Source organism: Pseudophryne corroboree, chromosome 4 (genome assembly GCF_028390025.1).
Source record: "Pseudophryne corroboree isolate aPseCor3 chromosome 4, aPseCor3.hap2, whole genome shotgun sequence".
NCBI lineage: Eukaryota > Metazoa > Chordata > Amphibia > Anura > Myobatrachidae > Pseudophryne > Pseudophryne corroboree.
Window position 1 is genome coordinate 782,043,745 of NC_086447.1, and position 144,179 is coordinate 782,187,923.

At 41.9% G+C, this 144,179-nt stretch overlaps 1 protein-coding gene across 1 annotated transcript; it reads left to right on the plus strand.

The window, feature by feature from the left end:
• Positions 1–21,399: 21,399 nt before the first annotated feature.
• On the plus strand, positions 21,400–93,765 carry PKDCC (protein kinase domain containing, cytoplasmic). Its single transcript, XM_063918315.1, has 7 exons — positions 21,400–22,542; positions 64,842–64,964; positions 66,926–67,197; positions 71,999–72,078; positions 73,285–73,392; positions 87,454–87,627; positions 90,368–93,765. Exons 1-7 carry the CDS (start codon positions 21,757–21,759, stop codon positions 90,451–90,453), a joined length of 1,629 nt encoding a protein of 542 aa, XP_063774385.1. The 5' UTR covers positions 21,400–21,756; the 3' UTR covers positions 90,454–93,765.
• Positions 93,766–144,179: the final 50,414 nt, after the last annotated feature.

Sequence of the window (144,179 nt, forward strand, 5' to 3'; positions counted from 1 at the left end):
TGTCACGCAGGATGTCCCTTCCAAAAAACCCTCCCCAAACAGCACATGACGCAAAGAAAAAAAGAGGCGCAATGAGGTAGCTGTGTGAGTAAGATTAGCGACCCTAGTGGCCGACACAAACACCGGGCCCATCTAGGAGTGGCACTGCAGTGTCACGCAGGATGGCCCTTCCAAAAAACCCTCCCCAAACAGCACATGACGCAAAGAAAAAAAGAGGCGCAATGAGGTAGCTGTGTGAGTAAGATTAGCGACCCTAGTGGCCGACACAAACACCGGGCCCATCTAGGAGTGGCACTGCAGTGTCACGCAGGATGTCCCTTCCAAAAAACCCTCCCCAAACAGCACATGACGCAAAGAAAAAAAGAGGCGCAATGAGGTAGCTGTGTGAGTAAGATTAGCGACCCTAGTGGCCGACACAAACACCGGGCCCATCTAGGAGTGGCACTGCAGTGTCACGCAGGATGTCCCTTCCAAAAAACCCTCCCCAAACAGCACATGACGCAAAGAAAAAAAGAGGCGCAATGAGGTAGCTGACTGTGTGAGTAAGATTAGCGACCCTAGTGGCCGACACAAACACCGGGCCCATCTAGGAGTGGCACTGCAGTGTCACGCAGGATGTCCCTTCCAAAAAACCCTCCCCAATCAGCACATGATGCAAAGAAAAAGAAAAGAAAAAAGAGGTGCAAGATGGAATTGTCCTTGGGCCCTCCCACCCACCCTTATGTTGTATAAACAAAACAGGACATGCACACTTTAACCAACCCATCATTTCAGTGACAGGGTCTGCCACACGACTGTGACTGATATGACGGGTTGGTTTGGACCCCCCCCAAAAAAGAAGCAATTAATCTCTCCTTGCACAAACTGGCTCTACAGAGGCAAGATGTCCACCTCATCTTCACCCTCCGATATATCACCGTGTATATCCCCCTCCTCACAGATTATCAATTCGTCCCCACTGGAATCCACCATCTCAGCTCCCTGTGTACTTTGTGGAGGCAATTGCTGCTGGTCAATGTCTCCGCGGAGGAATTGATTATAATTCATTTTAATGAACATCATCTTCTCCACATTTTCTGGATGTAACCTCGTACGCCGATTGCTGACAAGGTGAGCGGCGGCACTAAACACTCTTTCGGAGTACACACTTGTGGGAGGGCAACTTAGGTAGAATAAAGCCAGTTTGTGCAAGGGCCTCCAAATTGCCTCTTTTTCCTGCCAGTATAAGTACGGACTGTGTGACGTGCCTACTTGGATGCGGTCACTCATATAATCCTCCACCATTCTATCAATGTTGAGAGAATCATATGCAGTGACAGTAGACAACATGTCCGTAATCGTTGTCAGGTCCTTCAGTCCGGACCAGATGTCAGCATCAGCAGTCGCTCCAGACTGCCCTGCATCACCGCCAGCGGGTGGGCTCGGAATTCTGAGCCTTTTCCTCGCACCCCCAGTTGCGGGAGAATGTGAAGGAGGAGATGTTGACAGGTCGCGTTCCGCTTGACTTGACAATTTTGTCACCAGCAGGTCTTTCAACCCCAGCAGACTTGTGTCTGCCGGAAAGAGAGATCTAAGGTAGGCTTTAAATCTAGGATCGAGCACGGTGGCCAAAATGTAGTGCTCTGATTTCAACAGATTGACCACCCGTGAATCCTTGTTAAGCGAATTAAGGGCTGCATCCACAAGTCCCACATGCCTAGCGGAATCGCTCCCTTTTAGCTCCTTCTTCAATGCCTCCAGCTTCTTCTGCAAAAGCCTGATGAGGGGAATGACCTGACTCAGGCTGGCAGTGTCTGAACTGACTTCACGTGTGGCAAGTTCAAAGGGCATCAGAACCTTGCACAACGTTGAAATCATTCTCCACTGCACTTGAGACAGGTGCATTCCACCTACTATATCGTGCTCAATTGTATAGGCTTGAATGGCCTTTTGCTGCTCCTCCAACCTCTGAAGCATATAGAGGGTTGAATTCCACCTCGTTACCACTTCTTGCTTCAGATGATGGCAGGGCAGGTTCAGTAGTTTTTGGTGGTGCTCCAGTCTTCTGTACGTGGTGCCTGTACGCCGAAAGTGTCCCGCAATTCTTCTGGCCACCGACAGCATCTCTTGCACGCCCCTGTCGTTTTTTAAAAAATTCTGCACCACCAAATTCAAGGTATGTGCAAAACATGGGACGTGCTGGAATTTGCCCATATTTAATGCACACACAATATTGCTGGCGTTGTCCGATGCCACAAATCCACAGGAGAGTCCAATTGGGGTAAGCCATTCCGCGATGATCTTCCTCAGTTGCCGTAAGAGGTTTTCAGCTGTGTGCGTATTCTGGAAAGCGGTGATACAAAGCGTAGCCTGCCTAGGAAAGAGTTGGCGTTTGCGAGATGCTGCTACTGGTGCCGCCGCTGCTGTTCTTGCGGCGGGAGTCCATACATCTACCCAGTGGGCTGTCACAGTCATATAGTCCTGACCCTGCCCTGCTCCACTTGTCCACATGTCCGTGGTTAAGTGGACATTGGGTACAACTGCATTTTTTAGGACACTGGTGAGTCTTTTTCTGACGTCCGTGTACATTCTCGGTATCGCCTGCCTAGAGAAGTGGAACCTAGATGGTATTTGGTAACGGGGGCACACTGCCTCAATAAATTGTCTAGTTCCCTGTGAACTAACGGCGGATACCGGACGCACGTCTAACACCAACATAGTTGTCAAGGCCTCAGTTATCCGCTTTGCAGTAGGATGACTGCTGTGATATTTCATCTTCCTCGCAAAGGACTGTTGAACAGTCAATTGCTTACTGGAAGTAGTACAAGTGGGCTTACGACTTCCCCTCTGGGATGACCATCGACTCCCAGCGGCAACAACAGCAGCGCCAGCAGCAGTAGGCGTTACACGCAAGGATGCATCGGAGGAATCCCAGGCAGGAGAGGACTCGTCAGAATTGCCAGTGACATGGCCTGCAGGACTATTGGCATTCCTGGGGAAGGAGGAAATTGACACTGAGGGAGTTGGTGGGGTGGTTTGCGTGAGCTTGGTTACAAGAGGAAGGGATTTACTGGTCAGTGGACTGCTTCCGCTGTCACCCAAAGTTTTTGAACTTGTCACTGACTTATTATGAATGCGCTGCAGGTGACGTATAAGGGAGGATGTTCCGAGGTGGTTAACGTCCTTACCCCTACTTATTACAGCTTGACAAAGGGAACACACGGCTTGACACCTGTTGTCCGCATTTCTGGTGAAATACCTCCACACCGAAGAGCTGATTTTTTTGGTATTTTCACCTGGCATGTCAACGGCCATATTCCTCCCACGGACAACAGGTGTCTCCCCGGGTGCCTGACTTAAACAAACCACCTCACCATCAGAATCCTCCTGGTCAATTTCCTCCCCAGCGCCAGCAACACCCATATCCTCCTCATCCTGGTGTACTTCAACACTGACATCTTCAATCTGACTATCAGGAACTGGACTGAGGGTGCTCCTTCCAGCACTTGCAGGGGGCGTGCAAATGGTGGAAGGCGCATGCTCTTCACGTCCAGTGTTGGGAAGGTCAGGCATCGCAACCGACACAATTGGACTCTCCTTGTGGATTTGGGATTTCGAAGAATGCACAGTTCTTTGCTGTGCTGCTTTTGCCAGCTTGAGTCTTTTCATTTTTCTAGCGAGAGGCTGAGTGCTTCCATCCTCATGTGAAGCTGAACCACTAGCCATGAACATAGGCCAGGGCCTCAGCCGTTCCTTGCCACTCCGTGTGGTAAATGGCATATTGGCAAGTTTACGCTTCTCCTCCGACAATTTTATTTTAGGTTTTGGAGTCCTTTTTTTTCTGATATTTGGTGTTTTGGATTTGACATGCTCTGTACTATGACATTGGGCATCGGCCTTGGCAGACGACGTTGCTGGCATTTCATCGTCTCGGCCATGACTAGTGGCAGCAGCTTCAGCACGAGGTGGAAGTGGATCTTGATCTTTCCCTAATTTTGGAACCTCAACATTTTTGTTCTCCATATTTTAATAGGCACAACTAAAAGGCACCTCAGGTAAACAATGGAGATGGATACTAGTATACAATTATGGACTGCCTGCCGACTGCAGACACAGAGGTAGCCACAGCCGTGAACTACCGTACTGTACTGTGTCTGCAGCTAATATAGACTGGTTGATAAAGAGAAGATGTCTATGTAACTATGTATGTATAAAGAAGACTGAAAAAAATCCACGGTTAGGTGGTATACAATTATGGACGGACTGCCTGCCGAGTGTAGACACAGAGGTAGCCACAGCCGTGAACTACCGTACTGTACTGTGTCTGCAGCTAATATAGACTGGTTGATAAAGAGAAGATGTCTATGTAACTATGTATGTATAAAGAAGAATGAAAAAAAACCACGGTTAGGTGGTATACAATTATGGACGGACTGCCTGCCGAGTGCAGACACAGAGGTAGCCACAGCCGTGAACTACCGTACTGTACTGTGTCTGCAGCTAATATAGACTGGTTGATAAAGAGAAGATGTCTATGTAACTATGTATGTATAAAGAAGAATGAAAAAAATCCACGGTTAGGTGGTATTACAATTATGGACGGACTGCCTGCCGAGTGCAGAGACACAGAGGTAGCCACAGCCGTGAACTACCGTACTGTGTCTGCTGCGACTGGATGATAAATGATATAAAAAATATATATATATCACTACTGCAGCCGGACAGGTATATATTATATATTATATAATGACGGACCTGCTGGACACTGTCTGTCAGCAGAATGAGTTTTATTTTTATAGAATAAAAAAAAAAAAAACACACAAGTGAAGTCACACGACGAGTGTTTAACTTTTTCAGGCAATCACAATATAAGTATACTACTAACTATACTGGTGGTCAGTGTGGTCAGGTCACTGGTCAGTCACACTGGCAGTGGCACTCCTGCAGCAAAAGTGTGTGCACTGTTTAATTTTAATATAATATGTACTCCTGGCTCCTGCTATAACCTATAACTGGCACTGCAGTAGTGCTCCCCAGTCTCCCCCACAATTATAAGCTGTGTGAGCTGAGCAGTCAGACAGATATATAATATATATAGATGATGCAGCACACTGGCCTGAGCCTGAGCAGTGCACACAGATATGGTATGTGACTGACTGAGTCACTGTGTGTATCGCTTTTTTCAGGCAGAGAACGGATATATTAAATAAACTGCACTGTGTCTGGTGGTCACTCACTATATAATATATTATGTACTCCTGGCTCCTGCTATAACCTATAACTGGCACTGCAGTAGTGCTCCCCAGTCTCCCCCACAATTATAAGCTGTGTGAGCTGAGCAGTCAGACAGATATATATATAATATTATATATAGATAATAGATGATGCAGCACACTGGCCTGAGCCTGAGCAGTGCACACAGATATGGTATGTGACTGACTGAGTCACTGTGTGTATCGCTTTTTTCAGGCAGAGAACGGATATATTAAATAAACTGCACTGTGTGTCTGGTGGTCACTCACTATATAATATATTATGTACTCCTGGCTCCTGCTATAACCTATAACTGGCACTGCAGTAGTGCTCCCCAGTCTCCCCCACAATTATAAGCTGTGTGAGCTGAGCAGTCAGACAGATATATATAATATTATATATAGATAATAGATGATGCAGCACACTGGCCTGAGCCTGAGCAGTGCACACAGATATGGTATGTGACTGACTGAGTCACTGTGTGTATCGCTTTTTTCAGGCAGAGAACGGATATATTAAATAAACTGCACTGTGTGTCTGGTGGTCACTCACTATATAATATATTATGTACTCCTGGCTCCTGCTATAACCTATAACTGGCACTGCAGTAGTGCTCCCCAGTCTCCCCCACAATTATAAGCTGTGTGAGCTGAGCAGTCAGACAGATATATATAATATTATATATAGATAATAGATGATGCAGCACACTGGCCTGAGCCTGAGCAGTGCACACAGATATGGTATGTGACTGAGTCACTGTGTGCTGTGTATCGCTTTTTTCAGGCAGAGAACGGATTATAAAGTAAACTGCACTGTCCTCACTAGTAAACTCTCTCCACTCAGTCTCTACACTTCTACAGTAACAGTACTCCTCCTAGTCAGCTCCAGTAAATCTCTCTCAGTCTCTTATAATCTAAATGGAGAGGACGCCAGCCACGTCCTCTCCCTATCAATCTCAATGCACGTGTGAAAATGGCGGCGACGCGCGGCTCCTTATATAGAATCCGAGTCTCGCGATAGAATCCGAGCCTCGCGAGAATCCGACAGCGTCATGATGACGTTCGGGCGCGCTCGGGTTAACCGAGCAAGGCGGGAAGATCCGAGTCGCTCGGACCCGTGAAAAAAAACATGAAGTTCTGGCGGGTTCGGATTCAGAGAAACCGAACCCGCTCATCTCTAGTGTTAGTATGACAGGAAAGGCTCTGCTTCACCTGTCTCACCCCACCGCACGTCACTGGGTCGTAGAGAGTGCTGGCGCCACTGGGTGCAGTAGGGGGCATGACCTAGTCTTGCAAGTGTAGCCACTACCCCTACAAAAAAAAGTATGATGATTAGTAACTATGGCATGACACCCATCTAACAGGGACCGATCAAGGAGGCCACAGGATCAGTGCAATCGCTTCCCACATGCCACATTACCTCGCCACATCAGGTACAAGTATATGAGACTACTGCTGCATTCAGCGGCCTCCCAAGACTCACAACAGCCCAGCACACCAGTGTGTGCTGGGCTGTGGAGAGAGGATGCTGCCACTGACAGGTAAGGGGGATAATTAGTACCTGTCCCACCCCCTCAGAGCCCCTGGTCAATCTGAGGACCCTCTGCAGATCACCAGATCTCACAGGCAAAGGTGAGATCTCCGGAACTGCAGGGGGTCCCTATCATGCGTCATCATCCACACAAACACACATCTCTTGCATGTAACAGAGGAGGTATGTCCATTTCAAAAAATATATTTTAGTGTTGAATTGTCCTTTGCACTAGGCCTGCCTATTACACCCTGTTATAATGTCTGCTAGTAGTATGGTTAACTGACACGGGGGCATGATTCTAGAAGCTGCGCACAAAAGCTCCCGCAGCAGCGTCTGTTGGCGGTCACATGTCTGCAAGTTTATGCAAATGTCTTCTGGTTGTATAGTTAGTTGCCCATGCAGAAACATCTCCAGTGTAGACACTTCATTTAATAACATTAGCATAGATTAAAATAACATTTAAATGATTCAATCTTCCACAGAGCGACAGACATTACACATAATGTGGTGGGTACTATGCAATTGTGTTTGTATAGATATTGGGCATATGCAGCTAATATAACATGTTTTTTGTCTTCTCCCACAAAACAAATAAAAAGAAACGTGAATGAGATTTCAAGGCTTTTATTTTCTATCAGTAGGTGGCGCTTGGTAAAAACATTTATATTTGAGAGTGAATATAATTAGCAGCCTTATAAGTTATTTCTTAGCAGAAGAAAGTAAAAACTTCTAATTAATTAAAGTCATATTGATATTGATATTGATAACAATATTCAAAGCATCATTGTCATGACAAGGTTTTTTTATCACTCTAGGGCAAAATAAGTCATACAGCCCCTATAACTTCTACAGTATATGATCTAATGGAGCAATGATGGCCCTTGAATGCTCAAGACAAGCATATGGTATCATAGAACAGTACATAGTCTTATACAATATTAGGGAGAAATACAGCATTTATTATATTATATTTTAACTTTGTGTATGGGGGAAGCAACCAAATATTCAAAGACAACATCCAGCATTGAATTACTGAAATAAGAGGTATATAACTGTGAGATACAAACTGACAGAACATTTTTAAGCACCCCCTGCTAAAATATGCTCCATGCCATTGCATAGTTGATACTCAAGGGTGGACTGGGACTAAACACAGCTTTGGCACACATACTGAAGCACACCTTCCTAGATTGGTCTCTATGCAATATTGACCATTTATTACTGTACTAAGGTGGTCATTCCGAGTTGTTTGCTCGTTGACGATTTTTGCTATGCTGCGATTTGTTGCTAAATGCGCATGCGCATGGTACACAGAGCGCATGCGCTTAGTTATTTAACACAAAACTTAGTAAATTTGCTGGTGTTCGAGCTACGCTTTTCAGCCGCACTGCTGATCGGTGAATGATTGTCAGGAAAGGGGCTTTCTGGGAGGTAACTGAGCGTTTTCCGGGAGTGTGCTAAAAAACGCAGGTGTGTCAGGGAAAATCACGGAAGTGTCTAGAGAAACGGGGGAGTGGCTGGCCAAACGCAGGGCGTGTTTGTGACATCAAAGCAGGAACTAAACGGACTGAGCAGATCGTAATCTAGGAGTAGGTCTGGAGCTACTCAGAAACTGCAATTATTTAGTAGCAGTTCTGCTAATCTTTCGTTCGCTATACTGCTAAGCTAAGATACACTCCCAGAGGGTGGCGGCCTAGCGTTTGCAATGCTGCTAAAAGCCGCTAGCGAGCGAACAACTCGGAATGAGGGCCTAAAGTCATTGCAGTGTGCTGCATGCAGATATTTTAATAAAAACATTTAGGGGCATTTGTACTAAAACTTGCAGAAGTGCAGTGATTATTTTTTTTTGTACATCGCAGCAGGGACAAGCATTTTTATATGATTACCCCGCTACAGTCATAGTCAGATTAAGGGGGGGATGCAGGGCATACTGTACCCCAGGCCCCCCTTTGTCAGCCAGGATGCGAGCAGGACAGTATGCAGTGCAGGCAGAGACACAGGAGTATCATGTTTCATGAGCTATCAATAGAGCTTTCCAGACCAGAGGAGAGATAGGAGGGTGGAGAGAGCTGTAAGTGACACAGGGATCCCAGCTTCTCCTCTTCCCTGCTTGGGTGTCTGAGTCCTTTGTAAACTGTTATGCAGCTAAACCATTTGGGTCTAGAGATAATAGACACACACACACACACAGAGTCCTACTGAGTCCTGTCCCAGTGTGTAAGTAGTACAGAGGCTGCTGCTATTCTTGCATGTGACAAGTTAAATTATTTATTTTCTATATGTATTTTAAGATTAAGTTGTCTTTGTTACACTACAAGAACATTTAGTTGTCTTCAGAGCTGGATTAAGGCTCTGGGGGGCCCGGGGCACTTAAGACAAGAAGCCTCTATGGACTAAAAATAAATATATTGAAAACACTTGAAATGGTGTAACTGTGGCCTTTTTTGTATTCCATTTCTTTTTATCATATTATTAAGGTTCATAGCAGCAGTCAGTCAAGCTGTATTGAGATAGCTGTAGTGGCCTTCTGTGTTTCCTATTATAGAATACCGCCAGGCACACGGGCTATTTCTGGCGGAGTGTTCCTGGGAAACCCTGACAGAAATACACCTCCGAAGTGTAGCCCATATTGATACATCGGGCAGCTTCGGATCCCTCATAGAAACTTATGGGGGATACGGCTGCGGGCAGAAATGGAGGAATTGCAGCAGGTATCGGAGATATCTGCTGCGGTCCCTCCTTCTTACATAGCTAGGATACATAATATGTGCGGCTAGCCCCCCAAAACAGGTGTTTTCGGGGACAAAGCCGCAAATATTGTATGATAAATTGGCCCCTAGGTGTATTGTGCAAAGACAGCAGCCTGGTGATACTACTGTGTGCACTGTACCCATACAGCAGTCTGATGATGACACTACTGTGGATGCATGTTGCACACACAGCATCTTGATAATGATGCTAGGTGCACCATGCACACACAGTAGCTCTGATTTGGGGTCTCCAGTTGCAGTATAAGGAGAGTGGCTGCCAATTCATGCACATACAAGAGGTGAAACTTGTCTGCAGTATTAGTATTATGCATATCATATAAAGCTCGCTGTATAGTACATATGCTGCATATATTATTACACAACGAGAAAGCAGGCATAATGATAATGGCTTGCCCTCACTGTATATGGGCCAGCGGACTTTGCAGTAGTGTAATGGTGGGCGGGGGGGGGGGGGGGGGGGTCATTACTGTAAATCACCAACTATAGCCCCCCTGTGTCATGTATGCCTCCAATATAGCTGGTGAGGCTAGAGCAGCAGATCTCCAGTTTAAGCAGCCGCTGGGTCCTAGCTCCTGCACTGTTAAGTAGCAAGGACGCCAGGTCCTTTTACTGTATGCAATGCGCATTCTTAAATTAAAACAATAACAATACGTGCATGGTGGATGGTAAGTACGGGGGCCCCTGAGGTAGATGGGGGCCCAGGGGTATTTGTCCCCTGAGCACCCACCTTAATCCGGCTCTTGCTGTCTTTCAATTCGGTGGAGTTATAAACAGTACTCAGGCATTATTAAACTATTAGTTTAAAACTAATATACACCATTGGTTTACATTTAATATACACAATCCATACCTCCCACCATGACCCATTCCAGGGGGGACAACATGCTCTCTACCTGTACTTCCTTCTTAATTTATGATTGCAATCACCTGTGATGAAATACCTTTCTTATCAATTAAATAGTTCAACACAGTCGACACCAATCATATATTAAGTGGGATGTCCAGATAGAGAGCATTTTGTCCCTCTTGGAATGGGTCATGTTGGGAGGGATGCATAATCTAATATACACCCCCAAATGTTCACTGGGACCCCCTGTCTTAAGTGCCCCGGGCCCCTCCAAGGCTTAATCCGGCCCTGGCTACAGTATGTACTAAATGTACACTTTCAGAGACAGTGCTGCCCTGCGCATTACATCCTTGGGGTATCAGAGGAGTCTTTAACATATTTTAAAGATTACTCCTGGACGGAAACTGACATTGTGCATGTGCATGTGAGTCAGTTTCCGGAGTCTGCAGGACAGGGATTGTAAGATCCCTCCCCTCCAAACATGCCTCCATTGGTATAAAGCTGAAGATGGCAAAAAACAAATTCTGAAAAGCTTTGTTTTTTTTCAGAGTTTGGTACATAGGGTCAGACTGTCAATGGGGACTTCATTGTGTAGCAATAGTTAGACTTTGCAGGAAATCTTCTGCATTAGGCTGTTGTTTTATCGCCAGGATTTATTACATTTTGCAGAAAATGCAGTTCCTGTATAATTTTATAAAAAATCGGTTTGGCAAATAGGCCCCTTAAATTGAGTCAGAGACATGACTACTGTGTGTGCTGGAATTGTAACCACTACAGGGCCCCGGGGCCCACTACGGTATCTTAGATTTGCTCTGGGGTTTGGCGAAACATTGTTCCACCCAGGAAAAAGCAGCACATTTTGACAAAAGTTTGAAATATCAAAACATTAATCAGAGCCGGCCATAGGCATAGGCAAACTAGGCAATTGCCTGGGGCATTTGATATGCCTAGGGGCATCAGCAGCTTCTGCTGATTAAAATTATATGCGGCATGCCTATATTCTGTGTGTAGTATTTCTTATGCAGATACAGCCACAGTCTCACACAGTATATAGGCATGATGCATTAATCAGCAGAATCTGCTTGTGCATCCTAGCCACATAGCAATGCAAATAAGATGCATTTTCATAAAAAAAGGTGCCCGACGTTAGCATGGAGGCAAGATTTATGAGGACACATCTGTATCCAAGCAGAGGCAGAGGTCACAGTGTTAGTGGCAGTGTGAGTGCTGTGTGCATGTGAGTGGGTTGGTTGTGAAGTAGTGTTTGGAAAATATGTGTAAGGAGCATTATGTGTGTCATGTAAAAATTAGTGATGTGCACCGGAAATTTTTTCGGGTTTTGTGTTTTGGTTTTGGATTCGGTTCCGCGGCCGTGTTTTGGATTCGGACACGTTTTGGCAAAACCTCCCTGAAAATGTTTTGTCGGATTCGGATGTGTTTTGGATTCGGGTGTTTTTTTACAAAAACCCCTCAATAACAGCTTAAATCATAGAATTTGGGGGTCATTTTGACCCCATAGTATTATTAACCTCAATAACCATAATTTCCACTCATTTTCAGTCTATTCTGAACACCTCACACCTCACAATATTATTTTTAGTCCTAAAATTTGCACCGAGGTCGCTGGATGACTAAGCTAAGCGACCCAAGTGGCCGACACAAACACCTGGCCCATCTAGGAGTGGCACTGCAGTGTCAGACAGGATGGCACTTCAAAAAAATAGTCCCCAAACAGCACATGATGCAAAGAAGAAAAGAGGCGCAATGAGGTAGCTGTGTGACTAAGCTAAGCGACCCAAGTGGCCGACACAAACACCTGGCCCATCTAGGAGTGGCACTGCAGTGTCAGACAGGATGGCACTTCAAAAAAATAGTCCCCAAACAGCACATGATGCTAAGAAAAAAAGAAGCGCAAATGAGGTAGCTGTGTGACTAAGCTAAGCGACCCAAGTGGCCGACACAAACACCTGGCCCATCTAGGAGTGGCACTGCAGTTTTCTAGCGAGAGGATGAGTGCTTCCATCCTCATGTGAAGCTGAACCACTAGCCATGAACATAGGCCAGGGCCTCAGCCGTTCCTTGCCACTCCGTGACGTAAATGGCATATTGGCAAGTTTACGCTTCTCCTCAGACGCATTTAATTTTGATTTTTGGGTCATTTTACTGAACTTTTGTGTTTTGGATTTTACATGCTCTCTACTATGACATTGGGCATCGGCCTTGGCAGACGACGTTGATGGCATTTCATCGTCTCGGCCATGACTAGTGGCAGCAGCTTCAGCACGAGGTGGAAGTGGATCTTGATCTTTCCCTATTTTACCCTCCACATTTTTGTTCTCCATTTTTTAATGTGTGGAATTATATGCCAGTATCAATAGCAATGGCCTACTACTATATATACTGTGCAAAACTTAAATGCACCACAGGTATGGATGGATAGTATACTTGACCACACAGAGGTAGGTAGAGCAGTGGCCTACTGTACCGTACTGCTATATATTATATACTGGTGGTCAGCAAACTGTGCAAAACTGAAGTGCACCACAGGTATGGATATATAGTATACTTGGCGACACAGAGGTAGGTAGAGCAGTGGCCTTCTGTACCGTACTCCTATATGTTATATACTGGTGGTCAGCAAAATTATGCACTGTACTCCTACTATATACTACAATGCAGCACAGATATGGAGCGTTTTTCAGGCAGAGAACGTATAATACTGGTGGTCACTGGTCAGCAAAACTCTGCACTGTACTCCTCCTATATAATATACTGGTGGTCCCCAGTACCCACAATAAAGCAGTGTGAGCACAGATATATGCAGCACACTGAGTACAGATATGGAGCGTTTTTCAGGCAGACAACGTATAATACTGGTGGTCACTGGTTAGCAAAACTCTGCACTTTACTCCTCCTATATAATATACTGGTGGTCCCCAGTCCCCACAATAAAGCAGTGTGAGCACAGATATATGCAGCACACAGAGCACAGATATGGAGCGTTTTTTCAGGCAGACAACGTATAATACTGGTGGTCACTGGTCAGCAAAACTCTGCACTTTACTCCTCCTATATAATATACTGGTGGTCCCCAGTCCCCACAATAAAGCAGTGTGAGCACAGATATATGCAGCACACTGAGCACAGATATGGAGCGTTTTTCAGGCAGACAACGTATACTGGTGGTCACTGGTCAGCAAAACTCTGCACTGTACTCCTCCTATATAATACTGCTGGTCCCCAGTCCCTACAATAAAGCAGTGTGAGCACAGATATATGCAGCACACTGAGCACAGATATGGAACGTTTTTCAGGCAGACAACGTATACTGGTAGTCACTGGTCAGCAAAACTCTGCACTGTACTCCTCCTATATAATATACTGGTGGTCCCCAGTACCCACAATAAAGCAGTGTGAGCACAGATATATGCAGCACACTGAGCACAGATATGGAGCGTTTTTCAGGCAGACAACGTATACTGGTAGTCACTGGTCAGCAAAACTCTGCACTGTACTCCTCCTATATAATATACTGGTGGTCCCCAGTCCCCACAATAAAGCAGTGTGAGCACAGATATATGCAGCACACTGAGCACAGATATGGAACGTTTTTTCAGGCAGACAACGTATAATACTGGTGGTCACTGGTCAGCAAAACTCTGCACTGTACTCCTCCTATATAATATACTGGTGGTCCCCAGTACCCACAATAAAGCAGTGTGAGCACAGATATATGCAGCACACTGAGCACAGATATGGAGCGTTTTTCAGGCAGACAACGTATACTGGTGGTCATTAGTCAGCAAAACTCTGCAGTGTACTCCTCCTATATAATACTGCTGGTCCCCAGTCCCAACAATAAAGCAGTGTGAGCACAGATATATGCAGCACACTGAGCACAGATATGGAGCGTTTTTCAGGCAGACAACGTATAATATTGGTGGTCACTGGTCAGCAAAACTATGCAGTGTACTCCTCCTATAATACTGCTGGTCCCCAGAATAAAGATATGCAGCCCCCTGAAACAAAGTGAGAGGACGCCAGCCACGTCCTCTCACTATCATTTCCAATGCACGAGTGAAAAATGGCGGCGACGCACGGCTCCTTATATAGAATCCGAATCTCGCGAGAATCCGACAGCGGGATGATGACGTTCGGGCGCGCTCGGGTTAACTGAGCCATACGGGAGAATCCGAGTATGCCTCGGACCCGTGTAAAATGGGTGAAGTTCGGGGGGGTTCGGTTTCCGAGGAACCGAACCCGCTTATCTCTAGTAAAAATGCATTAATAATGTGCAACATATGTGTAAGGGGCACTATGTGTATCATTATGTGTATAGGGGCACTACTTATGTGCAGCAAATGTGTAGGGGGCACTATGTGTGTCATTATGTGTATAAGGGCATTAATAATGTGCGGCATATATGTAAGGGACATTATGTGTAAAAGGGCATTAATAATGGTTGTCATAATGTGTAAGGTGCATTATGTTTATAAGGACATTAATAATGTGTAAGGGGCATTACTGTGTGGAATTATGTGTATAAATGCATTACTAATGTGTGGCATTATGTGTATAAGGTGCTCTACTATGTGGCATTGCGTATAGAAAGGGCACTACTGTGTCGTCTAATATGAATAAAGAGCAATAGGGTGTGATGTAATGTGAATAAGGAGCAATTCAGTGTGATGTAATGTGAATAAGGGGCTCTACTGTGAGGAGTAATGTTTATAAGGTAAAGTAATACTACTGTGGGATGTAATATGTATTATGGACACTATTGCATGATCAAATGTGAATAAAGTTGCAGTACTGTGTGGTTTAATTGGAATTGGGGTTACTATTGTGCCAGCAAAAACACACCCCTTTTTGGGCTGTGCGCCAAATGTGCGAACTGTTCCTATTTAAAATATAGGGGGTACAAACACCAAAATAAGGACTGCATTGGGTGAGGGGTGATCGTGCTGGGAAAGAGGTGCAAGGTCAGAGGCGGAACCAGCGGTGGTGCTAGGGGGCACCAGCCAAAATCTTGCCTAGGGCATCATATTGGTTAGGGCCGGCTCTGCCATTATTAGTCTCAGGACAATAGCCCCTCTGGGAAATCCCATCAGAGGTGGTAGAGGCTAAGACTATAGAGCAATTTAAACATGCTTGGGATAGGCATATGAATATCCTTACAAAGAATTAAGGTTCAAAAAGGGTTGAGATTATCTAAAGGATAAAAAAGGGGCAGACTTGATGGGCCAAGTGGTTCTTATCTGCCATCAAATTCTATGTTTCTATGTTTAAATGGTAACACTGCTGGATTGCCACCCCAGCCCAGGCCTGCTACCTAGAAATCTACCTTAAGGGCCATATACACGGGAGACATGTGTGCTGAGCGAACCGCTCAGCACACATCTCTCCCGCCGATCAACACAGCGAGATGTGTGCTGAGCGATGTGGGGGAGGACGAGGAGGCACTCATTTCACCCAGCGGGTGAAATGAGCTACGTGCTAGATTAAGCCTATATGCAGGCCAATCTAGCACCGGCGATAGCATGGATCTCTCCGTGAGTACCCCCCTTTAAGGTGCATACACACAGCACTTTAGGTCCAACCAGGCCCTGTCGAATCAGATGAAAGCGAAACTGCACATAAGCTGCGATCGCCCAATTCAACAGAGTTTCTTCCACCAAAACACAATCAAAATGTGCATACCTACTGTTCCAATATTGAACTAGCAACTAAAAATGCACGAACGGGCTAATGATTGTATAATGTAAGTGTGTACCCAGCTTTACACAGAACATTTTCTCCACAACCTATGTACATAATTCCCCTGATCCTTTTCACATAGCCTGTTTGTTTTTTAGTAAGCTAAATTGATAAAATCTACATGATTTAGACAACTAACTAAACTAAATAAGCCAGCTACAGTACACAGTCAAATCTATTGTTAGTCTGTTTATGCTAAAATAATGAATAAAATGTGTATTGGACTATGCTTAGTTACACCAAACATGGATGCATGAAATAGTTTTCAGTTTAGAACACTGGAATGCATTTGTACTCATTTGTGTTCTGTCCCACTGATGGAATCCTGCAAACTTTTACACCTAGTTACCAATCCCCCACTTGTATCACTCCACATTTTACAACTGGTGAGTAAATAATAGCTATTCATTAAGCCTATCCAGTCATAAAATAAGATTAATTTAAAGCATTAAACCAGCCCCAAATGTAATTATCTCTGCAGGGCAAAAAAGGGAGCATTTTACTGACAGTTCTACATGTATTGCAGAGATAATAGACATATTAGAATGGAACTATTAAATAACTCATCATTTCTCAAAACAGATGCAAAAAGGGTAGTAAAACTAATTAAGGCACTTATCTAGGAATAAAAACACAGGCATGTGAATTCTAGTTTTATATACATGTTATTTTCTTTTCTGTGATGAGAAAATAAAGTGAGATACTGTACTGAGGTCAGGAGATGACATAGCAGAGGAAGCGCCCTATTCACTAATGTGCGGTGACAGCATAGATTTCTGTCACTTCTATCCTCTATTTATCTCCACGACTTATCATACAAATATGATCAGACCAGCTGGCTATAATTGCAGCTGTAATACGCAATGTGATGTGGCTAATTGGTTCAGGCATGCACAACTGGTACTGCAATCCAGAACTTCCAATTCCATTTTATTAAAACATTCAATAAAACAAATGATTAAAAAAAATATAGAATTCTTTTTTAACTTGACTTATGAAAAAGTACATTAGTGAAATAATAAAGTACTTTTCCGTCATTTTATCCTGAGATGGCCATAGTGAAAGGAACATTTGGAGAGAGAGAGAGAGGGGATCCGGTCTGAAGATCGACAGTATCTAGGTCGACAATGTTTAGGTCGACCACTATAGGTCGACAGTCACTAGGTCGACATGGATGGAAGGTCGGCAGGGTTTCTAGGTCGACATGTGCTAGGTCGACAGGTCTAAAGGTCGACATGAGTTGTTTTTTTTAAAATATTTTTTGAATTTTTTCATACTTAACGATCCACGTGGACTACGATTGGAACGGTAAAGTGTGCCGAGCGAAGCGAAGACACCATGCCCGAAGCATGGCGAGCGAAGCGAGCCATGCGAGGGGACGCGGTGCACTAATTTGGGATGCCGGTCACTCTACGAAGAAAACAACACAAAAAACAACAACCTCATGTCGACCTTTAGACCTGTCGACCTAGCACATGTCGACCTAGAAACCCTGTCGACCTTCCACCCATGTCGACCTAGTGACTGTCGACCTATAGTGGTCGACCTAAACATTGTCGACCTAGATATTGTCGATTTGATGAACCACACGAGAGAGAGAGAGAGAGAGAGAGAGAGAGAGAGAGAGAGAGAGAGAGACAGAGAGCTAAATAGAGTAAAAACAATATTCAGCAACTTTTTTTATTAATATCTAGCATTGATACTCTCAGGACAGGTGTGATTGTGCTAGCATATTTTATTATTATTATTATTATTATTATTATTATTATTATTATTATTTAGCATATTTTATTATTATTATTATTAATAATAATAATAATAATAATAATAATAATAGTAATAATACTGTCAGTGATTTTACCTCCTCTTCTCTCCTATCACATAAAATTACTATTTGCTGTGTACTGCATATTAGGTGCTGGTGCTGTATGTGTGTGTGTTCAGTAAATGTGTAATGTATTCTGACCTCCAAGATCTCATCTGCTGACAGGGTTCTCCTACTTCTCATTTGCCTAAACCAGCACCAGGAAGGCATTAACTAATGAATAATAACAGTCTATGTATGACTGTGAGCCCGATGTGATCAGTGAGTCCTGTGATGATGCCTCGGCTTCCCTATACAGCCTTGTGTAATAATAATGTGTATTGGAGTGGGGTCCTGCCCGGCTCACCAGTGGACACTGCCACCTTCTTTTCACCACAGTGAACTTTTAGCTTTGGAATTCTCCTAAAACTTTTTATTGCTTTCTCGTATTGATGCTCTTTTCTTTGTGAACTGTCGGCTCCCATTGTATTTCTTAATTAGTTGCTAACAGCAGTATAATAGGGTCTTGATGGATAACTATGTCATTAGCACTCACCCCTTCGATTCACGTCTCCAGCAGGGCAAGGGTTACCCCATGTTGAGTCCATGATTTGTAGATTTAGTCTAAAGAGGACAGATTTATCCTTCCAGACATTGGAGTCCCATTATTCTCCTTAATGAATACTTTTTCTCTGGGGCAGAAATGTGACTGTTACAATGTAACAAAATGTAACAGTGCAGATCACTTAACCCCTCTGCTGCCAGATTACTCCGATTGCCAAAGCGTTTGCGCATCTGAGAGCAGTTGTACAGTACCTACATTGAGCACTGATTTATCTACATTGAGCATTGATTTATGTATATTGAGCACTGATCTATCTACATTGAGTACTGATCTATCTACATTGAGTATTGATTTATGTACATTGACCACTGAAGATGTGATGTCATTTTTATGCTTATGTAAAAATACTATAGGTTTAGTTTCTGTGTATGTGTAGAACACATGTATTGTATAATAGTGAAGTGCCCACAATGATTTACATTTCAAGCATAACATGCCTAATTAAAATGACTCCGTGTTGGCTGCATGCGATTATCTGACAGTTGTCTTTATTATTATTATTATTATTATTATTATTATTATTAATGCTGCTTTTCATGTTTTATTAGATGTATTTAGGCTCATGCAACCTGTGCTTGTGGATGTGTCACCACTTCAAGTCTCAGCATTACTTGTCGGCTGTATTTTGGAACTTTTTTTTATTCCAATCAGGTGGATAATCACCGGTTGTGCAACACATGAATTTGAATATATGGCTAAATATGCGCGATGACGCATCTTTGCGCGTCTGTCACAGTGATCGCTGTTGCGTCTGACGCTTCTGTGTAATACCTTCAACGTGGAAGAGTCGTGGATTTCTATGCGTGAGTTAACATACGAAACCTTTAGCTGATGAATTTGAAAACACATAAAATGTATATAGAATGTTAATATAATGTCGTCAGATAGCCTCCCCACCCCCTCCTCCCAAATGGTGAGATAATCTTGTTTAAACACACATCACTGTCCGGCTTGTGTTTTCAACAACTAGACAAACAGAAAGCACCCTGAATGCGTATACACTGTATTTATTTGTGCTAAATTAGCAATAGGTGCAATCACTATTATTTGTTTTTCTAATTATTTATTTAGGATGTGATAAACAATGATTACCTTCCTATGCTATACTACGGTATTTATCTTCGTTACTAGTGTACTGTACATTCAATTTGTGCAAAGAGGCCACAAGTTGTGCAAAGAGGCCAAACCATAGCTTATAACTAATTAACTAGAGGCAAGGAATTTTAACCCCCCCCAACCCTACCTTTTATGTGCACCATACTGTATGTTGGGACAAACCGGACACTTAAAGACTTAATGATGCATAATAGTTTAAGCAATATTTTTGTGAAGACAGAATGTCAATCTATACATTTTGTAATATCCCCTAATAAAAAGACTAATAAATATAAATATTATTTAAAAAAATATGGTTTTGTGAACATCTCAGGAAAGGCATAATGTTTCAGATTCTATTTTAAATGTAGACACAAAGAGTACTGCTGTGCACTGTACTATCTAAACCCTGCTGCCTAGGGCTAATGATACAGACTCATTCCTTCCTCTATGCCTGTGTTAGTGCAGACAGATAATCTTTGCATTACAGATGCCTATCAAGTTAAAAGATATTATTAGAAGTGTCAAGTGATTTTTCTTATCAGTCACTCATAAGACACCAATATATTTTACAGATCTTCGCACTATACGACAAAGGCATGGCATTATATCCACTACTAAAGTATGGACATTGGAAAGTGGTAGACAATTCTGGCTTCAGAAGATTTCAGTCTGGTGGAGAAAGAGGTTAGTGGGACTACCTAAACAAGTAATATCGTACTTTATTCATTATGTATGTTGCAAAATTGTGTTTCTTGTTTGTTTTCTTTTTGTTGGAAGCCTATTGCTTTCCTATTTTTACTACTTTATGTATGTATCTTTTTTCACTGTGCATATTAATAATGATAGTCTTCACTTTTATATACTTTTTATTCTCTGTGTCTACAAATGAATCTGCTTCAGTCTCTCGTGGCATTTATCCCATAATAATATAGAGATTGAAGGATTATTGCATACTGACTTTTTTTTTTTCTCCAAACACATTTTCTAGCTCTCCTATACTGACATGCCAGAAAAAGATTAAATTCCTAAATATATTCATAAGGGACTCTGTTCCTGTAAATAGTTTCTAACACGTTCTTGCCTCTCCATGGTTATTTGATTCACACTCATTGACTATTACGAAGTGATGGCAGTCTTGCCTGCAATGTAAATCTCCGTTTGCCTGTATCCCTCTATATCATCATGGTGTTCTACCCTCAGCAGCTATGTAGTTAAACTTCTGCAGAGAGAGAGAGAGAGAGAGAGAGAGAGAGAGAGTTAATGGTTCAGATGCAGTTCTAGACTGTATAAAGGGGCACGTAGATAGGTAAATGAATCCTGGAGTAGAGGGGTTAACAGTTGATCTGGTCTGTTTTCCCATGGTGGGTAAAATAACATAGTACTGCTGGTGTGTACTGGATAATACGGAGGGAGGTGAGAAATAGCCAGGTAATCTGACACTTTCCAGGGTAATGTGGCAGCAGATTCCTTCTACAGAGTCCTGGTCTCTCTTGTTATCATGGCACCCAGGCACCTTGCTTGTAAATGTATATGCATGGACAGAACATTACTGTTTGCAATACAGACTGCTTTACTAGGAGTTAAACTGCTGGGGGCACCCGTGGATCTGTAAATCATGTCTTATGTTTCGCAGCTTGTTTCCTCTCCTCAAAATGGATTAGGCTGAAAAAAAAAAGAGGCAGTAGCACAATCTCAGCTCATCCTCAAGTTTGCAGATTTTGAGACAGTGGAAAACACAATGAGCCACATGTCTTGGTGCAAGTGCATGCCTCTCTGCAATACCGGAGAAAGGGAAGTGATTTATCCCACTATAAATGACTGATGCTGTCACTCAGCAAGAGGCTGGGCTTAAGAGAACCGTTTGGAAACACGCCTCCCCCCTCATTCCTTCTCTGACAGTCCTGCAGCTAACATCTATTCTGTGTGGGATAAGAATCTGCAGAGAGAAGTGGAAGCACCTACTTACTATAACACAGAGAAAGAGGTTGCAGTGAGAAGTAAAGAAGGAATATATCATTTTTCTTTTTACAAATAGGTGATACATTCCCTTTAACGGTGCAGAGGCACGTGTCACACGATCCTTCCTTTTATGGGTGATGTCCAACATTGCGAGGATTTAGGAATACAATGTAAAGGAAGACTTTTTCGACTCTCATCCTTAGACCTAAACAGAAGAGTGTCAGGCTGGAGACCTGGAGACAGCCTGAGAATGAAACGCAAGAAAATAGCAGTTGCAGCCGGGTTCTGCCTGACCTTTTTCCTTGGCACTCTGTTAAATTTACTGTGCGTGCCTGGGTTTGACCATAATCACCAGTTACAGGACAAGGGGACCCCTGAACCACTTGGTGCATCATGGCCAGGCAAGGGAGCCTCTCTGGACTTGTTGAGGCAACTCCAAGAAAGGTACCAGGAGGTGATCCGCTACAGAGAACACCAAGCCCCAGTCTCTGCCACGGAAAGGCTGCTGAGACCCTTAGAGAGGAGGCTCATGGACCTAGCCCAACAATCCTCATCTGAACACCACCAGAAGTGGGAAAGTCCAAAGAGATCCAGGTTTGATCAGGACATACTCTCTCAGTTACATCCCAGTTCAAAAATAGATTTGTCTCTACAGCCACCTTTGTTGGGTTGCCAGGACATTAGTAAAGGAACTGATGTACGTTATTTGGGTTCTGGTTATACAAAAGCTGTTTATAGATTGGTCTTGAATGACACTGTGTCAGTGGCACTGAAATCTGTTGATTTTGGAGGACACGACATACAGAATTGTGTTAAACATTATAGGACATTAGAAGACTGCTACCGATTGGCCTCTTTCAAGATTGTTAAAGAAATGATTTTACTGCAAAGACTTCAGCACCCAAACATCCTGCAGGTAAGCAGCATCCTGTAGCATTGACAATTGTTATTTTTATTCATTTCCTTCAGAAGAGGTGCATTGTGTACGTTATTCAGTCTTATCATCTAGATTGTAATAATTTTGTGTCTTTTTTTGGACAATGAAGCTGTTGCATTATCTGCAAATCGCTTGCAGTATCTTATAGCTGGTCCTTTTTCTTAATTGGGGCAATTATCTGCAGATTCTCAGCATTCCAAAAGCATAAAAGCTACATAAAAGAAATAATGCTTACGAAACACTTAAATCGTAAGCGGCCACTACAAATGTGTGCGTGCATTTCATAGTGGTCCTTTCACATTGCACTAAAAGTTCTCAAGATGTGCATCTGTCATTCACACACTGAGATGCTCTGCTTTCAATTCATTCCTGTGCAGAATCATCCCCTATCTCTAAACTAGGCTCTGCTTCCTGCAGAATCCCTGTAATCCCAGACAGCCTTGCTTGCAAGCAGAGTTTCCCCCCCCTGAATCTCGGGACACCAGAATTTCCTTTGCTGCTATGATATAAATCAACCTACATTTTACAGTTATGAATTTGGATTGCATTTTCCAGATGAGCTCTGCAGAGTTTGGGATATGAAACACATTATCTCTAGTGACTTATGTTTTCTGGAGACAAGTTTAAGAAATGCAAACAAACGTATACATCAAGCAGCTCAACTTTGAGATATATGTTAAGAGAAAAATAGAATCTTCTCGGTTAAATTAAACTATGCCACAATGTAGTAGTGGCCAGAACAGAATGGGATTTTCACATGGCCTAACTTTACCATGTTTATTTACTTAGAGGGTAAATAGTTGCACGTTCCTTTATGAATTATTTTTTTTTAAACCCTCTTTAGGAAGCCATTTCTGGTGCAGGATCTTTACCCCCAGAACCGTAACAAGAAGCCAATCCTAGAGGCTTATTATATGCACTGAGAATTTTGTGTCTCAGCTCATTTACTCAAAGCAGGAAAAGTGTAAATCAGCCTCAGTCTTTCAAGAGGGAAAACAAGGCTATCTGTGTGCCCAGACAACACCAATCCGTATAATCTTTAGCACTATTGATAATTATAAAAATATTGTGTGGAACAGTTTCTCTAGCCTGAAACAAGTGTTTCATTGTTAATTTAGTCTTGCAGAATAGGTCTGACAATGTTTTAATCAGAAATCACATTAGATTATTTTCAATGCACATTTTGCATACATTTCATATTTCATCGTATACTCAAATGCCCTGAAGCCTAGGGCAGCTGTTGTAGTTTATCTACTATAATGCTGACATATTTATGTGTAAATACTGTTACATGCTGATGACAGAATGGCAGAAGTGCGATTTTCCCCTAGTCATTTACTAAAGATATTTGCTGGCCTTATGTGCTAAAGGGTTATTAAGTGATTTTTGTTTTACCTGAAGTGTAGCTGATCTATATGTAGCGTGTTTGTGGTGAGTGTATAGTCTGCATAATCTATGCAGTCTGTTTAGCTGTGATGATACTCTAGTTTATATTTACTGTAGCCTAGTTGTTTAGTGAGATTAGTCATAGACTTGTGTCATTTTAGGTACATACCTGTTTGTATTGGGGTGTTACTGTAATTCTCCTAATCTATACATAACGCAGTTGTATTGTGATAATACTAAATAATAGAGGATTATCAGACTACAACCAGGCTATGTATAGATATACATACTGTAGCCTGGTTGCATTGTGATAATACTCTAGATAATCTATACATAGCCTGCTTGCATTGTGATTATACTCTAGTTTAGATAATGTATACATAGCCTGCTTGCATTGTGATAGTACCAAGTATAGATAATCTATACATAGCCAGGTTGTATTGTATAATACTCTAGATAACCCTAAACATTAGTTGGTTGTTTTAGTTGTTTTATATAATACTCTATATTATCTATACATAGCCTGGTTGTATTGCGGTAATTCTCTAGTTTAGATAATCTATAAATAGCCAGGTTGTATTGTGTAATATTCTTAATGATGTAAACATAAAATGTTTGTTTTATATAATACTCTGTATTATCTATACATAGCCTGGTTGTATTGTGGTAATACTTGAGTTTAGATACTCTACATAACTTACTATATATATATATATATATATATATATATATATATATATATATTATAGCCTGGCTGTATTCCGATAATACTTTTGATAATTTAAACATACAATAACCTGTTAATCTTTGTTTAGCATTAACCACAACAAATGTAATTCAGTTGTCTCAGAGGGAGATCAGATGTGCTATCAGCCTTCTAAGGACCAAAGACTGACATGATACATTATATGATTATGATATTGATTAATTACCATTCATTATCATTAACACTGTCCGACCTAGTCATTAAGACGGCCACAATGATCTCTGCCTGTTTGACTCCATATGACAACATATATATATATATGTATATATATATACATATATATATATATATATATATATATATATATAGAGAGAGAGAGGTTTATGAATCATAAATAGACACAGCAAGTTTATAGGTATAGTTGACAATATATGTTACAGTATGTGTTGTATATTCAGTGTCTGAAAAATCTCATAGTCCTTAGTCTTTTATGTTGCATCTGTAATATCTTTGGGTACCACCTATACCTTTAATCTTTTGATAATCAAATTTTTTTATTGCTACTTAATAATGTATGCATGTATGTATTTTAGTTATTATTTAAAAGCCTTGTATTTGTCCTTAAGACTGAGATGTCGGGGGCTCTACAAGTATATTAAATGTGACAAAGAGATTTGATCTCAGTTCAGGTTGATAACAGCATACAGCAGATTGTAATGATTTAGATACAATGAAGGTTTCCATCCAGGCAAGCAAAGAATAACATTATATCAGAGCATATTACTACCATCTAGGATCGTCAAACAGGCTTGTTAATATGTCATTGGTGAGAGGCACCAACACACTAACAGGAAACAGACAGATATACAGGCTTTCATGATAGTTATCTCCAGTCCAGCACTGAAAAACATGACTTAGCAGAAGCAATACATTTAATCTTCTATGGCTGCAGTCTTGCTCCCAGCCAATGGATGAAGAAGAGGTTCATTAGAAACAGATTATGGTTCATGCACTCAGTACACAGAAATTATGTCATCAATTAGCAGTCGCAAATCACAACTTGTCTCCATGCACAGGTGATGTGGCTGCAAGAGACACTTATCAAAGGAAACATTTGCAAACACAGAGCCTAGAAATAAGACTTGGAATAAATTAGTATTTTCAGCAAATTTCTGTCTGTTAGTGGGCTTCAGTTATAGAAAACATATATTTTTTACATTCCTCCCCGTACCGAAAGTGAGAGCTCTCACTAATATAATGTTCCCTCTAAAACTTTTATACTCAATTTTATATCTTACTTCATCATTTTATTAAGACTAAAAATAAGCCATAACGATGACATGTCTCATAATACCCCCATTGCTTGTAGAGTGCATGCTGTTCAAACAATTACTTTTTAAAGCCTTGTTTACAAATGCATTTGGCAAGTGGATCGCTAAACAAGATAACTTACCAGGCGCTACTTCAGGCTTTTTTTCTAATCAGCTGTTAATAAGGTGGCGGTAGTCACTCTCTAATGCAGTCGTTTCCAAACTTTTTTGAATCACGGCGCCCGAGAATATCAGAATTTTTTTCACGGCACCCGTTGGCCAAAAATTTCTTATTGAGAAATTTAGAAAGAAATATTACATTAAGTAGATCGCGTTTATATGTCATTCTTAGGGTCAGTTGTGTGGTGAGGGACAAGATTTGCTTCTGTTTGGCCACATGTTTTATGACTGGCAGCCACCAGCACTGGTTTTGCCTATTATATTGACCATGAATAATTTGAATTGGTCCTGGACCACCAACCCAGGGCACCCCTGCAAGTGTCCAGAGGCACCCCAGGGAGCCACCGCACACAGTTTGGGAACCTCTGCTCTAATGGATAAAATACATGTATACAGTAGATATAACAGGGCTAAATCTATTCATTTAAATTACCATACTTAATAAAACTACCTTTTATATGCGATAACATTTTATCTATGTTTGAATAGATTTAGCGCAGGTATTTCTACTTTGTAAATGTATTTTATCCATTGGAGAGAAATATATATATATATAATGTGTTGCTGCGAGAAGCGGCACTCGGAGGACTTCTCATAAAGAAACACACTGCACAACCACACATACAGTACTGACGTTTCGGAAATTTACTTCCTTCTTCAGAGTACTCTGAAGAAGGAAGTACATTTCCGAAACGTCAGTACTGTACTTGTTGTTGTGCAGTGTGTTTCTTTATGAGAAGTCCTCTGAGTGCCGCCTCTCGCAGCAACACATTGTTTATTCCTTTTGGATGGCATCGGGGCTGTGTACATTATTTATATAGAGTGCCGGGCTTGCATAACATTTGTGTGTGTATGTATATATATATATATATATATATATATATATATATACCAAGCAAAGGCGGCACTCAGGACGACTTGTAAAAATCACACGGACCCCAGCATCAAGATCAACGTTTCAATCTTATTAACAGATTTTCGTCAGGATGAATCTGTTAATAAGATTGAAACGTTGATCTTGATGCTGGGGTCCGTGTGATTTTTACAAGTCGTCCTGAGTGCCGCCTTTGCTTGGTATGTTTGGTGATCGACCGTTTGTGGCCTAATACACCTGGAAGGCACCGGATGCAAGTTACCTGCTTTGGTACAGAGGGGAGTGCCGGCTTCACATTTTGCTATATATATATATATATATATGTGATTTTTTAATTTGGTGTATTGCACTTATTCGTACAAAGATAAAGCCCAATCAACAGAACATAAACACCAAATATCTTACATTAATCACTTCAATATGTTTAACTGTGTTATATCACTTTTCATTTTATTATGTTATAATTGAATAATGTGATCAATATATATTATTATTACATATTAATTCTGTAGTTTTTATAAGTGGTCATATATCATTATGACCAACACTAATGACTCTTCATATGGTTTACCAAGTGTTTGCATTTTGTTTAGTCTGATGTCTGGGCCTTTAAACTTTCATTCACTGAGACGATTCACCCTAATTTGAATCATTTATGGGTTTTACTTCAAAAATATGTAAAATAGAAGCCTTAGCATTAAATAAATTTGAGCTACATTTTCAAAACTTCAGAGGAATAGATGTCTCATTGTACATTTGGCCGTAGAATTGCGCACTCTGATGGAATTTGGAATAAAATGCTCTGGCCAGACTTCCCCCTGTCAAAATCTTCCACCCAGAACTTTCAGTCCTACCCTTCCACATAGCAGAATTAATTGACACCATCCTTGACCTAAGTATATTTATAGACTATTGATAAATATGGGATACAGAATTCATGAATACAGTGCGGGATGGTCAAGCAACTGTGGAACTGTATCACTATCATTCTAGCCTATGAAATCGGCTTGTGTAAAACTCTGTCGAAATTTTGCTTATCTCTAATCTGTAGGAAACTTGCATTTCTCCCTGTGAAGAAACCATTAACCTTTTGGGAACCATTGGTAGTAGATGATATGTCTTCACAGGACTCCCTGCAAATCTGTGTTGTGTATGAATTTTTGGAATACCACCAAGTGTATACGTGTCCATTTGAGGGAGGTAATGAAACTACCATTTGTGCTGGTGAATAAAGGGTTACAAAAGTTACTTTTTTATATTTACAATGTTAGACTGATAGCTATGTAACAGGTCTGAACATTTACTTTGTGAAAACTTTGTATGACTGGTTACTTTGTGCATACGACTTATTTCATAGTGTAGTGTAGAAAGCGGTAAATTTAAGATTTACTGTTTTTGACACCGCAGAATGTTGTGTCCATCCATTTCATTAAAATATGATGGATTAGAATTGATTAGCATGTAATCTGCTTCACTTCTTCCCAGTGATATAAGTACAGGTAACACCTGTAAATCTGGACTTATGACACGTCTACAGTACATGGGTTTTGTGGTCTGCAGAGGCAATGAGAAATCTTCTGGCAGATTTGTTTGTAATTAGTTTTCAGATGAAAGGCTAAATACCTTCAGACCCATTTTGCTGGCTTCTTTGTCCATTTTAGCTATAGCATTTGCAGCATTTAGGCATAGATGCCTTTTCTTAAATTCCTTTGTAAATGGTTATTGTGATGGGCAGGTGCACTCCCATTAAAATGGAAATGTATTTGGTCTGGAGGGTTGTTCATTAAAGCAGATTCAATAATGAGGGGTATTTGGAAAGATAAGGATTTGGGTCACTGATTTACTTAACACAAGGTTTAGCAGTGCACTAATTGCCTCCCAGTTGCTATGTATCAAATAGTCTTGATGGTTGCCTCTGCCGGAGAGAACTTTTGTTTCTCAACTTGAAAGTTAACCGGTCGTTTCCATTCTCATGTTTCTAGTAAGAAAAAACTGAAGAAAAAAAGATTGAAAAAGAACCTCTTTGTCTTTTCTCTCATAGCTGACTGACCTATAACCTATCCAAAGCTGTACCATTTATTCGTATAATAGACAGTATACAGTATATACTGTATACATGCATTGATGCTTTGAAATACACATAACTTGCATGATCTCTCTGCCCCTTATTCATAATTGGAAAGTGTATAATTGACTTTTAGCAATTATGTTTGTAGAGATAAAGGACTAGCTAATCAGCTTCTGCCTTACATTTTACAGGCTGCGAGTTGAAAAATTACAGTTAGTAGCTGATTGGTTGGTACTTGTCTCTCACAATTTTAACTATCTTCAAGCTTCAAATAAATAACCCCCTAAATCTTAAATAGAGCGAGAAAAAAGCTCCTAAATTAAAACTGTTTGCAGGACAAATAAAATCAAGTACTAAAAATTAAATTATTGGGGGCCCCTTTGTTTATGATAAAGCCTTGCCCACGATTTACCCATTTCTGGACTAAAAATTAAAACGAAAGTTGATTTTAATTACATCTTAATTACTTAAATTATATATATATATATATATATAGTAGATATTTATACAAAATAATTGTAAATAATGTAATTATGTATCTTTAATGACCTAATGTTGAATAAAAATTGGGGAGACTCGAAGTCCTGATGGCTGAGCTAATGTTTTTGTCCATGATCTGAACAATCCAAGTGTTTCATATGTCCATAACCGTTGCAATATAGAAATATATGATCCAATAAGAAAAAAGAACACATTGAGAATTATTTAATACATACAGTATGCTACTATGGGGTAGCCTATATGGGACCATATACAGTATTTAGAGACTAAGTTCAAGTGACAGATGTTTTTGCAGATAAATAATACAACACGTTTTATATTTATACATCTGTTACATCTCTTTTTGACTTTTATAAATCTTCTGTTAAAGACCGGGGATGGCCCATAGACTGGACAGCTGTACTGTGCACTAGATATGGATCACACATACAGTTGATTTACGAGGCTTATTACACTGTATGAGCTGTGGTGCTCTGCAGAGTAAATCTTCTACTCATTGACGTGTTGTGTCTGGGAGAGAATCCCCTTAAACATTTCCAACGATAAGTAACGTTACCATTTTTAGAGTAAAGAAAAAAAAAATCACTGTGGTATTTAGTACTGTATTTAAGCTGAAATCATACTAATAGGCCATTTAAACAGTAGCAAAGAAAATCAGAAACAGACACAGTTTTTCATGAGTATAAATGGAACCCTCTGTGCTGTATTATAAATGTTACATCCGAGAATAAAGACTGTGTTTGTCAAGAGACATCAAAGAGTAGATAGCACCTAAAATGACGCAATTTGCTAACGTAATGTGGGTGCATATTATTATTTATAATCTTTTAACGCATGGTTAACAATGTACAATACATATCACTGGACAGGGGTCCATTGATGTTTCTGTAAATTATATTTATGGAAATGTTCTAACATCAGAAGGTCAGAATGCCATGATAATAATTCCTGACGTGTGTCACAGTTGGTTTATTGTACACTGGGAGTTATTGCTGTGGATCATGTAGCCATTTGTTTGCATCCATATTCCGCCATCTTTTCTGAGCACCTAACTGACCTGGGAAGCTGTTGAGCTTCTTGTTTGGCGCCAGAATTACTGACAAACCTAGAATAATTTCTGCCACTGCAAAGAGAGTAACAAACACACAGTGTCTGGGAGATTTCCAATATTTGGGGTGCTTTCCTGGATTCCCAGACTGGGGCTTGATGAAGTTATATACTGTTCATTTTCATTGTAGACCTGCCTGCCACTGCTGCCCAATGGCACACATCGCTGTATAGATTATCAGGGTGGATTGAGCATCAGGTACTCCCCTCTGCTGTGATCCCCTAAATGGGTCACGTGCGATATCATATCCTAATTTATAGTAAGCAACCTTAGCTGTAAATTTAAAGGGACATTCAAATTCAATACAAAACCACGCATGTATGAAATACAAATGGACCGTTAATCTAGTAGTCACGACTACAGAAGACCTGGTGGCTTGGAAAGACACTGCATAGTAAATTTAGTACTTAGTATACCCTGTGAATCTCTGCTGGGTTTTGTAGTTCAACAATGTAAATTTTCAAAACAGTTTTTGTAAATTTAAAACACATAGTTTTGTGTTAAAAATGATCATGAAAGGAAAAACAAAATCACACCTATAACTCCCTTATTTACAGCAATACAAAATTATATTGCCTATTTTCTTGCTTACTGGGGTTATTTTCATAATTATGAATATTTTCTCTTCAAAATGATGTCACAAAGCCAAGTAATTGTCTTCTCTTACTGCGCTGTGCCCGGTCTTTTTGATGGGAGGCAAAAAATATAATATAGTTATAATATACATATGAATTTATGTCACTAGGATATCACTATGTCAAGTAATTGTCTTCTCTCACTGCATCATGTCTGGTGTTTTTTGATGGGAGACAAAAAAAGAAATATAATATAGTTATAATATAGCTATGAATGATGTCATTATGATGTCACTATGTCAAGTAATTTTCTTCTCTCACTGCATCATTCTGGGACTTTTTTTGATGGGAGGCAAAAAAAAAAAAATAATATACGAAAAATAATATACGTATTGTCAAAGTCAGAAAAATGTCTTAGTGCACACTGCCATATTTGCACCGCACACTGGTCCGTGCTGCGCATGCGTACGCTCTCCCGTGGAAGCGCATACCCGCAATAGCGTGCACTCGCACGCGCAGTATGCGCATTTACGGTAGAGTTTATGTGATCGTAGCGTGCGACTCATTCGTTACAAAAGTTCACAATTAATGTAGTTTATAGATCATGTTCCCCTCAATAGTTTCTGTAAGTTTGGTTTAGATAGAATGTCCCTGAGCGGAGGAATCCCTCTTTGTATTGCACGAAGGGTCTAACAGGAGTCATACAGCAGTGTTTGATACCCATCGGAAGAGTATTTAATTAGCAATATTCCGGTGTTGGTTTGGAGCGTATTAATCGCTCGTGCGAATAGTTATGGACATAAGAAGTTTATGTCCATTTCTATGATTTGCACATACTCAGGTATGCGGCGGGAAACCCAGTTCCCCACCCACCTGAGCTGTTGGAAATCAGCACAGCCCACCTGTATGAATCAACCTATGACCTTTGGTTACAGTACAGGGCCGAATTCCTGTGTCCAATAAACTGTAGGATTGTAGGGACTAGGAGATTGCATTGTGTGTGGGGCATAAATAGGCAGACCGACCACATCCAGCTCACTCTCTCATCAACGGTTATCTGCTGATAATCGGGAGCTGGATATCGAGGCGCAGGCGATCATACCCTTTGTGCGTAAGTTCTCTCCGTAATCATTGTCTTTCTGTGAGCCAATATCTCTCTTTCTCTCTCTATCTCTCCTCTCCTCTTTTTCTCTTAAATACTTCGTAGTATTATTGTATTGTATTGTGTTAGACCAGGATAGCATTGTAGTTTATCCCTTAGTTAGGTGTTTGGTTAGGAAGTCTTTGTTATATTGTAGTGTATCATTTGTACTGTGTTACTCTTTTACAAGTATACTAGATATAATACAGATTATAGGCTTTGGAACCCTAAACCAGTATCAGTGTATTTACTATAGTGTTAAGTGTTCACTTGAGCGTCGGTGACGCTCAAACAGCTTTGTAGATAGTCAGGTTACACAAGGTTGCATTTACACCCTGTACTCACATTAAGGTATTCTGTGTGTTTCATCGGTATAAGGTTTAATATCAAGGTATAGTGTTGTGAGCGTCTGCACCGCTAGTGACCTCCTCGTGGTCTCTAACGTATGCTACGTTACAGCGAATCTTTCCCCTAGACATAACCAATAACGTGTCCTGTGATCACTGGGCCGTGAGCGAACGTGACGCTTGAGCGTCTCGCCTACGGCTGAGCGATCGTTACGCAAATAGCGTATCATTACGGTATTTCTTAAGTAAGCAGCGTACAGTGTTCTTAGCTTCATAAGGGTTATTTATACGACAAAGGAATTTAGCATTGTCAATTGCGGACTCGTCCGGTCCTTTTCACATCTGCACTAGGTAGATCAGCAGACATTATCCCTCCAGCAAAGGGTGGGAGGTTGTCTCACAGTGCTGACGGGATAAGCGTCTGCTTCGCTTGGGTAAAGAGTGCTGAAGGAATCCGGTAACCGGAAGTAAGAACAAAACGCTTGTGTCTTTTAAAACTGTTTATTTTTCTTTTGTCTTGCGTACGCACGCATATATCTGCATTTCTATTTCATTTTTTCGTATATCACTATTCCTGTTTGCCAAATTTTATAGTTGATAGAAAGGGCTAAAAGGAGATTTGCTGTTATTTAATAGTAGAGGTAATAGTTAAAGTATAGAACAAACACACGGTTTGTCTGAGATACAAGGCAGTCAGTGTGGATTGCGGTAGATGATCAGGGATCATTTACATTGATAAAAGTATATATATTGTGTTACGGTGGATCCTTTGCATTGCGTACACGTGTCGCTAACAAAGACTAGCGTACGCAATCCAAAAGGCAGACGCACGCAGCGTACACTACGCAACGTAGCGTCTGGTTACGCCCACGTAGCTCAAGTTGTGATAAAGTGGATTTTAGCGCAAAGGCGATAAGTAACGCACAGCGGTAGATAACGCGACGCGGTAAATAACGCAAATATATTTTTGGGAAAACTGAAATTTAGTTTAACAGATCCTGCTCCTAATTGGTAACACTTTTGGCCTGAAGACAATTTCTGCGCAGAAATAGATATAGAAACAAAAGTGTACATGTGTTGAGTGAGTGTGTTTTGTATACAAAAGTTTATACAATTTTAAAGGTGGAACCAAAAGGAAAGTCGGGTACTCGTTAAGGAACATACGTGTAAGTGACATATACGGTGGCCAGGGAGGCATCCCTGGTTAAAATAATATTTGAGCATTAGAGTATAGCGGACCATAAGGTATCAAGACCAGGAGGTCATAAGGTAAACAGACCAGGAGGTCATAAGGTAAACAGACCAGGAGGTCGTAAGGTAACAGGTAAATAGACAAAAAGGTCCGCTATAAAAGTCCAGTGGCACAACGCCTGGGGTGTTGGTGCAGAACCCATATAGGCCATACAAGCTCTGGTTGAAGGAATCGCAGCCGGAAACATCGATTCCATTGATCTTTCAGTACATGACAAGTAGTGCTCGTATACTGAACGATTGGACCGCACGTAATTGTGTGCAGTAGTTAGTAACCTGACCTAATACCATTAGAGTAAACTGGTCACAAACGCTATTTGTACATTCTGACGTGATTTGTGTAATTTTTTATTTTTGGAAGGGAAGTTCGCTGGTCACTCAGGAACTATCCAACAACCGATACTTGCTGGGGACTGGTAGGTCCAGCACGCCCCAGTAAGTAAAGGTTTACAGGGGCCCTGGGTTGGGTACCACAGCTCTGGTTACAGTGATTGCGGCACAGGCCAACGTGGGCGAGAAGTAAGTGGGGTACTTGATAAACCACCACCGCCGGCCTGCCCAAGGACATCTTGGTTTGTTTGTAAGGGTTCGCTGAAAACCTTGAGATAAAAGATCCAAGGAGGAATAAGCAACGCCTACAGATTATGGGGGCCATTTGTTCCGGTAGGGGGCGATCAACCCAGGTTCAGGTTGATTCGGAGGACCGACCAGTTGGGTCGGCAAGATACATTATGTGTGAAAAATACGGTAGTCACACAGAGGTTTTATGTGATGAATGGCAAAGAATGACTGTACAAGACAGGGACAAGTTCCCAAGAATAGGTAGCTTCAGTCCAGAGGTGTTACAAAATTTAAGGAGGAGGATAAGTCTCGTTGAACTAACGAAGAGACAAAATAAACATTATGAATATTTACAGTTATGGCAACAGGAAAGTGAATTACAAAGAGAGTCTATTGACTTTTCTGACTCTTATCTTGAGAGGAGAGACATGGCATCGGGAGAGGAGTTGATTGCGGAGAGAAAAGCACAAGGGTGGAACAATAAAAACGCTCTTAGCAACTGTAATATAGATTATAAGAATAAGTGTAATAAATGTAACAATGATTATTGTAATACTGTTGAATGTACAACTATTAACCTGTGCCAGTTGCACCCCATGTCAAACCTCCCTCAGGAATACAAACAAGACAGTGAGCCCAGAACGATGTCAGCACCTCTTCCAACAACCATCACAGAAGCCATCCAGGTGGACACGACCAAATGGGTAAAGGCAATAATCGAACCCCCTAACGGAGGGTCAGGTGAGGTCGTGTCCACAGGTACGTACAATGTTTCATATCACGCACAAACAGATGTACCCCATATTGTAAGGCCAACACAAGATGATGGAACTGAGCTCAATCTGGCCAGGGTGATCTCAGTCCCCAATGGGAAGACTGACGATCAGGGAATCATTCCCGTCAAGGACAGTGCAATGCGCTGTCTCTTGTCCCGGACCGAATTGAGATCAATTGTGTCTGAATTTCCTGATCCTAGGAAAAATCTAGCCAAATGTCAAAGGTTTATAAAAGAACTAGGAAACGCCACAGAACCCACCAACAAAGAGTGGCGGACAGTGCTGAGGGCATGTTTGCCCTCCAGGGTTGACCCTGAAAAGTTCATTGCTGATTGTAAATTAAACACAGAGGTACCTAGTACGGAGGAACACAATCAGGAATGTATTAGGCAGATTAACCGACAGTTAGGAATATATTTCCCAGCTGCTGTCAAGTGGAATGAAATTTTCTCCATAAGACAAAACGAAAGGGAAAATGTTTCTAATTATTTCAATCGAGCACTGCAAATAATGGCTGGAAACACTGGGATCACGGACATCAAGACAAATGCACAACATAGAAGAATAGCGGTTAAGGTATTAATGAATGGTTTAAAAGATGAATTAAAAACAAGGGTACAGACCACCAACCCAAACTGGAGAGATATCTCGGTGACTGCACTAAGAGAGGCCGTCATCAATCAGGATCAGAATATCACCAGATACAGAGGGTCACAAAGAGATAAGTTAATGGCAGCAAAAATACAGGCCCAAACCACAAGACCACCCCAACAAAAGCCCCACACCCCTGCGAGAAATCCAGATATGGTAGTCTGTTACCATTGTCATAGAAAGGGACACATTGCAAGAGATTGTAGATCACGAGAAAGACAACACCATAATCATAAAAACCAAGGAACCAGGGAAGCACAGGGGAAACGATTGATGATGATGAGCATCCGAGCGTTTGAGGAGGCATCAAATCAGCCAAGACCCCATTTCACTGACACTTGGAGGAAGCCCAGGGTTTGTTATCATTGTAGAAGAGAAGGGCATTATGCCAGTAACTGTAATAACCCACATAAAGTTAGACCCCCTAGACATGAAAATGAGCAAAAGTTATGACACACCAAATTACAAGCAGGGATCATATAGGAAGAATTTTGGGCCACACCCATAATATATAGTCAGGAAAGGTGATCATTAGGACTGATGGTAAGCCTGAGGTAACGGTTAATAAATTGGGAGGTCATTCCCTGAAGACACAGGAATGACCAGGTGAAACGTTGTAAATGTATCTGTGAAATGTTTTTTTTTCTCTCTCTCTCTATCCCCATCTCTGACGAGTAGTGGTAAGAATTCACACATTGCATACCCACTTGGTCCTTGCAGAAGTCTACCAAACCCCAGCATGACCTATCCGCCACTATGTATTCTGGCCAGATACAGACAGTGGAGTAATGCAAGTGCTGGTGGGGAGGGACTGCTCAAGGAGACCAGTAGATACATAGATATGACAGCCTAATAAGTCTGACAATGTTTTTCTAATGCTAACAATGTTTTCTTACAATGTTTAAAAATGCTTTGTTTCTCTTCTCTTATTGGTGGTTATTGTCGGGTTATGTAATGTATATATGCACATGAATTGTTCTCTATCTCTTTTGTTTTTTTTATTTTCTCTCTCTTCTCACTCATGTTTCCATGGTTTAAAGATGTTATGTCACCCCTCAGTTGGACCAATGGTAATGCCAGATTTTTGCTCCTTACAGAAAGATCGTCGGTTAGGAAGGAATATTGCATCACCAGAATGATCGTTTTTGAAGACTGAGAGACAACACCTTTGAGAGGACAGCAGAACAAGAAGAACAACAAGACGAGAGAACTTATTATCGTAACGAGTTCTCTCCCCCTCAAACTGATTTTCTTATACCCCATTTACAAATTTCTTCTTTTCTCCTCCTGTAAGATGGACTTGCCCCAAGAGACTGTGATATGGATTTTTCCCGTTAACCATGATGTTGACCAGAGCAGTCTGTTTCGGTGAGAGTACCAGTGAGGTCGAGAAAGGATCCAGAAAGGTCCTGATGACTGAGACGGAGGTGTAAATTTCCAATAGCAACCCAATCACCAAGCAAAGGCGAGTACCGGGCACGATCTAACAACCATGTTATTTGTAAACAACTGTGAAGGAATGTTAGTTCAAAAAAGAAAGTTGTATCTGTAGGCTCTGTAACAAAGTAATGCCAATCCAGTTTTAATATCCATATAGACCGGCATCCATTGAGTGACTATCACTCCTTAGTGGGTAACGTGTTAAACCAAACAGATTGTTGGGTATGCTCTCAAGTACCTCAGGGTCACAGTAAATCAGGGCTAGTACCATTTCCTTTAACGTTAGGGGAGGTACTTGAGCTAAGTGGTGGGAGACCGGTGGACCGGAGGTTTAACATCTCCAGCCCTCCTAGTTTGAAGCTCCACCAATACCATGTGGATAGGTCCCTCTTATGTTTTAATATCTCCAATCCCCGTAAGCCGGGAAATTGGGAAGTGTCATGGAGCAACCTTACCATGACCTTTTCACACAGAGCAGATAGAATGCCTACAGATACAGAACTCGTACGCCACATAGCCAGTAGAGGAAAATCATTCCGGTATCGATATACCTTAGGAAATAGGATTACTAGAGTTGGAGAGGTATCACCAGGATACTGTGCACATATCGTACAAACCGATACGTGCATTAGACAGATGGAAGAATTAGGGTCAGGAGATTTCACCTGGAAGGTTTGTAACATGGTCATGTCCTTCTCCGTCCCTTATGTTCTCCCCGATGATGCATATTTCATATGCGGGAGAAAGGCGTACAAGTGGCTTGCCCCAAACTCTGAAGGATTGTGTTATATTGGAAAAGTATTGCCTGAAGTAATGACTGTTACACATGACAAAATGAAGGACATACACCGTGGTGCCCAAACTCCTTATACTCACACTCACTACGAGCACCTTGTTAAAAGACAACTGTCAGAAAGGTTAGAGCATCCGGCCTCTGATCTTATCCATGAATCCACCGGGATTCAGGTTCTGGTAGCGTTAGATTTCACTCGCACCGCTCGAGGTGTGATGAATTATAGATACATTTCCGCACTCGCCAATTTGTTAGATAATATCACTGAAATGTATGATGACACGTTTAGATACACTGGAAGAGAACTTCGGGCTTACAAAACAGAACTAGTTCAGCATAGGATGGTTCTTAATTATCTTACAGCAGTAACAGGCGGATATTGTGTTACATTGGCAACACAGTACGGCATAAAGTGTTGCACGTATATCACAAATAGCACCGAGGATCCGGTAGAGGTCATAGACCAAAAGATGGACGATATTCTCCAATTGAAGTGGGAATTTCGTCGAAAACACAATCTCACCCTTGCTGCTGTAGGTAATGAGCTGACTGGTTGGGTGTCATGGTTGAACCCGCGAAATTGGTTCTCCGGTTTAGGAGACTGGGCTCAAGGAGTCATAATGGATGTTGGAAAGTTTCTCCTGTGTATCTTAGGTGTTGTTATATCTATTGGATTGATATTTAGATGCGGGCAGGCTTTGATGAGGTGCAAGCAAAGTACGAAAGTGATGAGCTTGAGGAGTGAGGAAACTGTAATTAACCTGGATTTGATTTATGACCCAATGCTAGAAACCATGACGTAATGATGTAATGAGTATACGGTCCGTCTTTCACCCATTTCTATGTTTTCCTCCGAGGTACAAAGACCCACGTAGACGAAGGATTTGATGAGCCAAGGGGCCGACAACGGAAAGATGGAAAGAAGAAGAGCAGACGACCTGATAAACAAGATTTTGATGGACAATGCCATGGGTACCCCAGTTTCCCTAGGAACTTTAAAATCACGCTAGCCCAACATTTTTTGTAAATCCATGGACGTTGTATGCTTTACTCACGATTTATGAGCAAAAGCACAAAGAAGAAGACTCCAATCAACCGACACCAATCAAGACCTCAATCGACGAACGTACATTAACCTGACATAGAATATCATTGCATTTTTTTCGTAAGTGTTCTTTATCTTCATCTCTGCAACCCTCAGGTAATAACACACATAGTCGATAGGGAATACAGGCACAGATAGCAGCAACCACATACCCCCCCAATTCATGTATCATCAACTAAAATGTGCATCCCCATTGTGTTACAACCACAGCCGAAATGAGCTCGGTAGAGTTTGACAGCCCATCCACAGACCTGTACCACAGGATAAGAAGGAATTCAAATGTATACTTCGCAATACCTCGAAGCTTGATTTACCACACGTACGGCACGATGATACATGACCCTCCAAACATGGACTCATACACACATGCTTCTACTTTCTCACTAGGTCATACCCTTTTCACACCTACTCCTTTCTTCTTCCTTTCCCCACCATAGAAATCAATTAACCCCTGACTTACATTTTTCTCCTTAAATATTTTGTGGCAGTTATTATTGACTGCCAAAGGGTGGACTGTCAAAGTCAGAAAAATGTCTTAGTGCACACTGCCATATTTGCACCGCACACTGGTCCGTGCTGCGCATGCGTACGCTCTCCCGTGGAAGCGCATACCCGCAATAGCGTGCACTCGCACGCGCAGTATGCGCATTTACGGTAGAGTTTATGTGATCGTAGCGTGCGACTCATTCGTTACAAAAGTTCACAATTAATGTAGTTTATAGATCATGTTCCCCTCAATAGTTTCTGTAAGTTTGGTTTAGATAGAATGTCCCTGAGCGGAGGAATCCCTCTTTGTATTGCACGAAGGGTCTAACAGGAGTCATACAGCAGTGTTTGATACCCATCGGAAGAGTATTTAATTAGCAATATTCCGGTGTTGGTTTGGAGCGTATTAATCGCTCGTGCGAATAGTTATGGACATAAGAAGTTTATGTCCATTTCTATGATTTGCACATACTCAGGTATGCGGCGGGAAACCCAGTTCCCCACCCACCTGAGCTGTTGGAAATCAGCACAGCCCACCTGTATGAATCAACCTATGACCTTTGGTTACAGTACAGGGCCGAATTCCTGTGTCCAATAAACTGTAGGATTGTAGGGACTAGGAGATTGCATTGTGTGTGGGGCATAAATAGGCAGACCGACCACATCCAGCTCACTCTCTCATCAACGGTTATCTGCTGATAATCGGGAGCTGGATATCGAGGCGCAGGCGATCATACCCTTTGTGCGTAAGTTCTCTCCGTAATCATTGTCTTTCTGTGAGCCAATATCTCTCTTTCTCTCTCTATCTCTCCTCTCCTCTTTTTCTCTTAAATACTTCGTAGTATTATTGTATTGTATTGTGTTAGACCAGGATAGCATTGTAGTTTATCCCTTAGTTAGGTGTTTGGTTAGGAAGTCTTTGTTATATTGTAGTGTATCATTTGTACTGTGTTACTCTTTTACAAGTATACTAGATATAATACAGATTATAGGCTTTGGAACCCTAAACCAGTATCAGTGTATTTACTATAGTGTTAAGTGTTCACTTGAGCGTCGGTGACGCTCAAACAGCTTTGTAGATAGTCAGGTTACACAAGGTTGCATTTACACCCTGTACTCACATTAAGGTATTCTGTGTGTTTCATCGGTATAAGGTTTAATATCAAGGTATAGTGTTGTGAGCGTCTGCACCGCTAGTGACCTCCTCGTGGTCTCTAACGTATGCTACGTTACAGCGAATCTTTCCCCTAGACATAACCAATAACGTGTCCTGTGATCACTGGGCCGTGAGCGAACGTGACGCTTGAGCGTCTCGCCTACGGCTGAGCGATCGTTACGCAAATAGCGTATCATTACGGTATTTCTTAAGTAAGCAGCGTACAGTGTTCTTAGCTTCATAAGGGTTATTTATACGACAAAGGAATTTAGCATTGTCAGTATAGTTACGAATACATTTTTTTATCAATTACAATAGCCCCTTATATTTTACAGTGTTAATTCCAAATCTCATGAAAATTATTTTTTATATAAAATATGGACCCATAGTTTTTCTATTTTATTAGTCTAAAATAAAGTAATCCTTTGTAGGAGCCTGACGTAACAAAGGCAGCATGAAATAATGAAACAAACCAATTGATCAAACCCACTATGTTAATACAGGTTGAGTATCCCATATTCAAATATTCCGAAATACGGAATATTCCGAAATACAGAATTTTTTGAGTGAGAGTGAAATAGTGAAACCTTTGTTTTCTGATGGCTCAATGTACACAAACGTTGTTTAATACACAAAGTTATTAAAAATATTGTATTAAATGACCTTCAGGCTGTGTGTATAAGGTGTATATGAAACATAAATGAATTGTGTGAATGTATACACACTTTGTTTAATGCACAAAGTTTTTAAAAATATTGGCTAAAATGACCTTCAGGCTGTGTGTATAAGGTGTACATGAAACACAAATGCATTCTGTGCTTAAACTTAGGTCCCATCGCCATGATATCTCATTATGGTATGCAATTATTCCAAAATACGAAAAAATCCGATATCCAAAATACTTCTGGTCCCAAGCATTTTGTATAAGGGATACTCAGCCTGTAATGAGAATCATCCGTCTTCACTAGGTGTCTTGGATCAGAACACACGCCGGTCTGGTCATTTCATAAATACTCCTCCTACCACCCCATTTCAGAAGACAAATGTCTGCTTTGTGCAATAATTGACATCTTTCATTTGGATGCCAGAGCGTTACGGGGAAAGTCTATGCTTCAGAGCACTGGACTTTTCAACGCGCCTTAATATATCTGCTGTTTGTGTCAGCATAACATAATCATAGCAGTAATGAACACAGTGTATACGCCACAGTACAGCAGCAGTGGATGCACAATGTAATAAGATTACAAGCCGTATACTAAACAATAACCCAGATAAACATATGAATAGTGGTAGGGTGCGGAAGCCCGGCACTCTTCTTTATGAGTTATAGCAGACAGCCAGGACACTGTTCCCAGAGTGTGTTTGTTTCTAGTTTCTCCTAATATGCTACACCTGGGACCTTTTGTCTGGCAGATGCAGGTAATTGGTTTACGTACCACAGAGTCTTGCATACAAGCCGTAAAGTTTAGACACCTGCAAGCAAACCACCTTGGTGTGTTCACTGCACCTTGTCTTTGACCTGTGTACAAGCAAAAGGAATTAGACATCCCCTGTAAAGTGTGTGTTACTGTTTTGCAGTAATTGTCCATCAAATGTTATGACAGGCTCATAAAACTGAGCATTCCCACATTCAGATCTGCAGTGATTTTGTTAGTGAAACGATCCTTCATCCGTTACATATTAGTCCCTTTCCAGCCTAGGTCTGCTGGCTTTAGCTTAACACAGGGTTTTTCTGGAATACAGTCTCCAGTGCAATAAAGGGGTTAAGGATGAAGTAATGCAATATTCTGACCGAGTCTAATATGATCACTTTGCTATTTACTGGAATCATATTTGGCATTTCGGTCTTCAGAGGGTGGCTTATTCCATAATTTCAGCCCTTTAAATAGATTGCTCTTTGTACTTCATTCAAATAATCAAAGCGATGGACCATCACTCTAAACAACAAAAGTACCTTGCACCTGTGCCCGCACTATGAAGATAGTGATCCAAATAATGCAGCGCTCAGTGACAATAATAAAATAAGCGACAACTGTATCTTTGGGTTTTCCAACGTTTCAGTGCTTTTAAAAGATAAAGATCTATCCTGAAGACAGAGCATTAAAAGCACTGAAACGTTGAAAAAAGCAAAGGCACAGTTGCATTATTTGGATGACCATATATATATATATATATATATATATATGTATATATCTATAATACAGGTGCCAGAGGGTCTGGCCGTTAAGCACATTAGTAATGACATGAGGCAATAGAAGTATGGAGGTAGCAAGCTGTTTAGAGACTGAAATATATATTTTGGCACACAGTTTAAGTAGTTTACCAGTAGATAGAGTACAATGACCACTGAAAGTAGATGCATTCAGTAGCAGATTGTAATTCATTGCAGTGGCACCTAGTTTATTGGATTGTGTTACATTATCCAGTGCTGATGTGGCAGGCCCATCAATGTTATTTCTAAATTGTGAAATCCCCAAAACATTTTTTTATTCCTACACCTATTGTAGCAAAGGTTCACATAACTGTATTTCACAATAAAATATATTCAATTACAGTAAAATATATGTTTTTCAATAGTTAATTGTGCTTTAGGGAATACCTATAGGATATGTTTGCTCTGTCTGTACTCGAAAAATAGACTCCACCTATTTGTCTAAAATAATCCATACCTGCATATTCTGCTCAAATTGGTGAGAATACATTAAGTGAAATGGATCTGCCCAAACAGCCCCTAACCCATACTTGCCAACTCTCCTTGATTGTCAGGGAGACTCCGTGAATTAGTAGTAATCTCCCTGACTCCCTGATGAGTCTAGCAATCTCTCTGATTGTACCTTACATCCATTATGTAGCTGTTATATTCTTGGCTGGGGGAGAGATATATACATTCAAATGGGATCCCTGCAGTGGTTATAAGGGATGCGTTTGGCATCCTGGTGGTCAGGTTGCTGGTGGTCATGTGAAAAGGCTGGAATCCCGACACCCCTCCGCCATCATCCCAAAGGTGAGTATTGGGCTGGGGGTTAGGGTTAGGGCCCAGAGGTGGTGGAGGGATAGGCACTGTGGGGGTTAGTGTTAGACACTCGGGAAGGGGGGGGGGGTTAGCTGTAGCTGACACCCCCAGAGAGTTAGCCATAGGCGAGACCCCTGGAGGATTAAGGATAGGGGAGGGGAGAGGGGTAAAATACTTACTCCCGTCCGGTGTTGGGATTCTCGCTATCAGGATGCCACGGTCGGTCATGTGACTGCTGGCATCCCAACCACTGGCATTTCATACCCAACCCGGTTATAAGGCTCAATGATCCCTATGGCTACATGCATTTTTAGATAAGGTTTCTTATGGCCACTGCATATGGAAACAGTTGTAAAACACAATACACAAGCAAGTGCTGAAAAGTATCTGTGTCTTTTCATCAACAAGTAGATCTTACTAACTGCTTAGGGCTCATTTACAATTGGATGTAAGTTATTTTTATGACACACGTCTCAGATATAGCAGTCCACATCCACTTTAACTCTGCGCTTATAGGTGTTGCTTCCACAATCTCCCTTAAATGATTTTTCAAAAGTAGGCAAGTATGCCCAAACCATACCATACCCACACACATAATTGTCAATATACTGGGGTTGTCAACCACTCCAGGTTTTCTTGGGACCAGTGGTAGTTGCAGAGGTGGGGCTGCAGCACAGACCAAAATTCAGAAGGGGAGCCACACCAACTGCCACCCCAAACACTGCCAAATATCACCTGCTGGGACTTACTGTCAGTTGGTGTGGCTCCCCTATTTGAATTTTGGACTGTACTGCAGCCCCCACCTCTGGAGCCGATGCTGCTCGGGACTGCCATGGATGGTATTGACACGCAAAGCATGCTTGACTACTTTGTGGCTGCTTCCTTTGGGAGGTAGCAGACATATTACACAGGAAGGGGTGTGAAGGAGGCGATATGGGGATGTGGTGACACAATATTATCGTTATAGCCCTGCCCCCTGCTTTGCAATGCCCACATTACTGGCATTGTAAAGTGGGGGCAGGGCTATGATGACGCAATTTAGTGTGAATTGCGTCATTGGCCCGCCCCCTACTCCTGTGTGTGATGGGATGCTGCGGGGAGTGGGTGGCGGTAAGCGGGGGGGGGGTGCGGTGTGGGATGCGAGAGACTTGCCCACTTTCCCGGGGGCCGGGAGTCCCATACGATTTTTCGTGAGTGCGTCCTAGGCTTTCCAGAAGAGTAGGCAAGTATGACGCAAAGTCCCTCATTCCAAAATTTTCTGGCCTCATACTCCTTTGAGGCCCATGGATTGGGACAATTTCTCCAAAACGGGGACTGTTGGGAGGTACAGTATGCAGAAGATAGTAGATATAGTTGCTGAAACATAGCATTGCCTCACAATAAAAAAAATAGATTTAGATGGCGATGTATCAAATTTTCTAAGGAGGACAGCTGTAGAAGTTGCTAAAATCAACCAATCAATGTGTACTCAATACCTCACTTGTTTTTTGTGAGTCAATGTTATTTTATTGCAGAGATATGTAAATACACTTTGTTTTAAGTTGTTAGTATCATGTGCCTACAGTAATGGTCTTTTTGGCCCTTTTAGCCCACCTTAACCTACGTAAAGCGATTTTGCAATATAAAGAAGGTCAAGAAGATCCCCTGTCAGATGCAGTGATTCCAGAAATAGAATCACGCGAGCTGCTTCTTGTGGCATTTAGGAGCTGGCAGCAATAGAGTCTCTGGCAATTGGCAGAACAAGGAAATATTTGGCACTGGGAGGCCGGCATTGGATGTCAAAGCCTGTATAGTGTGAGAGAGTGGTGCCTGTGATCTCAGATAATACACAGCAGATACACATGTCAAGGAAGGAAGAGTCCAGGCGATTGAGTTAGGAGCCAGGAATGAGGATGTGACAGGAATATAGAGGCCACTAGGATGGAACCAGTGGGGGGTAGAAATGGATAAATATAACAGAATATGGACACTGAGATGAGCCCATGTCAGTGTTTAAATTTAGTTTGCTCATTCTACAAAATAAAGACAAATTGATGACAGGACACACTTTCGGGAAGGCTTTGTGTTTGTTGAGACGGAAGTCGCACTGAACTCTTTAAATTACATGTTTACATGTTTTAGTGCCACGTCACACCCTAGTTTATGCGTATGTGGACATTTACTCCATTGGTGATGTTATACTTTTATGACTTTTTTAGTTAAATATATACTGTAGGTATAAAAAACACTTACTGTCTGCCCATGTTTGTGTTTGCACATTTTACGTTGCTCTTAAGCTTTCTTTGCTCTTCTTTGTATGATCTTTTGATTCTTTATGTAAATATTACTCGTAAAATATTTAGCGGCTTTAGCAATCCCTCACATTTCCTTATAGTCTGACATTTTAAAGGTGGCAAATCATTATTTTATTACAGAGATTGGGAGTTATTAATAAGAGTGATGCAGACTTTATAATAATGAGACACACTTCCGTTTATTAGTTTTTCCCTACACAAAGGTATAATTACAACAGACTAGTTAGTGCACAGGGCAAGTTTAGTAAATAGCTCTCATTGATTGTACATACATATATTTTGCAGTTTATCTTCTGTTAGTATTAATAGTCATACTATTATTTATTTTCATCTTTCCAGTATATTCTATAGTTCTGTACAGTAAGACTCATTGAGGGCAGATGTATTAACCAGGAGAAGGCATAAGGAAGTGATTAACCAATGATAACTGCAAGGTGATAAACGCACCAGCCAATCAGGTCCAATATGCAATTGACAGGAGCTGACTGGCTGGTGCGTTTATCACCTTGAACTTATCACTAGTTTATCACTTCCTTATGCCTTCTCCAGGTTAATACATCTGCCCCATTGTACTCATTTATGGACTATTCCTTCATGAACATTACTACAGTTAATTTTATTGTAATAGCTCTTAATACCTTAGAACATATCCACATATTTCTTCCTCAGTTATCTATTAACTTTTGATAAACCATGTAATAAAATCAATTTGTAATTAGTGATGAGCAGGTTCGGTTCCTCGGGATCCGAACTCCCCCGAACTTCACCCATTTTACACGGTTCCGAGGCAGCCTCGGATCTTCCCGCCTTGCTCGGTTAACCCGAGCGTGCCCGAACGTCATCATCCCGCTGTCGGATTCTCGCGATATTCGTATTCTATATAAGGAGCCGCGCGTCACCGCCATTTTCACTTGTGCTTTGGAGATGATAGCGAGAGGACGTGGCTGCATTCTCTCAGTTTCTGTGTTCAGTGTGCTGCAAATATCTGTGCTCAGTGTACTGCAAATATCAGTGCTCAGTGTGCTTGCAAATATCTGTGCTCAGTGTGCTGCAAATATCTGTGCTCAGTATGCTGCAAATATCAGTGCTCAGTGTGCTGCAGATATCTGTGCTCAGTGTGCTGAAAATATCTACGTTCTCTGCCTGAAAAACGCTTCATATCTGTGTTGCATTGTAGTATATAGTAGGAGGACAGTGCAGAATTTTGCTGTGACCACAAGTATATATATAGCAGTATGGTGCTGTAGTCCACTGCTCTACCTCTGTGTCGTCAAGTATACTATGCATCCATACCTGTGCTGCATTGTAGTTGTGCGCAGTATATAGTAGGAGGACAGTGCAGAATTTTGTTGACCACCAGTATATATATATAGCAGTACGGTACAGTAGTCCACTGCTCTACCTCTGTGTCGTCAAGTATACTATGCATCCATACCTGTGCTGCATTTTAGTTGCGCGCAGTATATAGTAGGAGGACAGTGCAGAATTTTGCTGACCACCAGTATATATATATAGCAGTACGGTACAGTAGTCCACTGCTCTACCTCTGTGTCGTCAAGTATACTATGCATCCATACCTGTGCTGCATTTTAGTTGTGAACAGTATATAGTAGGAGGACAGTGCAGAATTTTGCTGACCACCAGTATATATATAGCAGTACGGTACAGTAGTCCACTGCTCTACCTCTGTGTCGTCAAATATACTATGCATCCATACATGTGCTGCATTTTAGTTGTGCACAGTATATAGCAGGAGGACACTGCAGAATTTTGCTGACCACCAGTATATATATAGCAGTATGGTACAGTAGTCTATTGCTCTACCTCTGTGTCGTCAAGTATACTATGCATCCATACCTGTGCTGCATTTTAGTTGTGCGCAGTATATAGTAGGAGGACAGTGCAGAATTTTGCTGACCACCAGTATATATATAGCAGTACGGTACAGTAGTCCACGGCTCTACCTCTGTGTCATCAAGTATACTACAAAAGTTCAGTAAAATGACCCAAAAATCAAAATTAAAAGCGTCTGATGAGAGGTGTAAACTTGCCAATATGCCATTTACGACACGGAGTGGCAAGGAACGGCTGAGGCCCTGGCCTATGTTCATGGCTAGTGGTTCAGATTCACATGAGGATGGAAGCACTCATCCTCTCGCTAGAAAACTGCAGTGCCACTCCTAGATGGGCCAAGTGTTTGTGTCGGCCACTTGGGTCGCTTAGCTTAGCCATCCAGCGATCTTAGTGCACCTCTTTTTTTCTTTGAATCATGTGCTGTTTGGGGACTATTTTTTGAAGTGCCATCCTGTCTGACACTGCAGTGCCACTCCTAGATGGGCCAGGTGTTTGTGTCAGCCACTTGGGTCACTTAGCTTAGTCATCCAGCGACCTCGGTGCAAATTTTAGGACTAAAAATAATATTGTGAGGTGTGAGGTGTTCAGAATAGACTGGAAATGAGTGGACATTATGGTTATTGAGGTTAATAATACTATGGGATCAAAATGACCCCCAAATTCTATGATTTAAGCGGTTTTTAAGGGGTTTTTGTAAAAAAACACCCGAATACAACAAAAAATTTTCAGGGAGGTTTTGCCAAAACGCGTCCAAATCCAAAACACGGCCGCGGAACCGAATCCAAAACCAAAACACGAAACCCGAAAAATTTCCGGTGCACATCACTACATGTAATATGTGTTCTTTTTAATTATCCATTTGCTCTTTAATGTGTCATATGGCTAACACAGAGGTTCTCAAACTGTGTGCCGTGGCACCCTGGTGGGCCTCATAGCACTTCCAGGGACAGCTTGTATTGGTGATCCAGGACCATTTCAAATTATTTATGGTCTATGTGATAGCCATAACCAGTGCTGGTAGCTGGCAATTATAAAATATGTGGACAAACAGAAGTTAGTCCTGTCCCTCACCACATAACTAAACCTAAGGATGACATGTAAACACAATTTACTTAATTTAATATTGTTTTCTAAATTTATCAATTAGAAATTTTTTGCCTAGGTGTGCCGGGAAAAAAATTCTGATGCTCCAAGGTGCCGTGATTCAAAAAAGTTTGGGAACCACTGGGTTAACACATATGTTTTCAGCATGACAGAAGTATAACACTATTTCACTGCAGTATGGGCCAAGTTTAGGGGTCAGGCAGACCCTAGGCACAAAATTGTTGGTTGCCCTCCATGTCACTACCCCCTTCGCCCCCCTTTAACTCCCCCTGCAGCAGTGACGCACACACGTGTAACACCCCCTGCAACAGTGACGCTTACACACGTAACGCCCCATGCAGCAGTGACGCTTACACACGCAATGCCCCCTGTACCAGTGCTGCTTACACACATAATGCCCCCTGTACCAGTGCCGCTTACACACGTAACGCCCCCTGTACCAGTGACGCTTACATGTAACGCCCCCTGTACCGGGGAAGCTTACATGTAACGCCCCTGTACTAGTGCCACTTACACACGTAACGCCCCCCCGTAGTAGTGATGCTTACATGTACCAGTGACGCTTACATGTAACGCCCCCCATAGTAGTGCCGCTTACACACATAGCGTCCCCTGTACTAGTGCCGCTTACACACGTAGCGCCCCCTGTACTAGTGCCGCTTACACACGTAACGCCCCCTGTACTAGTGCCGCTTACACACGTAACACCCCCTGTACCAGTGCCGCTTACACACGTAACGCCCCCTGTACCAGTGCCGCTTACTCACGTAACGCCCCCTGTACCAGTGCTGCTTACACACGTAACGCCCCCTGTAACAGTGCCGCTTACTCACGTAACGCCTCCTGTACTAGTGCCGCTTACACACGTAACGCCCCCTGTACCAGTGCTGCTTACACACGTAACGCCCCCTGTACTAGTACCGCTTACACACGTAACACCCCCTGTACTAGTACCGCTTACATGCATAACACCCCCTGCAACAGTGACGCTTACACACGTAACGCCCCCTGTAGCAGTTATGCTTACACACATTATGCTGCACAGTCACACACACACCACATACACATATACATATACACATACACACATACATACTGTACACACATTACACACATACAGTACAAATACACACATTCTGTAGACACACACACTTTCTTACTCACTCAATCTCCCTCAACTCACCATCTCTGTCTTCCTCTGCAGCGTGGCCATGGTCCCATGTAGCTCCGCCCCTCAACGCAGGTAACCCCTTTTTCGGGCTGGACCCACACAGACGCTGGACTGAAGGTGACACTGTCAGAGGAGGTAGGGGGAAGCTTCATGCTGCCGGCGCCGCTGCCTGTCAAACAGTGTGACAGGCACAGCAGCCGGCAGCAGCAGGGGGCCAAGGTGCAGCAGCGGGGATGCAAAGCAGGGAGAGCGCCTCTCCAACCCTGGTGCCTACCTGCTTTGCATCCCTTTGCTGAGCGGGTAGCGCCAGGCCTGGCTGTACCTGTGTATAATGCCCAGATGTACCCTTTGGCTCATATGTTGCTTGCAAATATGGCTCTGGTGCTAGCCAGTGGCTCCTGAGCCATTTAGCTCACCGCACATCCCTGATGTACGTTGTACCGTTGCAGGAACATTAGCCGATAATCGTCCTGCAACGGTCAGGATCGGGAGGTTGCATCTTATGTACTGTTTAATATTTTTTGGGCCGACCTCCCGATCCCACAGAAGCCTGTATACAGTGAGCTATTTTAGCACAGTGTGTATGAGACTGCAAGGAGGCTGACAGGAGGTCAAGCTGGGGGCACACTGCCCTGCTGATCCGGAGCGGTCACCCAATCAGCAGAGATTGTGAAAGTGTGTAACCAGCTTAAGAAATAGAGTTCTAAGCCTTTAAAGCCCTGTCACACTGCGCACAGTAATAGGCTGGATATATAAATAGATTTCTAACCACTATATTCAACTGCTATTCCTACTTTTGAAAGTTTTTTTTATAGTGTAAACCATAAACTGTTTTGTCACTTCAGTTAGAGGCATAATGCAAACAATGACCTACTTTATTTGCCCAGACTGTTCTTACTTATGATGTTGTCCATAGCCAATGGATATGCTGTCTACACAATTCTACAGTACATAAACAGTGCAGAGTTTCTGACTAAATAAGGTTTGCTCTTCTTTGGGTTTTTATCCCGTCACATATTCAAACCATCATTGTTGTTGCTACTGCATACATTTTAGTGTTGCGGTGCTAAGCAAATAATATAAAGTGAGCCTGCAAATCCTTTTTGTAACTCTGCAATAGTGCAATGAGGGATTATGTAGTTTGCATATACTTACACACCGATGACAGCTTAATAATGTAGTCTATTTTGTGTTTTGTTCGAGAGGCTTGTAGACCCTCGTGTGGAGTCTGACCTTTGCTTTTCACTGTCATGAAAGGGAAGCTGTGTCTCTTTAATTTGTGGTAATGTGGAATGCTCAGTTGACGTTAAATGGCTGGTTTTGTGGGCTGGAAGAATTATGGAAGAACAACCTGTAGACTAGAACATGAAAGCAGATAACTAATTTGTGTTATTTGTCACCAACAACATGCTGTCTTTGGGATAGAGATTAATAAGATGTGGTGACTAAAGACACTCTAACAATGCAGGCACAGTCAATACTGTATGTATGCACTATATAAATAACAATAATAAAAAAAAAAATATATATATATATATATATATATATCTCCTATATATTTGTCTAAATCTGTGACTCTGTGCCCGTAACGCTGGGTCGAGTCACAGCGGTGGGCGGAGTCAGCAAGTCTCTGCTCCTGCTGCCTGTCCATCTCTCTCTCTCCCCTCCCCCCACCCATCAGCAGCTCTGATTCCCCGGCCGCGGCGCCGGCCCAACAACAACGGCTGATGCCGCCCCCGGCATACACATTAGGAGGGACGGGTGGCGCAGGAGAAGGCTCTCATAGCCCTCCCTGCACCGTGTACACAGACCCGCCGCCTCCTCCGCACAAATCCCGCTGTCAGCTCTCCTGCTGTGACAGGAGGAGAGTGCTGCAGTGACGTCATCTCCTGCAGCACTCTCCTCCTGTCACACAGCCGGCACACACTCTAAAGTCTCCGGGGGCTGCCAGCATCTACAGGCAAGCTGGAAACACCCCCGGAGCGAGAGAGAACAGACCCGCGAGGCCACGCCCCCTTCACAACAGGCCACGCCCCCTTTTCAGCCGCGGGGGGGGGGGAGAGATGTGTGTAACAGTAATGCTGAAATGCTGACCCAGTGACGCCTCTGGACACTGTACTGTTTACCAGCCTGCAGCAGCCGCCCACAGCCCCAACGGTGAGTCCCTCCGGCCATCCTACCCACTGTTTCTATGTCTGCTCGCCACTTTACACAAGTCTCCTCTTCTGGTGCCCTCCCCCTCCACTACTTTCCCCCCCTCTCTTCATCAGCTTCCTCACTGGGGACCCTCCCTGCCGACCCGCGTCTCTATATCCACTCCCTACCACCCCGCGTCTCTCTATCCCCTCCCTACCGCCCCGCGTCTCTCTATCCCCTCCCTACCGCCCCGCGTCTCTCTATCCCCTCCCTACCGCCCCGCGTCTCTATATCCCCTCCCTACCGCCCCGCGTCTCTCTATCCCCTCCCTACCGCCTTGCGTCTCTCTATCCCCTCCTCCCTACCGCCCCGCGTCTCTATATCCCCTCCCAGCCGCCCGAGTCTCTATATCCCCTCCCTACCGCCCCACGTCTCTCTATCCCCTCCCTACCGCCCCGCGTCTCTATATCCCCTCCCAGCCGCCCCGCATCTCTCTATCCCCTCCCTACCGCCCCGCGTCTCTATATCCCCTCCCAGCCGCCCCGCGTCTCTCTATCCCCTCCCTACCGCCCCGCGTCTCTATATCCCCTCCCTACCGCCCCGCCTCTCTCTATCCCCTCCTCCCTATGCCTCTGTATCCCCTCCCTACCGCCCGCGTCTCAGTATCCCCTCCCTACCGCTCTGCGTCTCTGTATCACCTCCCTACCGCCCCGTGTCTCTGTATCCCCTCCTACCGCCCCGCGTCTCTGTATCCCCTCCCTACCGCCCCGCGTCTCTCTATCCCCTCCCAGCCGCCCCACCTCTCTGTATCCCCTCCCTATCGCCCCGGGTCTCTCTATCCCCTCCCTACCGCCCCGCGTCTCTCTATCCCCTCCCTGCCGACCCGCGTCTCTCTATCCCCTCCATACCGCCCCGCGTCTTTCTATCCCCTCCCTACCGCCCCGCGTCTCTATATATCCCCTCCCTACCGCCCTGCGTCTCTCTATCCCCTCCCTACGGCCCTGCGTCTCTCTATCCCCTCCCTGCCGCCCTGCGTCTCTCTATCCCCTCCCTACCGCCCCCCTTCTATCTATCCCCTCCCTACCGGCCCGCGTCTCTCTATCCCCTCTATCCACTCATACAAATATTGAACCGCAGCAAGGCGTGCAGGGGTTAAGGGGGTGTAGCCCCTTTCGACGGTGTGAAGAGCGCCCGTAGGGCGCGATGAAGCACCTAGTGTATATATATATATATATATATATATATAAAACCACAAATCACAGGGTCTCTGCACTCACCATAAACATTTACATATGCAGCCCCCATTTGCATCCCATTTGAAGCTCCACCCAGTGTCCACAGCACTTACGATAGACTTGGCTTCTAGTACTAGGGCAGGAGCCATATCTACTGTTCTTTAGCTCACCCCATGTATTATCAGATCGGCAACCATTTGTCTTCTACAAATGCATTACCTGTGGATGGGCAACGTAATGCGGTTTATAGAGGACTCTGTAGGTGCCCACACGCAGCATGATATTTTAAACAATGTGAGCGTTTCCGACCAATCGGAAAGACACATCATTTAAAAAGTGCCATGTGTATGGATGATAACGACAGCGATGCGTGCTAAGATGTCTTAAACATGCAGAAAAATCTGAGGAAGTGGCAAATTATGGCATGCTGCCAAATGCAGCATGGCCCCCCTCCGCTGCCCCCCCATGTAGGCAACTTTAGTCATTTGATTTTTCTCTTCTGCAAAAAGTGTAAAGTTGTCATAAATAAATAGAGGAAAAAATAACGTAAAAGAAAATCAAGAATATTTGTAAAAATCAACATAGAAGGATACAGAGTCAATTGAGAAATTATTAAAATAAATCGGATAGATAATTTTTAACCAAATTGTAAGACAATAAAAATGTGTAGGGAAAACTTGATTACGTATAATGTAGTTGTTGGGACTGTAGGAAATATTAAATCTGAAATTGGCAAATTGAAGTTCTTTGAAGCATGCTTGTTCTATCCATGTGACAAAGCTCTAATGATTTTATAATGTGTAATACGATTATTAGTTCCAAATCTGTTATTGTTTATTGAAAATTTTATTGCAAGATGTGTGTACAAATTGATAATGTACTTTCTAAACTGAGACAGATAACTATGCCCATGGACCTTATCCAGTAAGGATCGCAATTTCTGCTAAAAAGCAGTTGCTTTGATCAAATAGTCGATAGCCAAAAAGAGAGAAAAAACGCCCACTGCAGAAATTGCGAATGCATCGCAATATACAGGCTGATCGCAAAACCATACGCAATTCCCGGAACATCGTAGATTTTTCCTATCTGCGCCAGGCAAGGTCATTCACAATTCTTCAAACACAAGAGGCTGGAAGTGGTCATCACTGACATCAGAGGCCTTCCTTAAAAACGCCTGGGCACGCCTTTGCTTTTTCAGACACACCCAAATGGCAAGTTTCCGCCCAGAAACGCCAGCTACCTGTCAGTCAAGCAGCGGCTACATTGCGACCACGATGTGTACGCAATTTCTGTTGCTATTTTTACTCATGAGTGCGCAGTGCGAACGCTGCGCATGTGCAGTCATTCAATAATCGATCGGATTGTGATTCGCAAATTTTGCAATCCTTACTGAATGAGGTCCCAAGGCGTGTTTCAGTTTTTGCTTTTTTTAAACCAAGTTGATATCAAGTTGTCACCTAAACTGAAATCTGCCGTGTATGAACTCTTATATAAGGTAACTTTTTATAACTGTGTGCATAATATAAGCACAGATGGTTACTGTAACAACATAACATGGTGAATCATAGAAAACATATAAAATACTTATTTTTGTTGGGGTGTCTTATAAGACAAAGTCTGTCTTGAATTTATATCTATGCAATCTTACAAGATCTTTATCTGTTTCCGAGTTTGCACTCTTTATATCTTGCTGTTTTGTGTTTTATAGACAGATGCTATGATAAGTGGAACTGATAAAGGCTCTTACACAATAGATTTCCTGTGCTGTGAATATCTTGTAGAACATTGAACTTTCATATCTTGGTCTTCACATTTCTTTAAACACTCCTATAGTAGAATCGCAACAGATTGTGCAGTTCCAAGAATAGCCACGTGACATATAAAGTAGGACACATCTAATGTTGGACGCTGGCTCCATGCTTGTAAGCAAAAATGTTCGACACATCTGTTTTGGATACTATGAATTGGGGAAACTATTGTGCAGATATGAGGTTCCATAATTCGTATCTGCTCAGAGAGGAAGGGAATGTGATATTCCGCTCAAACCTAAGAAGGAAGCTGATGAGCATGCACAGTGGAAGCAGGAGTAGAGAGGTGAAACTGGCTAGTAAGTGAGGTGGGGAGGTGGGTGTGGTTCATAGGGTCTACTACACTTCGGTCGACAGTGTCTAGGTCGACCACTATTGGTCGACAGTAACTAAGTTGACACCCAAAACAGGTCGACACAATAGGTCAACATGAGCAAGGTCGACATGACAAATGGTCGACATGAGTTTTTTTTTTTTTAATTGTGTCGTTTTCTTCGTAGAGCGACCGGGAACCCCAATTAGTGCACCATATCCCCTCGCATGACTTGTGTTCAGGCAAGGTGCCTCGGTCCACTACCGCTGCGCTCGGCACAGGTTATTGTTCCCAATTGTAGTCCTCATGGATCGTAAAGTATGAAAAAGTTAAAAAAATAAAAAAAATCATGAAAAAATCATGCTGTCCATTTGTCATGTCGACCTAGAAACCCTGTCAACCTAATCCATGTCAACCAATAGTGGTTGACCTAGTGACTGTCGACCTAAGTGTGGTCGACCTAGAGACCGGATACCGTGGAGGTATGGAGTACTGTATTACTGTGTTTATGTGTGTGTGTGTGTGTGTGTGTGTGTGTGTGTAGGGGTTAATAGAAGGATATTATAAAATGAGAGGATTGGATGGGATATGATCAGTAGCAGATTTTACCTATGGGATGCAGGACTGCAGCCCCCCCCCCCCCCCCCCCTCCCCTCCAGTAAAATCTGCCTGTTCAGTGAGCTCAGCTGAGCCAGTTGCAGTCTGTGTGACTGCACTGGCTCGGCTTCATCGTGACTGGTAGTAAGTTCCTATTGGAAGTCCTATCTGCAAGCCACTCACTGGACAGGCAACAGATTGTGCAGTTCCAAGAATAGCCACGTGACATATAAAGTAGGACACATCTAATGTTGGACGCTGGCTTCCTGTTGGAAGCCACTCTCTGCTGATCGTCAGTTCTACCCGGCTTCTGTTGGCTGCTGCAATATGCACTGAAGCCATTGCTTGTGTGCATGCGCAGGTCCCATCGCCTGCTACATCCATTGCACAGGCACCGGGACTCGGCCTATCTCTGTATTATCATAAAAGTGCTCTTTGTGAATCATAATAAAATACTTGGTTATATAAAGTGATATTGACACTCTTTGGGGTCTATTTACTAAGCCTTGGACAGAGATAAAGTACCAGCGAATCAGTTCCCAACTGCTATGTCACAGGCAGTGTTTGAAAAATGACAGTTAGGAGACGGTTGGTTGGGACTTTGGGGTCTATTCATGAAGCAGTGAAAAGTGTGAAGAAGTGAGCCAGTGGAGAAGTTGCCCAGGGCAACCAATCAGCATTGAAGTAACAGCTATAATTTGCATACTAAACAATTGTACGGAGCAGCTAATTGGTTGCCATGGGCAACTTCTCCGTAGGATCACTTTTCCATTCTTTTCACTGCTTCATGAATAGACCCCTTTATCTCCGTCCACTTTATCTCCACCCTAGGCTTAAGGCCCATACACACTAGAAGATATTGTGAAATATATAGCTCATTTTGGGCTTTATGAGCGATATCGTTCACAATATAGTCCAGGGTGTATGCAACGAATGATGAACAATGCTCGCCCCCGCTCATTGTCAGCTAGGGTTTTTATTTTCTGAACATGCAGCTTAATTTTGCCTATATCTTTCATGTAAATGTGTTTATCATTCAGTGTGTACACAGTGAACGATGAACAACGGATGATATTATTATTATTTATTACCAGTTATTTATATAGCGCACACATATTCCGCAGCGCTTTACAGAGAATATTTGATCATTCACATCGGTCCCTGCCCCAGTGGAGCTTACAATCTATATTCCCTACCACATGTACATGCACTCACATTCATACTGGGGTTAATTTTTGTTAGGATCCAATTGACCTACCAGTATATTTTTGGATTGTGGGAGGAAACCGGAGTACCCGGAGGAAACCCACGCAAGTACGGGGAGAATATACAAACTCTGCACAATCGAATCGAACCCATGACCTCAGTGCTGTGAGGCAGTAATGCTAACCATTACACCATCCGTACTGCCCATATGAACGATATTCATCATAATAGCCACTCTGTAATGCCAGACCATTATTTAAATTAGCCACCATTAGTGTCCCAGACGATGCTAGCAATATCGTTCATTGTTCATATTGTTTGAAAAATCGTTCAGTGTGTATGCACAATGGCCCTCATTCCGAGTTGTTCGCTCGACAGCTGCTTTTAGCAGCATTGCACACGCTAAGCCGCCGCCTACTGGCAGTGAATCTTAGCTTATCAAAATTGCGAACGAAAGATTAGCAATATTACGAAAAGACTTCTCTGTGCAGTTTCTGAGTAGCTCGAGAATTACTCTTCCAGTGCGATCAGTTCAGTGCTTGTCGTTCCTGGTTTGACGTCACAAACACACCCAGCGTTCGCCCAGACACTCCTCCGTTTCTCCGGCCACTCCCGCGTTTTTCCCAGAAACGGTAGCGTTTTTTCACACACTCCCATAAAACGGCCAGTTTCCGCCCAGAAACACCCACTTCCTGTCAATCACATTACGATCACCAGAATGAAGAAAAAACCTCGTAATGCCGTGAGTAAAATACCTAACTGCATAGCAAATTTACTTGGCGCAGTCGCACTGCGGACATTGCGCATGCGCATTAGCGACTAATCGCTCCGTTTCGAGAAAAAAATAACGAGCGAACAACTCGGAATGACCACCCATATCTTTCATCAAGTATGCCTGGAAGCTCAAGGGAAATCGTTCACTAATATCTTTCATCATTCATATTGTTTAGTGTGTATGGGCCTTAGTGAATAGACCCCTAAATCACATTATTTCAGGTACCAAAAACTAGACTGTAAACTCAGTTGGACACAAACAATTATATAAGAACTGACTTTGGGGCAGATGTATTAACCTGGAGAAGGCATAATGAAGTGATAAACCAGTGATGTGTGCAAGGTGATAAAGGCACCAGCCAATCAGCTCCAATATGTAAATTAACAGTTAGGATCTGATTGGCTGGTGCCTTTATCACCTTGCACATATCACTGGTTTACCACTTCCTTATACCTTCTCCAGGTTAATACATCTGCCCCTTTATTTGTAAATTATGCCAGATTATCACGCCAACATAAATCCCAAGAAAGTCACTACTGGGAAGTCTTTGCTATGCAGATTACATATGAAAAGTTAAAATATATTAATATTTGGCAATGAGGTAGGACCAGGGGGTAAATGTAATATGGTGCGAGAAGCTGGAGGTGCGGGAGTTTATGCGAGAATGCCCGTAATTTTAAAGCAGCAATCATTTACAAGGCAAAAGATGATTGCCGCTTTAAAAATATGGACATTCTCACACAAACTCCCACACATTTGGCTTTTCGCACTATGGGGGTCATTCTGAGTTGATCACTCGCTAGCAGTTTTTAGCAGCCGTGCAAACGCATTGTCGCCGCCCACCGGGGAGTGTATTTTCGTTTTGCAGAAGTGCGAACGCCTGTGCAGCAGAGCGCCTGCAAAAACATTTTGTGCAAAACAAGACCAGCCTTGGACTTACTCTTCGTGTGCATTGATTCTAACGTTGGTGGGTTGGCTTTTGATGTCACACACCCGCCCAGCGTTTGCCCAGCCACGCCTGCGTTTTCCCCGACACGCCTGCGTTTTTCTTAGCACTCCCTGAAAACGGTTAGTTGACACCCAGAAACTTCCTGTCAATCTTCTTGCGGCCGCCAGTGCGAAAGAAAACGTAGCTAGAACCTGTGCAAAACCACGAAGGCCTTTGTACCCGTACGTCGCGCATGCGCACTGCGGTCCATACACATGCGCAGAAATGCTGATTTTTAGCCTGATCACTGCGCTGCGAATGGCAGCTAGCGATCAACTCGGAATGACCCCCTATATTATGTTCACCCTCATGTTGGAGACAGATCTCAGAAAGCTTTCTGGTTTTCTTTCTGTTTAACCACTACACAGTGATTATTGTTCCATCTCAAAATAAATGTAAAGCAATTATTCTGCCCGTGTTAGCCAAAGAAAAGTGTGAACTGGCCACGCATCTGTTTTAGTAACACTTTCCAGCACTCAAAACAGATGTAGAAAAAAACAAAATAATAGTGGTTACTAGAAACTCGCCAAAGCTTAGAAATGAACTTGTGTAATCTATTTCTAATTATGTACAAAATAAGTGTTTTCACCAAACATAGGGATCCTCCCCATAAATCAAGGGTTAGCACCTGCTGGAATAGCTCAGCACTGGCCGGGACAGAAGGTAGCACTGCAGTTAATTGCATGTGTCTCTGTGTAGGATCCTCTGCTTGCGGGTTTAACTACTCACGAAATCACAGGATTGGTGCCTCTAATCCCAAATTTAAAAGCCTGGCATAGTGCCCCTCTCATGTCGCGCACACCGCCGCTGTTTTACATGGAGGACAAACGCTATCAGTACACATAATGTGCGCTGGTACCACTTCTTCCCCCTATCGACACTTCTTACATCTGCCCCTATATGTACTAAGCCTTGGAGAGAGATAAAGTGGACAGAGATAAAGTACTGGCCAATCAGCTGCTAACTGCCATGTTACGGGCTGTGTTTGAGAAATGACAGTTAGGAGCTGGTTGGTTGGTACTTTATCTCTGTCCACTTTATCTCTTACCAAGGTTTAGTACATAAGAGTAGATGTAACATTAGTCGTTATTGGGTCAGAAGTTGTATCAGTGCGTGTTATGTGCACTGATAATGCTTCTCCCCATGTACGAAGGAGATGTGTGCTCAGTGACAGGGGCACATCTATATCAGCGCTGCTACCTACAGGATAGCGCGCTAATATGCAGGGCAATGCATGAACGGTCAGTGGCACTGACCATTCCGACACCTGCAGGTATCAGTTTCAACAGCTGTAGGTGTCGTTGCCAGGGGTTAAAGTGAGCCGGAACGGGGCGGAACTGCGTTCAGTCAGTTCCACTTGGAGACAGAACGCAGTTCCATCTCCTCCGGCTCATATAACCCTATGTCCCGGCGCTGCAGGGAGATGCTGGGCACCCACTGAGATTGCGTTACCAGCAGGCGCCCGGCTCTCTCTCTACAGCGGAAGCCGGAGGCAGGAGCTCAGTAATGAGCTCCAGCTTCCGGCTCTGTCAGTGCGCGCTATGGGAGAGATGTCATGACATCTCTCCCATAGTGCCAAGGAGCAGAATCCGAGAAGACTGCGGCGGGATCGGGGCTTGGTGATTATGGTGTCCCCCCCCCCCCCCCTTCCCATATGTGTACTAGCAGCACTTCTACTGGGGGCAACCTACTGTGGGCAAACTACAAAGGGGCAAACTACTGGGGCATTACTACTGGGGGGCTTTACTACTGGGGGTAAACTACAAGGGGGCAAGCTACAAAGGGGCAAACTACTGGGGGCATTACTATTGGGGCCGGGGGCTTTTTCTACTGGGGGCATAACTACAGGGGCATTACTACAAGGGGAAAAACTACAGGGGGGCTAAACTACTGGCGGCATTACTACTTGGGGGCATTACTACCAGGGGCTAAACTACTGGGGGCATAACTACAGGGGAGCATTACTACAAGGGGGCAAACTACTGGGGGCATTACCACTAGGAGGCAGAACTAAAGGGGGGAGAGTAAACTACTGGGGTCATAACTGCAGGAGCATTACCATTGGGGCATAACTACTGGGGCTAAACTACAGGGGGCATTACTACAGGCAACATTACTACTGGGGGCAATACTACACAGGGGCATTACCATTAAGGGCATTACTGATGGGGTGCACTACTAATGAGGGCATTGTAAAGGGGGCACTTCATAAGGGGCATCACTCCTGGGGACATAAGGGCCACTACTATTGCGGGCATTGCATAAGGGGCACTACTACTGTGGGCATTGTATAAGGGGTGCTACTGCTGTGGGCATTACTGTATGTGTATTACGACGTGCTACCAGTGCTCGAAGTGGGCCGGTATACAACAGTATGGTATACCGGCACATATTCAAGCACTGCAGGGCCGACAAAGAAGCTGAGCTCCTGGCCCGCCCTCCGCCCCTACCATCGCCGCCGCACTGGAATCCTGGTTCCAGACTCCCAGCTGCAGCAGATCTGGGACCAGGCCGGCTTTTTATCCCTGCCGCCGCATCGAGCTCCTGTGACCGCGGCACTACTAGTTCAAATCTGTCGCTGATTGGCTGCCGGTCCGCGGCAGTTTTGAAATACTAGCGCCGTGTTCACAGGAGCTCGATGCGGCGGCAGGGATAATAAAGCCAGCCTGGTTCCAGATCTGCTGCAGCTGCCCTCAGCCTCCTCTGCCACCCCACCCTCGGACCTCTGCACGCCCACAGCCTCCTCCTCAGCACTATGGGGGTGATTCCGAGTTGTTCGCTCGCTAGCTGCTTATAGCAGCATTGCACACGCTAAGCTGCCGCCCTCTGGGAGTGTATCTTAGCTTAGCAGATTTGCGAACGAAAGATTAGCAGAATTGCGAAAATAAATTTCTTAGCAGTTTTTGAGTAGCTCGAGACTTACTCATAAATAGCGATCAGTTCAGTCAATTTCGTTCCTGGTTTGACGTCACACACACGCCCAGCGTTCGGCCAGCCACTCCCCCGTTTCCCCAGACACTCCCGCGTTTTTCCCTGACATGCCTGCGTTTTTCCGCACACTCCCAGAAAACGGCCAGTTTCCGCCCAGAAACACCCACTTCCTGTCAATCACACTCCGATCACTTCAACGATGAAAAATCTTCGTTCTGACGTGAGTAAATCTACTAAGTTTTGTGTTAAAATACTAACCGCATGCGCACTGCGAACCATGCGCATGCACATTTTTGCCTTAATCGCTCCGTTGCGAAAATCGGCAACGAGCAAACAACTCGGAATGACCCCCTATCTCTGAGGCCCACAGCCTCCTCCACCCCACGCCTACCACAGCCTACTCATCCACCGCACCGCAGACCACCACCGCTGCTAAACAGGTAATCTTACTCTACTGACTTTCTCTCTCTCTAGTCCCTACTGTATGCCCTTGCTGTCCCTCTCTCTGTCACTCTCCCTGTCCCTGCTGTCACTCCCCCTGTCCCTGCTGTCACTTCCCCTGTCACTGCTGTCACTCTCCCTGTCCCTGCTGTCACTCTCCCTGTCCCTCTGTCACTCTATAATGTAAATTTCGGCTCATACCGTGTGCTATAATGTGAATTTCGGCTCATTCTGTGTGCTGTAATGTGAATTTCGGCTCATACCATGTGCTATAATGTGAATTTCGGGTCATACTGTTTGCTATAATGTGAATTTTGGCTCATACCTTGTGCTATAATGTGAATTTAGGCACATACCATGTGCTATAATGTGAATTTCGGGTCAAACTGTTTGCTATAATGTGAATTTCGGCTCATACCATGTGCTATAATGTGAATTTAGGCTCATACCATGTGCTATAATTTGAATTTCAGCTCATTCTGTGTGCTATGATGTGAATTTCAGCTCATACCGTGTGCTATAATGTGAATTTCGGCTCATACCGTGTGCTATAATGTGAATTTCGGCTCATACTGTTGGGTATAATGTGAATTTCGGCTCATACTGTGTGGTATAATGTGAAAGGGGCACCAGTAAGGGGTCCTACTATTGTGGTGCATAAGGTGTATAAGGGGTATATGGTGTGGTAAACTACACTAAAGGACATGCCCCCTTTTGAGTGGCCACACCCCCTTTTCAGGAGCACGTGCGCCTTTGGCTCGCACATAATTACAACCTTCACTTTTCCATACCCCCACTTCAAAATTTTCACTTGGGCATTATTACTATTGTGTGACCACGCCCCTTTCTTTTTGAGGCCACACCCCATTTTTGCTGCACACGCCTACCTTTATTACATGGGCGCTGTGGGGAGGGGGGTGAGTTCCACCACCTCTCTAGGACCACTTTAAGCACTGGTCGTTGCCCACACCACAACCAGGGACAGCTCTGTCTCTGGCTGCAGTGGCTGCACAGGAGATCTTGCGATAGTAGCGAGATCCCGGGCATGTCCTGAGTAGTCGGCCAGGGGTGAGACACACTGCATCGGCACTAGTCTGATGCGTTGTGTGCTCAGGCGGGGATCGCCCAAGGGGGTCATTTTCACTCACACACTTCGGCAGACAAGATGTTACATCCCTAGAATGTAAGCTCTCACGAGTAGGGCCCTCTTCCCTCATGTGCTCACCCTTTTCTTCTTTAATAATTCTCAACTGCCCAAATCACAGTTTTTGGGCCACCTGGAACTTATCTCTGTCATTTACTGGTGTAGTTATGCTTAGTTACCCTGTACTTGTCCAAAATTGATTTCAACTGTAAGTCACTGTTTTGATTATATGCATATGTACTCTGTAATTGGGCGCTGCGGAACCCTTGTGGCGCCATATAAATAAATGATAATAATAATAATAATCTTATTGGTGTAGCTTCCTGCTTCGCCTCGGTAATGAGGTGAAGCAGGAAGTGCTATAGTGCACAATCCATGCTGCTGCCGCTATAGTACGTCTCCCCCATAGATCCGTAAATCTCAGAATTGACTTTCCTAGCCGTCATTTATGATTGTAATAAAACCATTATTTGAAGTTTCATAGGGGTATTTTCTGAAAAGGAATTAATTTGCATAACTTGTAAGTCATTATCAATATATATTGATTATAAGTGTCAGTCGGTGTTATTCACAGATCACCTCAATTACTGTATGTACAGTATGTTTGTCAATGTTTTTCTCAATGTTTACATGTCAACTACTGTATGCACAATGGAAAATACCATTTTTTGAGTTGCACCAGTGTAGCCGGACAGGTGACATTGCTGAGGTACGAGGCGCAAAGTGTTATGCTGAATATTGATTTTGATTGGAACATTTCTGCTGATGCTGTGTGCTACTGTTTTTAATGTTGTAGCAATGGGTTTAAATGTCCTATCGATTGATCTCACCTGTCTGTATCCTCTCATTTCAGCTGCATGGCTACTGTTACCAAGACAGTAATGATATATCTGACACGCTGACAACTATCACTGAACTGGGATCCCCACTAGAGATGATTCAGCTCTTACAGTCTTCTTGGGAGGACAGATTTCGAGTAAGCAATTATTTAACATTTATTTGGTTTTCTCAGTATCACAAAATTATTGACTTTTTTTTAAAAAGCCATTGCCCTTTAAATTCAAAACGATACAAAATGAAAAGACATATTGTACCATTTACAAATACATACATGTAAAGTTTCCCACAGCAGGAACAAAATGAAGGTGTTATCAGCGGTGCAAGTATGCGGGTACGCTCGGGTACGGAGTACCCTTAAGAATTTGGCAGCGGGTACACAGTACCACCTGCCACACACTTTGCCATTACCACAATTATAATGTGCCACAAAGCAACAAGACCATGGTGCTTGGCAGCATGACGGCTCCTCCCACTTTGTCAGGGTTACTGGGAGTGCGACAGTGGCTGTATTTTCCTGTTATAATGGAGGCATTACTATATATTGTTATTAAATTGGAGGCATTACTATATATTTCTATTATACTGGAGGTATCACTATATATTTCTATTATACTGGAGGCATTACTATATATTTCTATTATACTGGAGGCATTATTATATATTTTTAGCCTTGCCTCCAGATAAAAAAAAAAGGGGGCTGTCATGTAGCCACTCCCACTAGCAGCATGTGGTCATGCCCCCTCATAACATATGGCCACGCCCATTTTTCGTCACTCAGTACCACTGGGTGTTATATGCATATATACAGTAGGTGCATAGAAACTACAGTCAAAACCTTATTGCATTTATCTAAGTATAATATGTTTGCAAGTATTGAGTGAATGTTACTAGCAAGTTATATTATAGAAATGTGCATTTTTTAGTTGATTGGACCTTTAAATATGAGCCTTCTGTACAATGCGAAAATAGCTATTTGCTGAGCTAAACCAATGCCTCTCAATTCAGGCATGAGGTCAGGTGAGGAATAGTGCATCACCGGAACTCACAGTGAAATTGGAGTAGGGGCCGTTGGTCCAATTCATACTCAGAAGAGACCTCTACTCTGCTCTATTGAGAACTAAATGGAGCCCTCAGATGGGCCCAGTGTAGCTGCAGCACCTGCCCCCTACACACACACTATGGGAGTCATCCAGATCTGATCGCTGCTGTGCATTTTTGCACAGCGGGCAATCGGGTCATAACTGAACATGCGTATGCAGTACAATGCACACGTGCGTCGAACAACAACAAAGGGCATCGCCGGTCAGCGACGGGATGCAAAGTGATTGACAGGAGGAGGCCGTTTGTGGCTGGTAACTGACCGTTTACTAGGAGTGTCTGAAAAACACAGGCGTTCCCAAGCGTTTTCAGGGAGGGTGTCTGATGTCAGCTTCAGCCCCGTTCAGCCTGTTCTCATCGCACTGTAGGAGTAAGTCCTGGGCTGCGCAGAGACTGCACAAAGTGGATTTTAGCAGCTCATCGTACACATAAAATCGCACACTTGCACGGCGAATATACACTCCCCCTGGAGGCGGAGACTATCTGAACGCAGGACAGCAAAATTAGCAGCCCAGCGATCAGATCTGTATGACCCCCAATATTTACACCCGGCCACGAGATAAATACTGAGCCTTAAGTAAGGAAGCAGCTTAAACTGGAGATCGATAATACATACCAGTAATTACAGAGATTAACTGAAATTATTGCTAAACTAATATTGTTTTACAACAAGTTGCAGATATTGAATAAACAAATATCTATTTTATTAATTGTTTCTATGTTTTATGTTTTTTTTTTCATGCTGTCTGAAATTATCTGTTTTAAAAATAAACGTGTCTTTTATGAAGTAGAAGTGTCCCAGTATCTAATCGTTAAGTACGCAGCCACTTTTTGTATAAATTATATCTTAAAGTACATTTACCATGAGCGCAGTGCTTTAATGTAATTGATAAAATTAGAGTTGGTCATATAATCTTTAATTCTTTTAAATTTTATGAGCAATTGGATGGGAATAAGAAAACAAAACAGCAAATTATATTTCAGTTTTGTACTTTGCAGATCTGCCTCAGCTTAGTACGACTGCTGGATTACTTAGCCCATTCTCCCCTCGGCTCCATAACTCTCCTGGATTTTCGTCCACGGCAGTTTGTCATCGTTGATGGTGAACTGAAAGTAACTGATTTAGATGATGCAAGCATGGAGGAGACACCTTGTACTACCAATGATAATTGCTTTATGGAATTCCCAGCTAGAAACTTTACACTGCCATGCTCTGTAGAAGGCAGATGTCAAAACATGAATGAGAAGAGGAACCTCTACAATGCATACAGGTACAGTATACCTGGCTTCCTAGGGGCCCGGCAGAAAGACTGGTTATTTCAAAGAGTGATAACAATTTTTAAAAATCTTATTTAGAAAAGTTTATTCTATACATAACAGGGATCAATTAGGAGCTGATATCAGAAAACAGTAGTTTCCAATTATTTGGATAATGGGAGATTGATAAAACCTTGCCAATAGAGAAAGGAAGAGAGATACAGTACTCACCAATCAGCTTCTAACTGCTATTATACAGGCTATAGGGGAAATCCAATTACCCGCAATGTATTTGTGTGGCTGTATGCTGCACTTACGGTACTGTCGACTCACAGATTTTTGTTTGCAGCCCTATGCGAGCAAAAGAATGCAAGTCGGGCACTAGAAGGAGCCGCAGTGGTGCGAGTTTGGGTGCCGCTGCCAGCGCTTACACACTGCGGCAACAGCAACTTGCACTCTTTCCAGGGAATAGGATTTCTCCCTATGGGGTATATTCAATTGAAGTTGAAAGCTGCCGTCTGTCGAAAAGACGTCATTTTTCGACTTTTTTAGGTCGGAAGAGGTTACGACCTATTCAATCTTACCCCAAATTATTCGACAAGTCGAGGAATTCGACTTGTCAAAAAGTAAGTGGGTCGGCAGAATAGCTGCCGATCCGCGTGCTTGAGTTGAAAAAGGTTTTGGCCCCCTTTTCGACCATCTCAATCCGACTTTAAAAAAAGTTGACGTGAGATGTGGGAGCAGAGACGGGGAGAGCTGCGGGCAGACGGGGAGAGCAGCGCTGGAGGATGTGTCACAACCGCCGCTCACAGCAGCGTCCACTATGCTCCAGCAAGCAAGACCTCGATTGCTGGAGCCGGGAGGATGCTGCCGTGAGCGGCGGCTGTGATGCGGGGATGGGGAGAGGCAGAGACGGGGGGGGGGGACAGCTGCGGGCAGACGGGGCATACGGGGCAGAGCAGCGCTGCTCTCCCCCGTCTCAGCTCCCGCATCTCAATTTGACTTTTTTTAAAGTCGAATTGAGAATGCATTGAATAGCCCAGGTCGGATCCATTCCGACAAATGAATGTTGGATTGGATCCGACTTCGATGAATATACCGCTATATTTGAAAAATTACAATTAGAAGCTGATTCGTTGGTACTTTATATCTCCTCATTTTCTTCTCTCCAAGCTTTGATAAATATCCCCCCTGGTTACAATATAGCTGTAGTGTTAGAGTCCATAGAATTTCACAGCCACCATCATGTTTGAGAACATTTTACACATATACGTATTTGTCACTTATACAAGACTCTCTCTTTTTATTTATTTGAGTTTGAATCAGCTTTTATTTTAGATTTTGTGTCCCCTTAGAAATCCGTTGATGACCTTGTGTATTTTTTTTGCCTCATGATTTACACACGACCTGATGAACTTTTCTTGTCCCCTTAATCTGCTTTAGTTTTGTAATCCCCTTTGAACTAACAGAAGCTTTCCTTGTTGCCTTAAATCTGTGTTTCACAAAGGCACACCAGCAGAGTGTTGTGGGGAAGAATACGGTCTCTTCCTTTCAGCAGACAGTGAGCGTGTGCTGATTTATGACACTTCGCATTAAGCCAAAGGTTGATGATTTCAACAAACTAAAAGGCCCTGATGAAAATGAACTGCAGCAAATGGACTTCTTGTGGAAACTCTATTCATCTCAACCCAACCACTAGTAAATAGATTATAGAGGTACTTGGCAAGTCATGGCATATCAAAACGTCTGGCCGACCGATAAAGCTGTTTGAAAAAAAAAGTACTTCAGGGAACAGTATTCTAGAGCAAAGTTTCCCAAACTCTACCATTGCAGTCCAGGTTTTAAGGATATCCATGCTTGAGCACAGGAGACTTAGGTGGTCATTCCGAGTTGATCGCTAGCTGCATTTGTTCGCAGCGCAGCGATCAGGCTAAATAACGGCAGTTCTGCGTATGTGGCGCAATGCGCACGCGCAACGTACGGGCACAACGAACGATGCAGTTTTGCACAGGGTCTAGCGATCATTTCAGTCACACTGGTTGCCGCAGAGTGATTGACATGAAGTGGGCGTTTCTGGGTGGCAACTGACCGTTTTCAGGGAGTGTTTGGAAAAACGCAGGTGTGCCAGGGAAAATGCAGGCGTGGCTGGGCGAACGCTGGGCGGGTGTGTGACATCAAATCCGGAACTGAATAGTCTGAAGTGATCGCAAGCGCTGAGTAACTTTTGAGCTACTCTGAAACTACCCAAAATTTTTTTGCAGGCCCTCTGCGATAAAAATGTTTGCACTTCTGCTAAGCTAAAATACTCTCTCAGTGGGCGGCGGCATAGCGTTTGCACAGCTGCTAAAAACTGCTAGCGAGCGATCAACTCAGAATGACCCCCTTAATTAGTACCTCGGTCAATTTGAGTTAACCATGTGGACTTAAGTATGGATATCCTTAAAACTTGGACTGTAATGGCGGAATTTGGGAAACTGTTCTAGTGAATTAGTAATTCCTAAAGTAACATATTTTTGTGTCGAAAACAATGCAAAATGGTTTCCTAACCAATAACAACCAATCCGATATTTGCAATCATTTTCTAAACTCGACGAGAAAATAACAGACAATTGTATATTTTATCCCTGTAAAGTGTACCTAATAGTATTATGTGAATAAGTTTTATGGAACATGTATAGAAATATAAAGTACAAATAAACCCTCTGTAAATATATGGTATGCTTTCACTTAAAACCTACATCTTAAACATAATTACAGTGGACTCTTAAATAAGGTGAGGCAGCCATTGTATGGGCTGAACCAATAACCATGGAATTACAACCACTAGTGAATTTACTGTCATGACACAACTGTGTGGATAGTAAATGTATGCTTATGGATTTCCTCAGGTAACGCCATACCCTCCGCTTTGCCGAAAATCGGTACGAATTATAAAAAAAGGGGGCATGGCCACAGGCAAAGGGGGCATGGCCCGATGGTGCTCCCAAAGAAATCAATAGGTTTGTTAGATGCTGAAACCCGGTACAAAGCCTTTTATGGCCGGTACAGACCATAAAAAATGGTACTTTACTGGCCAAAAAGGTACAGTTGGAGGGTCCTGATGTAAGTGACTGAAATATTCTCTCTAAAGTGCTGCAAAATATCTGTGCTCCCAGGGCAGGATTAACATCCACAGGGTCCTGAGGCTGAAAATACTGAGAAGGAGAAGAGCTGTGACCAGTACTGTGTGGGTAGGGCCAGAGCTATGTGGGTGTGGACACACCCGACACTATAAGCCCCACTATCTCCTTAGTTGCAAAAAAAAAGAAAGAAAAATGTAATAATTTTTTGAGAAAATAAGGAATACAATTTTAATACTTAGGATTTCTGGCCAACTGTGTGGCCAGATATTCTGCTGGTCATCATCATGCTGCCATGATGATTGGCCGATTTTAATGTGGAGGCCTTGAGCTCTAGATCCATCTACCCCATTGTTACTTTGGCCTTTCGTGCACCACATAATAATAATAATAATAATAATAATAATAATAAAGATCCAATATCTAGTGGCACCAATTTGCCCATAAAGTATGTAAACTTCACCAACTCCAACCATTATGTAAGTGAAAAGTTATGTAGCGCCATGTACAAAAATAAACAAACATCGTATTTAGAGAAAAAAACTAAAAATAAACATATCTGATTTAAATATTCAAGCACAATTTTATTTTTTCATTAAACATAATAATAATAATAATAATAATAATAATAATAATATAATAACAACAATAATAATAATAATAATAATAATAATTGATGGCTATATATTTAAGTAATATTTACATAATGGAGAAGTACAAGTCTATGCTGTGTATTTTCCTTAAATAACAGCAAATATTTGCTTTAACCTTAGCAACCAGTTAGGGATCAGTACGAAATCCCGCTGGATGGGATCCCGGCGGTCAGAATACTGACACCGGAATCCCAACCGACACAATACCGACAGGGGGGCGAGCGCAACGCAGTCCCTTGCGGGCTCGCTTCACTCGCCACGCTGCGGGCACGGTGCCTCGCTACGCTCGGCACACTAATTTATTCTCCCTTTATGGGTGTCGTGGACACTCAAAGAGGGAGAATATGTCGGGGATTGTGCCGGTCGGGATTCCGGTGTCAGTATTCCGACTGCCGGGATTCCGTCTGGCGGGATCTTGACGGGATCCCACCAGTCAGATATTTAAATTAATTGTTTGGTTGCTGTGGGTAACAGCAATTAGCAACTTTTGATTTTTAATGAAAACTACTGTAACTTGCAAAAAAAGAAGCCAAAGTTCTATAAAATGTATAAAAAAAAGGCTTAGAATTTCATCGCACTTAGTTTCCTTGCTCTTGCTTTTACAGTTTCCCTTTTTTTCTAATAATTTTTAATCCATGTACCTTTGCCAGCTCTTTGGTGCTATCAGCCTAAATTACTGATGGAACACACCCAAAATTCTAAAGTTCTTCCATTGGTTATAGCACAGTTTACCCAAGTACCAGACATCCGCACAAATAGCCACAACCCGCTAAGCTCCAGAGCAAGCTGCTGTGTTAATGGAGCATTTACAGGTGATTACAAGGCAGCCTTGTGTCTAACAAGCCTTGTTTTTGGTATACCAGACAGTTGGGTTGGGGTCATTTATGACATTTTTTATCATGATATATGGCTGTATTTCCTGAGTGGTGAAGTAATTATATTGCTCATTCGAATATTATTTTATGTAGCCTAGTGTTACCCACAAATGCACTTTAAAATATATATTTTCTATTTTGTTAAAAATGGATTCTATTTTTCTGCAGGTTCTTTTTTACGTATCTCCTTCCTCACAGTGCACCACAGTCCCTAAGACCACTGCTGGATGCTATAGTGAATGCCACAGGTATGTACAAAAAAAAACACTAACAATAATAATGTTAAAAAAAAAACACTTTACTATAAACAACTATGGGCCTGATTATTAAAAAGTAATTATCGCAAATGTTTTACTAGTAAAATGCCACTGGTGCAACTGAGTGAATACTCCCTGAGATTTACAGTCCAGTATCCAGGGATGTGCACATTTGTGACCTGGTGTCCTAGAAGAAACAGGAGATGAGGAATTGATGTTTGTTGATACTCCAGAGCTTTCTTGTGTCAGAAGAGTTGATTGGGTAATGTGACAGCCATCCAATCAGTGCGGTCTTCAAGACACCTAAGTGGGCATCACACATCTCTTACCGACTCGAGAAGGAGAATAAACAGTGATCAGGTGCTGAGGAAAAGAGTGGACTGAAGTTACTCTCAAATAGCAAGGCTCTCAGACATCATGGCACTGTAATTAAACATGCTTGGTTTGTTAAAATGTTACAGTTTTATTTCTAGGTTCAGCTCTTCTTTAAGAAAAATATTGAACTTTGCATGGCATGGCAATTATAGTAACTCCTTCTGACGTTTCTGTTGATGTGGCTTACCCCATGGCTCATGAAACTGTTGGGCTCAGTTTGTAAGGCTCAGTCTGTCCATAGTGCTACAATAGATCTCTATTGAAGATCTATGGATGTATTGTAGTATTTACATTCTCAATGAACTGGCACTAGGAAGACTTTTGCTACAATTCCCACCTGGATTCGGGTAGCAATGGTATTCAGTGGCGTGGTCAGAGAATGCAATGTAGAGGAGGGTTTGTCCAAAACTGGGCAACCTCTTTAAAGAGAAGCATTACCCTATTTAAACAAAGGGGTCTATTTACTAAGTCTTGGATGGAGATAAAGTGGCCGGAGATAAAGTACCAGCCAATCAACTGCTAACTGTAATTTTTTCAAACACAGCTTGTGACATGGCAGTTAGGAGCTGATTGGCTGGTACTTTATCTCCGTTCACTTTATCTCGATCTAGGGCTTAGTAAATAGACCCCTTAATCTGCAAAATACTGTCTATAGTGCAACCTTTTATCACAGCTCCCAAAAAAAGTTTGCAGATCTTTTATTAGCATTTTGCTAAAAATGACTATTTTATATTGTTTAAACAAAAAAATAAATAAAATATATATATATATATATATATATATATATATTTTTACACTGTATAAACATATTTTATTATTCAGGTGAACTGCGATGGAGTATTGAGGAAACAGCCGCACAATTTGAGAAGGTCCTTTACTTATACAAGAGTGGCTTGTACCTGTCAAATGTTACACATGTACCTAAAGCTGGTAAGCATTCACTTTAACTGATACTCATTTCATTGTCTGTTGAGTGATAAATGTCATCACAGAGTAATTAGGTCTTAGATTGCAATAAATAATACAAACATTCCATTGTTGAGAGTGAAGATAGTATTGGCCAGAAGCACAAACCAACTCTATTACAGGCTTTTTCATTAGAACTTTCAATAAAGGAATGTTAAATAGTAAAACTAACAACATAGATTCTAAAACTGGAATCCATTCATCAGAACTCTGGTCTTGTCATAGTAAAACCACTTTCAGATAATAGAAATGACATGTAAGCAGTTTGTTTTATTGTAAAAAAAAGTTTGAAAAACTGTCACTCATCATTTTGTAATTTGTAAATATATTAGTCATCAATATATTAGTATTAATATTTCAGTGATTTATTATAAGTCTGTCAATGGGAACAACACTTGTTGCATGCATACAGTAAAATAAGCTATTTTGTTGACCAAGATGATAAAATGAGAAGATAACTTATCAGTTCATTATGACACAGAGTCAACATAATATGTTTTAGGGGCATACACTATGTATCACATTCCACTGATGTTTTGTGAAAATATGGACCCATAATCGCAATGCGGAAATTTAAATTACTACTTGCAATTATCATCTTTTGTGTACAGGGATGAGAAAGATCCTGAGAAAGATCCTGTTCCGTAGAGGGGTTATAAGTAAAGTGATAACAGCTGTTACTTTACTTCCTTGCTTGGACACTGCAAGCTCACTGCACATGTGATGCCGTTGGGCTGCCGTTGGGCTGCACATGCACCAGTAAGGGCTGACGAAGAGGGATCTGGAGGATCCTTCTTCAAAAGAAGTGCATTAGAGTAGTCCACACTATCTGAAGCTATAGGGACCAACCTCTGGAATGCTTACCATTCCAGAACTTGACAAAGTTGAATTTTAGAAGCTCCGTTACAAACTAATGCCCAAGTACAGAAGGCTGCAATGCTAACCACTCTGCTGTCCAATTATATGAAATGCCCCACCCCCTATCATAACTTATTGAACACTACTCAAAACTACATTTTTACGTTTTGTGTGAAGCTCTTCTTTCCCTTTACACTGGGTGGTGAAAAACATATATATATTTTTTCAAATTATACACTTTATTTCTATTACAAATTATAAACTTAACCTTCAGTATTTATGAATGTAATGTATTTTCCACTGCTGTCAGTTAATGTACATTTCTTTCCAGTCCATACTAGCACTTTTCATGCCAAAAATATGTTTTGGTTACAACAGGAAGAGGAAATCATTTACTGTAAATAACTGTATATAAATCAAAATGTATCAATGTTATGCAATAATTGCAAAAGTAGGAAATGAAAGTGTTTGCAGTGGAGCATAGCACATGCCTTTAATTTGCTGATTTATCCTCTCTCCAGTGTTTCAAATCCTTAATAAAATGCTTGTTATACCAAGAGGAAAAATGAGCGAGCGAGGCAATGTAACATATGGAGCAGTTGCCCTTTCACACGTCACCCCACTGTTTTTGATAGAGAAAAAAAACATTCCTTTGAACAGCATCAAGTGTGAAAAGTGATATTAACAATTACTCTGAAAATCCAGTGAAACAGCATGTGAAGCCCAACGTTCCCATAAAACAAGGTTTAACAAGGTGAACCCTGATCAGGTTACAAAAAAATGTAGGTCTTAAGCTTTAAAAATGTTAGAGCTGTAAAACATTTATAGTGCTTTAAATTATAATGTACTCCTAGCGTTGTTTCTGCAACCCGGGCGCACTGTAAGCTGTTCCCGTGTGGAAACGAGATAGGAACTACCAGGGCAGGATTTGGACGTCTATTGTTATGAGTGATTTGACATTTCCCTTTGTAATTTAGACATTTTAATGGCAAGTACAGCTAATGTCGCTCTGTTTGATTCAGAGAATCTGTGTTTGTTTTCTTGGGTGATGTCAAATTGCACAATCATTGGATTCATGGGTTAAACAAATAGCATTTTGCTAGTATGTGAAATAGCCATTAAGGAAAATAAGACATTTGTATGTACAGTATATATTTCAATTAAATGACTTGGACAGAAGGATGGTTGTGCAAAAGCCCATAAACCAAGCTGTTTAAATGTAGGGAAGGTGAACTTCTGTACTAGGAGGGCTTACTGTATATATGCACCCATAACCCTGGATGCTATTTACTAGATCACCATTTATTGAGCTTGGGTTATCTTAAAGATACATTGTACAAATTGACTAGTGAATTGGGGGGAATGGGTGGTTTTGTGGACCAAGGACATGAGGCTAACTTGAACATACAGTATGACCGCAATCATCTATTGGGTGGGGTGTTCAATTTATAACCATGTCTGCTCTCATCCTTCATAATGCTGCAATTATATCCAGCCTTGCATATGTTAACAACAAGGCACCCCCACCCTTTGTCAGTACCCAGACCTGTCTTAAGTTTATGCAGCCCTGTGCGTAACGTAAATTGCTCAAATTCGCACTTTGCATGCCAACACAGTAAATGCACATATTCCACAGTGCAAACTTGCACGTATCTGGCACTTGCACCTTCATAAGACTGGAGAGAGGGAAGGGGGAGGGAAAGCAAAGCAAATGTGGCTCTGTAATTTAGAGCTCATTATTTACTGATACAGATCACTTTGTATTTCTTTTCATTGTTGGATCAAAATGAATATAATATCAGCAAAACATCTAAGTTACATTTTTTTTAGTGATTCACTCATCCACTATATCTCATCCATTAAATGCTATTTTTAATGTGATCAACTTTACCAATAATTATATTGTATACAACAGAGTTAAAGTTCTAATATCTAAACAGATGTATATTTTAGAACAATACTGGCTTTTTTATTATCTTATATAGATGAATGGTTTAGTAAAGGAAAGCAGTGTGACTTTGGGGGCACAGACCCAGAATGCACTGGGCATGTTTTCGTTTGGAAACTAAAGTTGGTAGTAGTCAGGTTTGCCGAGGCGAAATAACTGGTCATTAAGAGTGATTAAAATCAGATTGAAGGCAATTCCAGCTATTTAAAACAATGAAAATCTGGTCACAAGGTTTTTGGTAGAGAGACAAATCCTTATTAGTGAAAACACTGTATTCAATCAAGAAAAAGAGAAATAAAGAACGTGCAGACCAGTTGAAGTAGTTTTGATAAAACATTGTTTATGTGTCAGAAGAACAATGGTTTAGATGTTAGATGTAATAGGTTAGTACACAAAGGAAGTGTAAACAGCTTTGTACATACAATAGAGAAACACCCAGTAGACATGTAGTACTTGACTGATATTTGGAAACAAGGAAAGTTGTGTGTTACATAAAATTTGTCATACAAAATCCAGGAACACTGAGTACATAGAACCTTTAAAACCTGTATTTTGTAGGTATATTTTTACCATTTACACAAAGTAGCTGTAAGTTGTGCACTTTACATGCAAGTTTTAACTTGCATGTCTGTTATGTTTGCATTTAGAGAGAAATGTGCCTAAATAGTCGTATTTAACTTACATCTGTGCATATTTGTATGGGTGCAAGTTTGCAAGCAATTCTAAAACACCCCCTACTTTTCTAGCTCTAAATTAGTTAGTTACTAGAACACACTTGTCTACTCTTGCGGAATAATCTTGACATTGGGGGAATTTTTCTGGATCCCAAGAGAGGTGTCAAGCCTCCCGGAACCGAGGTGAAGCAGGAAGGGTCATCGAAGCAGGGGACTGAAAACGTCCCCACTCCGGTGATGCCCCCCTGAGTGCACAGCGCATCAGCTTAGTGCTCAGGCACTGTGTCTTCCTTCTCAGCCGTCTCCACTCCGCATGTGCAGGATCTCACTATTCACGCGAGATCTCACATGCTGCAGACCGGAGTCTGCATCCGCCACAGCAAGAAACAGCATAGCGCCCCTGTCATGTACCGCATACTTTCACACTCTTACATGGAGAGAAGCGGTATAGCCCACATAACGTGCGCTGATACTGATTCTCCCCCATAACGACGGATGATACATTTACCCTTATGTCTTAGGCAGGGCCGGTTCAAGCCCGCTCTGCGCCCCGGGCAGGAAACGGGGTGTGGCTTAATACAGGGGGCGTGGTCAGTCACGCCCCTGTACAGTAGTAGCGCCACTTAAATGCTGATAGGTGCGCGATGACGTCATCGCGCACCGCACAGCAAAAGGTCCTCTCCACGAAGGGAAACTAGACGCTACGCGTCTAGTTCCCTTCGTGGAGAGGACCTTTGCTGTGCGGTGCGCGATGACATCATCGCGCACCGCTCAGCAAAGGTCCTCTCCACGAAGGGAAACTAGACGCTACGCGTCTAGTTCCCTTCACAGGAGGCACAGACGGGGGACACAGTGGGCAGCGGAGGGCACAGCAGTGGCGGATCTTGCCATGGTGCGGCGCTCTCCGGATGGCGCCAGCGCCCTCCGGAAGGCGGCGCCCCGGGCAAAAGTCCTGTTTGCCCGTGGCAAGATCCGCTACTGGTCTTAGGAGTGGGGCTACCATGATGTGATTATCATCACCACACCTCTTCCCCTCCACTCTGAGCCTAATCATCACTGATCTCCAAGTATGAGCTAGAAATCACTGCACTCATATTCGTTGCTCATATTGACTTTACCTGTTTATGCCACTTCAATACACTAAATTTATACTCAGAGTTAACTATGTCATACCGTCACAATAAATGCACAGAATTATTATTATTATTATTAATAATATTATTGATATTGATAATTTTAATATACTTACATACAAAATGCCAGCATATTCTGTTGAGCTTTTGAATTGGGATGGGAGAGGATAAGTTTGGATAAACAGCACAATCGGATACATCCATGCTATAGATGACGTACCCAGAGGCGTCATACTAGCCCCAGGCACCCAATAGTAATATTGGGCCTAATTCATACCTGATCGCTAGGGTGCATTTTTTGCATCCCTGCGATCAGATAGTCATCGCCTACAGGGGGAGGGGGAAATCGCTGTGCAGGGGTGCGATTGCATGTGCAGGAGAGCTGCACAAACAGAAGTTTGTTCTGTCTCTGCACAGCCCAGGACTTACTCTTCCAGTGCGATGATTGGGGCCAGAGTTGTCGTCAGAAACACTCCCTGCAAACGCCTGGTCCCTCCTGCTTTTCTCCGGATACTCCCTCAAAACGATCAGTTGCCACCCACAAACGGCCTCTTCCAGTCAGTCACCTTGCGATCGCCCATGCAATCGCTTTTTACGCCCATCCAGTCGGTATACACCGATGCCCGGAGCTGTCATCCGATACGCCGGCACATTGCAGTGCATACGCATGTGCATTTCAGACCCGATCGCTCGCTGTGCGAAAACACACAGCAGCAAACGGGTCTGAATTAGGCCCACTGTTCATGTGTGGAATGGTCATAAGTGAAGATCGTGATAACTCGCTGCGTGGCAGTTGCTCAGTCGCAATGTTTATCCAAATCAGTGGTGCTCCATCTGTACATCTGATTAGAAAATATGTGTCTCTCTTTAGGTTTCATTATTTTCCTTTATGTTCTGAAGTAAAGTAGGGTTAAGAAGATAATATTCAAATCTTAGTTTTCACCATATTGTTTTTCTTTGCCAGTTCAATGCTCCTCTCAGTATGATGTATGCCAATTTGAAATTTATGACTGTGTTTCTTGTATTAGGCAAGTATTTATTTGTTTTAAACATCATTAGTCTGGAAATTGACCAGAACTTTGACCTTTTGATGATGTGATTTACTGCTGAGAGACTTCAAATTCCATTGACTTCATTTAAATAAGCTTCCTTTCTTGAGAGCCGAAGCCTTGATCATTACTAGTAAGATAGTGTGGTGTTTGGTGTAAGCCAGAAAGTAAGGCTATTTAGTTAAATTGAACCTTGTGTGCAATTAGTTTTTGAGAAAATATGAGAAAATATGTTTTTGACAACATGAGGCATGTTAAAAAAAATGTAAACAGAACTCTATCAGTATATTAAATTGGTTGACAGTTAAAAAGAAAATGCATTTTACGGTGTTATTCTTATTAAATACACCATACAAATATTCTAAATATAAATATGTATTTTTCCAGTGGGCTGCAAACAGCTGTCTTAGCTAGTCAAAATATCTAGTGTTGCATTTTTAGGTTTTTCAATAAAAGCGAGATAAATCTCTAAACTTTCTACTTCCTTTATAGTTATTATGTACAGTTGTTTATATAGTGCAACAGAGAATATTTCAGTCATTCACATCAGTCCCTGCCCCAAAGGAGCTCACAATCTATATTTCCAACCACATGGACACATAACACTAGGATTATTTTTTGTCAACAACCATTCATTTACCAGTATGCTTTTGTAGTGTAGGAGAAAACTGAAGCACACATAGGAAACCCACACAGACATTGGGGAACATACAAACTCTACATAGATAGGTCATGACCATAAATTGAACTCATGACCTCAGTGATGTGAGGAACTAATGCTAACCTTTACACAACTGTGCTGCCCAATTTGCTAGAATTCCACAAAAGAATGTACAGATCGAGTATTTAGCCAAAATACTCTTGAAGTTTATGCTACGTTCAGTTGTGTGGCCCTTAGGAGGAACATAATAATAAAAATTATTGATCCGTGTGAGTAATGAGCTCACTGTACACAAGAACAGGGCTAGATTAAGATTTGTTGAAGCTTCAGGTTGAGTAACCGATGGGTTTCATCGGTTTAAAATTTATGAAAATGAATTTAAATCGATCTCAATCGATGCTGGGTTTCTGGGTCTGAAACACACATTTGCTAACAGGGGATTTTTTATTATATTCATTATTAAATATTAATAAATGGCCAGTTCCTCGTGTCACACACAGCTCTGTGTGAGCTTTGAAGCTGAGCTCCCTAAAGTGTCTTGCGGAGGAGGACTCTTCTATGAAGTCAAGGCTACCCTTCTCATCTTGTGATTGTGATCATGCAATTTAATTCACATCTTTATGTGAGTGGGACCAAACAAATAAAACATCAATTGAATTTTAACAGAGTTGCACTATGTTCTGTATGTTTTATATCTTTTAGCTATGTTCACAAATCAGGACATCTGTGAGATCTGAAATTCCATGTGATTACACTGTGTAAGCTTTTTTCTGATGGTATTTAAGTAGCGCCACGTGGAGTTCCAAGTTTTGTATATTGTCCATTAATAAATGTGTGTTTTGGCCCTGGAAGTACAACATTGATTGACATCAATTTTCATCAATATGAAATCAATAAAATTGGATTAAAATCGACATTTAGTAAATTTCCCCCTTAGGGTGCCGATGCAGTGTTGGAAGTAAAATAAAAGTATATTACTCAAAAGTGTACAGAATATTTACATCTATATGTAGAGCTGTACATATATAAAGATGTGCACATCTCTGTTTATCAGCATATGCCCCTAGCTTAAGATGGCCATACAACTACAGATTTATTGTCAGATTTGGCTGGTTGGAATGAAAATCTTGTAATGGATGAGAGCAAACGACTATTGACCATTTGCTCCCAAACACTGGAAAACAGACAAAAATGGTCAATCAGACAAATTGGTTAAATCCACTTCTGTTTCTGTCAGTTTTACGGCATTTAGGAGCAAATGGCCAACTGTCATTTCCGCTCATTCATTACCAGGTTTTAATTCCAACCGTCCAGATCTGACGACAAGTCTTTAGGTGTATGGGTAGCATTAATCATCACTCTCAGCGTGCAGTTAACCCCACCTATACTAGGTGCAAAATGTACACCTCCTAAAAGGCAGATATATATGCTTACGTGCTGGTCGGCATCTGAACAAGCCCTTAGTGAATGTTGCCTACATGAGAACTCTCCTTCATACCCCTGTAATGCCTCTCTTTTCTGGTCATAAACGTGTAGATGTGATCAGAATGTGTTTAGCACTGCAGTATCACACATGGATGCATTCATTTTCTGAGCATATATAGTGCGACATCACGCAAGATTCTGAATGCTACGTGATTGGGCATGTGGTCAATTCTAAATTACCCCCTCAAAGTGTCACGTGGACCTGTGTAAAGCTGGGCGCTCTGTAGAATATCTCTATTGTAAATTGTTAAAAAAAAATTGTTTAACTGAAATATTTAGGGCTAATAATATAAAATACTTGGAGACATAAAAAAAAAATAATAATATATATATATATAATAGACAAGAATATAAGTCAAACTTGCTTGAAAATCATGCTAAACCCATAGGTCGACATATACAGGACTTTTGTTTTCAATTAGTTTTCAATTGGCATCAAACAATTATACGGTATTTGGAAAGCCTTGGGGCAAAATTTAAAGGTAAATATTGTTCTAATCTACAGCCATTTCCTAGTTGCAGCTCCGCTTCCAGAATGCAACAAGCAGAAACAGACATCCCAGAGGTTCACTATTTAAGGCAGAAATAAAGGTAGCAGTGAACCTTGATGCAGAGCCATCGTTTTGTGGCGCTTGCCAAAGAATTGTATCCTCTGGTGTTTTACTACTATAATTAGTTCATGTAGAAGCACAACATTTAATTGTTAAAATGATCCACAATATTAAAAAGGATGAAAGGAATAAGATCAAGAAGAGCAAATGCCGTACGGACTTTTCTCTAACTAGCCATTTTAGAACGAGTTGTTTCATGCTGCTACAGTATTGTTATAGGTAGATGTGTTTTGGTTCACATTATTACACATTCTACAGCAGTTATGAGCAACTGGCATCTCTAGGGTTTCAAGTAACTAGTTGTGTGCGAAATGTGCGGCCGCGCAGAGCGCAAGGGCTCTGTAGGCGGCACCTTTGCTGCCCCATGGCCATTACTTCTGGCTAACAGGATGCCTGGAACAGCACCCTGCAGCCAGTAGCATTACCTGGGTGCTTCAGATGGGTACTCCGCAGTCTGTGCAGTTAGTTCTGCACTTATTGGAGCTGCCGACCCTACCCCCTCTGCGTCACATAAAGATGTCACGTGCAAAGTCATGACGTTGCCCTCTCAGAGTGGAGCACCGGCATCTGCCCTGTTACAGCTCTGCATGTGGCCCTCCAAGCCTTCACCTGCAGTCCCAACTCCCTTTCCTGCTTCATTGTTGAAATTGTTGTTATAACTTGTTAATACATAATAATAAAGTAACATAGTAATACCATTAATCAGGTTGAAAAAAGATAAAATGTCCATCGAGGTCAACCTGTATTGTAATTCCTACACTAATCTGTATGTAATTATAGTTTACTATAATGACCCATTGTTTTTAAGTACAACTAACACTCTCTTTAAATGCTATATCCTTGGATATTTCTTTCATTTAGGAATTTATCTAATCTTTTTTTAAACATATTGACTGAGTCCACCATTACTACCTTTTCAGGCAGAGAATTCCAAATCCTTCCTGCCCTTACTGTGAAGAACCCTTTCCTCCGTTGGGTATAACATTTTCCCTCCTCTAACCTCAGAGGGTGTCCGCATGTCCTGTCTAGAGATTTTTCAATAAACAGATCACCTGATAGATCCTTGTAATGTCCCTTTATATATTTGTAAATATTAACAATGGGGGTAATTCCAAGTTGATCGCAGCAGGACAATTTTTAGTAGTTGGGCAAAACCATGTGCACTGCAGGGCGGGCAGATATAACATGTGCAGAGAGAGTTAGATTTGGGTGGGTTATTTTATTTCTGTGCGTAAATACTGGCTGCTTTATTTTTACACTGCAAATTAGATTGCAGATTGAACACACCACACCCAAATCTAACTCTCTCTGAACATGTTATATCACTCCCATCACCCGGCGCCATAGCAATGCATGCTAATATGGACAATTTTGTCCCTATTGGCCTGCATGCATAAGCGATGGGGCACCAACGATGAACAAGCACGGGGCCGCATATCTTTCATTGTTGGTACCTACACACTGCACGGTATGAACGAGTTCTCGTTCATTAATGAACGAGAACGTTCTTATCATGCAGTGTTATCTGCCAGTGTGCATGGCCCTTTAGTCTACTCCTCAACTTGACAGTTGCAACCGAACTTACAGTACATTATCATTCTTCCTCAAGTTCACATAAAGGTATCTTTTGTGTTCAGAATCACCAATAAGTGTGGAGCCTCACATAGAAGGACACTCACTTATTATTCCATTCACATGTTCACGAAATGGTATCTTTCAATTACCACTCCATCTTGGTGAATCAGTGCATTGGATACTCCGTTGTTGGTGAAAAGTAAATTACAATTTATTCATCCAAGGAGCAATTTAAAAAGTATTTTCAGGTAGGTATGGATACCGCAAATCATAGGGGCATTACAATGGTAACTGTTGTCCCCATACTGCAGCTGGCGGACGTTGCCGAAGATGCGGTTCAGAAGCTCTGTTGGATTCTCTCAAAGTTGTATCCACATTCCTTCCTGGTTTGTGAAGTGGCCTCAGCGCGTTTCAGATAGGGCTCTATCTTTTTTTTTGTAATGTTATTACAGATAGGCATCTCTTTCTTTGAATAATTGAACTGTTTTAACTTACTAATGAGTGTATGAGTAATGTGCAGTCCTTCTGAAGGTTAAAGAGCCACCCACAGGGCCAATGAAATGTTTCTGGTTGCCTGTCGCTGTTATACTGTGTAGTTTTAAACAATGCAGTTGTAATAATTCTGCTAGCAAATAATAATGCTACAGAGTACTTACAAGTAGACAGACTAGGGATGCATATGAAATGGTTCAACATCGATGGTGCCATCAGTGCTTTACATCGATGCCAAGAAGCCACTGTCAGGAAGACATAAATATTTTACATAACTGATGACCACCAGTGTTTGTTGGACACTGCGAGCAGTCAGGGAAGGAGTATGCCAGAGGGTGGGGCTGTGCATCTTACGTTGTGTACTTCAGTTAGAATAAAAATTGCTGCTGTGAATTGAATAGCGTGGGGAAGGAAGTCCCAGAGCTATTCAATTCAACATGCTGTTATGTCAGAGAATGCAGGTTCTCACATCTTAAACATGATGTTTAGTCACGAGAACCTGTATTCTCTGAGTTAAGTGCCTGGCATGAAGCTGTTTCCATTGCATTAAGGTAAGAAAACAGCATTGCGCCAGTAGTTTTGTCGGATTTCTGCTCGCACCCCAGCAAGAAGAAATCCTGTAGTCGTGCATAACATTGTGCTGAATTGAATAGCTCTGGGATGTCCTTCCTGGCGCTATTCAATTTGTGCTGAATTGAAATGAGCTTATCGATGGTCGATGGCCACCCCTAAGACTGAACAGGTAAGGAAGTCAAAGAAAACAATAGGTATTTCTTTCTTTGACAAAGCAAACAAACTAACTACACTTTCAGGTAGTTAAAGCATTACAGGTCCACATAAAAATGAATAATTACAGAAGAGAAGACATAGAAAAAAGTTAGTGTATATATTCAGTAAGGTCTTTTGACAAACTATAAGACCGATCTATTCAATGCAAAGCTTGTAAATGCTGTGACATAAAAATACTTCACGTTATCTCCACCACCAACCTTGACATTTATGAAAAGATGGATACAGATAAGCGTATTTTATTGCGTGTTACAAAACATGTTTCTATTTTGCCCTGGGAACTTGTAGTCATTTCCATAGAGTCCATAGAGTCACTATACCCTCATTAAATCGGTCAGGGAGAGTGATACAATTTACTGGATTTAAGTTTTGCCCTTTACAAACATAAGCTCAGTACAGCTTGAAGATATAATTGTTTACTTAGGCTTAGTACAAGCTTCGCAATGTGGTTTGCATCTCGCATGTTCCATGCAATGGCGAAATGTGAATCTGCTGAATTATTACACCTAAATGGTGTGTTTATCAATGAGCTAAGTTGTAATATTTAAAAGTGATTAATTCACTGATGATTTCAGCCATAAAGGGAGCTCAGTGATGGTCAGAGAACTTGAAGGAGCTGTGAACAGAGCTGTGAACAGTGAACAAGAGGGTGGTTTTTAAAACCATCTGAGACTGAACGGCAGCCAAGGCAGCTTGGTAATATATTAATCAGTACAGAAATGGGTGAGAAAATAACGTGAGATATTCCATGTACTTTCTCCTGATCTATAAAAAAAAAAGGAGTACTAGGAAATTTCAGCTCATTACCAAGCCTACTGAATTCTCCCCCCTTAGAGCAAAAATGGCTGATTGATGGAAAGGGGGGTCACAGGCCTACAATCAATTCATGTGGAGGCTGCTTCATTCATTCATTCTACTTTTATCAAGTGTTGTAGGGAATATACTTATTGACTAGTGAAAACAAACGGCAACATTACTTGCCCATGGGCTGTTTTATCAGGATTTAGGATATCTGGAGCAAATGTCACCACTCTGGCTAATTTGCAGCATGTGCTAATTTGTTATGCCTGTCTAAGGCATTATTAGGTCTCAGACACAGAGCGAACTTCTGACCACCAGCCAGTTTGTATGGAATGGTGGTGACTAGAGCGATCATTTTACAAAAACAAAGTCTCACAAATAATCTGGTGTTCTTAAAAGTATAATTCTCAGTTTGTTTTAGTATAAAATCCCTGTTTTACACAATGATACACAGTTTTTTTAAAGGGAATTACAAATATGAGAGTGATTTAAAAAACAACAAAAAAATGACTTTATACATAGTGGTTATTTGGCTTCTGTGAGACAACTTCACCCCATTAGCTTTTTTTCAACATTCACGCTAATAATTACACAACTTCCTGCCTGCATTGCTGTGTTACAATGGAATTATTTAGTGTACTCATCGGTTGATGTAAAGCTATGGTGTTAACTATAAAATGTTTAATTATGAATGTATCATGTCTTTATAGATGGTCAGTGTTTTGAGTCCTACATTCCGTTTATAATTGTCTAATATGAAGTCTTCAATGCATATAAATATTCACGTGCAGATGTAGGGAGAGATGTGTGCTGAGCGAACCGCTCAGCACACTTCTCTCCCCCCGCTCAGCACAGCGTGATGTGTGCTGAGCGTGCGGGGGTGGGGGGGCGCTCATTTCACCCAGCGGGTGAAATGAGCAACCTGCTAGATTGAGCCTGTTTGCAGGTCAATCTAGCACCAGCGATAGCGATGTGCGGGACTGCGCATCGCTATCGCTGTGGGGGGTACACACGGAGAGATCATACTTAAAATCTAAGCAATCTAGTCAGATTGCTTAGATTTTAGGCTGGGATCGCTCCGTGAGTACCCCCCGTTACTTATACCTCTTACACACTGAAGCCCTGGCTGAACACGAATCAGAGTTGAGTCTTCAAATATACTTACCCTATTCACACCGCCGGATGCTCCTGGGTTGTCTCCGTTCAAACAGGGCGCTTGGAGATGATGTCATCTCCAAGCACTCCTGAGCCTGCCAATCAGCAGCTTTTAAGAATGGCTCGGGTCGTGCATGACCCAGGTTCAGCAGCGTTTTAGGAATGGCTCGGATCATGCATGACCCGGGTCGGCCTTTCACACTGCACATGCACCCAGAATAACCCTGGTAGTGACCTGGGTCACGGACCTGGGACACACGATCCGGGTCAGCCCTTTCATACAGAGCCAGGACCCAAGTAACGCCAGCTTACCCTGGCAATAACCCAGGTTTTCAGCTCACTGTAAATGGGGTCTTAGTCTAACATAGGGGGAGATGCATCAAAGCTTGGAGAGAGATAAACTAGAGAGCTATAAAGTTCTAATCAGCTTATAACTGTCAGCTTGTATTTTCAAAATGACAGATTGGATTCATTGGTCAGTACTTTATCTTTCTCCATTTTATTTCTCCCCATTTTGTCTCTCTCCAAGTTTTGATACATCTTCCTCAGAATACTTTATGTTGTGTGCAGTGATGTGTGTTTACAGTGCATAATTGTTTGATCTCCCATAATCCTCCTGTTAATCTTATTCACTTGTGACTATCCTCACACATTATAAATGTTGTTAGTGTTTCCTAGTGACAGAGGAAATGTCTGACATCATTGGGAGTGGTGTGATATCGCTGAGGACATGTAGATGTAGACCCAATCAAGCATATTCAATTTCTATTTTCTAACATATGTTTTGTTTCCAGACTACAGAGCAGAGAAAGACGTCTCCATAGTTGATGAAGACTACAGATGTTGGCCATCTTACCATCATAACGGGTGCCTCCTATCAGTGTTTGATATAAATGAGGCAATAGAAGTTTGTGAAAACCATTCACAGTGCAAGGCTTTTGTTTGGAGTAATCAGACAACCTGGACAGGTAATTCATTTTATGTAGCTGATGTTGACACGGACACAGTATAGAGTACTGGGGCTGGGCCTGCCAAAGGGGTAAATCTATGATGCCATAATTGTGCAGCCATGACATAATAATGCGGCACATCTACTGACAGTGCCTAAAATTTCCATTATGGCATGACCATCTACCTATACACATGGCCACATACCCCTCCTACCAGTAGGCAAACCCTACTCCTACCAGTGGCCACATTCCCCCTCCTCCTGGTGCCCACAGTTTCTCATGGTGGCCCTAGGTGTAGGAATGTAAATGACAGTATTTCTGATTCTATCATTTGGGACCCTTCTTTCAATTAAATTGCTGTTAACCGGGATTCCACATTCAGGGAATTTTGTTGTCCATGCAGATTTATTAATATTCATTGTCTTAATATATAACACTAGATACGATTAGATACAGTATGTACATTGGATACAATAAGTAATCCAATCTGCCTATACAACATTAGTCTCTGGACTTAAAGTTTGGTATACGAACGTCAGCATGGTCTGGATGTGCTATATAAATATGTATGGAATATGGAATATGTATGCGCTATATTAATAATGTAATATGTATGTGCTATATACTGTAAATAATGTAATATGTATGCACTGTATAAATAAGGGAATATGTATGCGGTATATAAATAAGGGAATATGTATGCGCTGTATAAATAACGAAATATGTTTGCGCTATATTAGTAACGGAATATGTATGCGCTATATTAGTAATGGAATCTGTATGCGCTATAGAATTAAAAGAATCTGTATGAGCTATGTAAGTAATGGAATATGTATGTGCTATATAAGTAACGGAATCTGTATGATCTATATAAGTACAGAAATCTGTATGCGCTATATAAGTAACGGAATCTGTATGTGCCATATAAGTAACGGAATATATATGAGCTATATAAGTAACTGAATATGTATGAGCTATATAAGTAATGGAATCTGTATATGCTATATAAGTAACGGACTATGTATACGCTATATAAATAATGGAATATATATGCGCTATATAAGTAATGGGATATGTATGTGCTATATAAATAATGGAATATATATATGCACTATATAAGTAATGGGATATATATGCACTATATAAATAGCGGTATATATACGCTATATAAATAACTTATTATTATTAATAATAATAATATCCACATTGTGAATGTCGACTTATTATTTTTAAATTAACATATGACATGATCCATGTGGACCTTCAGACGATGTCGATATCGTGTGTTGACATTCTGAATGTCGACATCTCAAATGTCCACTTTTCATAACACACACCAAAGTTCATTTTTAACTACAGTACTTCATTCTACTAATTTGATTTATCAAGGCTACAGTAGTTCTAATTAGTTTTTCCCCCCCCTTGGAGTATATTTTATTACTCTTTCGTATTCATGCTCTAGAATATTTAGACTTGCTGTTAAAAAGGGAAATAATTTTACATAAAAAGCCCAGCATCTGCGGGATAAAGGTGAGAATTCCTACATGTCACTACATAAGTCACTCACTTGGATCCAGCCTAAGAAACCGGTGCCCAGTTCAACAGTCATTAGATCAAGGAGAAGTATCTGGAGAAGAAAAACATACAAGACTTTAGTGAAAGATAGGTTGAAATGAATGTGAATGTGAGGAAGGACTGATTGTGTAATTGAAGCTATGCAGACAGACAGCCATTCTCGGCACCTTAATACAAGAAAGTAATTATATCTGGTATACATTGGAGAAAAGAGGCTGAACTGATGAATGTCATACATCCTACAATCCTCATTTGGAAAAAGCTGTTACTATTACTTGCAGTAAACATTGCAATAAGCATTCAGATCTAGTGGCGATGAGGACGCTTTAAAAAAAAAATGTGCAGAAACAGATAAGTTGAAGTTAATGGTCAAAAATACCCTTCATTTAGACAAACTGTGGTGATCGTTTTATATACATTTTCCTCAGATTTTTCTCTGTCGCAGTTGATATTTCGGCCCTCATTCCGAGTTGTTCGCTCGTTAGTGTTTTTCGCAACGGAGCGATTAGTCGCAAACTGCGCATGCGCAATGTTCGCAATGCGTCTGCGCCACGTAAATTTGCAAAAAAGTTTGGTATTTTACTCACGGCTTAACAAAGAAATTTCTTCGTTCTGGTGATCGGAGTGTGATTGACAGGAAGTGGGTGTTTCTGGGCGGAAACTGGCCGTTTTATGGGCATGTGCGAAAAAACGCTGACGTTTCTGGGTAAAACGCGGGAGTGTCTGAAGAAACGGGGGGAGTGTCTGGGTGAACGCTGGGTGTGTCTGTGACGTCAAACCAGGAACGAAACTGACTGAACTGATCGCAGTGGCAAAGTAAGTCTCGAGCTACTCAGAAACTGCAAAGAAATTTCTTTTCGCAATTCTGCAAAGCTAAAATTCACTCCCAGTAGACGGCAGCTTAGCGTGTGCAAAGCTGCTAAAAGCAGCTAGCGAGCGAACAACTCGGAATGAGGGCCTTCATTTTTGTTGCCTTTTAAAAAAAAATTTTTTTTTAATTATACTGACATATTCACAAGTGTATATTACCAATTAGTCAGTAAACCACTTGGCAGAAGAAAAAAGATTCTTAGAAACCATATTATTTTCAGCCTCCTGGAATCGCTAAATAATAATAGTGGTTTTTTTTTTGTTAATTTTACATGTGTAATGTTTAGTCATTTTGTATATGTTTTGTTTTTAGGTCGACAGCTTGTCCTCTTCAAAGCTGGATCCAAGAATCTTGTGTCTGATCAAAACAAAATAACGTACCTGAAAACGACAGACTGACGGAGACATTTCTATTTACAATAAGACAACGCCGTTTGGATGTGGCATGGAATTATTTGGGGAAAAATGCACTAATATTCATTCTAATTTCTAGAGTGGTATTTGTATTTACCTGAATTGCTAGGGTGGATGTGCAATAAATCAAAATTAATGTGATTTAAAAGGAAAAAAAAACAAAGATAATGTGATACACTGTTAGAAATTAATATAATGAATATATGGTGATTATCTTTAAATTGTATTTAGTGCTAGCTCTGCAGTTAAGAAGAATTACTTTTGGATAGGTTCAAGAGTACCAATGTCTGTCAGCTGCCGCTTTAACAAATGCAATGAGTGGTGCACTTGCACTGGCAGTTGTTACCTAGTGTTTCATACAGGGATGAGGAAGAAAGTGGTTATTTGTTATGTTATAAATACGTGTTACCTTAAATTATAAGATTTTAATTATAAAACATCTTAACTGAAGATGTTCATCCAGGGTAATGCTTGCAAACCAATGTCAAAGCACAGATACTGTGGCTCAAAGTGGTATAAAACGTTCTTATATCAGGTAAAAATGTAAAAAAGGATACAAGAGACAGAAATGAGTGACCCATTGGTACAAATATCTTGCCAGTTCAACTGTTGCAAATCCGTAACCACTGCACAATGAGACATCAGGGGGGGTTATTTGAGAAAGTCTGGTTTCAACTCCTATCACTTTGGATTGTGTTTCTGCTGAAATTATAAAGGGCAATGCTTCTACTAGCCATGTAAAGCATTTCCCTTTTAAATATTGGGCAGAAACATTATCTGAAGTGACCGGTTTTACAACTCTTCATAAATAAACCTGAATTGCCAAAGACAGAATGCAGAATAAACTTTCCATGTATTCCTTGCAAAATATGGGTTCAATGGAAGTATAAAATATAATTGCCATATTTATCAGGGAGAAATTAGGGATGTATGTATATGTACCAGTCTGTACATTTGGAGTATTGTGCAAGTATGTGTTTACTTCATTCATATTTTTATGTACTGTACCTAGGGGTCTGTTCATGATGCAGTGAAAAGTGTGGAGTAGTGAGCCAGTGCAGAAGTTGCCTTTGGCGACCAATCAGCATTGAAGTTACATTTTATAATTTGCATACTGAAAAATGATACAGAGCAGCTGATTGGTTGCCATGGGCAACTTCTCAACTGGCTTACTTCTCCACTCTTTTCACTGCTTCATGAATAGACCCCTAGTCCTTTGCAACATTAATATTTCCCACAAAGCGCTATTAAACCAAATATTTAATACACTGTTTTAGCTGCAAGTTGTACCAAAAGTAACTGTTTTCCTAAATACTTAACACCAAAAAAATCATGTGTACCTAAAAATCTCAAACTGCATGTTTAAGGAATTGGCAAACATTGGCTTCTACTTGTTACTCATGCCCCCTTCAAGCCGCCAGCTTGTAACCTGGATAATTGCACATGAGCGAGCATATCCCGGGTCGCTGTGCGGTCTGAAAGGGCCAGGAGAAATATCCCAGGTCGAACGACCCAGTATTTCACCCCTGGTAGTGACTAGGGTTGAACACGGTTTCAACTCTTGTCACTGTTCGTGTGAATGAGTTAACGAGTCGATGCAACCCATTTCCTGTTCACACATTATAGATGGGCAGCGCTTGGAGATCATCTGATCTCCAAGTGCCGCCTCTGCACGCATAACCGCTGATGTCACCAGCCCGGCAATATGCCAGGCTGGGGACACCGCTGTGAAAGGGGCCGAGGCGAGTTGCTCCTGGGTAGCACCCGTGTACCTGGGGGCAACCCACCAATAGCGGTGTGAAAGGGGTGTTAGATTAACTTAGGATAATATAGACTGAAAGCAGTTGCAGGGATATGTAATTCAATGTATTTGTTATTGTCATACAACACCAACAATAGAAAATAAAATACCAAAATATGCTTTCAAATATATTTTAATGCCTATCCAAGCCAGGAATTTGATTCATACTAGTGGCCAATATACAGTTATGTCTTGAGCTGGGTACACTTTATGAGATAGTGTGTGCCAATCCAATAAAAGCTGCTATCCGGCATAGCCATTATAAGATTGGTGTGCACCTGTACAATGTATACTTTCTTCAGATCTCCTTAATGGGATCAGGGTGTCGGGGACAACAATACGTGTGCACCACACCAGATTCCGACCTCCCGATTTGACCCTTGCAGGAATGTTTGAAGCTGTTTATTGGCTAACACTTCCCCATACACACTATTGGGATGATTGGCCCAATAATTGTGTAGTGTGTACCCAGCTTTATTGCTAAATGTTATCTATCACAGTCAAAGACAAATGGCTTCTCTTTGGATCTTGACAAGGATAGAACCGACAGGTACCAGCTCTCCAGGCTAGCTTTACAATGAGATTTTTTTTAAAATGTATTTTGATATTTCCAATCTGGAAGAGGTTTGAGACTTTAAACGGGAGCAATTGCCGACATGCGGTAGAATGAGAGAGACAGCACCTGAACTGAAATAATATCCCTGAGAGTGCAGCCTATTAGTGCACTAGTGACTTGATTGGCTAAATATTGTTTAAACAGAGAAAAAGGATTACTCTAATGGATGTATGTGATAGGCATGTAAATCTGAATGCTTTGCTACCCTATATGTAAATAACTTATTTGAGTGCTACCTATTTGATGTAAAAAAAAATATAATATTACATCCCAACAATGAAATATTTCTGTTTTACAGTATGATCAAGTAGTTTGAAAGAAAAATGCCATCAAAATAGAATGTGTTTTTAATATGTTGTTTAAAATTAACTATAATTGAATTGCGTAAATTATTTAGTTCACAAACTACATTGTTGTGTAATTTAATTTATATGTATTGTTTTGGTGCCATTCATTTTATTTAGCATTTTGGTTATTCTGATTCATAACCTGTAGGTGTCACTGTGGCTATTGCTATCCCTGCAGAGATTTAGTCTGTGACTAAATAACATTCATAGATATCATCAGGAAGTGCATCATAGCAAATCACTAGATGAAAACTATTGTAAATTTCATTACAGTGGTCAATTATATTTAATTTTATACAGCATTAAATAAAACTGAATTTTAATTACCAGCCTTATTTAACAAAAACTACTCAATCGTTATTGGTGCTGAAAATAGTGATATTTAAAAGGTACAGATAGTATCTAATTTATTTGCTTTCAGTGAAAGCTGCCACTGAAAATCGCTCTACTATTTTGTAATTTGTATGGACAGATTGCTTTTGTACTTCTGTTTCTAAAAGTTTTTATTTTTCTAAAAAATAAAGTGTCAAAATGATTTTATGCTTATTTGGTCTTGATTTTACACTGTGATGCTTTTATGTTTTTCTTTACTGCTTTTTTATTTTTTATTGTATATGCCTAAAGCATATAAGTTAGTATTCAAGAAAGGTCAGAAAGTGAGATATACTAAGGTAACTAGTACTTACATGTTGCTACTTAGTCTACAATTAACACTTAAACTGCCGGTACGAAGTTTGACTAACCCGCATTATTGCTTGTTTTACAGATAATATGTTCCATCTATGTTTTGCATTTGTTTGCTGCAAACAACATATTTTGAGATTAATGGTTGCTGCTTGGCAATGCATTGTACCGCAGAAAATTCTTAGTGTACATTAGTACACCTGGCCAATAAAGCTGATTCTGATTCTGATTCAGAATATATAGATGTTACAGCCAAGAATTATAAAACCTCTTGGAGTCGCTTGGTCTGTCAAACAGCAGTGGAAATTTGAAACAAATTTTAATAACAAAAGCTATATTATACATTTATTCCCCCTGCGGGGGTCAATTTGTTTTATTGTTTTCTGTGAGGGCCAATGGGTGTTATTTTTTTCTTGTGCAATGTTTTTCATCTGTGCTTGCATCTGAACTGCACCGCACATGCATGCACCGCAATGGTGTATGTACAGAGTTGCAGTACAGTGTCAGACACAAGCACCAAGAAGTGTATTAGAAATGTGTTGGGGATTCCTGTGTGGTTTCAGGGGGCTGGCTAATTAGACACAGATGTAACGTAGTGTGGGCATGTAGCTATTAGTGGTTGCATATAGAGACGTCCAATTGCTCTAGCATAGGGCTGGTGAAAGTTTTAATGGTGCTGCCGATAGTGACATCTCAAGATGCACAAAGCATGATTGCAGCATCTGTAGACTCTGAAGGTGGGCATCTCAGTCCTTGCATATTTGAATGCATAGATGTACACTAGGGAACTTCATATTAGCATCATTAGCATAAAGTCACAGATGCAACTGCAGCAAATGAATCAAGGAAGGCCGCAACTGCATCCAATTCAGAATCAAACCCTATGAGGATTAATCCCACCCACTAAACAGACCCCACCCCCACAACACACCCCGCCCCTATTAGGGTTGCTTTCATAAATTTCCCGGGCTGGTTTTCCATTCCAATCCACCCCTGCCTGGGGGAAACCCATGCAAGCACAGGGAGAATATACAGACTCCACAAAGTGCCATGCTAGGAATAAAACTCTTGACCACAGTACTGTGAGGCAGTAATGCTAACTACTGCACCATCTGTACACTCATAGATCCTCAGAATCCTGTTACAGCTACACTTTTACAGATAATTATTAATATGTTTTGTATTTTATCTTATGATCAGAAAAAAAGGCACAGTCCCAAAACTAACGTTATTTGGAAAACTTTAAATTGTTTTCCAGTTTTGAATAATACTTTAAGTTCCACTTCTGTAAACTGTATATGCATAGCACCTGTGTGAACTATACTTTATCAGATGGAGACAAAGGCAGGAACTGTGTCTGCACATATTAATCAATAATATACTGTTCTACAGACCTACAGTATACTATTATACTATCAACCTTTACATGCCTGTAGAAGTTTATGAGAAAAAGCACAGCATGACTTTCCTTATTGTGTTATACAAGGCCAGCGCAGGCTCACCGGTGCCCTGTGCTAGCTCCGCCTACCAAACACATGTAGTCACATAAGGAGGAGGGTCAGGCACCAGGAGAAAATGTAGAGCTTTGAGTGGCTCTACATACTGCAGGGTGTGTGCCCGTTTCCGGCACCCTGCCAACCAGATGTAGGACTCAGGAGCCATGGGGCAGTGGGTTCCGGTATGAAAGATAGTGTCTAGTTAGACAGTCAATAGATAGACACCATATGTTAGACAGACATTAGGTCGACAGGGTCAAAAGGTCGACATGGAATAGTTCTACAGGTCAAAAGGTCGACAGGTCAACAGGGTCAAAAGGTCGACATGAATATTGTCGATATGAAAAAGGTAGACACCATGGCCCTCATTCCGAGTTGTTCGCTCGCTAGCTGCTTTTAGCAGCATTGCACACGCTAGGCCGCCGCCCTCTGGGAGTGTATCTTAGCTTAGCAGAATTGCGAACAAAAGATTTGCAGAATTGCGAATAGAAATTTCTTAGCAGTTTCTGAGTAGCTCCAGACTTACTCAGCCATTGCGATCAGTTCAGTCAGTTTCGTTCCTGGTTTGACGTCACAAACACACCCAGCGTTCGCCCAGACACTCCCCCCATTTCTTCAGACACTCCCGCGTTTTTCCCAGAAACGCCAGTGTTTTTTCGCACACGCCCAGAAAACGGCAAGTTTCCGCCCAGAAACACCCACTTCCTGTCAATCACAGTACGATCACCAGAACGATGAAAATTCCTCGTTATGCCGTGAGTAAAATACCTAACTTATGTGTAAAATAACTAAGCACATGCGCTCTGTGAACCTTGCGCATGCGCATTAAGCGACTAATCACAATATAGCGAAAATCGGCAACGAGCGAACAACTCGGAATGACCACCCATGTTTTTTGCATTTTTGTGGTTTGTGTGGATAGTTTTGTCATCTGGGACCCCCAATTGTAGAAAGGTATACCCTCGCGGGGCTCGCTTCGCTTGCCACGCTTCGAGCACGGTGGCTTGCTGCGCTCGCCAAAAGGTTTATAACCAACTCTATGCCGACATGGATAGAGAAAGTATGAAATAATCCAAAAACATGTTACATTTAAAAAAACATTTGTCTATCTTTTTTATGTCGACCATTTTCACGTCGACCTTTTGACCATGTCGACCTTTTGACCTGTCAACCTTTTCCATGTCGACCTTTTGACCCTGTCGACCTAATGTCTGTCTAATATATGGTGTCTATCTATTGACTGTCTAACTAGACACTGTCTATCTATCAAACGGATAGGGGGGCAGTGACTCTGCCACAAACAGGACCCAGCACACTGGGCAATGGCACCACTCGCACAACCCTCCCTACTGCCCTGATGTTATAACTACATGTGTTTTTCTTCTTCATGGAGATCTGTGATACCATATTGAAATAACCTGATGGCAGGTTATCTGAGGGACTCTTCTTCCCAGATAAACCATTCTGGTTTATGTTGGGGGTAAATTCTACTATGGTGCTTACCCTCAGATAACCCTGATGGATAGGAGCTGCTAAGATGCAAGCTGTCACTACAGTAGATCTGGATAAATGGGAAATCCAGCACTCAACTTGTATTGCTGATTGTAATGTATGTGAGCTGTACATTGTATGGTTTGCAGAAAGCGGGGCTGATTCCATGTCGCTCACAAAATGGCTGTATTTGCAGGCAGCTGCTGAAGTCAGACTTATTACAAAAGATGTGCACCGGACATTTTTCGGGTTTTGTGTTTTGGTTTTGGATTCGGTTCCACGGCCGTGTTTTGGATTCGGACGCATTTTGGCAAAACCTCCCTGAATTTTTTTTGTCGGATTTGGGTGTGTTTTTGATTCGGATGTTTTTTTCAAAAAAAACTCAAAAACAGCTTAAATCATAGAATTTGGGGGTAATTTTGATCCTATAGTATTATTAACCTCAATAACCATAATTTCCACTCATTTCCAGTCTATTCTGAACACCTCACACCTCATAATACTATTTTTAGTCCTAAAATTTGCACCGAGGTCGCTGGATGACTAAGCAAAGCGACCCAAGAGGGCGGCACAAACACCTGGCCCATCTAGGAGTGGAACTGCAGTGTCAGACAGGATGGCACTTAAAAAATTGACCCCAAACAGCACATGATGCAGAGAAAAGAGAAAAAGAGGTGCACTGTGGTCGCTGGACTGCTAAGCTAAGCGACACAAACACCTCAATATCACAGAAATTATTTGTTCTAATCAATGGTATTATTGGTCCAAATCACTGGAAGAAAATGACAAACTCACTGGAATTATTCGTTCTAATCAATGGTATTATTGGTCCAAATCACTTGAAGAAAATGACAAAATTACTGGAACTATTCGTTCTAATCAATGGTATTATTGGTCTAAATCACTGGAAGAAAATAGAATGGATGGATACTTGCAGGGACACAGAGCTGCAAGATACAGCAAAGGCCTACTGTACAACTATATACTGTTAGTCACCAAAATGCTGCATTGTAATACTAGAAGATATAGAAAAGTATATAAATTATTGTACATATCAGTACAGACAGAGTGGTGTAACTGTGACACATGTGTACTGACAAGCAGTATAGAAGCTAAAGAAAAGTATATATATTATTGTATATATCAGTACAGAGCGGTGTAACTGTGACCCATGTGTCCTGACAAGCGGTATAGAAGCTATAGAAAAGTATATATAATATTACTGTATATCAGTACAGAGCGGTGTAACTGTGACACATGTGTCCTGACAAGCAGTATAAAAGCTATAGAAAAGTATATATAATATTACTGTATATCAGTACAGAGCGGTGTAACTGTGACACATGTGTCCTGACAAGCAGTATAGAAGATATAGAAAATAAGAAAAGTATATATATTATTGTATATATCAGTACAGACAGAGCGGTGTAACTGTGACCCATGTGTCCTGACAAGCAGCATAGAAGCTATAGAAAAGTATATATAATATTACTGTATATCAGTACAGAGCGGTGTAACTGTGACACATGTGTCCTGACAAGCAGTATAGAAGATATAGAAAATAAGAAAAGTATATATATTATTGTATATATCAGTACAGACAGAGCGGTGTAACTGTGACCCATGTGTCCTGACAAGCAGCATAGAAGCTATAGAAAAGTATATATAATATTACTGTATATCAGTATAGAGCAGTGTAACTGTGACACATGTGCCTTGCAACTGACAAGCAGTATAGAAGCTATAGAAAATAAGAAAAGTATATATATTATTGTATATATCAGTACAGACAGAGTGGTGTAACTGTGACCCATGTGTCCTGACAAGCAGTATAGAAGCTATAGAAAAGTATATATAATATTACTGTATATCAGTACAGAGCGGTGTAACTGTGACACATGTGTCCTGACAAGCAGTATAGAAGCTATAGAAAAGTATATGTAATATTACTGTATATCAGTACAGAGCGGTGTAACTGTGACATATGTGTCCTGACAAGCAGTATAGAAGATATAGAAAATAAGAAACGTATATAAAGTATTGTATATATCAGTACAGACAGTGTGGTGTAACTGTGACCCATGTGTCCTGACAAGCAGTATAGAAGCTATAGAAAGTAAGAAAAGTATATATATTATTGTATATATCAGTATAGAATGAGCGGTGTAACTGTGACCCATGCGTCCTGACAAGCAGTATAGAAGCTATAGAAAAGTATATATAATATTACTGTATATCAGTACAGAGCGGTGTAACTGTGACACATGTGTCCTGACAAGCAGTATAGTAGCTATAGAAAGTAAGAAAAGTATATATATATATTATTGTATATATCAGTATAGAATGAGCGGTGTAACTGTGACCCATGCGTCCTGACAAGCAGTATAGAAGCTATAGAAAAGTATATATAATATTAGTGTATATCAGTACAGAGCGGTATAACTGTGACACATGTGTCCTGACAAGCAGTTTAGAAGCTAAAGAAAAGTATATATATTATTGTATATATCAGTACAGAGCGGTGTAACTGTGACCCATGTGTCCTGACAAGCAGTATAGAAGCTATAGAAAAGTATATATAATATTACTGTATATCAGTACAGAGCGGTGTAACTGTGACACGTGTGTCCTGACAAGCAGTATAGAAGCTATAGAAAAGTATATATAATATTACTGTATATCAGTACAGAGCGGTGTAACTGTGACACGTGTCCTGACAAGCAGTATAGAAGATATAGAAAATAAGAAAAGTATATATATTATTGTATATATCAGTACAGACAGAGCGGTGTAACTGTGACCCATGTGTCCTGACAAGCAGTATAAAAGCTATAGAAAATAATATATAATATTACTGTATATCAGTACAAAGCGGTGTAACTGTGACACATGTGTCCTGACAAGCAGTATAGAAGCTATAGAAAAGTATATATAATATTACTGTATATCAGTACAGAGCGGTGTAACTGTGACACATGTGTCCTGACAAGCAGTATAGAAGCTATAGAAAGTAAGAAAAGTATATGTATTATTGTATATATCAGTACAGAAAGAGCAGTGTAACTGTGACCAATGCGTCCTGACAAGCAGTATAGAAGCTATAGAAAAGTATATATAATATTAGTGTATATCAGTACAGAGCGGTATAACTGTGACACATGTGTCCTGACAAGCAGTTTAGAAGCTAAAGAAAAGTATATATATTATTGTATATATCAGTACAGAGCGGTGTAACTGTGACCCATGTGTCCTGACAAGCAGTATAGAAGCTATAGAAAAGTATATATAATATTACTGTATATCAGTACAGAGCGGTGTAACTGTGACACGTGTGTCCTGACAAGCAGTATAGAAGCTATAGAAAAGTATATATAATATTACTGTATATCAGTACAGAGCGGTGTAACTGTGACACGTGTCCTGACAAGCAGTATAGAAGATATAGAAAATAAGAAAAGTATATATATTATTGTATATATCAGTACAGACAGAGCGGTGTAACTGTGACCCATGTGTCCTGACAAGCAGTATAAAAGCTATAGAAAATAATATATAATATTACTGTATATCAGTACAAAGCGGTGTAACTGTGACACATGTGTCCTGACAAGCAGTATAGAAGCTATAGAAAAGTATATATAATATTACTGTATATCAGTACAGAGCGGTGTAACTGTGACACATGTGTCCTGACAAGCAGTATAGAAGCTATAGAAAGTAAGAAAAGTATATGTATTATTGTATATATCAGTACAGAAAGAGCAGTGTAACTGTGACCAATGCGTCCTGACAAGCAGTATAGAAGCTATAGAAAAGTATATATAATATTAGTGTATATCAGTACAGAGCGGTATAACTGTGACACATGTGTCCTGACAAGCAGTTTAGAAGCTAAAGAAAAGTATATATATTATTGTATATATCAGTACAGAGCGGTGTAACTGTGACCCATGTGTCCTGACAAGCAGTATAGAAGCTATAGAAAAGTATATATAATATTACTGTATATCAGTACAGAGCGGTGTAACTGTGACACATGTGTCCTGACAAGCAGTATAGAAGCTATAGAAAAGTATATATAATATTACTGTATATCAGTACAGAGCGGTGTAACTGTGACACGTGTCCTGAAAAGCAGTATAGAAGATATAGAAAATAAGAAAAGTATATATATTATTGTATATATCAGTACAGACAGAGCGGTGTAACTGTGACCCATGTGTCCTGACAAGCAGTATAGAAGCTATAGAAAAGTATATATAATATTACTGTATATCAGTACAGATTGGTGTAACTGTGACACATGTGTCCTGAAAAGCAGTATAGAAGCTATAGAAAATAAGAAAAGTATATATATTATTGTAAATATCAGTACAGACAGAGCGTTGTAACTGTGACCCATGCGTACTGACAAGCAGTATAGAAGCTATAGAAAAGTATATATAATATTACTGTATATCAGTATAGAGCAGTGTAACTGTGACACATGTGCCCTGCAACTGACAAGCTGTATAGAAGCAATAGAAAATAAGAAAAGTATATATATTATTGTATATATCAGTACAGACAGAGTGGTGTAACTGTGACCCATGTGTCCTGACAAGCAGTATAGAAGCTATAGAAAAGTATATATAATATTACTGTATATCAGTACAGAGCGGTGTAACTGACACATGTGTTCTGACAAGCAGTATAGAAGCTATAGAAAAGTATATGTAATATTACTGTATATCAGTACAGAGCGGTGTAACTGTGACATATGTGTCCTGACAAGCAGTATAGAAGATATAGAAAATAAGAAAAGTATATAAATTATTGTATATATCAGTACAGACAGTGCGGTGTAACTGTGACCCATGTGTCCTGACAAGCAGTATAGAAGCTATAGAAAGTAAGAAAAGTATATATATTATTGTATATATCAGTATAGAATGAGCGTTGTAACTGTGACCCATGCGTCCTGACAAGCAGTATAGAAGCTATAGAAAAGTATATATAATATTACTGTATATCAGTACAGAGCGGTGTAACTGGGACACATGTGTCCTGACAAGCAGTATAGTAGCTATAGAAAGTAAGAAAAGTATATATATTATTGTATATATCAGTATAGAATGAGCGGTGTAACTGTGACCCAGGCGTCCTGACAAGCAGTATTGTTATGCACACCAGTGCCTGCAGGAATGTACTGGTGTTTGAACTGTTATACACACCAGTGCCTGCAGGAATGTACTGGTGTCTGAACAGAGAGGGATGCAAAACAAATGAACTCACAGACAGACTGGGAAATATGACATAACGTACACAGAAGGTGATAGGGTAACAAAACCAACACAGAGTGAACAGAGAAGCCCAGAGGCTAAGAAACTGGGTGTCTCCCTAGTATTAGAAATGCTCAGATGGAAAAAGCAAGATGTTGTGTTTTAATACGTAGAGAACCCGAAATGCTGTTGCTAAGGGCAACAGCAAAACCCTAAAGGGTTACCAACGGGTGTGGCAGTAAACTCCTTGGTCAGAGATGGAATAATAGACACAAGGAGAGTCTCCACAATCCTAATTCTCACTTGCAGGGCCCAGGTTGAGCTTACTGTCACTAAACTGACACATGGACGCCCTGCACAGTGAGAGAGGATTATGCAGGCAGGTCTGACAGTACAGCCACAAACCTGCTGGGTTCACAGAATAGCAAAAGAACCTCAGCAGGCTAAACGACTGACTCCAGTCTTACTGCTAGGTCTGGATTGGCAGAGTGTAGTACCAAATGCCCAGGCCTATTTGCAGTAAGCAACAACAAAATACAAAGCTACACAGTACTGGCTAACTTTCAGGAACTGACTAACCAACAAAGATTCAGCAGCATCTGCTTAACCTGAGAAGAGGCCTTATAAAGCAGGTGCTGTCCACGCCCCCCTCAGACCTCACAGACTGTGAGCACAAAAACCAGCACCGGATCCCATGCCTGTAACCACTGCACAGCAAAAGACCCGAACCGGAGTATCAGCTGCGCTCAGGTTACTCCGCTAGCACTTGTCTCCCGGTTGCCATGACGACGTGGCAGCACAGGGCAGGAGACCCTAACAGTACCCCCCCTCTGACGAGGGGTCAAAGAACCCCTACCACCGGGTTTATCGGGGAACTGCGAGAAGAAAGAGCGTATCAGTCTGGGGGCATGAAGATCACAACTGCGCACCCACGACCGCTCCTCCGGGCCATACCCCTTCCAGTGCACCAAAAATGACAGCCGACCCCGAACCATCTTGGAGTCAAGAATCCTTTCAACAACAAACTCCCTCTGGCCACGTATCAGAAGAGGGGCAGGTCTTCCTCTGGAAGAAGGATTACTAATCGCCGTTTTAAAAGGGAACAATTAAATGTTTTATTGATACCCAAAGAACGGGGCAGATCTAACTGAAATGCCACCGGATTGATAACCCTGGTGATCTTATAAGGGCCGATGAACCGGGGGCCTAACTTATGAGATGGCTGTTTCAACTTCAAATTCTTGGTAAACAACCAGACGAAGTCTCCTAATTTGAAGCTGCAGGGTCTTTTCCGCTTATCAAAAACCCTTTTGGTCACTAATGACACAGACACAAGGGCTTTCTTCACTTTCCTCCAAATACCTCTAAGGACCGAAACGACAGAGGAACCACCAGGCGTGGAGCCCAGGGGGTCAAAAGAATTGGCCTTAGGATGATGCCCATACACACAAAGGAAGGGAGAGATCCCTGTAGCAGAGTGAGCCGCGTTGTTATAGGCAAACTCCGCCATTGACAGATGAGCAACCCAGTCAGTCTGACACTTGGAGACATAACACCTGAGGAACTGCTCCAAGGTCTGGTTCACCCTTTCAGTCTGCCCATTAGACTGCGGATGGTAGCCTGACGACAAGCTGACAGAAATCTGGAGATCGGAACAAAATGCCCTCCAGAATTTGGCCACAAACTGGGATCCGCGGTCAGAGACCACATCAAGTGGCAACCCGTGGAGGCGCACAACATGCAGCATAAATAATTCAGACAGGCGTCTGGCAGATGGCAGCCCAACCAGTGGAACGAAGTGCGCCATCTTCGAAAACCTGTCAACGACAACCCAGATGGCTGTCATCCCAGAGGATTTGGGAAAGTCCACAACAAAATCCATTGAAATGTGGGTCCATGGCTTAGATGGAATAGAGAGTGGATGTAATGGGCCAACAGGAACCCCTCTAGGAGTCTTATTTCGGGCACAGATGTCACATGCCCGAACCCACTGATCCACATCCTTAGCCACCGAGGGCCACCACACCGCCCTAGATAGCAACTCCCGAGTTCTGGCAATACCCGGGTGACCTGCCGACTTCTTGGCATGGAATTCCAGGAACACTCGCTGTCTTAACCTAGGAGGCACAAACAAAAGACCTACCGGAAGGTCTGGAGGAGCCTGCTCCTGTGCTCTAAGGACTAATGACAAGAGGTCCTGGGTAATGCCCACTTTAATACATGATGGGGACACAATGGGCAACGGCTCCTCGGTGGTCTCCTGGATTGGAGCAAAACTTCGCGAGAGCGCATCAGCCTTGATGTTTTTTGACCCAGGGCAATATGTTATCAAAAAATTAAAGCGAGCAAAAAACAAAGCCCATCGTGCCTGCCTGGCATTGAGACGCTTCGCTGACTCTAAATATGCCAAATTCTTATGGTCGGTGAGAATTGAGACCACAAACTTAGCCCCCTCAAGCCAGTGTCTCCACTCCTCGAGTGCATCCTTAATAGCCAACAATTCCCGGTTACCCACGTCATAATTCATCTCGGCAGGCGAAAATTTACGGGAAAAGTAAGCACAGGGATGAAGGCGATTATCAGACACTCCCATCTGAGAGAGCACTGCCCCAATACCCATCTCAGAGGCATCCACCTCCACCACAAAAGGACGCTCTGGATCTGGGTGTCGCAGCACCTTGGCCGAGACAAATGCCCTTTTGAGACGGGCAAAAGCCGCTTTGGCCTCACGAGACCAGTGAGCAACATCCGCCCCTTTCTTAGTGAGTGCCACCAAGGGCACCACTATAGACGAAAATCCAGCGATAAATCGTCTATAAAAATTAGCAAAGCCCAGGAAACGCTGAAGCGCCTTCAAACTAGTGGGCTGCACCCAATCCAGGACTGCCTGTACCTTGGAACCCTCCATTTGGAAACCTTCTGGGGAGATAATATATCCTAGAAATGCGATTTGCTGAACTTCAAATTCGCACTTCTCCAGCTTCACCCCAAGCCGGTGGTCTCTGAGTTTCTGGAGGACTAAGCGTACATGCTTCCGATGTTCCCCCAGGGAATGGGAGAAGATTAGGATGTCATCTAAGTATACAACTAAGAATCTATCCAAATATTCCCTGAGCACATCGTTCATGAAATCCTGGAAGACTGCCGGGGCATTACAGAGCCCAAAAGGCATCACCAAATATTCATAATGCCCTGAGTGGGTATTAAAGGCAGTCTTCCATTCATCCCCCTCTCTTATTCGGATTAGATTGTACGCACCGCGTAGGTCAATCTTAGAAAAAATGGTGGCAGTACGAAGCTGGTCAAACAAGACCGAAATGAGAGGCAGTGGGTATGAGTTTTTAATCGTGATACGGTTCAATTCCCTGAAGTCGATGCAGGGTCGCAATGAACCGTCCTTTTTACCCACGAAGAAGAACCCCGATCCAACTGGAGACTGTGAAGGTCTGATAAATCCTTTAGCCAAGTTCTCCTGAATGTACTCTGCCATAGCCTGAGTCTCAGGACGTGACAGGGAGTACAACCTGCTCTTGGGAAGCTTAGCATTCGGCAACAAATCAATGGCACAGTCATAGGGGCGATGGGGAGGTAGTACCTCTGCAACTTTTTTGGAGAACACGTCCGCAAAATCTGCATAACACCCTGGCAATCCTGGCAAACTTAGCTGCGAGAGCCTGACTGGAAGGCTCAAGCAACTCCTGAAACAATCAGTACCCCAACTAAGAATCTCCCCAGAGACCCAGTCAAATTGAGGATTGTGGGCCCTTAACCAGGGTAACCCCAACACCAATGGGGCAAAAGTACAGACAGTCACATAAAAGGACAATTTTTCAGAGTGTGTGGCTCCAATAAACAAAGAAATCTGGCTAGTGCAAGAGGTAATTTTACCCTGGGATAATGGTTCCCCGTTTAACCCACAAATCTCAATTTCCGACGCCAAGGGTACTAAGGAAACAGAGTGTTTCAGGGCGAATTGGCGGTCCATAAAAACCCCGTCGGCCCCACTGTCCACAAAGGCCTCAGTCTTGACAGTTTGACCGAGGATCTTCAAGGTCACCGGAATGATAAAAGTCTTCTTGGGAAATTCTGACTTCTGGCCTGACAGGATATTTCCCATCACCCTCAGGCCCTGAAGTTTTCCGGCTTTTCTGGGCATGATACTACCACATGACCCTTATTCCCACAGTACAAACACAACCCCTGCTGTCTCCTCTGCGTCTTCTCACGCGAGGAGAGGCGGGTAGCCCCAATCTGCATAGGCTCCTCGGAAAATTCCTCAGAGTCTGAGGTTCCCTTGGGAAAGCAGGAAACCTCGGTCTCCCTTTCAAGCCTACGCTCTCTCAGCCGTCTATCCACCCGGATGGATAACTGCATGAGCTGATCCAAGCTATCAGGCAAGGGATATTGTACCAGTTGGTCTTTTATCTGGTTAGAAAGACCTCTTCGGTACTGGTGTCTCAGGGCTGGGTCATTCCACTGGGTATCATGGGCCAACCTCCGAAACTCCGTACAGTAAACCTCAACTGGCCTTCGCCCTTGCTTAAGGATCGAAATCTGAGCCTCGGCTGAGGCCGTCTTGTCAGGGTCATCATACAACATGCCCAGTGCCGTAAAAAAAGCATCAACACTTTTAAGCGACGGACAGTCAGGCTGCAACCCATATGCCCAGACCTGTGGGTCTCCTTGTAGCAAGGAAATCACTATGCCCACCCGCTGAATCTCTGACCCAGAAGACTGAGGCCTAAGCTGGAAATATAACTTGCAGCTCTCCTTGAAACAAAAGAACTGCGAGCGATCTCCAGAAAAACGATCCGGAAGATTTACTTTCGGCTCCTTAACCCCTGAAGGTGCTGCTGCTGCGGGAGCTCCGCCAGCGGCCTGGGAGGTGTGCATTTTAATGGACAAATCATTAAATTGACGAGTCAGGACCTGCACCTGATCGACCACCTGTTGCAACGTATTTTGAGGGGTATGCTCCATATTCCCACAAAATTTCAACAGGAGTATTGGGCTGCTGAATATGTTATGCACACCAGTGCCTGCAGGAATGTACTGGTGTTTGAACTGTTATACACACCAGTGCCTGCAGGAATGTACTGGTGTCTGAACAGAGAGGGATGCAAAACAAATGAACTCACAGACAGACTGGGAAATATGACATAACGTACACAGAAGGTGATAGGGTAACAAAACCAACACAGAGTGAACAGAGAAGCCCAGAGGCTAAGAAACTGGGTCTCTCCCTAGTATTAGAAATGCTCAGATGGAAAAAGCAAGATGTTGTGTTTTAATACGTAGAGAACCCGAAATGCTATTGCTAAGGGCAACAGCAAAACCCTAAAGGGTTACCAACGGGTGTGGCAGTAAACTCCTTGGTCAGAGATGGAATAATAGACACAAGGAGAGTCTCCACAATCCTAATTCTCACTTGCAGGGCCCAGGTTGAGCTTACTGCCACTAAACTGACACATGGACGCCCTGCACAGTGAGAGAGGATTATGCAGGCAGGTCTGACAGTACAGCCACAAACTTGCTGGGTTCACAGAATAGCAAAAGAACCTCAGCAGGCTAAACGACTGACTCCAGTCTTACTGCTAGGTCTGGATTGGCAGAGTGTAGTACCAAATGCCCAGGCCTATTTGCAGTAAGCAACAACAAAATACAAAGCTACACAGTACTGGCTAACTTTCAGGAACTGACTAACCAACAAAGATTCAGCAGCATCTGCTTAACCTGAGAAGAGGCCTTATAAAGCAGGTGCTGTCCACGCCCCCCTCAGACCTCACAGACTGTGAGCACAAAAACCAGCACCGGATCCCATGCCTGTAACCACTGCACAGCAAAAGACCCGAACCGGAGTATCAGCTGCGCTCAGGTTACTCCGCTAGCACTTGTCTCCCGGTTGCCATGACGACGTGGCAGCACAGGGCAGGAGACCCTAACAAGTATAGAAGCTATAGAAAAGTATATATAATATTACTGTATATCAGTACAGAGCGGTGTAACTGTGACACATGTGTCCTGACAAGCAGTATAGAAGCTATAGAAAGTAAGAAAAGTATATGTATTATTGTATATATCAGTACAGAAAGAGGGGTGTAACTGTGACCCATTCATCCTGACAAGCAGTATAGAAGCTATAGAAAAGTATATATATTACTGTATATATCATTACAGACAGAGCGGTGTAACTGTGACCCATGTTTCCTGACAAGCAGTATAGAAGCTATAGAAAAGTATATATAATATTACTGTATTTCAGTACAGAACGGTGTAACTGTGACACATGTGTGCTGACAAGCAGTATAGAAGCTATAGAAAGTAAGAAAAGTATATGTATTATTGTATATATCAGTACAGAAAGAGCGGTGTAACTGTGACCCATGCGTCCTGACAAGCAGTATAGAAGCTATAGAAAAGTATATATAATATTACTGTATATCAGTACAGAGCGGTGTAACTGTGACACATGTCTCCTGACAAGCAGTATAGAAGCTATAGAAAAGAATATATAATATTACTGTATATCAGTACAGAGCGGTGTAACTGAGACCCATGCGTCCTGACAAGCAGTATAGAAGCTATAGAAAAGTATATATAATATTACTGTATATCAGTACAGAGCGGTGTAACTGTGACACATGTGTCCTGACAAGCAGTATTGAAGATATAGAAAATAAGAAAAGTATATATATTATTGTATATTTCAGTACAGACAGAGCGGTGTTACTGTGACCCATGTGTCCTGACAAGCAGTATAGAAGCTATAGAAAAGTATATATAATATTACTGTATATCAGTACAGAGCGGTGGAACTGTGAAACGTGTCCTGACAAGCAGTAAAGAAGCTATATAAAAGTATATATATGACTGTATATATCATTACAGACAGAGCGGTGTAACTGTGACCCATGTGTCCTGACAAGCAGTATAGAAGCTATAGAAAAGTATATATAATATTACTGTATATCAGTACAGAGTGGTGTAACTGTGACACATGTGTCCTGACAAGCAGTTTAGAAGCTATAGAAAATTAGAAAAGTATATATATTATTATATATATCAGTACAGACAGAGCAGTGTAACAGTGACTCATGTGTCCTGACAAGCAGTATAAAAGCTAAGAAAAGTATATATATAATTGTATATATCAGTTCAGAGCAGTGTAACTGTGAGACATGTGACCTGACAAGCAGTATAGAAGATATAGAAAATAAGAAAAGTATATATATTATTGTATATATCAGTACAGACAGAGCGGTGTAACTGTGACCCATGTGTCCTGACAAGCAGTATAGAAGCTATTGAAAAGTATATATAATATTACTGTATATCAGAACAGAGCGGTGTAACTGTGACACGTGTCCTGACAAGCAGTATAGAAGCTATAGAAAAGTATATATAATATTACTGTATATCAGTACAGAGCGGTGTAACTGTGACCCATGTGTCCTGACAAGCAGTATAGAAGCTATAGAAAAGTATATATATTATTGGATAAATCAGATCAGACAGAGCGGTGTAACTGTGACCCATGTGTCCTGACAAGCAGTATAGAAGCTATAGAAAAGTATATATAATATTACTGTATATCAGTACAGAGCGGTGTAACTGTGACATATATGTCCTGACAAGCAGTATAGAAGTTATAGAAAATAAGAAAAGTATATATATTATTGTATATATCAGTACAGATAGAGCAGTGTTACTGTGACCCATGTGTCCTGACAAGCAGTATAAAAGCTATAGAAAAGTATATATAATATTACTGTATATCAGTACAGAGCGGTGTAACTGTGACACATGTGTCCTGACAAGCAGTATAGAAGCTATTGAAAAGTATATATATATATTATTGTATATATCAGTACAGAGCGGTGTAACTGTGACCCATGTGTCCTGACAAGCAGTATAGAAGCTATAGAAAAGTATATATAATATTACTGTATATCAGTACAGAGCGGTGTAACTGTGACACATGTGTCCTGACAAGCAGTATAGAAGCTATAGAAAAGTATATATATTATTGTATATATCAGTACAGAGCGGTGTAACTGTGACCCATGTGTCCTGACAAGCAGTATAGAAGCTATAGAAAAGTATATATAATATTACGGTATATCAGTACAGAGCGGTGTAACTGTGACACATGTGTCCTGACAAGCAGTATAGAAGCTATAGAAAGTAAGAAAAGTATATGTATTATTGTATATATCAGTACAGAAAGAGCGGTGTAACTGTGACCCATGCATCCCGACAAGCAGTATAGAAGCTATAGAAAAGTATATAATATTACTGTATATCAGTACAGAGCGGTGTAACTGAGACCCATGCGTCCTGACAAGCAGTATAGAAGGTATAGAAAAGTATATATAATATTACTGTATATCAGTACAGAGCGGTGTAACTAAGACACATGTGTCCTGACAAGCAGTATTGAAGATATAGAAAATAAGAAAAGTATATATATTATTGTATATATCAGTACAGACAGAGCGGTGTAACTGTGACCCATGTGTCCTGACAAACAGTATAGAAGCTATAGAAAAGTATATATAATATTACTGTATATCAGTACAGTGCGGTGTAACTGTGACACATGTGTCCTGACAAGCAGTATAGAAGCTATAGAAAATAAGAAAAGTATATATATTATTCTATATATCAGTACAGACAGAGCGGTGTTACTGTGACACATGTGTCCTGACAAGCAGTATAGAAGCTATAGAAAAGTATATATAATATTACTGTATATCAGTACAGAGCGGTGTAACTGTGAAACATGTGTCCTGACAAGCAGTAAAGAAGCTATAGAAAAGTATATATATGACTGTATATATCATTAAAGACAGAGCGGTGTAACTGTGACCCATGTGTCCTGACAAGCAGTATAGAAGCTATAGAAAAGTATATATAATATTACTGTATATCAGTACAGAGTGGTGTAACTGTGACATGTGTCCTGACAAGCAGTTTAGAAGCTATAGAAAATAATAAAAGTATATATATTATTATATATATCAGTACAGACAGAGCAGTGTAACTGTGACCCATGTGTCCTGACAAGCAGTATAAAAGCTATAGAAAAGTATATATATTATTGTATATATCAGTTCAGAGCAGTGTAACTGTGACCCATGTGTCCTGACAAGCAGTATAGAAGATATAGAAAATAAGAAAAGTATATATATTATTGTATATATCAGTACAGACAGAGCGGTGTAACTGTGACCCATGTGTCCTGACAAGCAGTATAGAAGCTATTGAAAAGTATATATAATATTACTGTATATCAGTACAGAGCGGTGTAACTGTGACACATGTGTCCTGACAAGCAGTATAGAAGCTATAGAAAAGTATATATAATATTACTGTATATCAGTACAGAGCGGTGTAACTGTGACCCATGTGTCCTGACAAGCAGTATAGAAGCTATAGAAAAGTATATATATTATTGGATAAATCAGTACAGACAGAGCGGTGTAACTGTGACCCATGTGTCCTGACAAGCAGTATAGAAGCTATAGAAAAGTATATATAATATTACTGTATATCAGTACAAAGCGGTGTAACTGTGACACATGTGTCTTCACATGCAGTAAAGAAGCTATAGAAAAGTATACATAATATTACTGTATATCAGTGCAGAGTGGTGTAACTGTGACCCATGTGTCCTGACAAGCAGTATAAAAGCTATAGAAAAGTATATATAATATTTTGGTATATCAGTATAGAGCGGTGTAACTGTGACACATGTGTCCTGACAAGCAGTATAGAAGCTATAGAAAGTAAGAAAAGTATATGTATTATTGTATATATCAGTACAGAAAGAGCGGTGTAACTGTGACCCATTCATCCTGACAAGCAGTATAGAAGCTATAGAAAAGTATATATATTACTGTATATATCATTACAGACAGAGCGGTGTAACTGTGACCCATGTTTCCTGACAAGCAGTATAGAAGCTATAGAAAAGTATATATAATATTACTGTATTTCAGTACAGAACGGTGTAACTGTGACACATGTGTCCTGACAAGCAGTATAGAAGCTATAGAAAGTAAGAAAAGTATATGTATTATTGTATATATCAGTACAGAAAGAGCGGTGTAACTGTGACCCATGCGTCCTGACAAGCAGTATAGAAGCTATAGAAAAGTATATATAATATTACTGTATATCAGTACAGAGCGGTGTAACTGTGACCCATGTTTCCTGACAAGCAGTATAGAAGCTATAGAAAAGTATATATAATATTACTGTATTTCAGTACAGAACGGTGTAACTGTGACACATGTGTCCTGACAAGCAGTATAGAAGCTATAGAAAGTAAGAAAAGTATATGTATTATTGTATATATCAGTACAGAAAGAGCGGTGTAACTGTGACCCATGCGTCCTGACAAGCAGTATAGAAGCTATAGAAAAGTATATATAATATTACTGTATATCAGTACAGAGCGGTGTAACTGTGACACATGTGTCCTGACAAGCAGTATTGAAGATATAGAAAATAAGAAAAGTATATATATTAATGTATATATCAGTACAGACAGAGCAGTGTTACTGTGACCCATGTGTCCTGACAAGCAGTATAGAAGCTATAGAAAAGTATATATAATATTACTGTATATCAGTACAGAGCCGTGGAACTGTGAAACGTGTCCTGACAAGCAGTAAAGAAGCTATAGAAAAGTATATATATATGACTGTATATATCATTACAGACAGAGCGGTGTAACTGTGACCCATGTGTCCTGACAAGCAGTATAGAAGCTATAGAAAAGTATAAATATTACTGTATATCAGTACAGAGTGGTGTAACTGTGACATGTGTCCTGACAAGCAGTTTAGAAGCTATAGAAAATAATAAAAGTATATATATTATTATATATATCAGTACAGACAGAGCAGTGTAACTGTGACCCATGTGTCCTGACAAGCAGTATAAAAGCTATAGAAAAGTATATATATTATTGTATATATCAGTTCAGAGCAGTGTAACTGTGACACATGTGTCCTGACAAGCAGTATAGAAGATATAGAAAATAAGAAAAGTATATGTATTATTGTATATATCAGTACAGAAAGAGCGGTGTAACTGTGACCCATGCGTCCTGACAAGCAGTATAGAAGCTATAGAAAAGTATATATAATATTACTGTATATCAGTACAGAGCGGTGTAACTGTGACACATGTCTCCTGACAAGCAGTATAGAAGCTATAGAAAAGAATATATAATATTACTGTATATCAGTACAGAGTGGTGTAACTGAGACCCATGCGTCCTGACAAGCAGTATAGAAGCTATAGAAAAGTATATATAATATTACTGTATATCAGTACAGAGCGGTGTAACTGTGACACATGTGTCCTGACAAGCAGTATTGAAGATATAGAAAATAAGAAAAGTATATATATTATTGTATATATCAGTACAGACAGAGCGGTGTTACTGTGACCCATGTGTCCTGACAAGCAGTATAGAAGCTATAGAAAAGTATATAAAATATTACTGTATATCAGTACAGAGCGGTGGAACTGTGAAACGTGTCCTGACAAGCAGTAAAGAAGCTATAGAAAAGTATATATATGACTGTATATATCATTACAGGCAGAGCGGTGTAACTGTGACCCATGTGTCCTGACAAGCAGTATAGAAGCTATAGAAAAGTATATATAATATTACTGTATATCAGTACAGAGTGGTGTAACTGTGACACATGTGTCCAGACAAGCAGTTTAGAAGCTATAGAAAATTAGAAAAGTATATATATTATTATATATATCAGTACAGACAGAGCAGTGTAACAGTGACCCATGTGTCCTGACAAGCAGTATAAAAGCTAAGAAAAGTATATATATTATTGTATATATCAGTTCAGAGCAGTGTAACTGTGAGACATGTGACCTGACAAGCAGTATAGAAGATATAGAAAATAAGAAAAGTATATATATTATTGTATATATCAGTACAGACAGAGCGGTGTAACTGTGACCCCTGTGTCCTGACAAGCAGTATAGAAGCTATTGAAAAGTATATATAATATTACTGTATATCAGAACAGAGCGGTGTAACTGTGACACATGTGTCCTGACAAGCAGTATAGAAGCTATAGAAAAGTATATATAATATTACTGTATATCAGTACAGAGCGGTGTAACTGTGACCCATGTGTCCTGACAAGCAGTATAGAAGCTATAGAAAAGTATATATATTATTGGATAAATCAGAACAGACAGAGCGGTGTAACTGTGACCCATGTGTCCTGACAAGCAGTATAGAAGCTATAGAAAAGTATATATAATATTACTGTATATCAGTACAGAGCGGTGTAACTGTGACATATATGTCCTGACAAGCAGTATAGAAGCTATAGAAAATAAGAAAAGTATATATATTATTGTATATATCAGTACAGATAGAGCAGTGTATCTGTGACCCATGTGTCCTGACAAGCAGTATAAAAGCTATAGAAAAGTATATATAATATCACTGTATATCAGTACAGAGCGGTGTAACTGTGACACATGTGTCCTGACAAGCAGTATAGAAGCTATTGAAAAGTATATATATTATTGTATATATCAGTACAGAGCGGTGTTACTGTGACCCATGTGTCCTGACAAGCAGTATAGAAGCTATAGAAAAGTATATATAATATTACTGTATATCAGTACAGAGCGGTGTAACTGTGACACATGTGTCCTGACAAGCAGTATAGAAGCTATTGAAAAGTATATATATTATTGTATATATCAGTACAGAGCGGTGTTACTGTGACCCATGTGTCCTGACAAGCAGTATAGAAGCTATAGAAAAGTATATATAATATTACTGTATATCAGTACAAAGCGGTGTACCTGTGACACATGTGTCTTGACATGCAGTATAGAAGCTATAGAAAAGTATACATAATATTACTGTATATCAGTGCAGAGTGGTGTAACTGTGACCCATGTGTCCTGACAAGCAGTATAGAAGCTATAGAAAAGTATATATAATATTACGGTATATCAGTACAGAGCGGTGTAACTGTGACACATGTGTCCTGACAAGCAGTATAGAAGCTATAGAAAGTAAGAAAAGTATATGTATTATTGTATATATCAGTACAGAAAGAGCGGTGTAACTGTGACCCATGCATCCCGACAAGCAGTATAGAAGCTATAGAAAAGTATATATATTACTGTATATATCATTACAGACAGAGCGGTGTAACTGTGACCCATGTGTCCTGACAAGCAGTATAGAAGCTATAGAAAGTATATAATATTACTGTATTTCAGTACAGAACGGTGTAACTGTGACACATGTGTCCTGACAAGCAGTATAGAAGCTATAGAAAGTAAGAAAAGTATATGTATTATTGTATATATCAGTACAGAAAGAGCGGTGTAACTGTGACCCATGCGTCCTGACAAGCAGTATAGAAGCTATAGAAAAGTATATATAATATTACTGTATATCAGTACAGAGCGGTGTAACTGTGACACATGTGTCCTGACAAGCAGTATAGAAGCTATAGAAAAGTATATATAATATTACTGTATATCAGTACAGAGCGGTGTAACTGAGACCCAAGCGTCCTGACAAGCAGTATAGAAGCTATAGAAAAGTACATATAATATTACTGTATATCAGTACAGAGCGGTGTAACTAAGACACATGTGTCCTGACAAGCAGTATTGAAGATATAGAAAATAAGAAAAGTATATATATTATTGTATATATCAGTACAGACAGAGCGGTGTAACTGTGACCCATGTGTCCTGACAAGCAGTATAGAAGCTATAGAAAAGTATATATAATATTACTGTATATCAGTACAGTGCGGTGTAACTGTGACACATGTGTCCTGACAAGCAGTATAGAAGCTATAGAAAATAAGAAAAGTATATATATTATTGTATATATCAGTACAGACAGAGCGGTGTTACTGTGACCCATCTGTCCTGACAAGCAGTATAGAAGCTATAGAAAAGTATATATAATATTACTGTATATCAGTACAGAGCGGTGTAACTGTGAAACATGTGTCCTGACAAGCAGTAAAGAAGCTATAGAAAAGTATATATATGACTGTATATATCATTATAGACAGAGCGGTGTAACTGTGACCCATGTGTCCTGACAAGCAGTATAGAAGCTATAGAAAAGTATATATAATATTACTGTATATCAGTACAGAGTGGTGTAACTGTGACATGTGTCCTGACAAGCAGTTTAGAAGCTATAGAAAATAATAAAAGTATATATATTATTATATATATCAGTACAGACAGAGCAGTGTAACTGTGACCCATGTGTCCTGACAAGCAGTATAAAAGCTATAGAAAAGTAAATATATTATTGTATATATCAGTTCAGAGCAGTGTAACTGTGACACATGTGTCCTGACAAGCAGTATAGAAGATATAGAAAATAAGAAAAGTATATATATTATTGTATATATCAGTACAGACAGAGCGGTGTAACTGTGACCCATGTGTCCTGACAAGCAGTATAGAAGCTATTGAAAAGTATATATAATATTACTGTATATCAGTACAGAGCGGTGTAACTGTGACACATGTGTCCTGACAAGCAGTATAGAAGCTATAGAAAAGTATATATAATATTACTGTATATCAGTACAGAGCGGTGTAACTGTGACCCATGTGTCCTGACAAGCAGTATAGAAGCTATAGAAAAGTATATATATTATTGGATAAATCAGTACAGACAGAGCGGTGTAACTGTGACCCATGTGTCCTGACAAGCAGTATAGAAGCTATAGAAAAGTATATATAATATTACTGTATATCAGTACAAAGCGGTGTAACTGTGACACATGTGTCTTGACATGCAGTATAGAAGCTATAGAAAAGTATACATAATATTACTGTATATCAGTGCAGAGTGGTGTAACTGTGACCCATGTGTCCTGACAAGCAGTATAGAAGCTATAGAAAAGTATATATAATATTTTGGTATATCAGTACAGAGCGGTGTAACTGTGACACATGTGTCCTGACAAGCAGTATAGAAGCTATAGAAAGTAAGAAAAGTATATGTATTATTGTATATATCAGTACAGAAAGAGCGGTGTAACTGTGACCCATTCATCCTGACAAGCAGTATAGAAGCTATAGAAAAGTATATATATTACTGTATATATCATTACAGACAGAGCGGTGTAACTGTGACCCATGTTTCCTGACAAGCAGTATAGAAGCTATAGAAAAGTATATATAATATTACTGTATTTCAGTACAGAACGGTGTAACTGTGACACATGTGTCCTGACAAGCAGTATAGAAGCTATAGAAAGTAAGAAAAGTATATGTATTATTGTATATATCAGTACAGAAAGAGCGGTGTAACTGTGACCCATGCGTCCTGACAAGCAGTATAGAAGCTATAGAAAAGTATATATAATATTACTGTATATCAGTACAGAGCGGTGTAACTGTGACCCATGTCTCCTGACAAGCAGTATAGAAGCTATAGAAAAGAATATATAATATTACTGTATATCAGTACAGAGCGGTGTAACTGAGACCCATGCGTCCTGACAAGCAGTATAGAAGCTATAGAAAAGTATATATAATATTACTGTATATCAGTACAGAGCGGTGTAACTGTGACACATGTGTCCTGACAAGCAGTATTGAAGATATTGAAAATAAGAAAAGTATATATATTATTGTATATATCAGTACAGACAGAGCGGTGTTACTGTGACCCATGTGTCCTGACAAGCAGTATAGAAGCTATAGAAAAGTATATATAATATTACTGTATATCAGTACAGAGCGGTGGAACTGTGAAACGTATCCTGACAAGCAGTAAAGAAGCTATAGAAAAGTATATATATGACTGTATATATCATTACAGACAGAGCGGTGTAACTGTGACCCATGTGTCCTGACAAGCAGTATAGAAGCTATAGAAAAGTATATATAATATTACTGTATATCAGTACAGAGTGGTGTAACTGTCACACATGTGTCCTGACAAGCAGTTTAGAAGTTATAGAAAATTAGAAAAGTATATATATTATTATATATATCAGTACAGACAGAGCAGTGTAACAGTGACCCATGTGTCCTGACAAGCAGTATAAAAGCTAAGAAAAGTATATATATTATTGTATATATCAGTTCAGAGCAGTGTAACTGTGAGACATGTGACCTGACAAGCAGTATAGAAGATATAGAAAATAAGAAAAGTATATATATTATTGTATATATCAGTACAGACAGAGCGGTGTAACTGTGACCCATGTGTCCTGACAAGCAGTATAGAAGCTATTGAAAAGTATTTATAATATTACTGTATATCAGAACAGAGCGGTGTAACTGTGACACATGTGTCCTGACAAGCAGTATAGAAGCTATAGAAAAGTATATATAATATTACTGTATATCAGTACAGAGCGGTGTAACTGTGACCCATGTGTCCTGACAAGCAGTATAGAAGCTATAGAAAAGTATATATAATATTACTGTATATCAGTACAGAGCGGTGTAACTGTGACATATATGTCCTGACAAGCAGTATAGAAGCTATAGAAAATAAGAAAAGTATATATATTATTGTATATATCAGTACAGATAGAGCAGTGTATCTGTGACCCATGTGTCCTGACAAGCAGTATAAAAGCTATAGAAAAGTATATATAATATTACTGTATATCAGTACAGAGCGGTGTAACTGTGACACATGTGTCCTGACAAGCAGTATAGAAGCTATTGAAAAGTATATATATTATTGTATATATCAGTACAGAGCGGTGTAACTGTGACCCATGTGTCCTGACAAGCAGTATAGAAGCTATAGAAAAGTATATATAATATTACTGTATATCAGTACAGAGCGGTGTAACTGTGACACATGTGTCCTGACAAGCAGTATAGAAGCTATAGAAAAGTATATATATTATTGTATATATCAGTACAGAGCGGTGTAACTGTGACCCATGTGTCCTGACAAGCAGTATAGAAGCTATAGAAAAGTATATATAATATTACTGTATATCAGTACAAAGCGGTGTACCTGTGACACATGTGTCTTGACATGCAGTATAGAAGCTATAGAAAAGTATACATAATATTACTGTATATCAGTGCAGAGTGGTGTAACTGTGACCCATGTGTCCTGACAAGCAGTATAGAAGCTATAGAAAAGTATATATAATATTACGGTATATCAGTACAGAGCGGTGTAACTGTGACACATGTGTCCTGACAAGCAGTATAGAAGCTATAGAAAGTAAGAAAAGTATATGTATTATTGTATATATCAGTACAGAAAGAGCCGTGTAACTGTGACCCATGCATCCCGACAAGCAGTATAGAAGCTATAGAAAAGTATATATATTACTGTATATATCATTACAGACAGAGCGGTGTAACTGTGACCCATGTGTCCTGACAAGCAGTATAGAAGCTATAGAAAAGTATATATAATATTACTGTATTTCAGTACAGAACGGTGTAACTGTGACACATGTGTCCTGACAAGCAGTATAGAAGCTATAGAAAGTAAGAAAAGTATATGTATTATTGTATATATCAGTACAGAAAGAGCGGTGTAACTGTGACCCATGCGTCCTGACAAGCAGTATAGAAGCTATAGAAAAGTATATATATTACTGTATATATCATTACAGACAGAGCGGTGTAACTGTGACCCATGTGTCCTGACAAGCAGTATAGAAGCTATAGAAAAGTATATATAATATTACTGTATTTCAGTACAGAACGGTGTAACTGTGACACATGTGTCCTGACAAGCAGTATAGAAGCTATAGAAAGTAAGAAAAGTATATGTATTATTGTATATATCAGTACAGAAAGAGCGGTGTAACTGTGACCCATGCATCCTGACAAGCAGTATAGAAGCTATAGAAAAGTATATATAATATTACTGTATATCAGTACAGAGCGGTGTAACTGAGACCCATGCGTCCTGACAAGCAGTATAGAAGCTATAGAAAAGTATATATAATATTACTGTATATCAGTACAGAGCGGTGTAACTAAGACACATGTGTCCTGACAAGCAGTATTGAAGATATAGAAAATAAGAAAAGTATATATATTATTGTATATATCAGTACAGACAGAGCGGTGTAACTGTGACCCATGTGTCCTGACAAGCAGTATAGAAGCTATAGAAAAATATATATAATATTACTGTATATCAGTACAGTGCGGTGTAACTGTGACACATGTGTCCTGACAAGCAGTATAGAAGCTATAGAAAATAAGAAAAGTATATATATTATTGTTTATATCAGTACAGACAGAGCGGTGTTACTGTGACCCATGTGTCCTGACAAGCAGTATAGAAGCTATAGAAAAGTATATATAATATTACTGTATATCAGTACAGAGCGGTGTAACTGTGAAACATGTGTCCTGACAAGCAGTAAAGAAGCTATAGAAAAGTATATATATGACTGTATATATCATTATAGACAGAGCGGTGTAACTGTGACCCATGTGTCCTGACAAGCAGTATAGAAGCTATAGAAAAGTATATATAATATTACTGTATATCAGTACAGAGTGGTGTAACTGTGACATGTGTCCTGACAAGCAGTTTAGAAGCTATAGAAAATAATAAAAGTATATATATTATTATATATATATCAGTACAGACAGAGCAGTGTAACTGTGACCCATGTGTCCTGACAAGCAGTATAAAAGCTATAGAAAAGTATATATATTATTGTATATATCAGTTCAGAGCAGTGTAACTGTGACACATGTGTCCTGACAAGTAGTATAGAAGATATAGAAAATAAGAAAAGTATATATATTATTGTATATATCAGTACAGACAGAGCGGTGTAACTGTGAACCATGTGTCCTGACAAGCAGTATAGAAGCTATTGAAAAGTATATATAATATTACTGTATATCAGTACAGAGCGGTGTAACTGTGACACATGTGTCCTGACAAGCAGTATAGAAGCTATAGAAAAGTATATATAATATTACTGTATATCAGTACAGAGCGGTGTAACTGTGACCCATGTGTCCTGACAAGCAGTATAGAAGCTATAGAAAAGTATATATATTATTGGATAAATCAGTACAGACAGAGCGGTGTAACTGTGACCCATGTGTCCTGACAAGCAGTATAGAAGCTATAGAAAAGTATATATAATATTACTGTATATCAGTACAGAGCGGTGTAACTGTGACATATATGTCCTGACAAGCAGTATAGAAGTTATAGAAAATAAGAAAAGTATATATATTATTGTATATATCAGTACAGATAGAGCAGTGTTACTGTGACCCATGTGTCCTGACAAGCAGTATAAAAGCTATAGAAAAGTATATATAATATTACTGTATATCAGTACAGAGCGGTGTAACTGTGACATGTGTCCTGACAAGCAGTATAGAAGCTATAGAAAAGTATATATATTATTGTATATATCAGTACAGACAGAGCGGTGTAACTGTGACCCATGTGTCCTGACAAGCAGTATAGAAGCTATAGAAAAGTATATATAATATTTCTATATATCAGTACAGAGCGGTGTAACTGTGACACGTGTCCTGACAAGCAGTATAGAAGCTATAGAAAAGTATATATAATATTGCTGTATATCAGTACAGAGCAGTGTAACTGTGACACATGTGTCCTGACAAGCAGTTTAGAAGCTATAGAAAAGTATATATATTATTTTATATATCAGTACAGAGCTGTGTAACTGTGACCCATGTGTGTCCTGACAAACAACATTGAAGCTGTAGAAAAGTATATATTATATACTGGTTGTCCCCAGTCCCCACAATGCAGCACACTGATCAGATATTTGCAGCACACTGAGCACAGATATGGAGCGTTTTCAGGCAGAGAACGTAGATATTTTCAGCACACTGAGCACAGATTTTTTGCAGCACACTGAGCACAGATATTTTCAGCACACTGAGCACAGATTATGGAGCTTTTCAGGGAGAGAACGCTGCCACGTACTCTCCGTTCAATCTCCAAAGCACGAGTGAAAATGGCGGCGATGCGCGTCTCTTTATATAGAATACGAATCTCGCGAGAATCCAACAGCATGATGATGACGTTCGGGCGCGTTCTGGTTAACCGAGCAAGGCGGGAAGATCCGAGGCTGCCTCGGAACCGTGTAAAATGGGTGAAGTTTGGGGGGGTTCGGATCCCGAGGAACCGAACCCGCTCATCTCTACTTATTACCTTATGCATATGTGAGATTCCGTTCAGCCAATGCAAGGGTCTGTGCTACTGCATTGTCACCGTTATTATCATCACTTGCACCAAACCCATGTCAGATGCGAGAGACGCATAAGAAACAGGTTTCCCTTCCATGTACTTACAGGGTTTTAGATAGATACCCACCACACTCCCATGACACTCCCAAAAGTCACGTTGGTTCAGTGCGTGTGCAACGATGCACCCGGTTCCCGCCCTGAAACGTCTATTTTAACGGAAAGACTGATCCGGCCAAGTTTCATCTGACTCAGAAAATTGGCATGCACTGTATGCAGAAAGTCGCAATTTTTTGCATCCATGCACAGAGATGGATGTGACTTGGGATCATCCCTAATTCAACAGTTGAAGGGAAAGGTATCATTTATTTTAAAATCCAAATTTGAACCGCTGTACTTAGTAGACACTATAAAGCTATAATGTAGTAACTAAATGCTGGCTGATGATATTGCTGTATTATACAGAGGTCTGTGAGAAGCATCAGGTAATAAATTTCAGAAAATATGTAATTACTCCTGCAGTGACTAATCAGGTAGTAACGGTTCATATGCTGAGATGGATTCCAAATGCATGGAGGTGTTATATATCTAGTATTGGAAAATTATTTGGTGCAGATGAATATGAAAGTCTTATATCATATAGTAATATATCATATTAGTGTTTGCTCACGACTTCGCTCGCGTGGATGTCTTATTGCTCAGCGGAACTAATTTTATAAAGACATTAGTGGCATCTAATATATTGTACACATTGGGGGTCATTCCGAGTTGTTCGCTCGCTAGCTGCTTTTAGCAGCATTGCACACGCTAAGCCGCCGCCCTCTGGGAGTGTATCTTAGCTTAGCAGAATTGCGAACGAAAGATTAGCTGAATTGTGAATAGAAAATTCTTAGCAGTTTCTGAGTAGCTCGAGACTTACTCACAAATAGCGATCAGTTCAGTCAGTTTCGTTCCTGGTTTGATGTCACACACACGCCCAGCGTTCAGCCAGCCACTCCCCCGTTTCTCCAGACACTCCCGCGTTTTTCCCTGGCACGCCTACGTTTTTTCGCACACTCCCAGAAAACGGACAGTTTCCGCCCAGAAACACCCACTTCCTGTCAATCACACTACGATCACTTCAACAATGAAAAATCTTAGTTCGGGCGTGAGTAAATCTACTAAATTTTGTGTTAAAATACTAACCGCATGCGCACTGCGTACCATGCGCATGCGCATTTTTGCCTTAATCGCTCCGTTGCGAAAATCGGCAACGAGCGAACTCGGAATGACCCCCATTGATCACAAAATTTCTTTGTAAACAATATATGCAATTTTTCCTTCAGGGATTAGCACAAAAAGAGGCTTGGGGCTACTAACTCATGAGCAAGCCATATAAAGCTGCCCATGGGAGAAACAGCTGGTCCTGAGATCTACACCTGCAGCCCTGAACATTTTTTGGGGTGTGCAATATATGTATATATATTGTATACTTATATACATATATTCATTTTGGACTTGAGCTTGTGCAAATTCCGCTAAAATGTTTTGTTTCCATAGTTCATAAACAGTCCATAGAAGTTTATTTGCCCCCCAAAGAAATTATATTTATATACATATAGTTATTTTTGGCTTGAGGAACCTGCACACTACACGTGCCAAGTGTCAAGCATCTGGTATTTCCTTTATTGCTCCTCCTGAGGTCACAACGAGATCATACATACTGTATCTCAGTTTCTTTCTAGGTCACTAAGCTATACAATAGTGAAATGCAATCCAAATTCAGCCAGTATTTTTGTGTGATGCTGAAACGAACAGACAGGCAAACAGATAGACAGACAGACAAATAATCTTTTTTTTTGTCTCCATAGTTCATAAACAGTCCGTAGTAGTGTATTTCACACACAAAAATACTATGTACACAGACACAACCCTTACAGTTTTATTATATTAACAGATACCAGTCATTAATTCCAATGTTGATAGAAGTTGTAGTACACCAGAGCAGAAATTGCAGTACTAATAATAATAACTAGTTTATGAGCCCGGTTTCAACCAGGCAAAAGTTTGCTGGGTAGAACATTTTACCCCTTTTCACCCACTTAGGAGTCGAATTTCGAATAGTCCCTGCTTAGTGGGTGGCTGGCTCCAAACAACTGTCACAGTGTCCAGACAACATCCAGGTCAGCTGTTTTGCCACATAACTCCGAAAGCAAGCAACCAATTATAACGCCTTTTTTATGCAAATCTATGAACTTAGGACCTGATTAAGAGATGGGTGCAGATTGTTGCATATGCAGTCAGATCTGTGTTCATCTCCTCACATGCTGGGGGCCACCAAGCATAGGGAAGGCCGCCCACCATGTGCGAGGCCGCCTCCCGATGTGTGCGCAATTAGATTGCGGATGCATCAGAACTGTCAAGCAGTCAGCCGCTATTATTTTTATTAGAGTGGCTGCGTGGGACACCCCAAAAACGGTCCTGGTATGGCCCCGTTTGACCCACCCCACTCCCGCAATGACGCTATGCCATGAAGGCAATTTGTAGGGTAATCAGCTCCAGTCCACACTGAATGGTCCTCCATTGGAGTTCATACTCTTACTTATGGAAGTTATCTTGGCCAAAAATTGTTTCCTCTTTATAACCTGTTTTACTTTCAATTAAAAGGCACTACAATGGAGTCTAACATGGCCCCTTCATATGCCAGTTTAATAATGTATGATTATGAGATGGTGTACATTTTGGCTAATGTCACGTCTTCAAAATATGTGGAATTTTAGAAGTGCTACATAGATGATCTCTTTTAATGAGGACTTGGACTGATAAAAAACTCACAGATTGGGGTATATTTACTAAGGTCCCGATTTTGACCGAGATGCCGTTTTTTCATCAAAGTGTCATCTCGGTAATTTACTAAGCAAAAATCACGGCAGTGATGAGGGCATTCGTAATATTTTGGAAGTCCTAGGAAAAAATCACGAATCAATACACCATCGGTCAAATACGCCTGCAATTTGCTAGAAATCGGGAATTTACTAAAAAGTGCAAAACACAAACACTGCCGACAATAGCCAAACACTGCCGTGATAAAATACAAATCGTGAAAAAGAGCTAAAAAAAAACAGACCTGCTTTTTAATCCCGTGTTTGTATAGGCATGCACGGATCCATGAGATCCGTGCATGTTTTTCAGTGGGAAGGGGAGGGAAATGTTCTAAATTTTCAGAAAAAAAATTGCGTGGGGTCCCCCCTCCTAAGGCAAACCAGCCTCGGGCTCTTTGAGCCGATCCTGGTTGCAGAAATATGGGGAAAAAATGGACAGGGGTTCCCCCATATTTAAGCAACCAGCATCGGGCTCTGCGCCTGGTCCTGGTTCCAAAAATACGGGGGACAAAAAGAGTAGGGGTCCCCCGTATTTTTTAAACCAGCACCGGGCTCCACTAGCTGGACAGATAATGCCACAGCCGGGGGTCACTTTTATACAGTGCCTTGCGGCCGTGGCAAGGCACTGTATAAAAAAACGGATACCCGACCACGAACTGAAAGGGGACCCATGTTTTCACATGGGCTTCCTTTCCCCGAATGCCAGAAACCCACTCTGACTGATGTCTAAGTGGGTTTCTTCAGCCAATCAGGGAGCGCCACGTTGTAGCACCCTCCTGATCGGCTGTGTGCTCCTGTACTGTATGACAGGCGGCACACGGCAGTGTTACAATGTAGCGCCTATGCGCTCCATTGTAACCAATGGTGGGAACTTTCAGGTCAGCGGTTGACCGAAAGTGACCTCACCGCTGACCTGAAAGTTCCCACCATTGGTTACAATGGAGCGCATAGGAACTACATTGTAACACTGCCGTGTGCCGCCTTTTTTCTACAGGTACACAATGGATTCTACTGGAGAAGAGGACCGACCTGCGTGGGAACATAAGGTAAGTATGTGTATATTGAGGTGTGGATGGATGTATTAAAGTTATACTTTCAAGGTGTGTGTGTGTGTTGTCTTTATTGGGGTATTTTTTTAGTAGTAGTACTACAGGTACCAGCGGGCCCGTTTTTTCCGCCGCATGCTGGTACTTGTGGTTCTCCAAGTACCAGCTTGCGGGGGAGGCTTGCTGGGCCTTGTAGTACTGCTACTAAAAACAATATCAATCACTTTTCACAAAGGCTATCAGCCCCCCATCCGCAGCCTATTGGATGGGGGGGACAGCCTCGGGCTTCACCCCTGGCCCTTGGGTGGCTGGGGACGACGACCCCTTGATTGAAGGGGTCCCCACTCCCCCAGGGGTGACTAGGTGGATATTTGATGCCACGGCCGCAAGGCACTGTATAAAAGTGACCCCCGGCTGTGGCATTATCTGTCCAGCTAGTGGAGCCCGGTGCTGGTTTAAAAAATACGGGGGACCCCTACTCTTTTTGTCCCCCGTATTTTTGGAACCAGGACCAGGCGCAGAGCCCGATGCTGGTTGCTTAAATATGGGGGAACCCCTGTCCATTTTTTCCCCATATTTCTGCAACCAGGATCGGCTCAAAGAGCCCGAGGCTGGTTTGCCTTAGGAGGAGGGACCCCACGCAATTTTTTTTTAACATTTAAACATTTTTTTTTTTTTTTTTTACAAGGTGCACAATGAAGCCCAGCACGGATCTCTCAGATCCGGCCGAGATTCATTGTATTAAAGTCGGCAGTGTTTTACAAGTCACTCACGCAAAACACTGCCAAAAAAAACGAATGACATCGACATCGGAAAACCCGAAAATGCAGAATACGCAGCTTAGTAAATTAGTCGTAATCAATTCAAAAAGTTGCATATTTACACTTTCGATATCATTCGTGATTGAACTTTGACCTCAAACGGGAAAACACGAATCTTAGTAAATTTACCCCACTGTGTGAAGATTTTCAACACAATTCTTGGTTCCATTCAATTTACTTGTGCTAACAATTCATGAATGATATATATTTTAGATGTTTCAATCATGTAATGATGGATATTTCGTGACCGGTTTGTACAAGAAAGCCACAGATAAAAATACATTATTGGTATCTAATATTCATCCACAACCTTTGAAAAAAGGTCTCCCTTACTCCCAGTTAGTAAGGGTTGTGAGAATCACCTCTGGCCCACGAGATCGCAGAGCGGCTTTGGAAAAAATGGGACAGGGTTTTATTAATTGAGGATATAATTGTAAAGAGGTTTGTGCTACGTGATGCAATACAACGTTGTTTGATACTTAATAGGAGTGATTTACTTATACCTAAATCAAAGGAGGACAAACTTGACGAATTGTATATTCCAGAACTTATTCTATTACATCTGGAGTTTTGCGTAAAGCACTTTTGAAACACTGGCGTATTATAACATCTGATCCCACGCTTAGTAAGGGCTGCAGCAATACTCCTTTGTTTTGCTACAAGCGTAGCCGATACCTGAAACAACAGATAATTTACTTTGACATAAGTCCCAAAGTTGATAAAGCAAGGAGCAGTCTACATCAAGCATATGGTGCAAACAAGTGTTCGGGGTTTGTTAATTGCCGGTATATCCAGATTGGTAACAAATTGCAGCATCCTCTGACAGGCAGAGTGTTTCACCTTCAGCATCGCATGAACTGTGAGACCAAGTATGTGGTCTGTGTCATCATATACCCATGCAAACTGCTGTATTTGTCAAAGACTATGCAAATGTTGAAAGAAAGAATTAATACGCATAAATCTTCACTTAAAAAAAAGCGATTTTGAAGGTTGAATCCAGCACACTACCTGTGGCTAAACACTTTGCTTTAATGGTCACTCCATTAAGTACTTTATATTCATCCCAAACGACCAAGTCCCACTCCAATGTCAATGGATATATAACTTGAATTTCATGGTGCCAGAAGGTCTTAATGAAGAATTCACCTATTCAGCATGTTTATAATGTGTAGCTCCTTGCATTATTTTTTGTTGAGGACAAACACATTTTTTGCTAAGGAATAACATACAGTAGCATACTGGAAGTATCTCACGGATATTATGAGAAGTGCTTTAGATACTGTAGCATGTTTTCTCTTTTTGCACTTTCTATTGTTTGATTTTCTGGCATTTTTTATGTATGTTTTTATATTTTTTTGAGATCAAACTACTTAGTGGTCTCTGGAAGTACAGAATCTAGTAATAATTGGGACAGATTATGAATATTGGTGGAGTAATATTGGTAATATTACGCTATCTCCCATTTAGATATTGACCCATATGTCCATTTATAATATGTTGTATGCATTTAGATTCTATATTCCAGTGACAACTCGGTTGCCATAGTAACATGTTCTATATTGTGTTGGATGAATAATTTCGGGGGCCCCCTGAACTAGCCTTGCTTCTGGCCTCGTCATCTGGCACTGGGGTGTAGGGTGACGGAACAGAAGTGGAACTGTGTGTGTGTGTGTGTGTGTGTGTGTGTGTGTGTGTGTGTGTGGTGGGGATATAATGGGATGAAAGAGGGTGAAAATGGGAGGGATGGGTCAGCTGAGTGGGCAGAGAAGGCACTGATAGTGTAGTAGGTTAATGGCCACTGACATTCAATCCATTAATATTGTGTATACTTTAAAATATTCTGTAAAAGCTTATATTATGCCTTCAGCAATCTTCCACTGAATTCACATATGTTGGAGATATTCTCCTATTCATACAGGAACCATGGGCTGGAGAATTTTGCTGGAATTACAGCCCGACACCAAATGCAAGATTCAAAATGTGTTCATAACTGGATCAATCTATACGTATAAATGCGATAAATCACTCGCTCTCTCACTCACTGACTCATCACTAATTCTCTTATGTCCTGATATGTTAGGAAGATGAAATATAACAAAGGTATTCTGCAGGTGGGAAATAGGAAAACTACATAATCGGAATTTAAATAAACCTCCCCTAAGGGGATGAAAAGGGGGTAACACCAAGAACCATGGATTAATATTTACTTACATTAAGACGTTACAAATTTACATCTCTATAGATTTACCAAATTTTTAACACTCATTTATATTTATAGCCGTGAAAATCAGAAACTCCCGAGAGAACAGCTAGTCATATTATATAATTACTAAAACTCTTTCTGGACAAGATGGAATCTTTTGATCTATTGCTTGGTTCTTTGAGGTAGGAGCTCCAAACAGTGGGGGTTAGTGGTAGGGAGGCCAATCCCGTGCCATTTTTTCAATCCCAGGTACCGGGTTTGAAAAATGGTCAATGCCGGTATTCCTGGGATACCCGGGATTGGCGTTTCCCTTTGTGAGAGCCCCCCTCGCCTGTCACACACTGCTGGGAGCTGCCAGGAGAGAGCAGAGGATGTTCCCCAACCGCCCACCCCTGGTGTAGGATGAGTCATGGGCAGGGTGGCCGGGTGGGGAACATCCTCTGCTCTCTCCTGGCGGCTCCCAGCGGCATGTGACGGTGCAACGTGACCTCTCACTGCACGTCACACTGCGCTGGGTAGCCAGGAGGAGGAAGATGGGCAGCGTCTGAGTGTCCTGAGGACGCTCAATGCTGATCCCTCAATTCCCGGTATTGGAGATTCCAATCCCGAGATTGAATCCTGGACATTTTGGGGCCTAAATCCAGTGATCCCGCCGATTCCGATCCCGGAATTGGCCTCCCTATCTAGTAAGTAAATTTAGCTATTTGTGGTGGAAATGTACTTTCACTGCAGAATTTTCTCTCACTGCAGCTTTAAAAATGCATACTGTATTTACAATACAAGGAAGCACTGACGACACAGTAACCCCCACTCTTTATTGTAAGAGGCAGCCAGGACATTCATTGGTCATGCAGTTTCTTCTCTCTGCACTTACACAATTTCAAGCAGAGAAACAGACTTTAAAAAGTATACTGTCTGAGTCACTACCCTGGTAAGAGGCAAGCAGCAGGGCTAGTACCAAGATGAGATGCCCTTTGGGTCATCAAAGTGAGTACTTTTAATGGAGGGCATATGAGTTGGGGTTATGTGGGGAGTGCCAATGAGTGAGCATGTAGGATATGCTCTACATTATGGGCATGTGGAGATTTGCAGTGAATGGGAACATATGAGGAGTAGCAGTGAGTGGAAGCATGTGGAGAAGGCAGGACGCCATGTTGGGAGGTGTGAGTGGCACGTGAAGTGGTCTGAGTGTCATGAGGAAAATTTTGGAGTGAGGGACATACTGTATGGGGGGTGCAGAGGTTTATATGGAGCTATTTTTATTCTTCAAATTTATGTTAATGTGTGGCCCTTTGGAAGGCTGGAGAGCTGCACATGCTGCCTTAGTGTATATCAGGTTCCCCATCACTGAGGTGTACCACTTTCTACTAAGCTGCGATGAAGTTGCCAACCAACAAAATGGAAACTAGAGCAAACCTAACCAAAGTCGGATTTTAGACCTCATTGAGCCATAAACAATGCACTGATTGAGCCGTAAGCAACCCCCTCCCCCCCATGACAGCTTGCACAGACACTTCCATAACAGACCAGATGACAAACTGAACAGACAAAATACCAGGCGGTAGTTTGATACATTGCACAGACCCCCCTTTACCTCTGCACCTAGTGAAGACCTCCAAAATGCTCAGAAAGCTCCTCAGTGGCAGATTCCTGGATGGTTTTTACCTGATCCCATCAGCACAATCTTATTCACATTATACCACATGTGGTGCCCCTGATTCATATTACACCACATACAGTAGTAGTGTCCCTTATTCATGTTACAAAAAAAATAGTGCATCTTAATCAGGTCACACTACACAGTAGTACCCCTTATACACATTGTGCCACAGAGTAGTTCCCCTTATACACCATGCCCACAGTAGTAGTGCCACTTATACACATTATGCCCACGAGTAGTAGTGCCCTTATGCACATAATGCGACAGCTCTGCTCCTTACATGCATATTGCCCACAGTAGTAGTGCTCCTTATACTCATGTTGCCAACATATGTGCCACTTACATGCCCACAGTAGTTGTGCCCCTTACACATATAATGTCCACAGTAGTAGTGATCCTTATATGCACAATGCAGACAGTAGTTGTGCAGCTGACATGACCACAGTATTTGTGCCCCTTACAAACACAATGCTCACAGTAGTTGTGCCACTTACAACATAATGCCCACTGTATTTATGCCCCTTCACACACAATGCCCACAATAGCTGTGCCACTTACCAACCTTAGGAAGATACTGTACACATACCAGGCTGGCAGCCCCGTGGATGAGGCTGACAAGTGAAGGAAGCTGGCTGCACAGGAAAGGAGCATGGAGAGGAGAAAGACTGCTGTTGCAGTATGTTTCACTGCTCAGTGCCACGTGAAGGTGCCGGGACTGGGAGGCGGGAGAGGATAATGTCAGGAGGCCACTGGGGAAGCTGACATCACTGGACAGTCCATCACTGCACTAGTACAGCCAGTGTTCAAACATAAAATAAACTACATCTCCTGAAAGCCCTTTATGTCAGGACCTCCTGGCACCAAGGGCTGCTGGGAGCTAAAGTTTTTTTTGAGGTTGAACACTGTTTGATGCGGTGCCAGACAACACAACCAGTAACAGTGCCCCTGAGACCCACCGGGCCCTGTTGATGGTCCCCATGAACCCTAAGTGACTGCTTTGATCACATAGCAGTAAATCTGATAGTGCACTTAACTGGAAGTTGTCATTCTTTTGAACAGTCTGGAATAGATGATATTCACCCTAGAGGTAGAAATACATGAGCTGCCATATTGGACAGATTCACAAATGATCATTATTTTATATAATACTGTATAATAATGACATTATATTATATATAAGATGTGAAATGATATACATTGTCTTTTTTTTTTTTTTTTTTTAAACACATTTTATTGAGTGGATCATGAAACAGGTACAATGATAACATAACAGAGCACCCGAACATTTTGGGTGCTTAAAATACAAATGTAGGTACAGTAAATTGTTGCTACAACAGCATGGATCCTTTTTTTTTTGTTTTTGTGTTTTCCCGTGTTTAGAGATTCAAGTTAGAGCATAAAAAGTGGGAAACTCTCGGCAACGGAGTGGCCTTCCGTCAAGAGAGTCAGCAAAGGAAATTAAAAAAAAGAGAGTGCTTGGAGAGCGATCAGAAGGGGACAGAAAAGCATAGGAGGCTGGGCACCTCCGGTTGAAGAGAAGAGGGGGGGGGAGTAGAGAGAGGGCAAAGAGGTGGAGGGGTAGCCTTCGGGGGCAAGAGGTGGATAGGACCTTGGCATGCCGTGTCAGATTATGAATGGGGAGGAAGCCTGTTGTAGGTTTAGCCATGGGGACCATACTTTATCGAATTGCTTCGCAGTATTGCGAATAACTGCGGTCATGTATTCCATTTTGTGGACATACCATATCCGAGAAATTATCCCCTGTATTGGTGAGGGGGTCGGGCTCTTCCAGTCTGTGGCAATTTGGCATGTCATTGCCGAGACTATATGTCGGAATAGTTTGTTTTGATGTCTGTTGAGGGTAGGAAGAGTCATGGGGAGCAAAAAGTATTGGGGGTCGGAGGGGATGGAGGTGTCGAATAAACGCGAAAGCATGGTGATGAGTTCACCCCATATTGTGTAGATTTTAGGGCAGGCCCACCACATGTGTAAGAATGAACCGATGTCCGTACAGCCCCTCCAGCATCTATCTGGAGTATCGGGGAACATAGTATGTAGACGGGAAGGGACATAGTACCATCGGTAGAGTAATTTATAAATATTTTCTTTAATTCTTACACATATGGAGCTGGAAGCCGCATTGTCCCATATATCTACCCAGTCCTCATTGTCTATAGTGAATCCCAATTCCTTTTCCCATGCCACTTCATGAGGGGCCCGGGATGTTGTGGGGAGGTCGTCCAGGAGGGTGTAGATGTCTGATATGAGGCCTTTAGTGTTGGTGCGTTTCCAGCTAATGTGTTCAAAGGGGGATAAATGTCTGTGGAGAAGGGTGGTGGTGATGGTGGAGTGGAAATGTCTAATTTGTAGATAGCGGAAGAAGTCCGATGAGGGGATTACTGTTCCTTCACGGATATCTGCGAATTGTGGGAACGTAGCTGTGGAGGTGATATCATTAACATAGAAAATACCACTCATGCGCCAAGATGTGTGCGTGGCTCTGCTCATACCTGGTGGGAAGGCTGGGTTGTTAAATAACGGAATTAGCGGGGACGGGTAAGGGGCCAAACTGAACCGTCTATTTGTCAGGTCCCATGTTGCCAGGGAGCGACTTACTACAGGGTGCAATAGGGCCGCACGGGGACGCTGGTTCCGGTGAAGCCACAGTAGGGAGGATAGTGTAGCTAGGCCCGTCTCCTCCGCCTCTATCCCCACCCAGACCCTCCGCGTCCCGCCTTCGTTGCACCATTGTGCACATTGAGCGAGTTGCGCGGCATAAAAGTATTTCTTAAAATCCGGAATACCCAGACCGCCGCCTCTGGAGGGGCGTTGAAGCAGTTTAAGTCTGACTCGAGGGCGTTTGTGATTCCAAATAAAGAGGGAAGATTGGCGTTGTAGGGTCTTGAAGACGTAGGTAGGGACGTAGATCGGGAGGGTCTGAAATAAGTACAGGAGTCGGGGGAGCACGCTCATCTTGACAGAGTTAATTCTGCCTATCCATGATATAAAATAACTGGACCAGTCCACCAGGTCCTCCTTAATTGTCTGTAATAAACGGGGATAATTTGCTTGGAAAAGTTGGTGGTGATGGTGGGTCAAGTACACACCAAGGTATTTAATTTTCTTGGTTTGCCAGTTACAGGGGAGAATAGTTTGAAGTTCTTGTTTGAGAGCTGCCGGGATATAAAAGTTAAGGACCTCTGTTTTGCTCACGTTTATTTTATAACCTGAGAGCTGTGAGTATGAGCTAATCTCAGATAAAAGCGCGGGGAGAGATTGGGCTGGGTCAGTGAGGGAGATCAGGACGTCGTCGGCATATAGCGCTATCTTGTGTTCAGATAGGCCTGTGGATATTCCATGGATAGCACTGTTATTACGGATCCTTGCTGCTAGGGGCTCCATGACTAGGGCAAAGATTAAAGGGGAGAGGGGGCATCCCTGCCTGGTACCATTGGTGATCCCGAAACTGGAGGAGGAGACACCGTTAACCATAACCTGGGCCGACGGAGAGTGGTAGAGTGCTTTAATTCCCTCTAGAAAGTTTCCGTAGAATCCCATTTTGTCAAGGACTGCAAAGGCAAAAGACCACGATATGCGGTCGAAGGCCTTCTCTGCGTCAAGAGCCAAAATGAGAGAGGGAGGTTTCCGTTTTTGGATTGAGTATATTAGATCTATTGCCCTTCTAGTGTTGTCGGACGCCTGGCGTCCAGAAATGAAGCCGACCTGATCCGGGTGGACCAGGCCGGGCATCAGGGGACCCAGACGGTTAGCTAGTATTTTCGCGTATATTTTCAAGTCAACATTCAATAATGAGATTGGTCTGTAATTTAAGCAGCTAGTCGGATCTTTGTCAGGTTTTGGTATTACCACTATATCGGCCCGAGTCGTCTCCGGCAGGAAGGAGGCTCCCTCGAGGATACCGTTAAATAGGGAGGCTAGGTGTGGGGCCAGTTCCTTCGATATACATTGTCTTTATACATAGATAGTCTCTGTCTGAATTTAGGTATTTGTAATTATTCTTTTTTTTTGTGGTTATTTGGTGACTTCATCCGCCATTTTGTTGTAGAACATTTGTCAATGTATATATCTATCAGATAAATAATAGCACTGTCAGGATATCCTCCTTCGGCCATGTTTGGAGTTGGAGACCTATTCTGAATTTGATGATGTTCAAACTAGCAAGCTGTAACATTTATCATAACCCCTGAGTAAGTCATACTCCACACACTTGTGTGACAGGATGAAACACATTGGATAAACCTACCTCTTCTTTTCTGCTGTTCCAGTAATTTGGACTTTTTGGATTTTCTTGGTCTTGTGGAAATGGTTTCATTCGGAATTTCATACTTAACAGAGGACACTGCCCACCCTGGGCACTGGGGGACACTGATCAGCCTGTTCTCCTGTACATTTTTCTTTTTTGTTTATTGAATTGTGTGGTGTTTTGAATTATTACTTGTGTTACAAAACTTAAGTCACTATGTGAATATTTCTCTTTATATTCACATGAACCTCTGGGAAGTCTGGCTGAATATAGATTTCTGATGTATGTAAATACACCAGGAAGATAAGCTAAACAGTGTTTATTTTTGGTTTGGGAAAACTACCCTCTAACACGATGAGGTCTTGCAACACTAGGAGTTATGGAAAAAAGTCAACACACCCTTTATCTACAGATACGCTTGTAATAAGCATATTTATGGTACACACACACACACACACACACACACACACACACACACACACACACACACACACACACGTATATATAGCTTTTACATATCAGAGTCTTATCTAATATACTAAACTACTGGGCACCTGGCTGAACATAGATGTGCTACTTAACCACTTAAAAGAATAATATTTCCGGGGGGGGGGGGGGGGGGCGTGGCATGGACGCTGAATGGAGTGGCAGCATGAACGGGGAGCTCCACTATAGCTGTGGAGATAATACCTCCGTGCCTCTCCCCTCGTGCCCTATATCCCTCCTAGAATCGGCCCCTGCTGCTGAGTGATCCCCCTCTCCGAGGTGGACTAGCGCCGCAGAATTGGGGAGCCGGTTTACTGGCTCCTGCGGATTGCGGCCTGTCCACCATCCAGACGCCGGGGCCTCGATTTGGATCTGGCGCTGCCGGCCACCTACATTACCTGCCCGTGGAGCGCCTGCCGGGGGCCCTCGTCCTGCGACCTGCGCCCCGGACCACCTTCTTCGGGACCGCTGTGTCTGGTAGTGCTCAGGGAGAGCTGGGGGACAGGCCGAGCGCGGCCGCGAGGAGTCAGGAGTCCCGGCGGCGGCCATCTTGGACCTCGTGAGCCGGGGGGAGCAGCGGGAGACGCACGACCTGGGTGGCGCCTCATCAAGTCGAGGTGAGCTGCCCTCCTGCCCGGAGACGATCATCTCCCCACTGCAGCCTTACACTTCCTCCCTGTGGGCGCCTGCTGCCGGGGGCCATGGTTGGAGTGCCGGGGGGAGCACAGGCCCATCCCTCCTGCGCTCTTGTCCTGGGGCTGGCTCCGTAGGCCTTCGCTATATCACCGACCCTTTCTAGATTATTTAGCCGGACCCCCCCCTGTGCTGCTGTTGTCTGGACGGCGCTGCCTTCCCCATCCCCCTGACGGCCTGCTCCTCTCTGACACTCCTGCGGCCCAGGACCCCACGTTGGAGATCTCCCTGCTGCAGCCCTCCGGAGCCCATATTATACCCTACCTGAGGGCCTCGGCTCCCTCTCTGGACCTGCACGCTCCTGCACCTCTCTGCGGCCTCCTGCCTCTCCCAGTCCCCGCGGGGGCCTTTACTGCTACCAAGCCCAGACGCCCTTTCCCCTGCTGCTTGGTCCTGGTGCTGCCCCGGTCACTGGCTGGTCCGTGTCCGGGTCTCATCCCCGCAGTTCCTGGACGGGGGTGGACCTCCAGAGGGCCCTGTCTACTGCAGCCTCTGACTGTCTGGCTCCTCTCCGGGACCATGTGGATCCTCCTCTCTGCCGAAGCTCCCCGGCCCTGTCCCACCCACCTTGCTCGGTTGGCCACGTCATGATGCTTCTCTATAGCCCCAGCCTTACCCCCCCTGGTCCTGAGCCTTACTGCTGGAGCGCCTTCTCTACCTCCCACCCTGCTGTCCACCCCCTTTCTCATATGTTCACAATGCCCAGGGGCGGCAAAAAGTCACAGGGGTCCGACCACACCCCATTCCTTACTAAAAAGAGCACCCCGGCAAAGAGCAGGCCCGATGCTCCTTAAACCCCCCATGGTCCCTCCGATTCTGAGGCCGGAGACGACGATCTCACACCCCTTACCCGCAGGGACTTTATCTCCCTCCTTAAGGAGATACGGGATGTTAAAACCTCTGTCCAGGCTCTCCACTCCCTGAAATCCGACATTGCCGACATTGGCTCCAGAACGGATCAACTTGAACGGCAAGTGGAAGAGGTGGTGTCGTTCCGACAAGCGGTCGAGACCGACTTCCATCAACTCCGCCAAGATGTTGCCCAATTGCGGGAGGAGCATGAGGACCAAGACAATAGGGCGATGAGAAATAACCTGATGATTCGGGGTATTCCTGAGGAGGTCGAAGCGGCCCACCTTGATCTTTACCTTAAGCGCCTCTTTGCCCACCTGTCACCTGACGCCCCTGAAGAACATCTTCTCCTGGATCGAGCGCATCGAGCCCTCCGACCTCGCTCCCAAGACTCCTCCCAGCCCAGGGATGTCATCCTCCGACTAGTGATGAGCGGGTTCGGTTTCCGAGAAACCGAACCCCCCCGAACTTCACCCTTTTTAGACGGGTTCGAGCTGTACTCGGATTCTCCCGTATCGCTCGGTTAACCCGAGCGCGCCCGAACGTCATCATCCCACTGTCGGATTCTCACGAGATTCGGATTCTATATAAGCAGCCGCGCGTCGCTGCCATTTTCACACGTGCATTGAGATTGATAGGTAGAGGACATGGCTGGCGTCCTCTCCGTTTATATAGTTAGTGTTACACAGTTGATCTGATTGCTTAGCTTATTGTGGGGAGGATTGGGGAGCAGCTGTTAGGAGGAGTACAGTGCAGAGTTTTGCTAATAGTGACCACCAGTTTTTTATCTGTTCTCTGCCTGAAAAAAACGCTCCATACCATATCTGTGCTCAGTGTGCTGCATGATATATCTGTGCTGAGTGCTCACACTGCTTAATTGTGGGGACTGGGGAGCAGCTATAGCAGGAGTACAGTGCACAGTTTTGCTGACAGTGACCACCAGTATACGTTTGTCTGCCTGAAAAACACTCCTGTGGTGTCTTTTTTTTATACTATAAACGCAGTCTGCTGACAGTGTCCACCAGGTCCATTATACTGTATATAGCAGTACGGTAGGCCACTGCTCTACCTACCTTTGTGTCATCACTCGTCGTCCATAAGTATACTATCCATCCATCTACATTGTATACCTGTGGTGTCTTTTTTTTTATACTATAAACGCAGTCTGCTGACAGTGTCCACCAGGTCCATTATACTGTATATAGCAGTACGGTAGGCCACTGCTGTACCTACCTCTGTGTCGTCACTCGTCGTCCATAAGTATACTAAGTATCCATCCATCTACATTGTATACCTGTGGTGTCTTTTTTTCTTTATACTATAAACGCAGTCTGCTGACAGTGTCCACCAGGTCCATTATACTGTATATAGCAGTACGGTAGGCCACTGCTGTACCTACCTCTGTGTCGTCACTCGTCGTCCATAAGTATACTAAGTATCCATCCATCTACATTGTATACCTGTGGTGTCTTTTTTTTAATACTATAAACGCAGTCTGCTGACAGTGTCCACCAGGTCCATTATACTGTATATAGCAGTACGGTAGGCCACTGCTGTACCTACCTCTGTGTCGTCACTCGTCGTCCATAAGTATACTAAGTATCCATCCATCTACATTGTATACCTGTGGTGTCTTTTTTTTTCTATACTATAAACGCAGTCTGCTGACAGTGTCCACCAGGTCCATTATACTGTATATAGCAGTACGGTAGGCCACTGCTGTACCTACCTCTGTGTCGTCACTCGTCGTTCATAAGTATACTATCCATCCATCTACATTCTATACCTGTGGTGTCTTTTTTTCTTTATACTATAAACGCAGTCTGCTGACAGTGTCCACCAGGTCCATTATACTGTATATAGCAGTACGGTAGGCTACTGCTGTACCTACCTCTGTGTCGTCACTCGTCGTCCATAAGTATACTAAGTATCCATCCATCTACATTGTATACCTGTGGTGTCTTTTTTTCTTTATACTATAAACGCAGTCTGCTGACAGTGTCCACCAGGTCCATTATACTGTATATAGCAGTACGGTAGGCCACTGCTGTACCTACCTCTGTGTCGTCACTCGTCGTCCATAAGTATACTAAGTATCCATCCATCTACATTGTATACATGTGGTGTCTTTTTTTTTTTATACTATAAACGCAGTCTGCTGACAGTGTCCACCAGGTCCATTATACTGTATATAGCAGTACGGTAGGCCACTGCTGTACCTACCTCTGTGTCGTCACTCGTCGTCCATAAGTATACTATCCATCCATCTACATTGTATACCTGTGGTGCCTTTTTTTCTTTATACTAGTAGTACTAGTTTAGCAGTCTGCTGACAGTGTCCACCAGGTCCATTATACTGTATATAGCAGTACCATAGGCCACTGCTGTACCTACCTCTGTGTCATCACTCGTCGTCCATAAGTATACTATCCATCCATCTACATTGTATACCTGTGGTGGCTTTTTTTCTTTATACTAGTTTAGCAGTTTGCTCACAGTGTCCACCAGGTCCATTTATTATACTGTATATAGCAGTACGGTAGGCCACTGCTGTACCTACCTCTGTGTCGTCACTCATCGTCCATAAGTATACTATCCATCCATCTACATTGTATACCTGTGGTGGCTTTTTTTCTTTATACTAGTTTAGCAGTTTGCTGACAGTGTCCACCAGGTCCATTTATTATACTGTATATAGCAGTACAGTAGGCCACTGCTGTACCTACCTCTGTGTCGTCACTTGTTGTCCATAAGTATACTATCCATCCATCTACATTGTATACCTGTGGTGGCTTTTTTTCTTTATACTAGTAGTACTAGTTTAGCAGTCTGCTGACAGTGTCCACCAGGTCCATTATACTGTATATAGCAGTACGGTAGGCCACTGCTGTACCTACCTCTGTGTCGTCACTCGTCGTCCATAAGTATACTAAGTATCCATCCATCTACATTGTATACCTGTGGTGTCTTTTTTTTTATACTATAAACGCAGTCTGCTGACAGTGTCCACCAGGTCCATTATACTGTATATAGCAGTACGGTAGGCCACTGCTGTACCTACCTCTGTGTCGTCACTCATCGTCCATAAGTATACTAAGTATCCATCCATCTACATTGTATACCTGTGGTGTCTTTTTTTTATACTATAAACACAGTCTGCTGACAGTGTCCACCAGGTCCATTATACTGTATATAGCAGTACGGTAGGCCACTGCTGTACCTACCTCTGTGTCGTCACTCGTCGTCCATAAGTATACTATCCATCCATCTACATTGTATACCTGTGGTGGCTTTTTTTCTTTAAACTAGTAGTACTAGTTTAGCAGTCTGCTGACAGTGTCCACCAGGTCCATTATACTGTATATAGCAGTACGGTAGGCCACTGCTGTACCTACCTCTGTGTCGTCACTCGTCGTCCATAAGTATACTAAGTATCCATCCATCTACATTGTATACCTGTGGTGGCTTTTTTTCTTTATACTAGTAGTACTAGTTTAGCAGTCTGCTGACAGTGTCCACCAGGTCCATTATACTGTATATAGCAGTACGGTAGGCCACTGCTGTACCCACCTCTGTGTCGTCACTCGTCGTCCATAAGTATACTATGTATCCATCCATCTACATTGTATACCTGTGGTGTCTTTTTTTTTATACTATAAACGCAGTCTGCTGACAGTGTCCACCAGGTCCATTATACTGTATATAGCAGTACGGTAGGCCACTGCTGTACCTACCCCTGTGTCGTCACTCGTCGTCCATAAGTATACTAAGTATCCATCCATCTACATTGTATACCTGTGGTGGCTTTTTTTTTATACTATAAACACAGTCTGCTGACAGTGTCCACCAGGTCCATTATACTGTATATAGCAGTACGGTAGGCCACTGCTGTACCTACCTCTGTGTCATCACTCGTCGTCCATAAGTATACTATCCATCCATCTACATTGTATACCTGTGGTGGCTTTTTTTCTTTATACTAGTAGTACTAGTTTAGCAGTCTGCTGACAGTGTCCACCAGGTCCATTATACTGTATATAGCAGTACGGTAGGCCACTGCTGTACTTACCTCTGTGTCGTCACTCGTCGTCCATAAGTATACTATCCATCCATCTACATTGTATACCTGTGGTGCCTTTTAGTTGTGCGTATTAAAATATGGAGAACAAAAATGTGGAGGTTAAAAAAATAGGGAAAGATCAAGATTCACTTCCACCTCGTGCTGAAGCTGCTGCCACTAGTCATGGCCGAGACAATGAAATGCCATCAACGTCGTCTGCCAAGGCCGATGCCCAATGTCATAGTACAGAGCATGTAAAATCCAAAACACAAAAGATCAGTAAAATGACCCAAAAATCAAAATTAAAAGCGTCTGAGGAGAAGCGTAAACATGCCAATATGCCATTTACGACATGGAGTGGCAAGGAACGGCTGAGGCGCTGGACTATGTTCATGGCTAGTGGTTCAGCTTCACATGAGGATGGAAGCACTCATCCTCTCGCTAGAAAAAAGAAAAGACTTAAGCTGGCAAAAGCACAGCAAAGAACTGTGCGTTCTTCGAAATCACAAATCCCCAAGGAGAGTCCAATTGTGTCGGTTGCGATGCCTGACCTTCCCAACACTGGACGGGAAGAGCTTGCGCCTTCCACCATTTGCACGCCCCCTGCAAGTGCTGGAAGGAGCACCCGCAGTCCAGTTCCTGATAGTCAAATTGAAGATGTCAGTGTTGAAGTACACCAGGATGAGGATATGGGTGTTGCTGTCGCTGGGGAGGAAATTGACAAGGAGGATTCTGATGGTTAGGTGGTTTGTTTAAGTCAGGCACCCGGGGAGACGCCTGTTGTCCGTGGGAGGAATATGGCCATTGACATGCCTGGTCAAAATACAAAAAGAATCAGCTCTTCGGTGTGGAATTATTTCAACACAAATGCAGACAACAGGTGTCAAGCCGTGTGTTGCCTTTGTCAAGCTGTAATAAGTAGGGGTAAGGACGTTAACCACCTCGGAACATCCTCCCTTATACGTCACCTGCAGCGCATTCATCATAAGTCAGTTACAAGTTCAAAAACTTTGGGCGACAGCGGAAGCAGTCCACTGACCAGTAAATCCCTTCCTCTTGTAACCAAGTTCCTGCAAACCACACCACCAACTCCCTCAGTGTCAATTTCCTCCTTACACAGGAAAGCCAATAGTCCTGCAGGCCATGTCACTGGCAAGTCTGACGAGTCCTCTCCTGCCTGGGATTCCTCCGATGCATCCTTGAGTGTAACGCCTACTGCTGCTGGTGCTGCTGTTGTTGCTGCTGGGAGTCGATCGTCATCCCAGAGGGGAAGTCGGAAGACCACTTGTACTACTTCCAGTAAGCAATTGACTGTACAACAGTCCTTTGCGAGGAAGATGAAATATCACAGCAGTCATCCTGCTGCAAAGCGGATAACTGAGGCCTTGGCAGCCTGGGCGGTGAGAAACGTGGTTCCGGTATCCATCGTTAATTCAGAGCCAACTATAGACTTGATTGAGGTACTGTGTCCCCGGTACCAAATACCATCTAGGTTCCATTTCTCTAGGCAGGCGATACCGAAAATGTACACAGACCTCAGAAAAAGACTCACCAGTGTCCTAAAAAATGCAGTTGTACCCAATGTCCACTTAACCACGGACATGTGGACAAGTGGAGCAGGGCAGACTCAGGACTATATGACTGTGACAGCCCACTGGGTAGATGTATTGCCTCCCGCTGCAAGAACAGCAGCGGCGGCACCAATAACAGCATCTCGCAAACGCCAACTCGTTCCTAGGCAGGCTACGCTTTGTATCACCGCTTTCCAGAATACGCACACAGCTGAAAACCTCTTACGGCAACTGAGGAAGATCATCGCAGAATGGCTTACCCCAATTGGACTCTCCTGGGGATTTGTGACATCGGACAACGCCAGCAATATTGTGCGTGCATTACATCTGGGCAAATTCCAGCACGTCCCATGTTTTGCACATACCTTGAATTTGGTTGTGTAGAATTATTTAAAAAACGACAGAGGCGTGCAAGAGATGCTGTCGGTGGCCCGAAGAATTGCGGGCCACTTTCGACGTTCAGGCACCGCGTACAGAAGACTGGAGCACCACCAAAATACCTGAACCTGCCCTGCCATCATCTGAAGCAAGAGGTGGTAACGAGGTGGAATTCAACCCTCTATATGCTTCAGAGGATGGAGGAGCAGCAAAAGGCCATTCAAGCCTATACATCTGGCCACGATATAGGCAAAGGAGGTGGAATGCACCTGTCTCAAGCGCAGTGGAGAATGATTTCAACGTTGTGCAAGGTTCTGCAACCCTTTGAACTTGCCACACGTGAAGTCAGTTCAGACACTGCCAGCCTGAGTCAGGTCATTCCCCTCATCAGGCTTTTGCAGAAGAAGCTGGAGAAATTGAAGGAGGAGCTAAAACAGAGCGATTCTGCTAGGCATGTGGGACTTGTGGATGGAGCCCTTCATTCGCTTAACCAGGATTCACGGGTGGTCAATCTGTTGAAATCAGAGCACTACATTTTGGCCACCGTGCTCGATCCTAGATTTAAAACCTACGTTGTATCTCTCTTTCCGGCAGACACAAGTCTGCAGGGGTTCAAAGACCTGCTGGTGAGAAAATTGTCAAGTCAAGCGGAACGTGACCCGTCAACCGCTCCTCCTTCACATTCTCCTGCAACTGGGGGTGCGAGGAAAAGGCTAAGAATTCCGAGCCCACCCGCTGGCGGTTATGCAGGGCAGTCTGGAGCGAGTGCTGACATCTGGTCCGGACTGAAGGACCTGCCAATGATTACTGACATGTCGTCTACTGTCAGTGCATATGATTCTCTCACCATTGAAAGAATGGTGGAGGATTATATGA

What these genes read in the sequence shown, in the direction of transcription:
- PKDCC (XM_063918315.1), top strand. Translation starts at nt 21,757, where the DNA reads ATGGGTGATGTCCAACATTGCGAGGATTTAGGAATACAATGTAAAGGA. An exon ending in CTTGGGAGGACAGATTTCGA is followed by an intron (nt 64,965 to 66,925) that starts GTAAGCAATTAT and finishes TGTACTTTGCAG; the next exon opens with ATCTGCCTCAGCTTAGTACG. An exon ending in TAATCAGACAACCTGGACAG is followed by an intron (nt 87,628 to 90,367) that starts GTAATTCATTTT and finishes TTTTGTTTTTAG; the next exon opens with GTCGACAGCTTGTCCTCTTC.